Source organism: Cavia porcellus, unplaced genomic scaffold, assembly GCF_034190915.1.
Source record: "Cavia porcellus strain 051 isolate PalLab524CR breed Dunkin Hartley unplaced genomic scaffold, mCavPor4.1 scaffold_18, whole genome shotgun sequence".
Classification (NCBI taxonomy): Eukaryota; Metazoa; Chordata; class Mammalia; order Rodentia; family Caviidae; genus Cavia; species Cavia porcellus.
The window spans coordinates 63,216,428-63,332,154 of NW_026947501.1; the positions used below are offsets into that span (position 1 = coordinate 63,216,428).

Genomic DNA, 115,727 nt, shown 5'->3' on the forward strand with positions numbered 1-115,727 from the left:
TAAAAGGAAGTCTTTCAAGCAGGTGGAAATACACTAGCAGCAGACACACTACAGTTTCCAGCCTGCTATTTCACTGCCCACACTTTTCAGAAGTTCAGGGAAAAAAACAAAATAAAAAGTCTGCAGACATTCTCAAGTATGGGGGGGGGGGTGTTAAACTGCCTCCCGTTGAGAGCCATTGACTATGTACATGCCCTAGTTAAAGGCTAGAAATACTCAGATTGGATAAGAAACTGATTATATACTGCCTGTGAGATACATTTTAAAGACCTAAGTAGGCTGAAAGAATGTTAAAAAAAAATATGATGGTAATAATAAAAATGAGACGGGAATGCCAGTGTCTGGATTATTACAGTATGAGCTATGACTAAAATATATAGTAAATGGTAAAATTTATTGCAGTAAAAGACATTGTTATTAATTCCTCTCCAAAGATTCCCCTAGCTTTGAACACACCTATCTTGTCATTCTTGCAGCTTTGTGAATCAATTCAGGACAACCAAGCAGTCGTGACAGTACAATTACAGTGACTTACAGCTAGAGGCACAAATTAGGACTTGCTGGAAGTGGCAAAAATGTTAAGGGATGGAAGTGCTCGAAGTGAAGATGTTTTGAGGGGCATGAATGGCAACGTGTCCCTCACTGTACTAAATTTTAAAAATTTAAACTTTCATCATAAATTATGACCACGCCTTATAGATTTTGTAGCAAAGAATATTATTGTATCATAGTTACCAAAGATAAGCAAAGCAACTAAAGGAAGGGATAGGAATGGGGAAAAAAGAAAAGCCAGAATATGTCATGCCCAAGTACAAATTCCCTATGATGAATGTGGTCGTTATGCATATCTAAAATTACCAATAAAATCCTAAAAACACTAAAAAATTAAATAAAATGAAGTAAACACTTTGGAAAATACTTAAGAGGTTTATTGAAAGAGACCATTTATGATCTTTCTATCATTCTACTCCTATGTACTCAAAAGAAAGGAAATATTTGTCTATACAAAGACTTTCATATGCAGGCCATGGTGGCACATACTTATAATCCCAGTACTTAGAGACTGAGGCAGGAGGATTGCTGCAAGTTTGAGGCCAGCCTGGCCTACATTGGGAGTTCAAGCACAGCTTGAACTACACAGTGAGAGCCTGTCTTAAAAACAACACAAACTGTTCTTTTGGATGAACTAACAGAGGTTGATATTATAGTTGCTGTCATTGTTTATTTTTGTGCCTAGATCTTGTAATCTGAATAACTACTTCTAAAATAACAATATGCAGTATACTAGTGTTAATTTCCTACTTTTTAAAAAAATTCTGTATCATTTCTATCTTTTTTGTTTTGCTTTTTAAAACAAAAAAGGAAAATATTATTTCAATAAAATACATGAGACTGTCAGATCAAAAAAAATTGAATCTGGAGAATGAGATACAGCAATATCTATTTTATATATTTTGAAACTATGAGAAACATTTAGTAGCTTGGGTGACCACTGCCTTAATAGAAATGTCTTTTTGAACCTTGGGAAAGTTTCAATATTAAAATAAATACCTTTAGTAACAATAATAAAGAAATAATAGTTACATATAGATGTTATTATTTAGATATTATCTTTGGAAAAAGTTTCCAAATAATTGCTTTTCAACTAGAAGAAAGCAGTTAATCAAGTAGTATTGAGTATTTAATAAAAATAACTTCAGAGTGTGACATCACCAGAATATATTTGGATGCCACAGTTTTGTTACATTGTGTCAGTGGGTTCTTGTTAAAGCCAAGCATTGGATATATGAGAGGTATCCATTATCATTTTCTCTACCTTTCTGTTTCCTGGAAATTTTCCATCTTAAAAGTTCTGTGATTTCATTAGCTAAAGGTACATGTGTTATTGGTGTTAATATGTCTAATTCACTTTGCATGAAATTGTATTTAAACAACATAACATTCTTTCCTAACTGATCTTGCTACATATATCAGTTACACAGCCTGTTCTCAACAAGGTGGATTTTGAAATCTGTCCAAACTCTTAATAAATATTGCTTTTTGCAATGGAAAAGTAAACAGCTTTGGGCTGGAGGAAGGGAGTGGCACTAGCTCAGTGGTGGAGGCTTCCCTAGCAGGTACAAGACTCAGGGTTCCAAGCGAACAAAAAATCAAGATCGACTGTGCTCCACTCTGCCAAATTCTTAATTAATTAGTTGAGATTTAATGTTATACATCCCTGGTCAAACCAAGTAGAAAGACAATACTGTGAATTGTTCTCCGGTTCCACAGTTTTCTTTAATAATGAGAAGACTTTTCACTATCAGTGGAGGAATAAGAAAGCCATTGGACTGAGAACTTAAATGTGCAATACAAACTTGGTTTGCAAGGATAATTCATCCCAGAAATGTGCTTGTAACCCAAAGCACGTGAGTATCAAAGTGAATTTCCCTATAAGAGAAGAAATGACGGAAACTGCCGGTGGAACTGCCGGTGTGGTGGCCCAACCTGTAATCCAGCACTTGGGAAGCCGAGGCAGGAGGATCACCATGAGTTCAAGGCCAGCCTGGGCTACAAAGCAAGACAAAGTTTCAAAACAAAAATGGAAATTCTGCTGATTCATTCCACAACTCAAAAACATTCACCCAAAATGCTAGTAATACTGTGATGTAATAGAAAATAAGACATACAAATAAAAGCAAATTATCTGCACTTGCCTTTGAAAGCTTCCTCGCTAAACCAGGCGTGGTGGCTCACGCCTGTAATCCCAGCACTCGGGAGGCTGAGGCAGGAGGGTCCTTGAAGTTCGAGACCAGCCTAGGCTACAAAGTGAGTTCAAGGCCAGCCTGAACTGCACAGAAACCCTGTCTCAAAAAGACAAAAAAAAAGCTTCCTGGCTGGTGTGCGGGGGGACAGGAGAGGAGGGTTATCCTGTAGGACGACTTTCACCATCACAGAACCGCTGCCATTTTGGCTCAGGGGAATCTTTCGCGTTTTGCGCAGCTTTCAGAAGGAATCTCTCCAGGGACACTTGCTCTTGCTTCCTTCTCAGGACTTTGCTGAACGAAATGTGACCCTGCGTTGTTCTTAAACAGGTTCATTGCTCCCACCACTACAGCCTTTTTTGGAGATGCTCGCTATGAAATTCGGTAGTTTCCCCTCATTTTAACCTCTCCCTAGTCTCATTTGGAATAGGGGCTCCTCCACTTTTCCCTCCTCCCCTGCAGAGATTTCCTCCAGAACCTCTGGCTGTTGGCAGAGGATTACCCACAATCCTGCAGGGGGGCAGAGAGCAATCATTGGCTCCTTGTGATCACGTGACATGCATTCAGCAACACACATGACTTGCCTTAGACGGCATCTTTCATTTGCCAAATTAATTTTTATTTAAATGATTGCTTCCCTTGTGTTACACTTGCAAAACAGGTTACTCACAATCCAAGGTTTTAGGGAAATTTCCCCCCTCAATCGATAAGCTAAGCATGTTATTTCTAAGTAGTTTTTTTTCTTTTAATTTTACTTTTTTTTTTTTTTTTTTTTTTTTTTTTGTCCTTTTGAGACAGAGTCTGCTATGCTGTTCAGGCTGACCCTGAGCTCACTTTGTAGCTCAGCTGGCATGAAACTTGAAAGGTTCCTCCCACCTCAACTTCCCAAGTGCTGGGATTACAAAAGTGCACCACCACGCCCAGCCTACATAGCTTTTTAAATTTTGAACATTTTAAACTTCTGTTTGAAGAATGTCATTGTCACAATTGGTAAACTTAGTTATGAAGTTATTTTTACCAACTTTCTTTCTTTCTTTCAGACAGGGTCTTGCTATGTAGTTCAGGCTGGCCTGGACTCATTGTGTAATCCATCTTGGCCTAGAACTCACAGTGACCCTCCTGCCTCAGCCTTTCTAGTGCTGGAATTGCAGGCACGGGTCACCATGCTCTGTTCTTATACCATTTTTTAGAATATAGTTTGAATGAAGGCAAAATTGCCCATTTAAAGTCAACCTTTTTCTTCATATACCCACTTATTTTACATCCCAGTTCCAGCAGTTTGACCTAATCATTGTTTATTATTTTCATTTTTTAAAATATGACTTAGAGAGCTGAAAATACAGCTCAGTGGCACAGCACCTGCCTGGAAAGCATGAGGTTATGGGTTCAATTCCTAGTACCAAAAATAGAACATAATAGAATAAAATAAAATAAAATATGACCTAGCTACAATCTTAATTGCTTTGATTAAAATGTTACAAATTACACATTCAAAAATATCATGCCAGGCATGGTATTGCACACCTGTAATCCCAGGACTCGGGAGCTGAGGCAGGAGGATTGCCGTGAGTTTGAGACCAAACAAACAAAATACGTGTGTGTGTATGTGTGTGTGTATCAAAATAAATCGTGTGTTTTGATGCTAATTTGACATAGCACTAATAACGGCTGTCTTCCTTTTGTCTTGATACTTTTGTCAGTAACACATGAAATTTCTTCACACAGTAAGTCACAAGTAATTGAATTATACCAACCAAAACTTTAATTGTACAGTTAATGGCTTTTCCATAAAGGTGAGAGTTAAATTGGCATCTAATATCAGGAAATCAAATGAGCAGACAACACTCACACTATCCAAACCACTTCGCATCTCATTCATCAGTCTCTCTTCTCCATTAACTATATTTCTTTTAAAAACCCTACAGCTATATATAATCATGGACGCAGGCACATTCCTTGCTCAGACTTTGAGTGAAGTGCTGTGATGTTTTTCCCTAAAAGCAGTTACAGGGCTGGGGACATAGCTCAGTGACACAGTACCTGCCTGGTAAGAGTGAGGTCCTGAGTTCAGTTCCCCATACCAAAAAAAGAAAGAAAGAAAAAACAATTGCAGACTTTGATCAATAATTACGTTTTCTCGTGAATTGCCGGGAATGCTGAGCCTGTGTGAGCACGGACTTGTTTAGCGAAGAAAAGAGTGTCAGCACTGTGACAGGTGTTGATGTGCTGATTGCACGATCCAGCTTCAAACCATTAATAGTGGGAGGAGATTTTTTAAATTATTTAAAGCTAACTAGGGTGCTGCACACCTGTAATCCTTGCACTTCGGAGGCCGAAGCAAGACGATCACATGAGTATGCCAGCCTGGGCCACCTCCTGTGTTCAAAGACCAACCATTCCACAGTAAATACATAGCAACACCCTGCCTCAAAAACTGAAACAAAAACTTTCAACCTTTGCATTTCTAATAGTACCAATATGCTTTTTATGCTGACATTAGAGAGTATTCAATGGCCATTGTTTTCTTTTCATTAGTATTTTGTTGTTTGGTTTTTCTACTTGGCCATTGTTACTCTTTTGACTGACACTTCATAACTGTAGTATTTATGGAATAAAATATGATGTTTTGATACACAGAAACAGACAATATGTGGAAAAATTAAATCCATTATATGTATTTCTCACTTCACTTACCTAATCGTCTTTTATGCTGAGAAGTTTGAGATTTACCCTTTGTTATCTTGGAATATACATTACTACTGGCAGTAGTCACCATGCTGTATAATAGATTTCAAAATCCATTCTAGTGGAAACATACATTCTTTAATAAACATCTCCCAAACCCTAGCTCTGTATGCCTTCTTCCTCTAGTAGTCATCATTCCACAGTCTACTGCTAAGCTTATCATTTTTATTTTTATTTTTATTTTTATTTTTAATGTAGCCCAGGCTGGCCTCAAACTTATATTGACCTCCCTGCCTCAGCCTCCCAAATTCATAGTGAACCCCCTGCCCACCTCCAAACCTAGTAAATTCATCATTTTTAGATTCCAAAAATAAGTGATTATTATTTTTGCATTATTTATCTTCTGTGCCTCCTTATAGCAATTTATTTTTAAGTGAAACTTAATAACAATGAGTGAACTAGACCTGGTGGCCCACCCCTGTAATCCCAGCACTTGGGAGTGTGTCTCAGTGTCAGGGTGCCTGACTAGAGCGTGTGTGAGGGTCCTGGTTCTGTACCCTGCACCACAGAAAAGTGGGAGGAAACATCACATGGAGAAATCACCAAACGTGGGTCCCTTGATTCTTCATGCCATCAGGTTTGCATCATTTATCAAGCAAAGCACCTTCTGGGCATCCAGCAGTCACCTAGTGGAGAAAGGGACTCTGTGATCAGACACAGACCATGCCAACCACCAAGCAATGAAGACTGGATGGTCTGTGGAGACTCTGGTGACACCACAAGCTTGATAACCTAAAGAAACAGTGTCCCTTCAGTTTTGTAGGTCTGGATCTGGCAAGGGTCTTCCTGAGCTAAAGACATGGTATGGCCAGGCTGCCTTCCTTTCTGCAGGTCCAGTGGAAAATCCACTTCCTCCTGCCTCCAGTTTCTGGAGGGACTTGTGGATTCTGTCCACTTTCCTCAACTTCAGAGCTGGCAGTAACAGTCAAGGTCCTCTCCCATCCCACCACGGTGACTCTGAGCTCTTAGCCTCCCTTTGCTTCTTTTTCATTTTTATCGGTACTGGGGATCGAACTCACGACTGCCTGCTTGCAAGGCAGGTGCTTATGCCGCTGAGCTAAATCCCCAGGCCCCTCCCTTTGCCTCTTGAAGACCCCTTTGGATTATGCTGGGTCGACTCAGAAATTTCTAATCTCTGTTGGACAAGTTTGTTTTCAGCAGGGTGTGGCAGCATACATCTATAATTCTAGCTGAGGCAGGAGGATTGCTGCAAGGTGAAGGTCAGCCTGGGCTAGCTACATAGAAGTTCAAGGCCAGCCTGAGCTATGAAAAAGACCCTGTCTCAAAAAGCAAACAGACAACAAGATATATTTTCGTTATGGTAAAACACACACAAAACTTCCCATCTGAACCATGTTCAGGTGCACAGGTCGGGGGCATTAGGTATGCTCACACTACTGACCAGCTGTCCCCACGTCCACCTCCAGAATGTCCTCATCTTCCCACACTGAAGCTCTGCCCCCTTAACCACTGATTCCTCAGCGCCCTCTTCCTGCTTCCATCTGCAACCGAATTCTCCCGTGCCAGACAGGACATTCTCACAAATCCCGGGGATGACAAGGTGGGCTTCTGTGGGAAGTCACTGTTCTGCCTGGAAAAGCGCCCTGGGCCTACTGAGTCTCACAGTGCACCTGAGAGGTGGGATTTCCTTATTTACTAGGAGGAAGTTTCATTAACAGAGAAATTAACCACATTAAATCTAGATGGCTTGTTTATGGGAAATCTTACAGAGCAGAAATGACAACTGAGCTGTCTGGCTCATGGAATTTTTAAATGTTCATTGAATAAGCACTATTGTAACAATGATAATGTTGGGGGAAAAACAACCTCACCACGCAGCCTGTGTTTACTGTACTTGAATGACTATATTCCTTACATGGCATCACCTTCACAATCATAATCAAAAGCAAGGGGTCTGTTTCCGTGGCAGAAAATGTCAGAAGAAAGAAGAAAAAACAGAATTCACAACACCGGATGGAAGCAAGGACCTGAAGGCATCTTGGTGTCTCCAGAAAAGCCAGTTACTCAATGTATCACTGTATCACATTGCAATACATGCTCAAATCATTCCATGCAGTTGTTGCTTTGAGCTGGGTCTTGTTATGTTGCCTAGACTGGCCTGGATTGTCTGGGCTCAGGCAAGCCTCAAAGTGCTGAGACCAAAGGCATGTGACACTGTGCCTGGCCCATCCAGCTGGGAAGGTGTGTCCTGGCACTTGAGCATGTGAAATGCTTCTAGCAAGCACCTGACTAGAGAGAGAGAGCTGTCTTGTCTTTTGGTTTTTGGAAGACGAGGACTCATTATCTAGTTCAGGCTGGCCTCAAACTTTCAGCAATTCTCCTGTCTCAGCTTCAAGAGTGTGCCACTTCAGCTAGTTGAGGTGGCTGTTTTTAATCCTCCTCAGATAAAGAAGCTGAATATCTGCAAGCCAGTGTAGGAGGCAAAGCACCTGCCCACTCTACCAGCGTCTGCAGGGTGCAAGAGCACAGGGCACAGCTCTGGGGCACCTGTGTTCTCTTCTTGGTTACACAATCTGTAGCTGGAGGTAATAATGAAGGTGGAACCAGCTGTTCCCCACCAGAGCCCTCCCTCACCAGTCATTCCACATGCAGGGACAGCACCCGGGACATGCTCCGTTAACTTCCCATGCAGTCCCTTTCTGGACATCTTTGGTTGAACAAGGACCAGCAAAAGTATCTTCCACACACAAGACAAGAAGTTTCACCTGCTCTCAGTTTTCCTTCTCTGTGTGCACTTCAGAGCTGCCCAAAGTGGCCATCAGAAACTGCAGTGCTTCCCAGAGACCCTTGCTGCCTCCATACCATGAAATCACTCCTCATGGCTGGGCCTCAACAGAGAAAAGCCTGCTAACCTCTGACCTCCAGCTTCCAGTGGCTGAGAGCACAAAGGGGCCCAGAAACCCAGTCCCGAGTTGTTCCTCAGACTAAAGGGGTCCTTGAGATCAAACTTAAGAATTACAGATGTATGACTCAGCAAAATGGAAAGGGACCTGTCCACTTTGTGTCCGGGGTCTGCAAGGCCCCTGCCACATCTATGGTCACAGAGCAAATGGGTAAACAGTGGGCAATGGAAACACTGTTACCATATATCCCGTATCATGTCACACCTGAGTTCAAGATCTGCCCACCCTCTCCAACAGGTAGCAGCAGCTTCACTGGTAGACAGTTCCCTTCTCCCACCCCCAAACTATAGTCATACATGAGAGTTTCCACACTGGGGACCCCTTGATGCACCAAATTTTTTGTGGGAGGAGAGATGGACTCTCAGGATTGTATCACACAAGCAACACTGGCAAAGTTCTGCTATCAAGGTGGAGGCAAGGCAGGGCACTGGGGATGCTGCTGCCAGCTCAGAGGCTGGAGGGGCTTTTCAGCTGGGCTTCCACAGGAGGGCCCAGCAGGCAGGGTATGAGTGGAACCAGGTTTTCAAGCCCTGCTCCTGGCTCCTGCTGGCAGGAAGAGTCAAGGGACCTCACCAGACAGCAAGGACAGTGCCCAAAGCTCAGGGTTCTGGGCCTGTCCCTACACCAGGACTATGGCTGCAGTAAGCTACTCTCAGCTCCTGCAAACGACACGAACATAAAAGCGTTGCACAGCTATGATTTGCATTGTGCTTCCCTTGCTTCCAGGTATAACAGAGTGCCTTTTCCCAAAGGTTCAAAGCCCTCTTGTGCTGGCACTGGGTCTGGGAGCTGCCCAGGAAGGAAGGTCTGCCTGTCCACCTTGGAGGGAGCACCAGCTCCCTTGCCACTGCCCTGGGGGTTTCCAAAGAGGTGGCTAGTCCCTCATCCATGATTGTTCCTTTTAAAGCAGACTGGCCAGAGCCCAGGGCAGGTCCAGGAGCCAGGCCCTTGCTGCAGACACCAGCTCCTCTGCCCAGGCTCAGCACTTCCTTCAGGCCCTGAGGTGTGTGAGCTGAAGGAAACTAATGCCTCTGACTACACGGCAACCACTGAAGGATTCATTTTGAGAGCTGCAGCTCAGAAGTGATTGCTAAATATGGCATTTTCTGTTCTGATTGGAGACTTCCTTCAAATAAAGATTTGAGGGTGCATTTCAGGTGATAAAACGTGCCCTTGAGAAGGGGACTTTGCTTCACCTGAGAAGCAGCAGGATGGCACATTGGCTGGAGGGTGGTCCAGGCCAGGTCTCTCACGGAATGCAGGACACTGACACCCACAAAGGCACTTTCAACTCCAGAACAAAGTGACCAAGTATCAAAGCAAATCACACAGCAAATCAGTTAAAAAAAAGAAAAAAAAAGGTTTATTCGGAATATTTGATTTTTAAAAAATCATACGTATGAGGTATACTACAGAAATCCAGATACAGTAAGTTGTATGTAAAACCCAACCTAATAGTGGGAAAAGCAAGACTGCAGAAATCACTTCCAGAGAGAAAACATGCACATCAGGACCGCCAAGTGTCCCCAACAGTCATAACATTTCCGTGGATCTGTCCCCCAATCATGTGCACCAACAAGACTGGCCCTGGTGTCTCAGGAAGGACAGGTATTTCCCCTGCAAGTAGCAGGCAGTATGGACAGAGTGGCTTAAAGAGACCACCGTGGCACAACGGGAAGGAACACTTGCTTGTTCCCAGTCGTATTTTAGCCAACTCAATCACATTTTAATAACTAAACACGAGATTTTGGCAAAATGCACAACCCCCTGATGAGGGCGTCCTTCTGGCAGTCCACAGCAAGGTACCTGCCTCCCCCAACTGGGGGCCATCCAGACACACATGTCACCCCCCCTGCATGAGCAGACAGCCATGGGAGCAGCCCTGGGTGGCACCCAGGCCCAACACTAGCTTTAAGCTCACCTCTAAGACCAGGGCCCTTCACTGTGGGCCAGTGTGTAAGACAAGCAGTGAGGGAACAGTGGAAGGACGTGGTGACACCTAGCAGGGCAGGAGTCAGGGGTCAGGAGAGCCATGGAGATAGGGATAAGACAGGGGCACAGGAGAAAGCCTCGCACAACCTTGGGTCACATGGGATGAGATGTGGGGGTGTCCCACCTGACAGGGGAGCCAGCACCCCTCCAGGGGTTCCCACCAGTCTTACTCTTGACCCGGGTCTTCCCTCCACTTCCGAACACTGCTGCCCCACAGAGCTTATGTAGTCAGCCACTCCCAGAGCTGCAGACATGGACATCAGTCCTGGGAGACCCAACAGTCATGACAAACATACAGACAACATGCACTGCTGACCTCAGGAGAGCCACAGGTACCTGAAGAGGCTACACATGACAAGGCAATTTGGCAAAAAAAAAAAAGAAAGAAAAAAAAAAAAGTTCAAAAACAATCACCAAAGTCCTCCTAGGGAACATGATTACAATTTATTAGCACATTCTGTGGCATCAACATTTTCAAAAGCATCAGTAGAAGTATTAAATATAAAATCAATATGTATATTTCCCTCCTCACCCTCAGAAAACAGAACAAAAAATACAAACCCAAAACCCCAAACCAGCAAAGGCATGATCTGAAGTGTGATTCTGTACAGGCCCGCAGGGCAGGCGGGCCGCCTACTGCCACATCTCCACGTAGTTGGCCGGGAAGAGCCCGTACAGGCGCTTGCACACGCTGCGCTGCCAGCCTTCCTCATGCATCATTTCTATGTTGCTGATGATGTCATCAGGGTCAAAGGAGATTTCGTCACCACGCGCTGGGAAAAAAGCAAAGAGAGAGACACAAATGGAAAACATTTCCAGGGGGGCTGGGAGGAGCATGCAGCAAGAAGAAGGAGGCAGCCACAGCCCGTGTAAGGCTGGGATGCACAAATGTGAGCGGCGTCTTCCAAAAACATCCACCCTGGCCAGACACTGTTTTTGAGAAATGGCCAGGATGGGTGGGAACTCGCCTTCCTTCCCACCTTCACTGGGGGAGTGAGGGAAGGGTGCCACCACTGACAGGGCACAGGGGGACGAGGACATGTAGGAGGGGTGGTCAGGGTGGGTGGTTCTGAACACAGGAAGGGGTCTAGAAAGAAGCCCAGGTGACGGGCTGGAACACAGGTCACGGGATGAACTCAAACATATGTACAGATGCCAAAATATCAGAGAACCCATTGAAGAATAAATAGAAACATGTGTGCTGCTGGGCATGGTGGTGCACATTTGTAATCCTAGCAGTCGGGAGGCTTACACAGGAGGATCACATGGCACAAGTTCAAGGGCTACATAGTGAGTTTAAAGCCAGCATCAACTCTATTTCAGGTGATAAAAAGGTTTTATCACTTGAATAGAGACCCTGCCTCAAAAGAAAAAAAAAGCAAGAGAAATGTATAGATAGGGGAATAAATAATAGCAGGTGCAGAAAGGCCACGCTCTGCCTTTGACCGCCCCCACTCAGCGGGGAGGAGGAACTGGGAAGCTACTGTCAGGAAAGGCCAAGTGAGGCTGAGAGAAGACAGGACCTGGGGGGCTCACCATAGCGCCTCGCAGTCATCAACTGCTACTGGAGTGGTGTGGATTGGCAGGTGATAGTGACCAATGCCACAGAAATAACATACAGGGTAGGGCAGGGATTTATCTCAGTGGTGTAAGCACCTGCTTGGCAAGTACAAGGTCAGGAGTTCGATCCTGGGTACCACAAAAAAGACAACTCAGCACAGGGAGGCACCGAATTGTATCTGTGGCCTTCCTACCATGCGAGCACCAACTCTGCTGGGCCCTGGCCAACTGTGGAAGGACACGGCCCAGGAACAGGGCCAAACAGGACCAACGCCGAGGGGTGTGTCATGTGCACAAGTGACCTCCCAGAGGGTGGAGAGTGCTGGAAGTACTCATATGAGACCCTGGATGTCCTAGACATGCACAGTGCAGTTTTCGAGTTTTGTTTTCTGTATTTTTGTAATACTAGGGAGGGAATGGGGGCCACCTGCAGGCGTTTCACAGAGCTACATCCCCAACACATCTATTTCTTTGGAGACAGGGTTTTGCTAATTCACCCAGACAGGGTTCAAATTTGCATTCCCCTGTTTTGGTCTCCCAAATAGCCAGGATTGCAGGTACGTGCCATCACATCAAATGGGGTTTTTAGGGGCAATGGGGACCTTGCAGGTCCCCGATGGATCTGAGAATAAATGTAATTGAAGTGGTTAAGTGCATGAGTTTGTACATGCACACATGCAGAAAATTAGGACCTGGTTGAGACATGAGAGTCCTTGTCACTGTACTGGGAGTTTTTCTGTAACTGAAACTATTTCAAAATAGAAACTGCAGCATCACTGGAAAAGTCAGATTCTTAGGGGCTGAGCTGGCAGGAACAAAGGGCAGGAAGTTGCTCAGGCGCCTCACCAGCCTGGTAGTCCTAAAGTGCGATGGCTGTGATGCCCAGGTCGTTCTCATACTCGTCATAGGTGTTCTCTTCTGAAAGGAAATGGGGACAGTTGAGCAGCAGCTGGTACCCACCTGTACCTCCCCACTGTAACTGCTTTTCACACAATGATTCCCAAGATTTGGGGCAGAGCACTTGCTAGCAAAAAATCTCAGTGAGTGAGCTCCACTCTGAGGGCAGCAGGAGAGAGGAAAGGAGGCACCTCCTGGAAACTCAAGAGAAGACTCCAGCTTTCAAGAGCAAGTCCATGGACTCCCAGCTCTGCCATCACCCAGGGAACATGGCTCTCATGACCATTTTGAGAGTATAACTTTTAAAATGCAAAATATCTAGCATCATCAGGGAAGTGAATAAGAGAAGGGACAGGGCAATCAATGCCTGTGACGCTGTCAAGGTAAGAGGCCTCCCCCCCCCCCGTCACGTGTGTTCTCAGCCCAAGTGGCTCCTGCCCTCCATACCGACCACATTACCACATTGCTCCATGTGGGATAAGGGGTCTGTGCTGGACCTGGTGTACTACAGGAAACCTCAGTATTAAAGGACAATAAGCAAAACTGCAGTGTTCACCTAGATCAGGGGCAGAAAACCTTTTGGAGACCAACTAACTACTCAAACTGTAACACAAAACCCACTTATGTATCACAAAGTGATAATGCTGTAATTAAACCTGAATACCGAGGTTTTAGTTTACAAAAATAACCTAATTCAACGCTGGGTTTCTGGCGGGACTTGGATTGTGAGCCAACAGAGAGGGCTCTGCGCATACCCACTGCAGCAGGCATGCTATAGGTTCACCACACTGACCTAAGTGAAACACCTGCACCATCTTCAAGCTGCAGAAAGTGTCACCTTTAAGGTTGTCCTGCAGCAGACAGGTGCTTGATGTCCAGAGGAAATGCCACAGTAACAGAAGCCCGTTTCCTGACTCCAGACCTATCCCCAGGTTCCCTGTATCCCAGAATACCAGGGACCTTCCCAGGACCACTGCTGCCACTGGAGACCACTGTGCCTAGGGCCATTCTAACAGGGAAACAAAGAGTTCGGGGGTGGGGGGTGTGAGCAGACAGGAACCCTGAACACATTCTTCATGGGGAATAATGCTGGGTGGGATCTCTCAGAGAGCCCCATTGCCAGGAAGGGCATGGGAGCGTGGGCACAGTACCTGCTTGATAGTGGCCAGAGGGTTTGGTGGTGTCCTAGATGGCTTCCGGATCATAGCCCAGGCTCTGCTAACTGCTGGCCTGTGGGAAGGTAGTTTGTGGCCTCTACACTGTACACATGCTAGGGCTCACTTTCACTTGCAGGACCTCTGCGTTCAAGGAGGCTGCATCCTGAAAAGGAACAAATGGACATATCCTGTGGCCTGGCTGGCACCTACAAAGTTTACAGCTACACTGTCAATGCCACCTAAGACATGGGGACTTATTTCCTAGCTTCGGCTGGGATTGAGGAAAAGGACACTAGTCAGGAAGGCATCAGTTCAAAGTCCTGACTGACCTCTCATCCAGGGAGCCCCAGTCCTTATTACCCCCAACACTCCCAAATCCTGAAGGGACTGAAGTCCACTCTCCTCACCAGGAACCATACACTCCCCAAACTGCATCCCCAGGGCTCGAGTCATTCCATCCTGAGTTCAAATTAGCCTGTTTGTATTTTAGGTCTCAGGTTTCTGTCCTGTCCAGTGCTGCCTATCAGCACCAGCCAGCAGCTTCTTGTCTTCTAACCAAATCCTCCGCACAGAGTGAGGCAAGGGAACCACCAAAAGAACCATGTTCAAAGACAAAGGTACTCAGAGAAAATACACACCTTATAATTTAAAACTGCGTGACTAAAAAATTTTTTAAATAAAAAAAAACCATATGACTTCTGAGTTCTAACAGGCATCCTGAAGCACACATTAACATTGGCTCCAATGTTTCTGACCAGGTGCCCTCTGTGGGTCACAAAAAACAAGGCAGGTGGTCAGGAATGGCACTTGCAGGATGCTGCTGGGAGGCCTGGCTTTCTCTGGATTTGGGAGTAAGACCAGGAATACCCAGGCCCGGCCCTGTGCATCTCCATAGCTTTCACGGGTCTGTAACCTCCCTGTGTCTTGAGTCCTCAGCAGTTGCAATTCACTGACACAAAGTGCTATTTAGATAAAAGAGTAAATGTGCAGCCCAGAGTGGCTATGGGGGAAACAGGAAACAGGACAAGGGCCACAGTGGAGGGGGAGCCAGGAGCTGTCAGGCAGGTTAGCATCTGAGGGACAAAGCAAGATCGCAGGTCTGTGAGAGGCACCAATGTGGCACAGAAGGGAGGTGTCTGGGAACACACCATCAGAGCCACAGGAGTGACACTGGTGGTGGCGCCTCAGTGCCAAAGGAGGCTGGTTCCCATAAAGAAGTGCAGCCAGCTCAACACACACAGGCTTGTGAAAGAAGACCAACAAAACCAATGTGACTGAGCATTTGGCATCCAGCGACTTACCCAGGGCTGTAGGGAGACAGTGACCCACTCCTCAGCTGGCAGTCTGACTGCAGGGAGGTGCAGAAAGGTAAAGAAGGGCAACGGGGAGGATGCCTCACTCCAAGGATGCCATCCCTGAACCCTGCCACACCACAAGCCCAGTGTGGGCACAGAGCACAGCACACGTCAAACATCCACACGGGCACTGCGAAAGGTTCAAGACTCCTTCACGAACCAAACAAAAACACCCACCTCATAGATGGGGCTGGAAGGCTGCCTCTCCTCAGCTGAATGAGGAGTGGGGGACTCAGGGGGTGTTTCCTTTTTGGCTCTGGCTTGCTCCTGCAATAGAAAAATAGCAACCAGAAGGTCATGACCGTCTCGATGACACCAGCAACTCAGAAAAGGAAGGCACCTTAGCCTGAAGAATGGGCCTGATGCAACAGCAGACAGTGTCACACATCCTAGAGAAGGAGCTGCTGCAGCAAAGGAAAGTCATGCAGTCAGCAGACCACCTTGAGAGGAAAGACCTCGGCGGCCTGCAGTACTTCGAGGTGCCACGCCTGGAAGATGCACTTCACTGGGCACTAGGCACAATTGCAGTGCTGGCGCTGGCCTATAGTTCGCTGTGGAGTCCTCACTCACTGAGGGGATATAGATGATGAGTTGATGCTGTAGTGGACTAAGGTTCTCAGGGACCATGACGTGAGGGGACTATATTATGAGTGGGAGGAAAGTGTGACTCTTTGGCCGTCATGGATACAATGCAGTAGACAAATAATGCCCCCTGCTCTGATTCCATGGTCGGCCCAATGTCATCACGAGGTCCTCATAAGACAAGGAGGAGTGTGACAGGCAGTCAAGACATGTGAGGATGGAAGCAGAGTCTGGAGTCACACGAGCCAAGAAACGCAAGGGCCTCTAAAAGCTAGAAAAAGGACAGACACACAGAGCCTGCAAAGGAATGCAGCCCCTCTGACACCTCTGGGGATTCCTGAGTGCCACAAGTGAAGAATGTGTTGTTTCAAGCTCAGTGAGGGTGACCTGAAATGGCAGCCACAGGAAACACACTGATGGCCTGCATGCTCCAGGGAGGACTGTGGAGGACACACAGCCAGGGAACCGTAGAGGCATAATCTGAACCCCAGGTGCCCATGGCACACCTCCCCCATGGGACAACGAAACTGTCTCATTTTGTTGGAAAGCAAAGCAGGCCTGGTCCTCGACAGGTCTCTGCATCGCTGTGGACTAGCCTGACCTGCAAGCATTTGTCACCTGGAATCCTACACAGGTTCAAAACCCAAGGCCTGAGTCCCGGGCAGCCGTGAAGGGCAGGACTGGGCCCACCAGCCTCAGCACCCAGGCCCCTGGCTGCAGGGTAACTGGATCACTTCACAAACACAGCTGCAGGCCGAAGGGCCTACCTCCAGCCCTTCCCAAACCCAGCTGGGTGAGAAGCCTCCTCAACAGCAGCCACCAGACAGTGTGGATTGACACATAGGCTTCTCCTGCCAGGACGCACTGTGCCAACCTGTCTGGGGTGCTCCTAAGTAACGGAGGGGGTCCACCTGAGACTCAGCACACTCCTGGGGAGGAGGGGGGCCTGTAAACAGAAAAGGACTCAGCAAGCAACCTGCAAAGAAAGGGGCTAAACAATAACTACCCTACTCGAATCTCTCCTCTCAAGCAAGCAGGTCAAACTGTTGTGTCCCAGATGACAGAGATTAAAATCCAGTCATGAAATAAGGAAGGCCCCAATTACGTGAAAAAAAGACGAGACAGCAAGTAAAGAGTGCCTGTGTGTATTCGGGTGTTCTGTGACAAAGAACAACAAACAAACACCTTACTTTATAGAAACTATGAAGGAGAGGTCATTAGGTGTTTCTAGTCACTAAGAACAGGAAAACAGTGTTGTCACGAACCTCTGCTTCCCATCACGTGCCTGCCTGTACTAAGGCAAATCGGGTCTTGTTCATTAATGCCTCCGTTCCCAGCACCCCTGCCTCTGCACACCGACCTCCTCCCGCTGGGGATTCTTGGAACCCAAGCACTGCTGTAAGGAGAAAACATCCAGAACCTCACTTGGCCCAGCAGCTTCGTGTACATTATTTCAGCCTCGACTGCTCAACTACCCAAGAGAACCAGCCAGGCTGTCAGCCGTGGGTCCTGATGAGCAGGTGGCAGAGCAGAGCCAAAGCCCGCCAAAAAATCCTGGAAAGAGAGTCCTTGCACTCTGTCCAACCTCCACGGCCTCTGTAACCTCTTCTTCTAGTCAAAGTGTGCAGACCACAGGGAAAAGTGGCAGACCAGCCCCAGAGGTCAGGGCAGGCCACCTTGGCAGATGGGTTTGGCCGACCCCTGCCAGCCTGTGTGGCTGACTCTTTGAGTGGAAAACACTTTCTACTGAGAACTTCTGGGAATGCGGAGCAAAGTGGCAGCCACCGCAAGCACGAGCACCCCCTTGGCCACGCATGCTCACGCGCTGGGCCAGCTTCTCTGTCTCCACCTCCAGCTTCCTTCGAGCCTCCTCCTGCTCCTGCCTTTCCTTGGCCATCCACTGTGCTCTCTCCGCTTCCACCTGTCCTCCTGCCTTCTCTCTTTAGTGAGATTTTCAAACTTTGCCCTCATGTTGCTGGCTTTGCTGGCTCGCTGTAGAGGAAGGAAAGAGGGCGTCTGCCTCACAGCACCTCGGAACACTTCCCTGGGCTGAAAGCCCAAGCAGGGTGACCTTCTGCAGCAACAGTTGGCCCCACCAAGAGCTCACACTTCTCCCACCCCACTGTGCTCAGCCTGCCAACTGGGCCAGCTCTCTACACTGTATGTAGCAGCACTTGTGTCTGAACCTTAGCTTCCCACGTATTCTTTTCTGAGATGATGGGAAGTGAACTCCAGAGCTCTGAGCTACATCCTCAGTCATTTTTATTTGCTTTGTTGAGACGGTCTCATTAAGTAGCCTAAACTGGCCTCAAACTTTTGATCCTCCTGCTTCAGGCTTCCCGGTAGCTAGGACTACTGGTGTGAACCAGCACAGCCCTGCTGGAATACTTTTACATAACCCATCATCACATTACTTGCCACCACATGCTGAAAAAACAAAGAAGCAGGCATCCTTAAGAAAAGATGCAAGTCTATTGTTGTTAAAGAAGTTTAAAAAAAAGATACTGATTTTCAGCAGATTTTGACCTTTACATATGCATTTTGGGTGTTTCGTGTGGCAGAAATGGGATAGTCATAAAGCACTCCTGTGCATCTCAGAGAACAGCCTCTCTGCACTAGCTAAACGGTTTTCTTATGGAACATGATTTTCCCTAAGATAACAAGTGGCAGACAAACTCTGGTTATGCAGATTTGGGGATCTGGCAGACACTTCCTCCAAAGTAAATGAATCAAATCATTCTGTCAAATGTCAAAACTTATAGCAGTATTTGTTACCCACAGGAAAATTAATGCTTTCAAGCAGAATTAAAGAGTTCTAGGAAATTAGTAGGTGCCAGAGTGAGCATTGTCACTTAAAGACTGCACCAAGGAGATGGAGAACAAATGTGATTTTCTTCAATAGTATAATGAAAGGGATCAATCGCAGGACAACAAGGATAATCTGTAGGTCTACTGTTTTTTTAATGGCTGCAGCATGATGTTGTCACTCTGGGGAAGCTTCCCAGGATGCAGAACTAGCCTTTAAGGAAAGATGGCCCACACGCACCAGGCAAAATACAGAACACCATAGTGACCCCAAGGTCACCAAGGGCCCTCCCTTCCCACCTGCTGGTCCACCTGTGTCCAGTTTGCCTTAACTGTAGAAGCAATCTGGCCACTGCCACAGACAAAATGTGGGAGCAGATATGAGACCCCAATCCACCATCCTCTAGTAATGGGATTTAGAAAAACATAAAATGATGTCATTCCCCTAAATTTTCTTATTCTGGAACTCACAGTAGTTTTTTTAAAAGCAAACTTAATAAGCAGACTTACCATAGTTTTATTTTTACATGAATTGAAAACTTTCCTCCATTTTAATTTAGAATACATACCAATAAACACATCCAGGTCCATGGAGGCTCTCTGTGGTCCTCAATGACTTTCAAAGTGCCAAGGTGGTCTGGGACCACAGAATCGGGAAGTGATCCAAGGCACCTGCAGCGGAGCTACAGTAACTCTGAGCTCCACTCCCCTCCTTCTTCTCCTCTCCCCGCCCCCTCACCCCACTGAGACTTGAGCCCAGGGCTCTTTCATTGTGTAATGTTTCTTGTGACAGTTCTCACTGAGTTGCCAAGACAGCACTTGAACTTGCAATTCTCCTGCCTCAGGCTCTCAGAGTGCTGGGGTTCTGGGCACAGGCCACCTACTGGCAGGTATTTCCTCTGAAGTGAGCAAAAGTGGGCCTCTGCTTCCCAATTTTAAGTGGACCCCCATTCACAGGGACTCTGGTGTAGGCTCTGTTGTGAGAGTTACTTTCCGAAGCAAAGAGGGGTTAACTGTGTCTCCAGGGTCCCTGCAATGTAGGGGGCAGGGTTATGGGGGCAGTCACACATGTCCCTCTGCTCCTGGCTGTTTCTCCAACCTTGCTTTTCCTCCTGGGATTTTCCCTAGACTTTCCTCCAGAGAAGACCAAATAGCGCTTTGGCTGTGTGGGTGACACTCACCAGCTTGAACAGGGACAGTCTTCTAGTAGGCAGACGATACCTGTGCCACACCTTCAAAGGTCGACGCACTCTGCAGAGAAGGAAAAAGAAATCAGAAGTGTGCTCCTCTGCCCCTCCCTAGCTGCGGAAATGCTACAGCCTCCCCAGATCCCTCAACAGACCAGGCAGCCTAAGTTCTGCCCCTGTGTTCTGCAGATTCGCGGAGGTACAGCCACACACACTGCTGACCATTAGTCAGTGTCACAGCCATCTGCTCAGGGACAAGCCACCTCTGTGCTGCTCAAGCCTGATCAAGCCTGCCCCCGCCCTGCCTACAAGCCTCTGCTGTGTGGGGACAGGTCCTCAGGACACACAGGCCTGCCTGGCCAGATGTTCCACGTGGCTCTGTAATTGGGATGCCACCACTTTATTTCAACTGGGCTCTCAGCTACACCCCAGGGAAACCGCTGTGACATCAGGCCCTAAACCGCAGGACCTAGCACAGGCTGATGGGGTTCTTAGAAACTAATGACCTTCCCCAGTTCCTTTGAGAGCTGCACCACTGCTGATGGGAGCACCGTGCTCCAGCTCAGGATGCTCACTGCTTCCCCACATGGCACACTAGAGTGCAGCCCAAAGAGGCAGCCCCTCGAGGTAGCAAAACCACACTTCCCTGCGGCACAGGCACAGATGGCTCCAGCTGCCCAAAGGAGACCAGAAAGGAATCTGGCTCACATCCACCCTCCCCTGTGCCTATCCTTTCACAGGGGAGCCAAAAAGCCCACCCCAAAGGACTCCCGCCTTGGCCAGAGCAGTCACCTGTCCTCCTAGCCGCCATGCCCAACAGATCTAGCTGTATAGCTCTTAAGGGCCTTTGGCCTAGACTTATCTCTGCTGAGTCTAAGCTTTGGCTGCTCAGCTTTCCTGACTAAACCTTTCCCTCTTCCCAAACCTACTGACCTTGGACAGTCTGCCACCTTTTCTAGAACAATCCCTGCCCAGCTGTCCAGGTGACTCCTGCCTGCCCTGTAGCCTCAGGGTAGCAGTGAGATCACTGCCCTGGTTCCTGCCCTCTGCTTTGGGAGGGTGGCTCCAGTCCTCTCATCCCAGTTCCTGCAGTGGAGGCCTCTGGCTTGCTGCTCAGGCAGGGGCATCTCTCTGTCCACATCCACTCCCCATCCATATCACCTCCCACACCATCCCTGTGCTCAGCCTTCCTCACAGTGACTCCGTCACCAAGACCCACCTCTGCTCTGCATGCTGGAAAGGGAAGCCAGTCTATACGTGGGATGCAGGCATCCTCCCACTGAGCTACACTCCAGCCTGTGACTGCCTACAGACCACAGCCTCTCGCACTTGCCACCTTCCTACCCATATAAACCTTGCTCCATCCTCCTTGTCCTGTCTGGCCTGGCTCCAAGATTCACAAGAGCAACTACTCTTGCCCTTGATCCCCTCATGCCTATTACAGCCATCCTTGTCCAAGGACAGGCTGGGCATTTCCAAAACAGAAGGTCACTGGCCTCACATTGATCTCCATCACCACAGAGACAACTGCAGACTCGAGTCCTCAGCGACCCATCATATTTTTAGGACGGCCTCATAGCAAAGCCTGGGCCCTGGCCAGTGGCCTCACTTAGAAAGCACCAGGCTCCATGACAGCACAACAGTTCCAAGGGGGAATCATGATGCCTCACGCATAGGGTTACAAGAGGCAATGCCAGCCTCGCATGCTTACTTCCACGGCGTTTACAAGCCCAGCAGTCATTGGTTACCACTGGCATCAACCACAGACAAGAGACAGAAACTTCCTCAACTCCCAACCGCCAAGCCACAACTTCTGACTCTCTCACTCATTAGCTCCTTCCGTCCTCCTAAACCAGGGGCCCCAGCCACCAGATACTTCCTGGAGTTCCCTGCTGCCACCTCGAGGAGCCTCCTTGCCCAGCATCCTCTGACCTGACACTTCCATCAGACAGGCGCAGCCCTAAACTGGACGAACTTCAGGCATCACAAGCACTTACCACACATGCTCATCCAAATTCTCCAGCTCCACAGTCACCCCACTGGCCACTTGGCTCCTCCCTCCTCCTGGGCCCTTGAAGACAAACCCCAGCCCAGCCACTTGCCACCTTTACATCTATAACATCAGATGCATCTCCCATTGCAATTCCAGCCTAAGACAATACCTTGTTCAGGCCTCTGGGGCCACCTCTTCACAGCAACCTTAGACCATCTCCCACGATGCAGACAGGGGCTACTCAGGGCAGATGCCACTCTTGTCCTCTGCCTGCTAAGCCCATCCAGGGCTCCAGAGTCCCTTGAACAACTTGAGGACCTCACATGGTTTGTGCGGCTCCCTTCTCCAGCCCTGCAGTGATCCCTCAATCCCCCACACCGAAATATATGCTGTGCCCTCTGCTCTGCACTCTCTTAGCCCTGACTTTCCTAACAAACTCTTCCCAGCTCTTCAGAACTGGGCTGTGACTAGTCCTTTCTCCAGACCCCTCGGCCTGTGCGGTGTGCCCCAGGGTTCTCCCATGGACCCTGGTGACATGGGGAAGTGCCCGAGGAGAGGCTGTGAGGTCAGCCACAAGCTGTATAGGAACAGAGCTCTAAGGCTCCACCATGCCACCCACCACTACAGCCAAGGGCAGGATGACCCTACAAATGGTCTCACATTAACTCAATTCCCAGTCTGATTTACCATTCATAATCAAAGTTCAAACAGCAGTATGATCCAGTGACAGCTCCCTCACTGCCATGCTATGGCCAAGCACTCAAGACTGGCTAGTTCAGACCTCGACTGGGAGCCAGTCCACTGCTGCCGTAGTGACATATGCCAGCTGAGTGGGTAGATGGCCAGAACCACGAGCACAGTGCCTACCTGATGGTAGCTACAAACAGCAACTGACACAGAGTGGGGGCTGCAGGAATCCCTGGGCCTGCGGGCAGAAAGTTCCACATCTGGAGCTGGACAGCCTTACTTTATCCATCTGATCTTTCTGCACCCTCTCCTTGACACTGAATCCTTTGGAATAGTCTGGAGGTGACAAAATACAAGATTTACTCTGAGGCAGAGGACAGGCCCGGTCCGAGATGATCGCAGGTGCATGCAGATAGGGCTCAAACAGCCCAAGAAAATGCACCCTGGCAGAAAGAACCAAGAACCGCCACAACACAGGCTTTCCGGAACAGGCAAGTTGCGTCTGACCACAATGTCTAGTGCACAGGCAGGGAGCAGGATAGGCGTGGGCATGCTTCTGGCATTCTCCTGGGGAAAGGGCGGAGACGGGCAGCAGGCTGGCAAGAAATAAGCCAAGAAAGGGGCACAGGAGGCCTTTGTGATGGGACACTTCACTAGCACAGTTTTCCACACCAACCACAGGGCTTACGCTCATCTGTTTCCTATGCAACCACTCTACCCAGCACTAAATACAGGCTCAGTCGCAGTTTGTTTTCTTGCTTTTTAAAAGAAAGAAAATACTCCATGTGGACATTCTACCAGCCAAATATGTCTGCTGCAGCAACACACATCCACATGGAAGTCACACTGTCATGCAGTCTCAATGCCGCTGAGACTCGAAGGCTCTCTCCATGCAGTCTGCAGGGTCAGGCCCAGTGCGTTCACCACCCTACACCCAAGCACTGCGCAGGTCCTAATACTGCGCTCAAAGCCCACACTCTGCCCTTCACTGCTGGACATCATCGTTCAGCCGGTGATGGGTCCAGGTTCTAGTAACCAAGGCCTCAGTTGGAGAACTTTGATGGAAAGTGTGACTGCTCTAAGGAATATGCGTCAACTATCTGGAATTCCAGTGTGTGGCCCCAGAAAGGTTACTTTCCAGCTGTGTGTACACACTGTGTGGCTACATGTGAAGATCCTACACGTGGGTGGTGTTACAAGCAAAAAAATCAGAACAAACAAAACTACCCACCCCTGTCTGAAAAGCACCACTGCTACAATGAAACACAGAAATCACACAGAACACGCATTTCTCAGCCCTCACTGCTACGAACCCTCTGATGGAAGGGTCAGAGGTGCTGGAACTAAAACCTCTCTTTCCTAACCTCAGAGGCAACAAGGCCTGGCACGATGACCCAAGAAGTCGTGGTCAAAAGCAAGCAAACACGCAGAAGGTTGTTAGAAGACCACCCCAGAAACCTGCGAACTATAATTTCTACCCCAACTTTCCTCTGAAAGGTCAAAAGGGGGAAAAAAGAGAATGGGATAAACGGGAACTTAGTTTCAGTGGGTTGAGGATGCCCAATGGTCTGACAGCTGGTGAGCAGGAGAGCCTGCTAGAGCACCGAGGTGAACCCTGAAGCCTGTGCTGGAAGTGGCTGTACCGCAAGGGAGTGTGGGAAGAGGCAGGAGGTGGGGACTGTGCCTTGGTGGGATTCGTGCATGGCCAGTCTTTCCTTATATTCAGGAGTCCCACAGTGGAGGAGTCCTGCCGCTCGGACTGAACACCAAATTTGCTTCCGAAACCAGTCTGATAATCTGGAAATCCACATGTGATAAAAAGGGCTTCCTTTACCTATGCTCACCCAGTAAAGGACCACTCCTCTTGTGCCCAGAGTGTTTCTATATTACGATAAACAATTCCTTTGTATCTGGTCCAGGCTAGTCTACCTGTCACAATACAACTCAGGGCATGTAGCCAAGTATGTAACATTTTGTTACTTGCTTTGTATTGCCCACTTTTAAATTGTATACTATGCTCTCTGTAAACTCAGGAGTTGCTTTTGTGGAATTATCCTGCACCAGTCCCCTGGTATCAAGATCCAACAGTCTGCCAGCGTGAAGATGAAATGCTGCCTTCTTAAACAATCAATGAATGAATGCATGAATAAATGGGAAGGGAGTACAGCTCTGTAGTTGAGTGCTTGCTTAGAGTGTGCAAGGCTGTGGGTTCAATCTGGAGTACTGCTGGTTAAAACACACACACACACACACACAAAAAAAAAAAAAAAAAAACAAACAAACAAACAAAAAAAAACCACTTTCACAGTCTGGCAGGCACCACAGTCAAGCACATCCAGGGCAACGTGGCTTCCTCCCCAGAAGGCTGCTGCACATCAGGCTCAGCTAATGTATTGTAGCCATATACTGCCCATCTCGAACAATTCTCTATGCCACACAGGAACGCATTCTTCAAATAAGCTATCCTAAGAACAAAATGAATACTAATAACAACAGCAGCAGCAGGAGCCAGGCACCATGGTGGGCATATGGGCACACTATCTGCTCTGCTTCCCACCCAGCCCCATGAGTGAGGGATTACCATGACTCCCATTTCACTTGGAATAGAAATTCCAAGACAGCTAGGATGTCAAAAAGTCGGAACACAGACTGAGGCCTGTCCACATCCAGGCCTCTGCCTGCCATGAAACAAAATGAAGAAAGGGGCTAATGGCCCTGATCCAAAGGGAATCAGAATAGGCTCAAGCTTGAGCCTGCCAGAACATCTGGACCCAGCCTGCAGCCCTGAAAAGGAGGGCTCCACAGGAAGAACTCTGAGCAGCACTTGCCACAGTGATATATAGGAAGGGAAATGGGTGGGAGTGGTCCCCATTGGCACATTCTTAGGCAATAAATTTAAGGGTGTCCTATGCCCAGGGCACTTAAAGAAGGACCCCAGTCCATCTGGTAAGTAGACAGCAACACAGGGATCTCTAAGCCCATGTGAGAAAGGCCTTTCTTTACATGCTACTACCCCCCTTTCTCACCCAGCTGGCTCAGCCTCTCAGAGCACCCCAGGGGAAGAGGCCTCGGCTCTTCTCTAGACATCCCTCCCAGCACACTGCTACGAGTGACCCAAAGGACACACATAGCACCAGCACCATCTGGGGTGGAAGGCACTGTGCTCAGCAGAACTCGGGGTCACTTCTTGTGCCCATCACTCACCTGGTCAACTCTGTCCATCTGGACACCAAACTTGCCTCCAAAACCCCGGACCGAGTCGACTTGAGAGCAGTGCTTAGCAAGTTTCAACTGATATTCATGGCCAACAGCTGACTGGAAGAGAGTCCAAAAATAAAATATCACAGACTCACGCCTAGCACAACATTAACAACCCAGGTGCAGGCATTTCCTCCATGCACCCATGGCCAGAATCCCGGGAGAAACTGCAGCCTGAGCCATTGAGTCTCTGGTGCAGGGTTCCTCCAATGCAGCTGCAGGGCTCTCACACCACAACGCCTGACCTAGAGTGGAGCTTTGGATGCAACAGGGCATGGAAAAAAGAGATAATGGCAGCTGACCACACAATTCCTAAGAGCCATTTACATGGACATTGCTGGCAATACATTTACTCTCTTGAAAAAAGGCTTTTTCATACTGTAAGAACTACAAATCAGGACAAAAAATATTTATTTTGTCAATACACTAAAGCATAGAAAGGTCTATTTTAGTAATAACACAGACTCAGAATCAACACCGATGTATGCATACAGTGTAGACAGGGTACCAGCTGCTGTCACCCAAACTGGCTCATTCCAGAGTCGCAATCACCAACACTGTCAGCCCCCATCATACAGGGAGCACAGGTTCAGGAATCTTCTGTATGTTACATGTCTACCAGGTAGTAAAGTAAGGAAGCAGAGTCTGGGGTTTTGGCATGCTTCACCTTGAGGTCTGCAAACCCCAGCCTCAAGAGCAGCCCTCTCCAGCAATGACATTCTTTGGAACCCAGCTGTGTCTCTTCACCAGCACAGTGTCTCTGGTTGTGTCTATGATTCTTCTACCCAGTACAGCCACCTTGATAGATCGTGTGACCACAATGCTGCCTTGGGCCCAACGGTTCCCGATCTTGAGCACAGTTAAGACCCAGGCTTCCAGAGCTAATCCCACAGTACATAGTCCCCCAGGACCGCTCCATGGGTGCTAAGGACAGGCAACACAGTGACAGGTGTGGGAAGGACACACACACATCCAAACACATATGCCCACGCCCCATTGGTACACATCCTGACCTTAACCACCTATGCCAGTTTACCTGGTAGATGCTGGGTCTGGCCACTTGGGCAGTGTTCAGCACATCAGTGAGGCTCGGCAGGTGGCCATTCTTGTTATTTTTCTTGTTGCTGAGATAAAATACCTGACACCCAAAGTTAAAGGAAGAAAGCTCACACATTGTAGAGGTTTCAGTCCATAGCTGGTTCCGAGACAGGGTTGTACATGGCACAGGGGCAAAAGTTCAGAGCAGCAGAAGATAGCAAAAGCAAGCAAGCAGGCTTAATAGCATCTTTCTGACCATTTTACACTCTAGGCTGCTAGGATTAGGGTGCTGTCAAACCAACCAGTATCACACAGCCTTAAACCCAGCATCACCCACTCTAGATACAGTCACTTCCAAAACAAACCCTGTGATTGCATGAGGCTCTGGGGGGACATCTCGACATAAACCGTAACATACCCCATGCATGACCTCTAGGATCTCAACCAGAAAATGTCAGTGAGGGAGTGGCGAGAGGCCACTGTGACAAAGGGATTCTTCAGCATAACTTCATGTAACTCAGAAAGTTACATGAAAATGACTCTAAAAAGACAGTCACGATCACCATGTTTGGCAACAGCTACAGCTTTCTGACTGAAACAGACATGCTCCTAAAGCATCTTTAATCTTCTACTGGCACAATCACACTTGCTATTACACAGTTGTGCAAGTGGAGCTCCACCCTGAAGGCTGAGGTATAAGAAGCAGCAGAGACCACAGAAACAGGAAGCCAGAAGAAGTTGGCCATGTGCTCAGACAATGGCACAACTAGAGCCCCGACAGCTCCTGTGCTTCCTCAAAATATGATTCTGGCAGTGCCTGTCACTAGTTCCTCAATTCTTTGCACAAGGAAGGACCTCACTACTATTTATGCAGGTTCTAGACAGGGCAAGTTACAAAGAGTTTAAGCACTTATTCCCAGGTTAACTGTCAGTTCTTTCTGAAAATAGGCTGGTCTCATGGTGCTCACATGAGATGAAAGCTGAATATTCTTAGACATGTAGGCCCAGAGAACAGTAGCACTAAGAAGCAGCAGAGGCAACAACCATCTCCAGGTCCACCGTTGCGGGATTATTATCAGCCCCTCTGAGAAGTGAGTGATTCTTTGAGCCAGTAAGGACCTGCATGTATGTGTGTCAGCCACAAAGCATGATTCTGCACACTCACCACATGTCCCTGAGCACCCTGCACAACACCAAGCCACCCACAGATGAGAATGATGAGTGTTGGCCCTGAAAAGCCAGGCCAGAGAAGAGTCTCACTGCAAACCACAGCACAACGTGGCAGCAACAACTGAAGGGGAAGCCAAGGCCAGCGTGAAGGAGAAGCGGGGTCTCAGGGTGGGAAAGTTAGGCGGAAGGAAGAGATGGGCTCTTTAGGAAAGTTTCTCGGCTAGAAAAAGCCCAAGTTGGAGGCTCAAGGATAAGCAGGATCCAGGCCAACAAAAGACACAGCCCAAGAAACAGCAGAGAAATCATTTTAAATCAGACTTGTGCTGTATAAACCGGGATCATTTTCCTTAACCCTAACTTGGGCCCGATATAGTCAGCCTCTTTTTGCACAAACACCCCATGACCTCCACTGAGCACAAGCCTAGCCACCTACTTGATGGAAGGTTCTGTCTGCCACTTTGCTCTGCTGCTCTGAAAGGCTACCAGACTCGTATCCAGAGCCCCAGGGAGATTCTTTTGCACACACTATCTATTTCACCATTAGGATATCTCTGTGGGACAAGCACAAGTGACACAGCAAATGTCCATGTCTCTTTCCTGCAGATGGCACCTAGTCAGCCTCCAGCTTCAGATGTTTAATTCGATTCATGCAACAGGAGGAGAGGTATGGAATTACCCACCAGAATCTAATGCCAGCTGATCCTTTTACCTCTGTCCACAGTGCGGGCAACACATCAGTCCGGTCTGAACAACACCAAGTTGCTCAGACCTGAAAATTCACTGCTGCAAGGGTGTCTGCAGAAGTCTGCCCTGCTTTACGACAGACGTGCTGCTATCTGCACTGTTTATTCTCCAGGGAGAAACCAGCCAGCTGTCTCGAGCCAACACTCGCTTGCTCTTAGGTGGAACAATGTGCAGTGCCATAAAGGTGGCTGTGCTCATCAGCAGCTGCCATGAGCATCTGCTCGGTGTTGGCAGCCTGGTCCCATCACTGACTGCTCACAGAAGCCACCTGGTTGGTGCTGATGCTACATGCAGAGGTCAGTAAAGCCACATGGGACGTCAGCTACATGCTAGCACAATTTCCAGGAATGATGTGATGAGGGGCCCACAGGTATGGTTACTCTACGGAATGGTACAACTTGGGCCATAAGCTGGAAACACAGGTAGTGCTGACTAGGACATCTGCAGCTCAGTTGTTTCTGGACTTTGTCCCATTTACAAAGTCCAGCTAATCTCCCCTTAGGGTCTCTCTACCATTCGCCAGCACCTCTGGGAACTTCCAAAAGCCAGAGAGTTTAGTGGGTGGGGTCAGTTGACAGAGACCCACTGTGAACAGATCTCACCCCTGACAAACCAACTTGACACATTTAAGCTAAGGAAAAACGTAAGGACTACATGGCCCACCACAAGCAGCCCACACAACCAGGGACCCAGCACAGACAGCTGTCGCCCACTTACTTTGTCCATGCTGTACTGTTCTACGCAGAATTTCCCTCCATAGCCATGGGAGGCTTTTGGTCCCGTTTGAAGTTCCTTCTCCTTGAGAGTGTGATGTTCTTGAAAGACGTTTTCTCTTATCTTGTATATGCTTGAGAAGAAAGGTAAGAGCAGAAAGAAAAAAACTCTGAAATGGATGTGCATCCTTGTTTTGCAATGGGATAAATAAAGACAGGCAACATCACCTCTGCAAACTTGAAAGCTTTCTTTTTTTGGTGCTGATCAACTGCCTACCTTCTATGTATGTTCCTGACTATCCTGAAGCTGGGGCACCCACTTCAGCGGTTCTTGCGCAGAAATGGATGGAAGGAGGAACGCTGTACCAAATGCACACCATGGTCTCATCCAACTCCGCCCCAAAGGTACCCAGCTAAAACTTGAACTCCATTTCATTTGGAGAAAGGCCGCTAACTTCAGTAGACAAATGGGTTAGGAACACAAGTCCTACAAACACCATCAGGAGGCAGAAGGGGGGATAAAGTCAAGGTCCCTTCCTCCAGATCTCCAAGGCCACCAAGGATACCTATGACAGTCTGTCTTTATTTGAGGTACTCAAGCATTGTATACCTGTCCAGACAGACATTCAGAATTTATCACCTAAGAGCCACTTTTTATTTTAAATACAGAAAGGCAGGAGGCACATCACAAGATTTAGTCAAAATCTGGCAAGCCAGGAAAGAGCTGTCACCATGAGAACCCAGAGCAGCACAACAGCTACCTGGGCATGGAGCCCTTCTGCCCAGAAGACACAAGGCCCACACCATCAACACAAAGACAATCATCACAAGAATGTGGCTAAAATACATACCAGGCCTAGAAACTACCTGACCCTCCATGAGCAAGAGAAGAAGAGCCCCTGCAGAACTCTGGGAAGAGCCGCAGGGTGCCAAAAATGATCCCATCCCCACATTTTCCTCATGGAACCTTAACTCATCCAGATGCTGCCATCCCAGACAGTCCATATTCCCTGCCCAACAGGCTGAGGCCACCAAGAACAGAAGAGGTCCAGATGACCTAACCAACTTGGGGCAGGTGTTCCTACCAGGACCATTTCATCCCCTCTCCTAGCTTTCTGACTTCTCAACTCAGTTCTGTGGGAAACGTGGGCTGGGCAAGCCCAGGAGGGACCAACACTTAAGACTAAATTTGAGTCCAGCCTAAGCAACATGGTAAGAATTTGTTTCATTAAAAAAATACAAAAAATAAAAGGTGATATTCTAAAATGTCACCATGTAGACTCTGTTGTTCCAGGTGATTTACTGTATCCTCCTCGACCAGATACTGTGGCCAAGTAAGACAGGAACTTTCCCCATGTTTCAAAGCAGGTCACCAGGTCAGCAGTGCTGCCTTTACAATACAGGACAGGGACAACCAATCCTGACCAGTGTGGCCTAAAACCAACCTCTGCGCATGATTTTAAAGGCCCTTTTATCATCGCTTCTTGAGAGAAAACAAGCTGCCCAGAGCTGGCATTTCAGATAGTGCCAGATCAGAAATGATGATACAGCTCGCTGTATCCTAGTCTAGGCTTTTCTCAAAGCCTGGAATTCAGTTCAAACACCCCAGTGACTAAATCCTGCAAAGCACCATAATTTTCAGACAATAATAAAAGGGAGGAAAAAATAGTAATAATAATAATCAAAGGAAGGAGGGTGTTTAAGATCTAAAGTATCCAATGACATCTCACAGTTGAGAAGCCTCCTATTTAGAGAAAGAACTTAGGCAACCGTGGGCCCTGATGAAAATCACCAGATGCAGAAGCAGGAGTCCCAGAACTGTAAGTGAGGAAACTTGTCTATTGTGGACATTTTAACTTGGTGGCCAATTACACGTGTAAGCACATATACATAAAAGCATGCATTAAATCTAGGTGCCACGACTTATATTCATTCATCTGCTGTATGAACACCAGGTCAATACCATAAGCAAAAGCAACTCTGATGCCTGATTGGCCCCTTCAGCTGTCAGCAGTAGATGTCCCTGCTGGGGCCTGTTCCCATCCTGCGGAAGACCCACTAGTTGAGTGTGCGGAGGGGCCCCCATTCGCGACAGCATTGCAGAGGCTCTTACTTGATGTGTTCCTGGTGCCTGGACCCTTGCAGGGTTTTGGAGCCCCATCTCTGTTCCTTTTTGCTCACATCATTCTGGAAAGAAAAACAACTAGTAAACCCCACACCCACGACTGTGAACACAAACACACAAATGAACAAAACACAGGAAAATCGCTTTCAAAGAAACGCAAATCACAGGCAGGCTGGTGACTCCTACCACAAAGTCAGGGTCGGTCCCCCAGTTGTCAACTCCTCTGTCGTCCTGGGTGATGGACACAGCATAGGCTGTTGATGCTTTCCACATCTGAAAGAGCAGCACCAAGGTTACAGAGTAAGCACAGCCACCTTCAGGCCCAGGTTACCACGATGCCAGCGCAACACATGGAGGGCAGGAGCCACATGACCAAACGCCCTTCCATCATCACTAAACCTAAATGACAGCTGTAGGGATAAAAACAACTGAGAACTAAGAGCTCAGCTTGTTGTAAATCTTTTAAAAACACATCCTGACCTTAGCCACCTATGCCAGTTTACCTGGCAGATGCTTAGTCTGGCCACTTGGGCAGTGTTCAGCACATCAGTGAGGCTCAGCACGTGGCCAATCTTAAGTTATTTTTCTTGTTGCTGAGATAAAATACCTGACACCCAAAGTTAAAGGAAGAAAGCTCACACATTGTAGAGGTTTCAGTCCATAGCTGGTTCCGAGACAGGGTTGTACATGGCACAGGGGCAAAAGTTCAGAGCAGCAGAAGATAGCAAAAGCAAGCAAGCAGCCTTAATAGCATCTTTCTGACCATTTTATACTCTAGGCTGCTAGGATTAGGGTGCTGTCAAACCAACCAGTATCACACAGCCTTAAACCCAGCATCACCCACTCTAGATACAGTCACTTCCAAAACAAACCCTGTGATTGCATGAGGCTCTGGGTTACCACGATGCCAGCGCAACACATGGCAGGAGCCACATGACCAAATGCCCTTCCATCATCACTAAACCTAAATGACAGCTGTAGGGATAAAAACAACTGAGAATTAAGAGCTCAGCTTGTTGTAAATCTTTATAAACATCACCCTTTGATTTCAAGTACTTTAATGATTTAATAAATGTTTCAAATCATTTAGTAGAGGGCTACCTTGTCATGTTTTGGGGCAAATGCACAGCATAGAAGATGCAACTCCTCCTATGTTAGGAGGCTTAGAAAACAGTCACCTTTATCCATAGCACTTTAAGTTGGTTCTGTAAGGTTTGTTGTTATAGAGAACAACGACACATCTGCAGATACCAGTAAGATGCTGTTTGTAACTTCAAACCTTCAAAGGCTTTTAAACAATTATTAAGAATGGATGCATTTTCCAGAGAGAATGAAAATAATCATAAAATTTCACTGAGGTTACAAAGTAACTAAGAGATGTACCAATTAAAATAATTTTTAATTAGACTAACCAAAGCTGTGCCCCAGTCTGAACTAAGAATTCCAACCCTCCCTCCTCCAGCACTACAACAGCTCTTGCAGCTTGTGTTTCCTGGACAAAAGCCCTTCCCAGCCTGAGAACCTCCTTCCAAGCTTCCATTCTAGGTCTCCTAGGTCTAACGGCCACATCCCAGAGAGCAGTGAGAGGGATGATGGTGCACTGCTCTCAAGCTCTACATGGGACTCCTGCCTCCTCCTCTAGGTGAAGACCCATCTGCCACCAGGTGGGCAGGACCTATACAATGCCCCTCAAATGAGAATCACCTTGAACCTCCTCTAGATGCCCAAGCATGACAAGAACTTCCCAGATGTTAAAATCAAAATGGATCAAAGACCTCAATATTAAAACAGAAACACTAAATCTGCTGGAAGAAAGAACAGGTAGAACTCTTGAACACACAAGTGTAGGAAAACACTCTATCAACAAAACCTATTACTCTGCGTGGAGGCACATGCCTGTAATCCTAGCACTGGGGAGGCTGAGGAAGGAGGATCACCACGAGTTAGGGGCCCACCTGGTCTACACAATATGTTTAAGGCCAGTGTGAACTACACAGTAAGGCCCTAACTCAAAGAAAATAAATAAATAAATAAAACAAAACAATCAAAAAAACATAATCACATGGAAAATATTATAAAGATTCAACAACTGGGATCTCATCTTACTAAAAAGCTTTTGCACACCAAAAGAAATGATCAACAGAATAATGAGACAACTCACAGAGTGAGGAAAAAAATAGCCAATTGTTTCTTATCAAAGGACTAATAGCTAAGGAGGGGTATAGGGACTGAAGGGAAGCGAGGAGAACATGGAAAAAAATGAATCAAGGTACGCTATGTTCAGGTACAAAGTCCCTATGATGAATGTGATCATCATGTGTATCTAAACTATACCAATAAACTTAATAAAAATAAATAAACATACAGAAGCCACTGTATTGAGCCCCACCAGCCCCCTAAAAAGAATTTCCCGGCTGTGATTTGCCTTTGGCAGATTTTAAAGAGCGGATAAACAAGCCTTAGCACTGAGAGGCATGACCAGACAGTCTGGTCCCAATCATCCATTCACAGATGAAAAGTTACACTGTGTGCATGGCCGCTTCCTGCCCTGAGCAACACACTGTCCTCCATAGGGCAGTTGCCTAGAGGCAGAAATCCAGGAACCACAGGTTTAGTCACTGGAAAGGACAAGAGGCGCTGTGGGGCCAGCAAAACTTCCATTCACCCCAAGTCGAAGATGCAATAGTCAGCTGCCTGCCTCTTTCAGTTTCATCAGGGAAAAGAGTTACGCCTATCGGATCATCTTTCTGCATACCAGCATCACAAGCTAGGAGGGGAGACCTTCCACCTGGCTTTATACCATCAGGCCTAGTGGTTCCTGCCACATGCAGAACACAAGGGAAAGAGGTGAAGGACTCCCCTGAGAAAGGCCTCCTACCCCTAGTTCCCGAGCTTTCTGCAATTTCCTTTTCTAAGACAGATGCAACACTAAAACTTTGACTTCAGTTTGTTTGTTTGTTTGGTTGGTTTTTTTGAGACAGGGTCTTGCTATGTAGTCCAGGCTGGCCTTGAACTCACAGTGACCCCCAGCCTCTGTAATGCTGGGATTACAGACATGTGCCACCACAACCAGCTTGGCTTCAGTTTTTAATTGAACTTTTTTTAGTGCTCAGCCTAAAACCCAGGGCCTTGTACTTGCTAAGAAAACACTCGACCACTGAGTTACATTCCTAGCCCCTGACTTTTGTTTTTCAACAATGAAAATTTTTTCAGAAAACTGTTGGTGCTTCTCCCTCCAACTTCCCACTCCTTTTCAGTAAAGTGGTTTTACCCTTAGGACCCTGGGGAAAGAACATTAAAAAGTTCACAATACACAACACTTTCTTCCCAAGTGATGAATGCCTGCTTGCAAAACTCTACTTAAAACACAATAAGCCAATACCGAGTGTCCAGACATTTGGAATGCTTCTGTCTATAAAAAGATTAAGGGTGAAAACAGACATCTGCTGCCAGGCCCTCTGGGCAAATGTATCTTTCCAGAGCTTTGTAGAGTACCTCAGGACTCCTCCCCAGCATAAAAAGGTTTTAGGAAGATCTTCATCTTACTAATTAAAAAGCTCAACACAGGAACTTAATAAAGATTGGGGGGGGGGTGCATAAAAAGAATTTAGATGTTACCCACATGCACCAACTGCCCATGAAGAATGTCATCACTGTGTATTGCAAATGTATACTAATAAAAATTTTTAAAAAATTAAAAGTGACATGTTTCAAAAGACAACTACACAGCATTTCTTAATGGAAACAGAAATGACTGCCTTAGTTGCATTTCCTGTCTGCTATAATCCTGGTACCTTTCCATTCTTTATTCTAATTCACAATGCTGCTAAGAACAATACAGTTCTATTATTGTTAGTTTTTATAAGTGATTTAAGGGAAACATTCTCTGAAGGGATCCGTGATGAGCCTGGGAGGAAAGGCCAGTGTTGTAGGTACTGTCTGTCACATGAGCCACATGAGAGACGTGTGCAGAGATGGAGACCACAGGAAGCAGACTGCACTCCCAGGGACCACGCAGTTCCTGAACAGGGAACAGGACTTCAGCCCACATGCTGGCCAGTCCACCAACACACAACCTAGTCCCCAAGACCACACATCAGCCTCAATGGGCACCACACTGCTCCATGGCACACACTGTGGGGAAAACAAAACGCCCTAGCAGAGTAACCTGAACCAGCGCTTAGATCTCCACCCAGGAAAGAGAGTGTGGTCCTGACTGGCCTTCACTTTCCTACCTAGGTCCTGACCCAGCTATTGCTCTTTCTCTTTCTGCAGTCCCTGTGGATTGCTTAGTACACTCTGGCTACTACATTGTAAGTATAGTCACGGTGCAGCTTCAAAAATCTACCCAAAGAGCAAGTTAAAAAAAGAATTAAGATATGTTATGCACGCGTACTAAGTCCCTGTGTTGAATGTCATCAATGCAAATGTGTACTAACAAAAGGGCAGCTAGTGATGGGCTGAAACCTACACTCATTTATTATCCTATCAGCATGTTAAGTTTCAAAGCTCAAAAAAACAACTGACTGGAAAATGAACTTCTAATCCAAAGTGAAAGACTCTGGACCCCCACCTCATACCATGCACAAAAGTTAATCTAGGCCTGGGGATGTAGTTCAGTGGTGCAGCCTTTACCCAGCATGTGCAAAGCGCTGGGTACAATCCCCAGCACAAATAAATAAGTAAGTAAATAAATGCATGTCTTAAATCGGTTTAATTTTTTGAGACCATAAATTTGACAACAGTTTCTTAGATGTAACACCAAAATTATAAAGAAAAACAAAACAGACTGGACAAAAGTTAAAACTCTGCTTAAGACATAAGTGAAAAGATGACTGACTCACTGAGAGAAATCTATTTTCAAAGTATATATCTAGAATATATAAAGAATTCTTTTAATTCCATAATAAGAAAAGATACACACCCCCATTTAATAACAGATAAAGGAGCTGGGCACAGTAGCCCACTAGGTCCAGCATTCCAAATGCTCAGGCAGGAGGCTCATGTGAGTTTGGAGTTCAATACTGGCCTGGACAAGACAAAGAGATTCCTATCTTATTAAAAAAAAAAAAAAAAAAGTGGGGCAGGGCCCCAGGGGGAGGTTGGGGATGTAGTTCAGTGGTACAGAATACGCTTAGCTATGTGAGGCCCTGATGGGATGGGTTTAATCCCCAACACTGCATCCAAAAAAAAAAAAATAGTAATAAGAGAATTAGAACCCTTCTTCAGTCCTGGTGGAAATGGAAAACAGGCAGTTCTTGGAAAGGTTAAACAGCTACCATATGACATAGAGATTCTACTTCTAAGTATACACTCAAAAGAAATCAATGCACAAGTTCATATAAAGACTTGTACATGAATATTCACAACATCATTATTCATAATAGCCAAGAAGTGGAAACAATCCAAAATCCATCAACAGACAAACAGATGTATAAAATGTGATATAGTTACCAAGTGGAATAGCATTCCTCCACAAAAAGGAATGAAGTTATAATACATGCTACAATGTGAATGAAGCCAGACACAAAAGACCACATACAGTAATATGATTCCATTTATATGAAACATCTAGAGTTGGCAAACCTGCAGAGACAAAAAGTACAATAATGGTTGCCCCAGGCTAGAGGAAGGGGAGACTGGGAAATGATGGCTGGGGTACAGGGTTTCTTTTGAAAAACATAAAGAGAGTTTCTGGCTATGTTGCACAGGTTGGCCTCCAACTGCTGGGCTCAAGCAATCCTGCATCCTCCTGAGTAGCTGGGACAACAGGAGCAGCCAGTCTAGGATTGCTGAATTAATGACACAGTTCCAAAGTGCATAGCGATGAGGGCCACACAACTCTCAGAATAGAATGAAAACCACTGACTTATACACTCTGAATGGGTGAGGGTATGGCATGCAAATTATATTTCATTAAAACTGTTACAAAAAATTACTGCTCAAAGATAAGACTGTCACCAAACACCATTAATACAAACTTCTCTCGCAAAAAAAAAAAAAGAAAAAAAAAAAGCCCCCCCCCCCAGAGTGTGGAGAGACAAAATAATCCTGCCTTGAACAAACAGGGTGAAAAACTCTGCTAGGAAAGAATGCTGTAAGACATGGGGTAAAAGCACCCATTCAGAATCGGCTTTCCCTGAACTTCACTGCAGACAGCTCAGAAAAAAGCCAAAAAGGAGCAAAAAAGCATCTGTTGAAGCCACAGTAGATGTCACAAGGCCCACTCTTACTCAGAGGAAGCCTCTTATAACAGAGCACATACTTTTGGGTTCATGCCTAAGCAGAGAGCAGTGGCTTTGCTTGGCACAGACACCAGTGAAAGACAAGCTGATGGGCATTCGGTCTGCTGCTATCAGTTGCCCAGGTCAAGGAACAGTGCGACTCAGGGCACTAAAGGCACTGGTAAGGAAGCACACATTCAACCACATGCCAGAGCACCTACTGCATGGGGTAGGTCAAATGTCTGAATCACCAAGTCTGTTTACTCTAAATGTAAAATGCTTTAAAAACAGGTCCCATTAAAAGTCAGCTTTCAACAGTCACAGTGGCACATGCCTGTAGTCCTGCTACTCAGGGGGGAGGCTGAAGCAGAATTTCAAATTCAAGGCCAGCCTGCACAAATTAGAAGACCCTGTCTCAAAAAAATGTTTTTAAGGCTGGGGAGGTAGTAGAGCACTTGCCTAGCATGCTCAAGGCCCCAGGTTAAAAAACTCCAGCACTAAAGGAAAAAAAAAAGGATGTAATCATTAGACAGGATAAACTTACAATTACTGGAGACCTGATATGAGCAACAGCTCTGTATCCCCCAGCTCTTTACTCCTGCATACCTCAAAGTCCCTAAAACCTAAGGCTGCTTCCTTGTTTCTTCAATTTCTTCTGACATACTTTCCCTACTCAGAGAGAGGAGGAGCACTGACTCAAGGCCCTGGAGTGGGTGACTGACTGTAGTTCAGAAATGGACTAGTCAGCCCTCCCTCTCCACAGCCTAGCCTAGCCTGGCAAGGCCAGCTGGACAGAACTGCTATCTGCATCAGCTGTTAGGGTCTCCTGGGTCACACTCCTGACAGAACGCCCAGCCAAGTCAAAACTGAGCATATCCTGCAGGCACCTCAGGTGCATGGCCAAAAACAGAAATTCCGCCTCCAGTGGCCCCAACAGGGCCCCTCCCACCCAAACCCTCCAGCTGGGCGGCTAAGGTTGCTCTGGTGCCAGACCTATCCCATCCACGGAAACACAGAAGCGAAACACACCCAAGCACCTTTCTGGTGCCTTGGCACACACCCAGGAGGGAGGGCCTGTTCAAGATTCCCAGCTCCCCTGCGCCGCAGCATTTCAACTGACCCCATTTACAAACCTCTCTCAGGTGCTCATGGCCGATCCCGAACTCCCGCGCAAGCCCGACCTCCACACACAGCGCCCTCCGACCTTCACCCCTTCCCAGGCTCCCACCTCTTCCCCAGCACTTCTGACCTCCGCCTCTCCACTCCGGCCCCATCCACCTATGCCACCCTCTGGGATCCCGAACACCTCTGGTGCAGGGTCTCTCTCCGGGGTTCAGGACCCCCTGACCCGCGAGCCCCTCCCCCTCAGACCTACACCTCCCTAGTTCCCGGGGGCCCCAGCACCTCGGTCTCCAGGCCCCTCCGCCCCAGAGTCCTGACCCACTCCCCGCGAGCTCCTCCTCCGCCCAGGTGCCCATTCCAGACCCGCTCCACCAGTGCCTGGGATCCCGACCACCTCACTTCCTGGCCCCCTACCGAGAAACCCGAGCCCGCCTACCCGCTGGACGCCTCGGACGCGGATGCATGACAGGATAGCCTCGCCTGCTCTGCCCCGACCAGCTCAAAACCGCAAGCGGAAGCGCGGTGAGACGGCCGCTTCCTTCCTGTTCCGGGCGCTGCTTCCACCGCCCGCTGGGGCTGCCCGTCCCAGCCGCAAGAGCCTCGCCCGCTCAATGCCACGGGATCCCCGTAGGTCCGCCACAGTCCCGACTCACCCGTGCTCTCACAGAGCCCGCTCACTTCCGGTTCGCCAGGGGCGGGGCCGCATCCGGGTCTGCGCATGGTCACGCCCTGGCCCCGCCCCCTGTCCGCACCAGGGCTGGGGCTGTTGGGAAGCCACAGGCGCGGGCCAGCCTGTGGAGGCTGGAGGAAGTTCTTTCGTAGAACGGGTATGTTAAGAGAGCTGCAAAGTAGACAATCAAGCCTGGGGTTTCTGAACTCATAGTCCCGCCCTGGCGAGAAGGGAAAAATGAGCCACACAAGGGGGAGGTAGTGCCCCATCCCTCGAGCACTGAGGACTCGCACTCAGGGACTGTGACCATTCTGCAGGAGGGAACATGCCTCTACACCCTCCAGCCCTCGTTCATCCCTCCACTCATTCTTCCAGCCATCACCCACACACCCATCACTCATTTACTCACTCGTCCATTGTCCAACCACACCCATTTCTCCATTCTTTAGCCATCTCTGCACACACTCATCTGTCAGTTATTCCTGTGTCTACCCAGAGAAGGCAGATGTGTGCCAGGGATAGTAAGATCAACAAGCCACGCGGGACTGGCCCCCAGGAGCCTTCCAAAGGAGGAGGAGGGTCCGACACATTAATGTACATATATATATATATATGGAAATGAGACGAATGTTATAAAGAAATTAATAAGAGTTCTACTGGTGAGCAGATAGGACCTGAACATATCTAGGTAGTCAGGTATTCAGATATGTCGGAGAAATTCACATATGAGGCAAAATCTGCAGTTCTGGAGTGAACAAGATGAGAAGGGAAGAGTTTTCCAGGCAGAGGAAACAGCATGTCCAAAGGTCCTGAGACACAAAAGGTCTTGCCAGGGAAGAAGTCAAAGAAGCTGGGCATGACCAGGATGCAGGGATGCACCAGGTCAATGACAGAGATGGAACAAGGTCATCAAGGAGCTGACGCGGGACAGCAAGGACTTTGGTGTGTATTGTCAAAGAAATAGGAACTTCTTTGGAGAAAGTCAAGCAGAGGAGAGACTTCATAGAGCTTGCACTGTACCAAGATCCCTGTGGCTGTTGTGCATGGAATGTATGACAAGAACATCAGCCAGGGAGGAGCCTAATCAGCCAGTTCCGGCAAACACTGTGGACAGGTGAGACGAGTGAGGCTCTCATGTGACACAGGATGGTTTTCACTGGGGTCCTTGAGGCGTGAGAACAGTTCACATGTGGATTCCTAGAGGAAGATAGGATGCCTCAATTGAACAAACCCCCAAACAGTGTGAGCAGATTTCAGACCCTCCATCTGGGAGCAGCCCAGGCGGGGCTGAGTGGAGGTGACCCAAGGCACCCCTGAGAGCCACCCCTGCAAGCTGTAGAGGTGAGGACTCTCCAGGACTTCCCAGAGGAACTGCTTGCTTCCTTCTGCTACCTCCGCCCACTGTGTGTTCCTGCTCTGTCAGGTGTCACGGGTCTGAAAAACTGTCCTCAAGTAGCACCACAGGTCCTTTGTACTCATGGGTTCTACATCCAAGGAGTGAACCAACTGCAGACTGAGAATATTTCTTTAAAAATCTGCATCTGAATTGGTTTGTTGATGTGTGCTTATACTTCCAGCACTGTGAGGCTGAGGTTTAAGTCCAGCCTAAGCAATTTAGCAACTTACTGAGACCGCCTCAAAATACAAAGGGCCGGGGACAGAGCTTAGTGTGAAGGCCCTGGATTCCACCTCCAGCACCTTGGTGAGGGACGTTGTATCTGTACTGAATACATGCAGATATTTTTTCTTGTATCTCCTAAAGAGCAAACTACTATTCCCATAGCATTGCCACTGTATTAAGTGTAAGTTATCCAGAGAGGACACAAAGCATCTATGCAGGGACACATGCAGGTTCTACAAATATGATGTATATTCTACCAGGGCCCGAGCAGCCATGGCTCTTGGGATCCTTGGGGTAAATTCCCTCATGAAATACGACAGATGACTGGAAGGCAAAATCACTGACTAATCATTGTCACTAGGGAATTAAGGCCAGGAAATGAGACATAAATGCATGTGGGATATTTGAAATGCATTAAGTGATATGTGGGTGTCCAGAATAGCAGCAGCAATAGCACTAGGATATGGACCATCTACTCACCACCCAGGGACACACCAAGGAACGCTGGAGAGTCTGGCCTCTTCTCTCTGCTCTGCAAACCCCATTCAAAAACACACAGTTTGCAGGGAAAAAGGCTGAGAACCAAGAGCTCAAACCCATGATTACTCTGAGATGCGCCATGTGAAACTTGAAAACAGGAGGGTAACACTGTATGAACAAAGGGTCTGACACAGCAGGCAAAGCTGAGCTTGTCAGTGTCCCACCCCCAACTGTGCTGGGGGCACCTCCCCGCCCTGGTCTAACCAGGCCCAATCTTCAGCAGGACCCCATCTTCTCTTGCCTCATGCCCAGCTACACTTATGTCATCCAGCTTTCTGTCCGGTGATTTCCATAGCGACACTACCTTCAGAGAACCTGCCTGGAGCAGGAAGCAAAACAGCTGTGCCTGAGACAGGGATTTAGCTCAGTGTCATGAGTGCCTGCCTGGCAAGCATGAGGTTATGAGTTCGATGTCTGGTAACACACACACACACACACACACACACTCCAGCCGCACTTAACTTTTAACAAAATCTTGGCCTATTCAAAGAACTCTTCATTGGCAGTGAAAAATGATTCAGAACTTTATTGAAAGAAAGCAATAAATAATACTGTGATTAAAATAGTTCAAAAGTATATATATGTATATGACTGTATACTTTGTTACATACTCAGAAAATTCCACAAAAATTAATAGAAAAAGGGCAGTAATATGGATTGTACAAGTGAATTGTATGCATAAACCAAATTATTTTTTTTCTTTTTTTCTTTTTTCTTTTTTTTTTTTTTTTTTTTGTCTTTTTCGTTTTTATCAGTACCAGGGATCGAACTCACGACGGCCTGCTTGAAAGGCAGGCGCTTATGCCGCTGAGCTAAATCCCCAGCCCCTGCATAAACTAAATTAAAAAGGCATGCTGCCTCTACCCATGTATCAGTTGCACAATAAATAACATGCACCCTGATCTGACTCCTTCCTTGCTGGCTTTTTAATATGCCAGTGAAAAGCAAGTTGCTTTTGCTACTTGTTCAATCCAAAATGGCTATGTCATCAAAATCTAAAAATGTATGACTAGTTGAAACATGTTTATAAACCAATGTAAAAAGGTGACTGACATATGAAAAATAAGGCCTTGATTAGTTAGAGTTGTACAACTTTATTTTCAGGGTTTCCTGCTCTCATCTGCTCATGCACCAATGTCTGTGAGATGTGAGCACAGTGCTCAGTGATTGGTCCTCTAAGAATAGCTGGAGGCACCTTCCACATGCTCACAGGAAAGAGGCAGGGAAGGTGCCAGGCTGGGGTCCACCCCTGGCCACTCCAGCCCTGCTGAGAGCAGCTCCAAGCTCATGGCTTCTGGTCAAGTCTCTGAAAACAAGCTCCCCAAGTCCAGAGACAGGATGGGGAAAAGGGAACCAGTGCTAAGAATGTTCTATAGTGCTCTGGTGCAACGGTTCAGTCCCGACTTTATTAGACTCTGATTTCTTGCTAAAAAAAGAACAGTTAAGGTCAGTCAACCTCAAAATATGACAACTGCTTGGAATGAAGTCTCCTGATTTTAAAATGACTGATGTAGAGCAAGGTGAAAGATAATGCACATTGCTTATGTCACAACAATTTTATAAATGTAGTAAACTGGGCTGGGGATTTAGCTCAGTGGCATAAGCACCTGCCTTGCAAGCAGGCAGTCCTGAGTTTGATCCCTAGTACCGATAAAAACAAAAAAGACAAAAAAAAGTGTAGTAAACTAATTTTTTCAGGGATGGCTTATCATTAAAAAGTTAAATAGTAATAATTACAATATGTGCACAATTTACAAAAGCCGTGTATTTGTTCATAGGGTTTATACATACAAGCATTACAGTACATCCATTTGAAAGACTAAAATTAGATATAAGAACATGAATTGCTTCCAGAGATATTTATAGCCTAAACATAGATGAAAAAGTAAGTAACTATATAAATGAAAAGTCCTAAGTTTACAAAAATAGAAGAAACATTAAATTCTAAAATATTTTCTCTATGTTATTGATGAATTTTTCACTAATTAAAAACTCTGTTATAAAATATCTTAGGAGTCCATATAACAAGTATTAACAGATAGCGATTCGACTGAATTAAAAAACGTAGTCTCTGTTGGATTCAAAATGCTGCATATCATCTGTAGAAGTAGTGCAGGAAAACTGGAAGATAAAAACAAACAGAAAGCCTCTCTTAACACAAACCACCTGGAAAAGGACCATGACTTCAGACACACACGCTGGGGCCCACTTCCCCAGGCCTCCTGCCTCCTCCCTGCTGGAGCGTCAGCAGACAGAACACTGAGGACCCTGCTCATGGACTAGAGAGGTTTTACATTTTGTGACAGTTTTAAAAGTTAAAGTTAAAAGACTATGGAGCCCATCCCAGATTCCAGCTGAGGCACTGAACACAAGCACAGTAGGCAGAGCTCCAGCTGGGGTTCTGATCACGGGTCAATGACACCTCTGCCATCAGTCAGTCAGAGCTCTAGACCATGAGGACACAAGTGGCTCACTGGCGCCCAGGCATGGCAATGCAGCTTTGTGTTTAAAATGTCTGCCATGTATGGTGGCACGTCTGCAATCCCGTATGTCAGAAGGCTGAGGCAGAAAGATTGCAAGTTTGAACAAGGACTAGATGATCTAGGAAGACCCTGTCCCCACTAAAAAGGGGATGGGGTGCTAGGGATATAGCACAGTGGGAACACTCTGGGTTCAATTCCCCATATATGTGTGCGTACATGTGTGTTTGTAACAAAGCCAGTATAGGAGCTGTGTACCACTGTGTATAAACACAGTGGAAGAGATGCTTCCCAATCTCAGGCTCTGGCCTCCTGGTGTGGTCAGCTTTTGGGGTGCTTTTTTCCTCAGTTGCTGCTTTCCTGCCCACCCCCCAACAATGGCATCAGCAGATCATCACTTCAAGTGAGTAGGCATTTTTAGCTTTTAGGAAAAAATGGGAACGAACGTGTTTTTCTTTAAAACTGGAGACACAAGGGAGACAGGAGAGGGGAGGTAAAAAGATTTAAGATGTCCTAGTACAGGTACCAACTCTCCATGATGAATTTAAGTACAACTAACTTACTAATAAAAATAAAAGTTAACAGAACAAAAATGACACACAGCCCTCTTTATGGTCAGCTAAAAACCAAAATCGCCTTGATGGGTACAGAGCTACTATTTCTGTCATTTTGAAGTTCCCCATGTAAATTGGCATGGTCTAAACCCACACTGTTAGCCCTGTTACAGCTTCACCCTGCTGTACAGGGATGATCTCCAGGGATTACGCTGCTCTCTACTCACCAACAGGAGGCTTAACAGGAGGAAGTCCTGGTTGTCGCAGAATCCAACTTCTGTGTTTCTGATACACTGCCTGTTCCAACAACCATGAGAGGAAGTGTGCAAAAACAAAGTGCTGTTAGTTTTAACACTTCACACGGGGCACAGGTAAGACACACATCTCCACACCTACAATGGTGTCTACTGAGGAATCCTAAGACTGCCTGGGAGAGTGAGGCAAGAGCATCAGAGGGCTGCCCAGAGTGGTTCTGTCACCACCCAAGGGGACACTGGCACCTAAAATAGCAATAGGGCCCCTTGGAAGTGCAAACCACCTCAGTGTGCACATACAGAGAGGACAACCACCTAACATAGCTACTCTGCAGCTCCTTAAGCCACACTTTGATATAGCAACTGGACTTTTCCTTGTGCCCTACAGCTAGACCTCCAGGAATGAATGGGGTGAATCAGCAGCACGAAGGGGAGGAGGGAACCCCAGCTGCTCTGCAGGCACTGCTCTCAGGGTGGGTTGCAGGCAAAGAGGCACAGCCCAGAGGCCATGGCCAGTGCTTCTCAGAAGACTAAAGCTTGTCTCAGTTTCTACAAAAAAGGATGGAGAACACGGAGGCAGGGGTCCTTGTTTGACAAACACTGGGTGGCTAAACAGGCAGTACAGCCCTGTCACAAACTGGGTAAAGAGCTTGCAACATCTTCTGCAGATATTTACACTCCCAGTTGTACAGTGTTTTGTTTTCCTGCAAGTATACCAGGAATACTTCTTAGCAACATCTTGCCATAGCTCTAGAAAAGACAGATAGCTGGCCGCGTTGGTAAGACTGGGCAGTCATTGTAAACCTTCATTCTAAAGTCTAGGAGACATGCTGTAATTTATCTTATACTCTCCACCTCGCAAGTCATTTGTAACAGTCCACCTTCTTACCAATGTGGCATAGACATCTTCTATGTAATTTACCCTGACAACTTTTTCTATTCAATCCATTTAAATTTAGTGTTACACAGTTTGCCTGCACATGCCTGTAATCCTAGCACTCTGGGAGGTTGAGGCAGGAAAACTCCAAGTTCAAACCAGGCCTGGACAATTTAACAAGACCCTTTCTGGATAATAAAAGAAGGGGTGGTGTGTAGTACAGGTAGAAGGCTCCCTCCCCAGTACCACCCCAAACCCCAAAACAACAACCACAACCACAAAAATGCCACCAAAAAAACAAATCAACAACAAACAAACTCATTAATACTACCCTTTATTTTTGTTTTGTTTTGTTGAAACAAGGTCTCCCTGTGTAGTTCACACTGGCCCTACAATCCCTGTGAATTCAAGGCTGGTACTGAGCTCTCAGCAACCTTCCTGCCTTAGCTTCCCCAGTGCCGGGATTACAGGTGATCTCCACACCCAGCTATGTTAATATTGCTTGCAATGTTCAGAGAGAAAATGTGATTCTTATAGTGAAACAGAAATTGAAGGTACAGGGAAAACAACAGAGTACTCATTTAGACTATTTAGTAAGCCAATGGAAATTAAGCTCAAGGCCCGTCACAGCTTACTTACTTATCTATTTTATTTATGATACAAGGTCTTCCTATGAAGCTCAGTATAGCCTTAACCTGGATTTATGGTTCACATACATCTCAGATTCATGATTTTCCTGCCTGAGCCTCCCAAGTACTGGAATTACAGGCATGCACTTCCATGCCTTGCCAACATTTGTAAGACACCTTGAGGGAGAAAGTGTTAATTCTTAAGAACTTACTAGTTAAAAGACACACTGGAAAGTGTTCAGCTTTAAAAAGTTTATATAAATGTATTTTTCTCTGATTTTCATACAGGCAAGAAAGAGAAAAAAGGAAAACTACCTACACAGGGGGCTAACAACAGGAAACTTGTAAAAACCCCACTGGTACAGTTTATACAGCACAACCATGTACATCAGGGATGAGAAGGAATGAAGTCTCCACCTAACACTGAGATTGTCAGCAATGCACGAGGCTCAGGACTCCATCAGCTTCACCCACATGACACATTGAAGCATCAAAATCACATTACTATGATGCCCAAGTTACAGATATGGAAACTGAGGCACAGCACAGCTGCATGACTTGCTCAAGGTCATGTCCCTGCTACCACAAGAGCTGGATGTGGATGTGGGCTCTCTCAGGACCCTATCAGTGCCTTTTACTAGGTGGGCAGGACTGTCAGGGACTCAAGGTCTCCTCTCAGCCAACTGCACTCTTCAGTCAGCAGTTACATAAGGGCCATCCCGACTGCACTGGAAAGGTCAATGCCTTGCCATCTCTCACTGAGAAGGCAGCAGGGCTGCCCTAGCGGTCTCCACAAGGCTTCTGCCTTCTTCCCTGTCCCTCTTCAGGTGGCACAAGGTAAGTATATGGAAAGAGAACACTGGAGGGAAGGGAAAAGGAAAGACAGAGTTGGCAGAACCTGGAAGTTGTGAGCTAAAGTTTACTCTGCCATTTCTTCTAGTGTGGAGAGAAGTCCCAAGTGTCACACTGCAATTTTCCTGGCAAGCCAGTGCTGCCTGCCACACACTGCACCCCACAGGTGCATCAGCCTCAGCCCTGAGAGCACAGATGGGTGCTCCACTTTATTAGTTGGGCAAGGATGCTAAGGTTCAACCAGACAGATTTTTTAAAAATTCTATTATTGTTGTTAACCATTTTCCAACAAATGTTAGGGCTAATCCTGAACCATTGACACCTGGGCATGCAACCAAACTCAGATGCTTTGTAACACATACAATGGCCACTCTAGGTAATTATTAGCGCACACATGCTCCCAGCCAGTGTTGCATTACATGGCCCACCACATACCATCCATCTGGATCTCATTGGGCTGCATAGAGCAGAAAGACTTGGAAGAAGAGACTCGGAAGTTTGCAGGGAGTGTCTCTGATGACCCAGTTGCCACGCCATGAATGGCCTTTTCTCTAACCTTCTCTCTCCATGAAGGTGCTCTCCTAAAGTGTTTGTCATCCTCCTGGCAAATGAAAACACAGAACAGGCACACTCTAATAAAGATAACTGTCCTTCAGAAGGACTCCTAAGCCCCTGACTGTTTTGCTTTACTTAGCCTTTCCTGGTGACTTTCCAATGTGCTGTGTCGGGGTTGCTCCCGGCCAGCAGGAAAGACACACGACAAAGTCTGGCGGTGTGCAACCTTGCCTTTATTTGTCTCCGCGTGGGCCCCGCGAGGCCTCCGCTCTGTCACCAGCCCTTTCTCGCCGGTGGACTTTCTCTATCTCTCTCTGTGCTTCCTCTGTGCTTCTCTCTTGTGGCGGGAGAGGCATTTACTTTTATAGGGTAACAGTGGCCAATCAGTTCAAAGCGCGCGATGCGGGCTGATTGGCTAACATCAGTTGTTGCTAGGCAGACTATCTTACAGAGCGGGTTGTTTAAGTCGCCAGCGCAATCAGGGGGCAGGAAGCAGGCGCCAACTTGGCTCACTCGATGGGAGGGGCAATCTAGCTCAGGCTCCGCTCCCACCCACAGGCCCTATGTCCGCCAAGTAAGGCGACCGGTGTCGGCCGCGGCTCCCAACATCTCCCCCTATTTTATTTACTTTGAATGAATGTATGCATCGCAGCCCGCCGTGGATCGAGTGCAGAGGCTTATGCCCTGTGTTGAGGCCCACCGTAGGCCCTTGGCTTGGACCCTGGTCGGCCGCCCCCGGGTCCGCCAAGGCCTTGAGACCCTCGTCCTTTTTCCAGGGCCAGGAGTGAACCTGGATGCACATAGGCATGCACTCATGCCCCTCCGTGTGATCCCCTCGGAGAGGCATCTAGATCTGGGCAGATTCTAGTAATCCAGCGGCTTTCGTGCAGTATGGGGTAGGGCCTGGCTTAGGTCGAGTTGTGCTGGGGAGGCACGCTCTTACCCGTCATTGACTCACCTACCCTGCTGTGTGGTGTCATTAGGGAAGGAATGCGGAAGACCCGCCACACCTAGACCCGGTCGTAGGCCAGTCGAGCGAGCCATGCGTAAGCCTGGGGATCATTGTGCCCATCACGGGCTGCTGCCAGGGCCGCATGGGCAACCAGGCGTACTTGACGCCGGGCCGCCGCAAGGCGCCCATTAATAAATGATGTAACCCATCGGAGCAAGCATGGTCCTATAAGCAGGAGCAAGAACAAGGAGCATAGAGGGCCTAACAAGGGTAGCACATAGGGGAGCAAGCCGTTCCAGGCCCCCAAAAAGGGATTGTCCTGCAGTTCTTTTAGGGCTCATCTTGTTGTTGGGTCTGCGGTTGGCCTCTGGTGGAACAGGCCTGATCTTCAGTCGAGGGACTTGTCGCGTCAACCTCTCTGGGACCCACAGTGGTTTTCGTCCCGGTTCCTGCGGAAAAACACAAACCGCGCCTCGGTTCCAGCTAACCACCGGATCCGGGCCCATCCATTGTCATGCCATAGATAACCGTGCCTTTGGAGGCAGGCCTTGGCTTACTCCCCCTTTTTGTTTTTTATTTTTTATTTTTTATTTTTTTTATTTTTGGTCTTTTTCGTTTTTTTTTTTTTTTTTTTTTTTTTTTTTTTTTTTTTTTTTTTATCGGTACCAGGGATCGAACTCGCGATTGCCTGCTTACAAGGCAGGCGCTTATGCCGCTGAGCTAAATCCCCAGCCCCCGTTTCCTCGACCGGCGTTTTTCTCAGCCTGCTCGGCAGAGTAGCCGCCCATGAAAATACCGTCCGCCCCGCGGCGCAACGTCATAGGACGGCGGTCCTGACAGAGTGGAACGGGGCGTCACTTCCTGTGCCGGCTGAGAGAAGGGAGGGTTCCCTGTAGCGGCCTCTCGGCGGGGAGCCGCTTCTGGAGAAGAGCTCCAGGGCGGAGCGGATGGCTCTCTATCTCCTCCCCGCCAGAGGGCGCTCGGGGGTCCTTTTTCCTCTCTCTGCTTTTTTCGAGTGGCGCACGCACACAATTCGCGGCACAACTCGGCATAGGAGTCAAGGCACGCATGTATCATTTCCCACAGGGGGCGAATAGCCGGCGAAATATCGCCTCCCAATTCCGCCGAGGCGAGGTCCCCGCCTAACTTCTCCCATGACGGCAGGTTTGAATGCCCTGTGGGTAAAAACCAGGGAGCCACCCTATCTACCTCTGCTATGAATAGTTCTAGTGTTTTTTGACCTACCCTGAGGTCTCTAGCTTTTAAAAGCTTTCTAAGGGCCTTTACCAAGGGCCGCGCCTCCGCGCTCGGTAAATTACCCATCTTTAACCTCTAAAGGCTGTAACTCACCGCGTGTGACTTAAAGAACCCGTCACCTACGCGTGAGCCTGAGGGGAGTCTAAAAGCCCTGTAGGTGCGCGCCACCCAGAGCCCAGGCTTATCCCCAACTCACCTGTCCGGCAGCACCACGCTGGAGCGTTGCACACCACCGCCGTGTCTCGGGGTTGATCAGTCCCCGTACGGGCCACCAAATGTCGGGGTCGCTCCCGGCCAGCAGGAAAGACACACGACAAAGTCTGGCGGTGTGCAACCTTGCCTTTATTTGTCTCCGCGTGGGCCCCGCGAGGCCTCCGCTCTGTCACCAGCCCTTTCTCGCCGGTGGACTTTCTCTATCTCTCTCTGTGCTTCCTCTGTGCTTCTCTCTTGTGGCGGGAGAGGCATTTACTTTTATAGGGTAACAGTGGCCAATCAGTTCAAAGCGCGCGATGCGGGCTGATTGGCTAACATCAGTTGTTGCTAGGCAGACTATCTTACAGAGCGGGTTGTTTAAGTCGCCAGCGCAATCAGGGGGCAGGAAGCAGGCGCCAACTTGGCTCACTCGATGGGAGGGGCAATCTAGCTCAGGCTCCGCTCCCACCCACAGGCCCTATGTCCGCCAAGTAAGGCGACCGGTGTCGGCCGCGGCTCCCAACAGTGCTGCACACACTGGAACTTCAGTGTGAGAGGAAACATGATTACATTCCTGCTGGGCCCCAACTGGAGAAACGAGGGCAGTCCTGGGCACCAGGGATGTGATTTTCTCACCCATCAGAATATTTTATTTCTTACTGTGGACAAGCTCTTGCCTGCTATATAATGTACTTTTATTTATTTTCAAAATATTCTGGCTACAAATAATCCAACAAATGCTTTGCTTCCAGATTCAGCTTCCATCTTCTTTGTGAAAATCAAGTACTCTTGGAGCTCACTGAAGACAATCATAATGTATGGCAACAGGTTAGTTATGATTTAGCATGAGGGGAAATTTAATATACTTTTGAAAGAAACCTTCCAAACAGAAGAACTGGGGCAGGACAGTCAGCTGTCACCAAAACACAACTTAAGACTTTGATCGCAGGCTGCAATCTGTTTGACAATATAGAAATAATTTTTGAAGGTTGCCAAAAATTAAGTAGTGGACCAAGAGCAAGGATCAGTAGTAGAGCACTCAACTGGCATATGTGAAGCCCTGAGGTTGATTCCTAGCAGTGAGAGGAGAAAAAAGCTGAAAACTTACGACATCAAAACGTCTGACAGTCCCAAGGACCAAAAGGTCGGCAAATTCTTTGTCCAAGACATTTCGAGCCTGAAGTAACAAAACAACAACTAAATATATCTGAAGGATGTTACACATTACAATTTTTTAAAACAAAGACTTCAAAGACTCACATGCTTGCAACACAAGCTGGAAAGAAAAGATAGTGAAAAATCAAGCATTTGCTTATTTTGAACTACCATATTATAGATTAGTTATGGAAAGTGATTACTAGTTGTCTAGAGTTAAATTTTCTCTCCATTCAAATGAAAAATAAGTATTCTAGAACCACAGAAAAACCGAACACTGTGGCTAAGCAGACAGAGGCACAGACTCCGTTGTCACCTTTCTGTTCTCTGTCGGGATCTGTAACAACAGGGCCAATGTGTTGTAATCGAAGGCTTCATCTAAGGCCAGCTGTGCGCCATGAACCCCACTCTCTATGAGGTTGTTTGCATATTCTTTAAGGCCAATGGATATGACCCAGCGAATCACTCGATCATTGCTCCAAACAAGCACATCTGTGAAAGAACAAAACAACTGTAAATGTGGCTTCAGAAAACCTCTTCATCATACATGTCCTGCAATGCAGGGGAAAGATTCCTAGCATGGATCTTGATCCCTCAGCTCCTGAAAATGGACTCCACACTCACAAATACTGACAGACACACACCTAGACACAGCTGTTTTGGTTCTGCCTCATTCTAATAAAAACTTTCCCTTTAGAAGCCTCCCCTAGTGCACTCAGGTGTCACAGTAAGATTGTGGATAGGATATATTCAGGGAACAATACAACATGATTGGCTGAGGATGTAGCTTGGTGGCAGATCACTTGCCTAGTATGTACAAGGCCTGGGGTTCAATCCTAAGACTGCAAAAACATCAGGCTGAGGGTCAGAGTCAGACCTAGCACGTATAAGCATGTTTCCTACACAGACCCCAGAGTCTCCTGAAATGCTTCTCCATCATGAAAGGGGCAGATACCATGACAGTTCAGATACCTTGCTGAGTTCAACACAAACTCTTTGCTTCTGACCTTCTGACCTTCGTTTTCTTTTACTTTTTCTTGTTGTTGTACTGGGAATCAAACTCAGAGCCTTGTGCTTACCAGGTAGGTGCTAAGCCACTGAGCCATACCCCAGCCCCTGTGCTTCTGAAGCTTTGGTCATATCAACATCTTAATATATTACAAAGAAAGAATTTTAAAGACATTCCAGCATACTAGATTTTGGCAATCGTATATCATACAAAGATAATTATTAAATGTATTCTATTACAGACCAAAAAATTGCCACTCTGTAAAAATATATCTGACCACCAATCTTTTCAAAGACTGCTTTTGCCAACTGACAAAATATGGAGAGGGGATATAGAAAACAAATTAAATGGATTAATACATTTCATGTCTGATTTTTTTTCTCAACTTTGTTTTGGTACCAGGGATCAAACTCATGACCTTGCACTTGCCAGGCAGCCGCTCTGTTGTTGAGCTATATCCCCGGCCATGACTTTCTTTTCTAAATAGACCTCAACGTATTCTTTGTTTTAAAAGAATTAAAACCCAGGCCTTGCACAGACTAGGCAAGTGTCCTACCACAGGGCTACATCCCTGGCCAATAGATAATCCTTTATTTTATTTAGAAAAAGACATCAGAATGAGGATGAAAATAACAGAACCACGATGCAGCCTGAATGAATCAACTATGGAAGACTTGACACAGTGCTTGATCATTATTCAGTAAGTCTCATTTCTTCTCATCACTGCAGTGCTATTAGTAACTACCGAGAATTCTGAGAGACTCTCGTGAGCATGACATTCAGTGTTGTCTTCAGAGAAAATGCCTGTCCCTGTCATACTGAGGGGGCTGCCATGCCCTCTCCTACCTCCTGGCCTGTTTCTGACATGTCTTTCCTTTGCCCACAGGACACTCTGTGGTTTCTGTAAGGACTGCAATCCCAGTTAGTATGGGTGCTGTGACAGGAGGGTCACAGGTGTAATCCCAGACCAGGGTACTTAGTGAAATTCTGTCTCAAAATAAATAAATAAATTACAAAATTATGGGTGCTAGGCTATTGGTTGCCTTGACCTCTCCCTCCCTCTGGGAGCAGAACTGTGTGCCCTGCATGCTGCCACAGGCCTTAGAAAAAGCTCCCAAAGCTGTAGTTTTAACCTCTATCCAGTAAGCAAAAGGCAGTGGCTTGTTTGCCTTGCTCTGATCTAATAGCATAAGGCAGCATCTCTGAGAGAGCGTATACAGTGTACAACAACAAAAGGAAAACTACATGAAAGAATGCCAGCACCAAGAGGGTAGCCTACAGACTGAGATAAGCACACACTGTCTCAGGGCACCCCTTTTCATCCCTCCTCTTGTTATCATGCCAAGCCAGTTGTTTCCACTTAAAAGTCTTCCCTGATTTATTTTTTTGTGGTACTAGAGACAGAAGCCAGAGCCCTGAGCATGCTAGGCAAGTCTTTTTTCACTGAACTACATTCTTAGCACCCCTAATTTTCAAATCTAGCTTTAGTGTTCTGAGACAGGGTCTCACTAAATTGCCAGGTCGGCCCTGAATTTGTGATCTTCCTGCCTTAGTATTCTTAGTAGCTGGAACTGTAATTTGTGTAATTCCCAGATAAATGTATGATTATTTTGTGCTTTTTTTTTTTTCAGTCCTAGGGATCAAACCCAGGGCAATGCAAGTGGTAAGCAAGTGCCTTATCACTAAGCCCTTGATTTCTTTTTGAGGTACTCAGGAATAAACACAGGGATTTGCACTGAGCTGCATCTCTAGCCCTGTTATACTTTTCATTTTGAGAGAAGGTTTCACGGAGTCCAAGCTGCCTGGGCTAGGCTTGTGACTCTGCTGCTATATCCTCCCAGAGTGCTAGGATTGCAGGTATGTGCCAGCTCAGCTGGCTGCTATACTTTTTCAAACAGGCAATCACCCAGGCTGCCTGGGAGGCAGCAGGCATGTGCTGCATCCATCCGGCATAATGTACTTGCCTTTAACTACATCCTGACTTTCTTCTCTTCTTCTTTCCAGTTCTTTCCGATCATAATTTAACCTTTTTAGGCACATAAGTCCACACTGGAAGCTGTTCCTATTTACAAAATAAGGGGTTATTTAACGGTGGCAATGTGAAGTCTCTTTTTTTTTTTTTTTTTTTTTGTCTTTTTTCTTTTTATCGGTACTGGGGATCGAACTCACAACTGCCTGCTTGCAAGGCAGGTGCTTATGCCACTGAGCTAAATCCCCAGCCCCTATGTGAAGTCTCTTGATCCGTTAGGAAGAACCACTTGCACTGCCTCACCTGTGAAAACTGTCAACCATTTTCAGCCGCCCCCGCAGGTCTTTCTTGGTCAGGTGGTCCAGCATCCGAGCATCCACAAGGCACTCCATGAAATAGCTTCGGTACTGAGGTAGGCCCAGGCTGGGCAGCCACTCATTGCCAATCCACTCGTGGTCCATGTCCCCATATGCAAGTGTCTGATTTCAACAAATGAGTGACATCAGTTCAGATTTTTAATCTAGACAACATTCTTAAAGGCTAAATGAATGACAACATTGCTTTTCATAATTTCTAAATATTTGGTCTCCCATTCCTACCTTTTCAAATTCCTAAAGTTTTATCCAACAGAAATCATATTGGCAAAATTTTATGACTCATTTAGGACAATTTACCAAGCTATAGAAAAATCATACCTGTCTATAAATTCCTTTTCTGAATTAGTTTTCAATATAATAATATAGGAATAAAGAATGATCATGACTCATGAACAAGTTTGAAGAATCAATTCAAATCATTCAAATGAGCTCTAGCTGGTTTTGATTTTATTTTTAATACTTTGTCTTCCTAAATGACAAGTGTATTTGAAAATCAGGAAAAGTAAATTTAAAATGATAAACGAACAACTAATGAGACTAAGAACAAAAACAGAAAAATACAATTAAATTTAGAAGACTTCAACACTCCTCTCTTAACAACTGGTTCAATGTGCCAATCAAAAAACCAAAAAGGACTAAGAAAAGGAAAACAATCAGGAAGGCTACGGACAAAAACAATACTGTCAATCAATCTGACCCAGATATAACTTACACTTTTTCCTTTCTTTTTTTTGGGTGGGGGGGTACTGGGAATTGAACTCAGGACCTCATGCTTGCAAGGCAGGTGCTGCACCACTGAGCTAAATCCCCAGCCCCTCCCCACAACCTTTAAAGACAGAGATTCCCATTATATTACCAGGATTGAGTGCAGTGGCTATGCACAAGCACTCCCTATGCAAAGAGATATTGATGCCACTCTTAGTATGATGTCCATCTTAGTTTAATGCCCAATTGTCATAGGACATTATAACAGCCAACTTCTGGGCTCAGTCTCTTGAGTTTTGGCAACTACAGGGGTGCATCATCACATCTGGCTTCAGGACGTACTTTTTTGTGGTGTGGTATGGTGGTGCATGCCTGTAAACCCAGCACTCAGGAGGCTGAGACAAAAGTATTTCGAGTTTGGGACTAGTCTGCACTACACCAAAAATAAGGAATCATGGTAAGTAGGTTTACTGACTCAGGAATAGGTTGGTTCACCAACTGAGGAGGAAAAAAAAAATCAATGAAATTTGCCCAATTACGAGATCAGCAAAGAAAGCCATGTCTCATAATACCTTATGTGGCACAAGATCCATCATTCAGTTATGAAACTCAGCATTCTAGGACGAAAGACCCACCGCCTCAATCTATTAAGGGTCATCTACCAAAAGCCTGCAGCTAAAAACCTCACAATGAGGGACCAAATGTCTCCCTGAACGGAAAGAAGCACAAGGGGTGTCCACTGTCACCGTTTATGTTTGGCTGTGCTGGAGACCTGGCCACTGTAATGGCAGGAAAAACATAAAAATGGCATGAGTTGAGAAAGACATAAACCTCTCTTTATTAGTAAATGACACGATTATCATTGTTGAAAAAGTCTATGAAATAGCTATTAGGATTTATACATGAATTTAGCAAAGCTGCTGAATATACAATGAATACACAAAAATTAACATTTCTAAATATACAAAATGAACTGGAAATTGAGATTTTAGAAGTATCTTATATAATGGCACTAAACTGCATAAAATCCTTAGCAACCAATTCAACAGAATATGTCCAAGGTCTGTACAATGAAAAATAGACATGATATACAACCACTTCACAGAGAATGGTTCGTTATGCTCTCCAGCTAAGGAAGATTAAATTACATTCACAGGAATCCTAAGGTACATTGAGGAATCCTTTAAAATAAAAACTATCCATTCCTATCCATCCTCTCCTGGCTTGAACTCAGGGTTTCATACCTGCTAGGCAAGCACTCTAACCTGAGCTACATCCCCAACCCCTTACAACAGGGTCTCACTAGGCCCAGGCTGGTCTCTAAGTTGATATCTTCCAGCCTCAGCCTCCTGAGTTATGGGATTACAGTCATAAACCACCATGCATGGCCTCCATGTTTGGTTTAGAACAATGGATTCCACTCTAGTATTTTATTTGTTCCAGTCAAGATACAAGGGATGGCTCAGCTAAGAGGAATGTTCCAATTCTAACAGAAAAGATTTCATAACTTTCTTTAAATGATGAGTGACAAATATACCACTATGGTAACCATTAAGATACCTAACAATGTTACCATGATGCAGTCCTTTGAGTCATACTTTCATGGGCCTAGGATTCACAGCCTGAATATTTGATGTTTTCTGGCCTGCTGACTATGCTCTCTTCTAATGAGTAGAAGAAATCTTCCAAATAAAAAGCTGTGCGGAAGCAAACCCTCCATATCTCTGTTTACTACTTTTGCAGTTGCTGATAATGCAGATTCTGACAGCTCAGACTCAGTTTGAGGGAGAGCCTCCTCCTCTCCCTGGCTGCCACCACAGCCTTCTGAAGAAGTGTGCAAAGGGACCTCATGCTCCAAGCATGGACAAGTCACGCTCAGTCTCAAGGTCAGTAAAATGCGAGCTCCATGAGAGTGGGACTGCAGCTGTCCTGCTCATTAATGGCTCCTGGCAGCTGGCACAGCCTTCTTACACAGCCAGTCATATCTTACATCTGATATGCGAACAGTTCTGACCACACTTGAGTGTTCCTTCCAAAGCTCAGTCAGGAGTGAGGCCACCCAGTGCCAGCACGGGCAAAGCACAATGCTTTGTGCTAGCATAGCTCTGTCCTAGCAGCTCTGTCTGGGAAAGGATGGTGGCAAAGTGCACCAAGCTTCTGCAGAACATTGCATGTGGGGTAAATCTGGAATCTTCTGCATGGGCCCCTTTTATATGGTCACTGCAAAAAGCAAATGTTAAGCTTATTCAACTACACTTTATGTCTCTGATGCTATTTCATATTGAAGTGGTGACCATATTCTACTTTGTCTTTTGGAATATATTGAAACTTACGTAATTATGAAATGCACTGCTTAATTCACTGATGGTCATTGTTGGTCCTGTAGAGAGACCTCTAACTAGGTGAATTTAAGTGATTCTAGAGGCAGGGAGTATCTAAACCCAGGGAGGGAAACCCAGTTAGTAGCTATTCTCTTTCTTCTTAGTTTTTGTTTCTAAACTTTTTGTAATTTTGAGACAGGATTTTACTATGTAGTTTAGGCTGACCTTGAACTCACTATGTAGCCTATGCTGGTCTCAAATTTGCAACAAACATGCTTGATCAACCTCCCAAGTCCTGGGATGACCCATATGTGTCACCAAGTTCCACCTCTCTTTTTTTCAAATGAACAAACAAAACAAACAACCAAGTGCTATAACTGAATAACCTTTAGAAATGCAAACAGAAGCAACTGTTTCAAGCATCATCTTGGAATCAGCAAATTCTAATCTTAACTCATTTATACTTGCTTTCAGACATATGCTAACTCTTCTGAGCCCCCGAATACCGTGCCCCTGGGAAAAGCTGAAGAACTACAAGTCCCCTGGTACTGCACTGTGCCCACCAAAGACCCAAGAGGGCAGAGGGATGCTGGGAATTTAACCAAGTCATCTGACTCAGACACTGTAAAACATGGGGCAGAGCTTTCTGTGTAGTGAAGAGTTAGGCAGCTGAAATTCAATCTCTGTGAAGTGATAAGCCTTAATTTCTGAGAACTCCATTACTAAGATCTTTAACTCAACACAGTAGGGCAGTACTTAGTCAAATAACAATATAAAGACATAGAGGGAAAGGCCCCGTGCCAACTTTCAGGTTTAGAAGTGTATTTCATGATTTTTTTCAGCAGTACATTTTAGAACAAAACTAACCCAGCAACGAACTACATGTACATAAACTCAGGAGTTGCCTAAACCAGGGGACTTTGTATAAAAGATTCTATTCATAAATAAAACAACCTTCATTCAAAGTAATTTCCATGATCCCATATGGGAAATGTTCAAAATTATCCATGAGATGTAATCTTTAATCCTGTGATTTATTTGATTACATTCTTCAAGTCATTAATGATACTATGAATAAATTAAGGTGTGAAAAACACCTACTAAAGCAGGTCACACAAGTTTACATCCTCAATTGCTTTTTGTTGCTACAGAGTGAAGAAATATTATAGAAAGACTCCAACCTTATCCAGCTTCCCTCTTCATCTTCCTGATGTTAGGTTGTTAGGAATGTAAAAGAACATAACTATTAGTATTAGTGAACTTTAGTAGTGTAAGCAAATTAATTCTGCAGGGAACATGCACCTTGACTGAGTGAAAAACATTCAAAATATCAATGCCTCATGCAAAAACTCATGAAAATCCAAGAATTTCAATTTTCCATGCAAGGAGCAGACTTTTTCCATGCCAACTAACCTCATACAGTAGACTGTTGGCGTTAGACAACCACAACGCAGTGCTCAATGGAGGTCTCTCCAAAAGGAGAAGCAAATTACATCTTCTCTAAATGGGGCAAATCTATAAACTAAATTCTTGTAAAAATCTAAAAAATGCAAATACGACTATACGCTATGAGCTAATAACCTAAAAAGAACACATTATATTTGAAACAAATGCAAATTAACTTTTGTTTTCAACAAAAGACAAAGGGCCCTTTGGTCTGGAGTAGGAAACCCACTTTGGAACATGAGCTGCAGGGCTGACTGACCATCTGAGATGTGGCTGCGAGTGTTTCCATCTCTTCATGTGTTAACCAGACATTTCCTGTGGTCTAAGGTGACCCCAGTGCACCAGCCACATCCAGGGCAAGGGAAGCATGACAGAAAGGAGAAGGACGCACATATGAGCCACAGGCACAGTAAGGAGCCACGAGGCAAAGGTCACTCTTTGCACATTTTCATTTCAGGCACCCACAGAGAAAGCCAGAGATCATTAACACAGGCTCATCCTCTTTTAAACAATAACAGTGTGGTCGGAATATAAGGAGAACAGCACACAATTTCCAGATCACATGCTTAAAAGTATGGATGAGAACATACTTTATATTTCTGAAAAGTTACTTTCCCCAGTAACTGATGATTCAATAGACAGTATTTTCAATAGTCTCACCATGTTGGAGGTATAGCTCATGATAGGGTTTTTGCCTGGCTCTCCCAAAGCACTAGGTTTAAGCCTCAGTACAGCAAAACAAAAGAATAAAACAAAACACACAGAAAGCAGTCTCACCCCAACACAGGCTAACAACAGGATGCTCTGGCCTTGGCTTCCTGTGGCTGCTTTCAGCAGATGATCCAAAGCCAGAGGAAGCCCAGGAGGCCAGGGCACAAGATAGTGAGCACAGGAGAGCCAAACAATGCAAACACCAAAAACAAAGCACTTGTCACCATCTGAGTCAAACCTGAGACTGATGGCCACTCTGCTAGCCCACTGTAAGCTCCCCAAGAACAGCAATTTCTGTGTTTGTAACTGGTGATATGGAGAGTCTTTCTGATGTGAGGTCTAGTCCTTGCCAATAGTTCAACTGAATCACAGAAGCTCCCTTTTGAAAGAGGGTTCTTAAAAGCTTTGCAAAAGCCATGCAGCATCTTCATTTCTACAAAGCCCACATTAATGTGGAAATAGCTGCAGAACAGACTGATACTGGTTACAAAACATTCCACCAAGGGAAAGTGTTCTTTGGCCATACGTTAAAAAAAAAAAAGGCTTATTGTTCATTTTCATAATTCTCTAACAACAAAATCTTCACACTTTTTTGTGTATAAAGTTACTGTAGGCAGACCTTGCTCTGCTGCTCAGAAGGATGTCTACACAGCAATAAGAGTTTGTTGAACATCTAAATGAAAAAAACCCTGAACTTTGCAACTTAAGAGCTGGCCTGCTCTTCCCTTCTAATAACCACCAATGTTTCATCAGAAGAGTCACCAGGAAGCTCTTTGAGGGCTCTTCACTACTCCCCAAGTGGACAGCATCTTTGTGAGCACAGGCATGGTTGGACAGACACATGCAGCTCCCAAGACCCAGAGCACCTGCTGGTGCCGTGACACACAACCACAGTGCATCTAGGAAACTCAGCATTTTTCCTCCTTTGGTTCTTGTAGGGAAAAAAAGACATCCACAAAGAAGAGAAGCTTAGAACTGTCCAGGAACCAGTGGATTTCTGGGAGGTGACCACCCCTTGTTAGCATGTCAACTGTATGTCAGTGGCACCTCTGGACTGCCACAAATTACAGTTACTCTGTAAGTCCCGCCTATATGTGCAGTGATGCAGATGCACTCACACGCACAAGACTGAAGGAAAGAAGCCACACACAACAAAGTAAGGGCAGCCCAACCTAGTTTATAGCCAAGGGGCCGTAGCCAGGAGCTTATTTATGCCCGGGGATTGTATGCAAGGGTTTATACATTCCTGGGCTTATCTGTATATTTTGCTACCTGTATACTTGAAGAAAAACAATATCTTCCGCATATAATTTGCTTAGCAAGTACCTTTATATACCGTACAAGTACTAATTATTGTTTGAACTATGAAATAGAAATCAAAGTTCAAGGATGAAATGCTACTTAAAATGTTAACTTTTCCTTCCTCAAGAGGTCCTTACACTTACTCAGTTTTGATAAATTCATACGTACATTTGTGACAATCAATTTTCTACCTTTCAAAAAGCCTTCTTTCTTAAAGAAGGCCTTTCTAACCAAGTTTTATTCATTTATTTAATTATTTATTTTTTGGTCTTTTCTGAAACGGGATCTCATTACTCAGTTCAAGCTGCTCACACTGTAACCCACTGGCCTAGAACTCACAGTGATCCTCCCACCTCAGCCTTCTGAGTGCTGGAACTACAGGCATGTGCCACCACGCCTGGCTTTAACCACACTTTTACACAAGCAGTTCACACATTTTCTTTGGATCACTCAACCCCTCCAAGTTAGGGGTTGTACTATGCTTTCCTGAAATTTTAAGTTGAAACCACCCTGTATGATTAGGAAGCAGCACGGAAACATTAGCAGGCTACTGCTTTTGTGGGCTCTGCCTTCCTCCTCCACAGAGGGCACACAGAGCCTCTGTGAACATACCTTTTTCAATGTGGGTGGAGCCGAAGGGCTGGTGAGCCACAGGGTTTCCTGGATGGCCAGCCGCAGCTTCAGTCTGTGCAGAGGGTGGCTGATGCCAATCTCTTGCTGGATCTGTCTGTCTGACAGAGCTGACATGATGGCCCCACTTTTCACATTTGCTCTGCAGGCAGCCACATAGCAAGCAGGCATCCCAACCCAGAGCTAGAAAGAAGAATGAAAAGACCAGAACATCAGGTAGAGACAGGAGATGCACGACAAGCTTGTGTCATGTAGCATAGGTCTCTGTAGTAAAGGGATGTACCTCCAGCCATTCAACCACGGTTGGCCCGTCCCACTGTGAAAATGGTAAGCCTTGCCTCTGGGCTTCCTCCAGCAACTCAGGCCTGTGAAAAAGAAGACATTCAAATTAAAGAAGCACTGTTACACATCCAACAAGTTAATGGAACAGTCTCTGAGCATTTTCAAAAGTATAACACATATTCTCAGTTCCTTTTATCTTCTACAGTTTTAATGTTATTAACATCATCCTTGTAATGACAGTCACACACATACTATGGAGAATGCCTGAGTAAATAAAAAATGCTACAGAGTTCTCTTGATTCCCAGTCAAATCACCATTACTTCAGAGAATTGAAGAATTACTACCAACTTATAAAACTCAAGCAGAATTTTCATATCCAAGGTAGTAAGACAATTAGGGGAAAACATGAAACCCTACTTCAACAATGAAGAAACAGTATCTAGGAAGAGGAAACCACACCTCAGTTGAGACATCAGTGCCTAATTTTGTGAGAGACTTTAAAAAACAGTGTTTTGGGGGGGTGGTTGTGGTTTGGGGAATGTTGAGACAAAGTCTTGCTATGTATGTAGTCCAGGTTGGCCTCAAACTCTGTGTAACCAGTCTCCCCCAGTGCTTGGATTATAGATGTGTTTCATACTCCCAGCTGTAATGCAGACTTTTAACCACAAAAAGATTATCGTCTAATACAGCAAACAAGTAACAGAGGACAGTTTCTATTGTACACTGCTCTTTAAGTAAACGGGTACTTGCTAAGTCACTGGGTCATTCTGTGGTTTTAACCCATTGATCTCTTCTTTAGCCAGCCATTCAACACCTCCTTCAATGCCGAATGTATCACCAGCACAGAAACTCATGCAATACCAAGGCAGTACTGCAGGGAAGTGGGTAGGTGAGTCTTGCATGCACTCCGTAATGTGATTTGAGGTTTCATATATGCTTTATTTCTAAAGACTCAAGTCACACTTTTACTATACTAACATCTCTAAAAGTGATTTGTGTAACACAGTTATGTGAAACAGTAACATTGTAAGCATGGTAAGTCTGACATTAGAACACAAAGGACAAGTATGTTTCAGATACACAAAAACCCTAGTCAGTCTCAGTCAATCAGTCTCTCTTCCCCTTTTCTTTCTTTTGGAAACTTATGTTCCTAAGTAAAATGTTTCATATACAATTTCAACTAAGAGTTCCTTAAGTTACCGCTAAGCTTACAGGAACAATCACCAGGGAGTAACTGTACCAGAGAAGGCAGCAAATGTGTTATCTCAGATGAAACAAGAAAAAAACAAGAAGAAGAAGAAGAACAACAACAACAACAACAATTTTCTAGTTGAAACAAGCAAAGCTATTCACAGAGAAACAGATCAGCAGAAGTGTGCTCCTAAGTACAAGAAGTAGTAGGCTACTGTCATGGTTTATGTCTGTGGCCCCCAGGCCTCATGCATTTTCATTGTGCATTTGTGATGGTTCATTGTCTAGTGCTTGGATTCATGGTGTCAGTGTTACACCCACATAAGAGTGGAGCCAGGATATGATGTAATGGTAGGAAGAAAGTGTATCTTGCTCTTTGCCTGTTCCTACTTGCTGTTTGCAGCCACCCTGAACTGTGACCCAGCCATGCCCACCTGCCTTGGAGCCAACTGAGTGTGGACTGAAACCTCCAAAAACTGTAAGAAATAACCTTTTCCTTTCCAAACTTGGGCTTCAGGTATTTTGTCTCAGCAATGAGTAAAAAGTAACTAAGACAGAATTTGGTACCGAAGAATGGGGTTGTTTGCTGTGACTATACCTTACCATGTTTTTCAAGAAATGGCTTTGGAAATGGCTTGTGGGCAGAGTTTGGAAAGGTTTGGATGTGTTGCCTGGATGCATAGAGCTAGAGCAGCTTAGGCAGTTCTGTAGAGGAGATAGTGGTCACAGCTCAGGAGACCAGAAGGCTGATAGGAAGCCTGATGGTAAAGACCAGGCCTGGGAGATTTCTGCTGGGAAGAAGGACTGCAGTGGTTGTTGGACTCCCCATGATGTGAGTTATGGGTTGGCAGAAAGTTGTCTACATTTTGCTCATGTGCAGAGACTTTGCCTGAGACTGAAACAAAGGGCAATGGACTGATTAATCTTGAAAAAGAAATTAAAAAGCAATCAAATGTTGAGTCTGTGGCATGGCTACTGTAGAGGGCTTTTAGCCAGCTTTATGTTGCAAATCAAGAGGAAAGAGCCCAGCGGGATAATTTGCAATACTGTGAGTTTGGCCAGAAAGAATATTTCAGGAAGGCTGTGGATTGTAAAGACAGTGGAGATTCTGATGGCTGAGGGAAAACAGAGAAATAAAAAAGATGGGCCGGGGGCATCCCAGGAAGCAGGTCCCCACCCTGTGCAGCCTCACTGCAAAGGTAAAAGAATTTTTTCAGAGGAGAAAGCTGCAGAGCACCAGGTTCCAGAATGGCGACAGAGACCACATGAGTTTCCAGAATGGTGACAGGCCACATGAGGCTCCAGAATGGTGGCAACATAGAGAAGCTTTTCCTCACAATCAGTTAAACAGAGCCCTGTGATCCAGGCAACTGACCCCTACAGCCAAGAGAGAGAAAAGCCTGAGTACTGCTCTAGCTAGCAGCAAACCTTGGCAACATCCACATGGTGCTGATCTTAGGTGCTAGGAAAATGCACAAATTCTGAGGATAAGATGGCTTCTACCTCTATTGCAAAGGGCCTGGGAGGCCAAGCTGTGTGACCCTGAGAGGGCAATTTGTGAAGACATAAAGGTGAAGCCAAAGGTGCAGTGGAGACCCCAAAAGTTTGGAAAAGCCAGAAACATGGACGATCCAAGGAAAGCTCCAAAAAGCAAGCAGAGAGGATTTAAGAGAAAAGCTGCAGGAGGTGAAATCCCTGGAAGTGCCTTGGGGGTGGAATCACACAAGCCTTTTGGAGCTTGTAACCATATTGCTTCAGATGCAGAGCAAGGAACTCCAGGACTTAATGTTCATCCTGCTGGATGTTGGATTTGCTTTGTTTCCAATGCTTTATATTCCCCTGTTTGTAACTTTTGGAATAGTAATGTTTATTTTGTGCCTTTGCATTTGAGAAATGTTTAAACTTGTTTCATTTGTACAGGGGTTACAGTTAAGAGTTTGCCATAGATCATGGAGGAGACATGGGACTTGGACTGTTCAGCAATGCTGAAACTTAAGACTTTGGAAACTCTTGGTGGTGGACTAAATGTCTTTTGTATAAAGGATGTACAAGAGTCCTGGGGGCCAGGGGAGGAATGTCATGGTTTATGTCTGTGGGCCCCCAGGCTTCATGTATTTGTATTGTGCATTTGTGATGGTTCATTGTTAGTGCTTGGATTGATGGTGTCAGTGCTATACCCACAGAGGGGTGGAGCCAGGATGTAATGTAATGGCAGGGAGAAGGTGTGTCTTGCTCTTTGCCTGTTCCTGCTTGCTGTTTGCAGCCACCATGAACTGTGGCCCAGCCATGCCCTGGAGCCAACTGAGTGTGTGAAACCTCCAAAAACTGTAAGAAATAAACCTTTCCTTTCCCAACTTGGCCTTTAGGTATTTTGTCTCAGCAATGAGTAAAAAGTAACTAAGACAGCTACCAAACCTGGCTACAGAGCTGCTATGACTCATTTAAGGAAACAAGAAACACACACACACACACACACACACACACACACACACACACACAGAGAGAGAGAAAGAGAGAGTGTGTGACAAACATACAGAGAGACAGACAGACAGACAGACAGACAGACAGACAGACAGACAGACAGACTGACCCCAAGAAGCAGTGTAAATCCATTTCTGGGTAAAGATCTGAAATTCTGTAATATTAAGTGAGGGTCTGTCCTAGATGCTCTGGCCAGGCCAGGGAAGAGGAAGACTACTGCTGTAGGTCAGAAGCACTTCTAGATTATGTGCCTATTCAAATAGACTAAGTAAGAACTATGTCCTCAGTAGTCTAAAAATGACCCTCCTGCCTGGACCTCCCAGGTAGCTCGGATGATTAAAGGTACATACCACTGCACAGCTGTAATTTGTGAAAGTACATACCAGACATGTACTGCAAACAAGAACAAGGCCCACTACCTGAAGCTTGGTATAAACTGCTGTTGCCTTTACATCCTTCCTCCTCCTTATACCTGCATCCAGATGCAGCAGTGGGAGTGGTGTGAAGGTAGCAGAAGTAGGATGATGCATTCAAAAGTCATGGGATGTTAGGAAATAACACAGAAGACCCTGGCTGGGGAGTTGGCCCAAGTTCCACCTACAGGTAGCTACACCTCCCCTACCAGGTAGTTTGAGGACTACGAGATTGGGCACCTAACCTTGGTTAACACGATAGGTGGGCACATTAGAGTCCAGTTTTCTTGAGAGTTGTTCCCAAAAGTGTACAGAAGGATCCTGTGTTAAGATGCAGAATCTGGAGCCTGCAGACACTTCTGCGCACCTCTACTCTGGCTCTTTGCAATGTTTGGTGATATGCACAACTACCTTCCTTTTACACTGGGTATTGAAACTGGATCTCTTTTGCTTGCTACTGCACATACTTAGTACAGACACCCATTTGTCCAAATCTGTGACCTCCAAGAACTAAATGGCTTCACAGTGTTTACTCACCTACCTGACTATCCACTTAGGTAAGGTTATCCGTCTACCCATATGATTAGTTTGGAATAGGAGAACCACCTATTTCCTCCCCCTCTACTAAAGCTGCAAACATTTAAGCTTTAGCAACATTCATTCTTTTCTTGCTCAACTTCCCAAATAATAACTCTTCCAGCTCTGAGCCCCAAAGCTTCAAGCAAGGTAATCAAGCTGGGTATGGTGGCATCATCTATAATCCAGCATGTGGGAGATGAAGGCAAGAGGATTACCATGAATTCAAGGCTAGTCTGGACTACATAAGGAGCCCCCAGGGGAAAAAAAGGAAAAATTTAAAAAGAGCAAATAAAAACATAGTAACCAGTGGGGGGGGGGGGCATACTCTGCAGAATGTCCATCATCTGTCCACACTGAATAGCCACCAAGGGCATCTGAATAATATGTCAGTAATCCTAGATGTTGATGTGTCATATCCATCAACTCCAGAAGAAAACCCCTTTGGTTTCTTCTGATATTTGCTTGCTCCTGGGCTGTGAGATATCATATCCCAATAGATGTGACAGGCAGGCCAAGCTGGGGCCCTTTGCAGAAGGTGGCTGGGCACTAGATTGCTCTGTTCCTGACATTGTCAGAGCTTCTTTTCTTCAGCTTATAGCTTCTCCCATAGAACCAAACACTAGACACCAGGGTTGATTTTTATACTATCTGCTCTAATGCCAGGATGATGGTACACACCTGTAATCCCAGCACTTTGGAAGCTGAGGCAGGAGAATTGCTATGAGCTGAAAGTCAGCCTGGGTTACATAATGATTTCAAGTCCAACCTGAACAACACAGTGAGACCCTTTTTTAAAAAAAGAAAAGGAGGCCAGGAATTTAGCTCAGCAGCATAGCACCTGCCTGGCAAGTGCAAGGGCATGAGTTTGATCCCCAGTACCAAAAAAGGAAAAGAAACGAAACACACACACACACACACACACAAACACAGAGTATCTTCTCTAATGCAAACTGATATGGGAACCTTCCTGCCTTTAAATTAGAGACTGGGGGCTGAGTGTAGCTCATTAGTAAAGCACTTGCCCAGCCTTCACAAGGTGCTATGTTTGATCTGTAGCACCAACATGTATATACATGCATACATACATACATACATACATACATACTGTTGGAGGAGGCAGCTATTTTAGATTCTGTCATACTAATGATGGAGCTCAGGGCTTTAGCATACTAGGAAAGTGTTCTACAGCTATGCTGTATTCTCTTGGACCAAAATACACTAAATTCTCTGGGGAACAAATGCGTAAAATAAAAGTTACGTGAAGGCCAGGGATTTAGCTCAGCAGCTTAAGGGCCTGCCTGGCAAGTGTGAGGTTGTGAGTTTGATCCCTGGTACAAAAAATGTCATGTAATCTATGAATTATGATATATTTTATAATGTAGGCAAAAGCACAATGGTAAAGCTGCCCTTCATTTCAAGAAGCTTGTGCGAGTTTCTGCAGAATAAACATTATCTAAGTGACATATAGCAAGAACTTTAACTCTCCATAGTAAATACATGACTGTATTTCCAAGAGATGAGACACTTTTCAAATTCAGGGGTCTTGCACAAGGGCTAAGGAGACTCTTTCTCATGGCTGCAGCTCAGGCTCACATTTCACATGCTAGTCACACTGTGAGGAAGAGTACTGGGGACCAGTGTGTTGTTTTGACAAGTGAGGAATGGAAGCAACTTTTCTCACCAAACAGAAATATACTCTTGGGAAGTTTAGCAGAGAACCCAAAGCTGGTAACACCAGCACTCCACACTATATGATTCAGAGTACCACTGAGTATGGCTCCATGTGTAACCAACTTCCCACAGCAAATGCACCACAATGCCACGCAACCGGAAGGAGAGCACTACAAAGACCAAGGTGAGTTGGAGATCCATGTTTTGAAACTTCACACAGCATTCTATGAGCTGATGAACGGACTCCAGTCTGAGTCATGCTGATAGTTGCATTGACTACTGAGCACCTCAAGTGTCAGCAGAGCATCAAATTCTTCCAGTAATTCTCAGAGAGCATGAGTTCAGCTGGTCAACGTGTGCACTGAGTCCTGGGAACCCTCCTTCAGTCAATGTGATAGGCTAGTGGTTCAGCGGCAAGGAGCATGGCCTACAGCCAAGTTAGGGCTCATCACAAGAAGTACTGTATTTCTGAGAAAGTACCAAAGTGTTGAACTGTACTCTGTATTCACAGAACAGTTTTTTATTACATCAAGAATGCTCAAAGTAGCTGGATGTGGTTGTGCATGCCTGTAATTCCAGCACTTGAGAGGCTGAGGCAGGAGGATCATTGTGAGTTTGAGGTCAGCCTGAGCTACAAAGTGAGCTCAAAGCCAGCCTGAACTGCATAGTGAGACCTGTCTCAGAAAAACAAAAACAAAAACAAAAAAAAAACAAAAAAACAAAACAAAACAAAACAATAATGCTCAAAGTATTAAACTGTACCCTGTATTCACAAAATACTTTTTTTCTTCAAATCAATTACAATTCAGGTTATCTGACAGATATCACAAAACTGCCCACCATAGTCAGATGACTACTTTAGAATTTTCCCTATGAACTTTCTACTATGGTTGAGAAATCACATATGCATCCCACATAGAACTATAAAGTACAGAGCAAAGACCCATTCTTAGACACCTTGAAACAGCCACAACAGATGTTTGGAGTAAGCAGCATAAACTTGAATCTCCTTGCTACCGAGAAATCTCCCTCCCTACCACCACACACACACACACACACACACACACACACGTGCGCGCGCGCGCACACACACAAACCTGTAAACATGCATGCCTGGTGTGCAATTTAATCATGTGTTTGGGCAAATAATTCAAAGCCTGTCCTGAGGGTGAACACACACTTCTTGAGAGTTAGAAAGTCAATTTTTACAACAGGGAAACATTTTGGTTTTCTGTTTTTTGCTTTTATTGTGGTACTGGGGATTGAACCTAAGGCCTTAATGCATGCTAAGAGTACTACACTACCGAGCCACATCCCCAGCAAAATAGCCAAACATATTAGGAAAATTATTTCTTCTCTTCCATGAAACATAAACTTCAGAAGGCAATGGGGTGAATGATCAAGCTGTGCTGCTGTTGTTTTTATTACATTGAAATGAGCACGTGAAATAAAAGACACTGGCAAAATCTAGGCAACACTATTTCTTTAGCATGGTTTCGAGAGGGAAAATGACTAGCTTTAATATTAAGCTCCACAAAGCCAACTGCTCATTGCTTAAATTATTATAAAAGACTTTTACACAGTTCAGATTTTGTGGTTAAATGGGACTATAAAATTCTATTTACAGAGCACCAAAGATTGAGTATTTGTATAGAATGTTTCCATAACAGAATTTCACCTGCAATGGCATGTCATCACTGTTGAGCTGCTTAAAACAGTTACTATGGCCAAGTGCGGTAGCACATGCCTGTAATCCCACCACTTGGGCAACTAAATCAGGAGGACTGCTGTGAGTTCAGTCCAGCCTGAATTACAAAGTGTGATTCTTGTCTCAAAAAATAAATGAATAAAATAAAAAACAAAAGACTCATTATAATATGAAAAACTTCATATATAAGTTAGCTATGAAATAAAAGACAGACAATAGAAGAAAAAAGTTATTGTAACTCAGCATGGAAAATATATCTAAAGGAATACTTCGACTTAGTACAACTGTGTTCCATCTTTTATATGTGTTTTGGCTTATAGTCTGGTATGTTTGATATATATATATAATATATATTGATATTGATATATATATCTTATATATATATATATATATTTCTTTTTAATAGTCTTATTTTTAATCTGTATACATGACAAGGGTTTATAAGAGAAATGCATGAATGGGATTCTGGCAAAATACAAGGATGGTGGAAAATAAAGAATAGAAATGTGTCATGGACATGTATCAACTCCCAAGAACCAACATGATTATTATGTACTGCAAACACATACCAATAGAAGTTTAAAAAAAAAGGCAGTCATGAATTCAGAGAAGACAACTAAAATGAGTGAGATTTCATAAATTTCCAGCAGAAAGGGTTCCTAGGGATTCGAGTGCAACGCTAGTGTCAGGGCCTTTGCACTCTGAGTTCCACACAGTACTAGCTTCACTGAGAAGTGGACACCTGATGTTTCCCATATACAAATTTATCCAAGAACCCACCAACTTTCACCTTTTCTCAAGACCAGTGTGCCCATCTTACCTTAGGCTTTCAAACTTTCCCTACTGTCAAGTTCAAATTGTACCTCTTAGACATTACATACTGTCTGATTTTGTTGCAGAAAGCTTTTTGATTGATATTTTATTAATCATCTCACTAGGAAAATGTCTCAACCTATCTAGTTCACTTATAACTCTAGTTTTGGGTGTGATCAGCTTACACAACCAATCCTGCATCAGAGAAGTGTACATACTTCCCTGATATGTTGGTGCCTGTGCTCCCCTATGCAAAATCATTCGGAACAGTATATATTATTTTCAGAATCTATCTTTATGTGGACCTAGGGATGGTATGTCAAGCCAGTACGCTCTCACTTATACTCCACTCCTCAGCCCCTTAAGATTTAGTAGAGGATTATAGTTCAATAATACACTGTAAAGTAGAGATCCAATCTCAGATAAAATGTAAAATTATATCACGGTAAATGCTTCTGGAGGACCACTTGTGTAAACAATAGAAGTCACCACAGTGACCTTAATTATAGCTTATTTAGGACTTGTGTCCATGTTTTAAAACATATACATGCACATATATAATTCTATCAAACTGAGAAAAAGCCACACGGTGCATGAACAACTGTAACAGTCATTTGACAGTTGAGAAAACTGAAGCCTAAGCTAAATAACTTTGTCAGACAGCTAACTAGAGAATTAACCAGGATTCAGCGGCCAAAGCTCAAATGGCCAAGCCTAACTATTACCCATTCTATCATCTAGAGAGACAACTCTGCAAAGGAAGACTGAGAATACACATGTGAGTTCAGTCAAAGTTTCTGAATGTCCTCTGTTCTCCAGACATGATGGCTTAAAACAGGCTTTAGGTCAATGGAGGCAAACCTATGGCATGCATGTTGCAGCAAGCTCTTTGTACCACTGAAAGCTCTATCACTGCTTTAGGTTCATCTTTCAAAAGACAATGTATTTACAATAGCTAGAAATTACACTTAAAATCAGGTAACAATGATGGTTAACTCAGAAAACTGTTTCATGAGATGGAGAAATAACAAAAAGCTTACTTTTTTTGAAGTTGATGATTTTTTTCATCCTTTCCTTCCAATTTGCTAAGTTGGAAGGCATCCTGACATGAGTTTTCCGTTTCAGAAACAACAGCTACAAAAAAGAAGAAAAGCCCCCAAATTTAGAGTAAATTAACATGGCAAAGTTATATGTTTCACAAATAGGAAGAAGATTCTGCAGGTAGAGAGCTGAATAATTTCTGAAGGGTAAGCTTCCGAGCAAACACATATAAATGTTCAAGAGTATAAATTAGCATATAAGAGGGTTATTCATTCACGCCAAATGAATTTCCACTGCTCTGCTTTGTTTCACACGTGGGCAGACTGGGCTGTCAGGAGAACGCTCAGCCATGACTCCTCGTGGGCACTGGACACCGGCAGCAGGCACATAGGAAAAATCTCAGGCTCTCCCAATCCCAGCAGTTAGGACAGCTGCCTAAAACCGGCCCACCTTGTCTTGGTGATTCTTTGCCAGTTTGTCCAGGCAGAACCTTTTTCTTTTTGCCAAACAAACGACCAGTGGAGGACTTGATGCTCTTCTTCTTTGGGGCTTTGTGGAGCGCGTCCTGCCTGCTGTCACTGGTACTGGGATTGTTCACAGGACCTTCCTGGGAGCCTGTTGAGCTTCAAAGAAATAAAATGGATTTTTACCACCCTCTTCCCAGCTCCACAGTCCATTCACACGTACAAGAACAGTCTGCATTTTTAATATTCCTACCTTCAACTTCCTAAAAAACGTTTCGAGTCTCTTACACACAGTACAATATGCATTGTAATGCAGGGTCCCAGTAATGCTTCCACAGACCTGTGTCTGGAAAGCCAAGATTCTGATGTGCTCCCTGCTCAGACAAGGCCTATACTCTAGCCTGCCTTGTTTGGACACATAAGGGAACACCCTCTGCAGGGGCCTTGCTCAGGCACTGAGGGATGCACTCAGTCAACAGGAAAGAAAACAAGGTCTCAGAAGCCTGACTGTAATTGTAACTTATTTAGGAATTGTGTCCATGTTATAAAACATATACATGCACATATATAATTCTATTGAACTGAAAAACAGCCACATGATGTATGAACAACTGTAACTGCCATTTGACAGTTGAGAAAACTGAAGCACAGGATAAGTAACTTTGTCAGAGACACACAGCTAACTAGAGAATTAACCAGGATTCAGCGGCCAAAGCTCAAATGGCCAAGCCTAACTATTACCCATTCTATTATCCTGGGAGAACACTCTGAAAAGGTAGACTAAGAATACATGTGTGAATTCAGTCAAGACTTCCTAATGTCCTCTGTTCTCCAGACATGATGGCTTAAAACAGGCTTTAGGTCAGTGGAGGCAAACCTATGGCGTGCATGCTGCAGCAAGCTCTTTGTATCACTGAAAGCTCTATCACTGCTTTAGGTTCATCTTTCAAAAGACAATGTATTTACATAGCTAGAAATTACACTTACAATCAGCTAAGAATGACTGTTAACTCAGAAAACTGTTTCATGAGATGGAGAAATAACAAAAAGCTTACTGTTTTTGAAGTTGATGATTTTTTTCATCCTTTCCTCCCAATTTGCTAAGTTGGAAGGCATCCTGAGGTGAGTTTTCTGTTTCAGAAACAACAGCTACAAAAAAGAAGAAAATTCACCAAATTTAGAGTAAATTAACATGGCAAAGTTATATGTTTCACAAATAGGAAGAAGATTCTGCAGGTAGAGAGCTGAATCATTTCTGAAGGGTAAGCTTCCGAGCAAACACATATAAATGTTCAAGCGTATAAATTAGCATATAAGAGGGTTATTCATTCACGCCAAATGAATGTCCACTGCTCTGCTCTGGTTCACATGTGGGCAGACTGGGCTGTCTGGAGAATGCTCAGCCATGATTCCTTGTGGGCACTGGACACCTGTGGCAGGTACATAGGAAAAAGCGCATGCTCTCCCAATCCCAGCAGTTAGGACAGCTGCCTAAAACCGGCCCACCTTGTCTTGGTGATTCTTTGCCAGTTTGTCCAGGCGGACCCTTTTCCTTTTTGCCAAACAAACGACCAGTGGAGGACTTGATGCTCTTCTTCTTTGGGGCTTTGTGGAGCGCGTCCTGCCTGCTGTCACTGGTACTGGGATTGTTCACAGGACCTTCCTGGGAGCCTGTTGAGCTTCAAAGAAATAAAATGGATTTTTACCACCCTCTTCCCAGATCCACAGTCCATTCACACGTACAAGAACAGTCTGCATTTTTAATATTCCTACCTTCAACTTCCTAAAAAACATTTCAAGTCTCTTACACACAGTACAATATGCATTGTGATGCAGGGTCCCAGTAATGCTTCCACAGACCTGTGTCTGGAAAGCCAAGATTCTGATGTGCTCCCTGCTCAGAGCAGGCCTGTACTCTAGCCTGCCTTGTTTGGACACATAAGGGAACACCCTCTGCAGGGGCCTTGCTCAGGCACTGAGGGATGCACTCAGTCAACAGGAAAGAAAACAAGGTCTCAGAAGCCTGACTGTAATTGTAACTTATTTAGGAATTGTGTCCATGTTATAAAACATATACATGCACATATATAATTCTATTGAACTGAAAAACAGCCACATGATGTATGAACAACTGTAACTGCCATTTGACAGTTGAGAAAACTGAAGCACAGGATAAGTAACTTTGTCAGAGACACACAGCTAACTAGAGAATTAACCAGGATTCAGCGGCCAGAGCTCAAATGGCCAAGCCTAACTATTACCCATTCTATCATCCTGGGAGAACACTCTGAAAAGGTAGACTGAGAATACATGTGTGAATTCAGTCAAGATTTCCAAATGTCCTCTGTTCACCAGACATGATGGCTTAAAACAGGCTTTAGGTCAATGGAGGCAAACCTATGGTGTGCATGCTGCAGCAAGCTCTTTGTATCACTGGAAGCTCTATCACTGCTTTAGGTTCATCTTTCAAAAGACAATGTATTTACATAGCTAGAAATTACACTTACAATCAGCTAAGAATGACTGTTAACTCAGAAAACTGTTTCATGAGATGGAGAAATAACAAAAAGCTTACTGTTTTTGAAGTTGACGATTTTTTTCATCCTTTCCTCCCAATTTGCTAAGTTGGAAGGCATCCTGAGATGAGTTTTCGGCTTCAGAAACAACAGCTACAAAAAAGAAGAAAATTCCCCAAATTTAGAGTAAATTAACATGGCAAAGTTATACGTTTCACAAATAGGAAGAAGATTCTGCAGGTAGAGAGCTGAATAATTTCTGAAGGGTAAGCTTCTGAGCAAACACATATAAATGTTCAAGCGTATAAATTAGCATATAAGAGGGTTATTCATTCACGCCAAATGAATGTCCACTGCTCTGCTCTGGTTCACATGTGGGCAGACTGGGCTGTCTGGAGAATGCTCAGCCATGATTCCTTGTGGGCACTGGACACCTGTGGCAGGTACATAGGAAAAAGGGCATGTTCTCCCAATCCCAGCAGTTAGGACAGCTGCCTAAAACCGGCCCACCTTGTCTTGGTGATTCTTTGCCAGTTTGTCCAGGCGAACCCTTTTCCTTTTTGCCAAACAAACGACCAGTGGAGGACTTGATGCTCTTCTTCTTTAGAGCTTTGTGGAGTGGGTCCTCCCTGCTGTCACTGCTGCTGGGAACGCTCACAGGACCATCCTGGGAGCCTGTTGAGCTTGAAGGAAAGAAAATGGACTTTTACCACCCTCTTCACAGCTCCACAGTCCATTCACATGTACAAGAAAAGTGTGCATTTTTAATATTCCTACCTTCAACTTCCTAAAGAATTTTTCAACTCTCTTACACACAATACAATATTCATTGTGATTCAGGGTCCCAGTAATGCTTCCACAGACCAGTGTCTGGAAAGCCAAGATTCTGATGTGCTCCCTGCTCAGAGCAGGCCTGTACTCTAGCCTGCTTGGTTTGGACACATAAGGGAACACCCTCTGCAGGGGCCTTGCTCAGGCACTGAGGGATGCACTCAGTCAACAGGAAAGAGAACAAGGTCTCAGAAGCCTGACTATAATTGTAACATATTTAGGACCTGTGTCCATGTTTTAAAACATATACGTGCACATATATAATTCTATTGAACTGAAAAACAGCCACATGATGTATGAACAACTGTAACTGCCATTTGACAGTTGAGAAAACTGAAGCACAGGATAAGTAACTTTGTCAGAGACACACAGCTACCTAGAGAATTAACCAGGATTCAGCGGCCAGAGTTCAAATGTCTAAGCCTAACTTTTAACCACTCTGTCCACTAGGGAGATGTGGGGGATGAGGTGTCACTTTGTAGGCCCAACCCCCTCTAACCTGCAATTTATAATAGCCGCCCTGGTATGCGAGAAGGAGGTAGAATAGGAATGCCTGTTTTCAGTGAGCCCTCACCCTCTGGAATCTATACTGTGAGCTGGCTTTGTTTTGTAGAAGTCTTGAGAAAGTGGCTGGCCACCCTTTGTGACACTAACAGCAGACAAATTAACAACATTCTTGAGCTAATAAATTTCTTCCTGGGCTAGAGAGGTTATGAGAACTGGTTGTGATTATTTACCTCACTTAGATAGCTTTAGAATAAACATTGTAGTCTGTCACGTTGTAGCTTGCCACAAAGAATGCGTTTTCACTACTTAATTATCTGGGCTCTGTGAACTGATCGGGTTTACTATATATGAATCCTAAAATAAAGATTGTGCGTGCAGTGCAGTGCAGTGTAACGCGGTGCAGACAGCAAAGGTGTCTCTCCTGTCTTTCTTTTCCAAGCGCTGTACCCCCCGTGTCCCGACAAGGCGTGCGTGTGTGTTTACCTTGCCCGGAGTTCAGAGTGCCCTAGACACTCACGACAAGTGGCGCCCGAATTCAGGGACTCCGAAGGTCGCTTAGGAAGGTAAGTATAATTTTATTACGGGGAAATGGGACAATCTGCTTCTTCTCCTTTCTTAAAAATTCTTAAACATTTATTATCTATATATGGCATATCGCTCAGGTCAGCTGACTTGGATATGTGTATTGATACAATTAAAGAATATAATCCTTGGTTTCCAGATGAAGGAACTTTGGATGTAGAAGTATGGAGGAAGGCAAGTGTTAGTATAGAAAGGGCTATGCAACAGGAGGAAAAGATTCCTTTACGTTTTTGGGCTATTTGGTCGGTTGTGTACTCTTTATTAAAAGCTATGGAAGATGAACATATTGTAGAAAATCTTCAACTAGAAATTAAGCCAGTTATTCAGGAATTGCCCCTCACAGAGGAGGAGCAGAATGTAGTTCAAAATGACGCTATCGCTTTAAGTAGTGAAAAGGCGTCCAAACTAAAAGTAAAATCCACTACAGCTGACTCAGCTTTAGCTGCCGCAGCAAGATCAAATTATGACAATCGCCCAATTTTACAGGCTATACAACATTTAACACAAGAGGTGAAACAACTCTCCGTTAAGCAAAACCCGCCTATAGTTCCCTCTGCACCTCCTCCATCTAACCCTAATTGGAGTAAAGCCAAGCTAGCTTTGGCTGATCTACCAAAATTAGGGGATTCTGATGAGGAAAAGCCTGCCTTTGCTTTCCCTGTAATCAGGCCACAGCCAATAGATGGAGAGGCAGTTCCCCCTAGATGGGAAGCATTTAATATGGATGATTTAGCAAAATTAAAAAAGGCTGTAACCCTTTATGGCCCTCAGGCTCATTACACTAGAGAATTAATAACATCGGTAACAGATCAGTATGGTAATCTTGCTCCTTATGATTGGAAAGCCTTGGCCAAAATTCTTTTAAAGGAGCCAGAATATTTACAGTGGCACATGTGGTTTATGGAAGGTTGTGCGAAAAAGGCAAGACAAAAATGCTGATATAGTGATAGAAATGTTTTAAAAGATATTTTAAAAACTTTACCTCAATATTTTTCTCCGTTTAGACTTGTAATAGCACAGGATAAAATTCAAAAGGAAGAAGTTAGTCATTATTTGGGATATATTCTTACTAGACAAAAGGTGATTCCACAAAAAATGTCTATTAGGAGAGATAAGTTATCCACTTTAAATGATTTTCAAAAATTATTAGGGGATATTAATTGGCTTCGTCCCACACTAGGTATCCCTACCCATGCATTACAACATTTGTTTGCTACTCTACAGGGCTCTTCAGATCCATCCAGCCCTCGTTCTTTAACAGCAAAAGCAGAGCAAAAATTACAGTTTGTAGAACAACGAATTAAGGATGCATTTTTAATTAGGATTGATCCTAAATTGCCTCTAACTTTATATATTATTAATACTTTTCAATATCCCTCTGCAGTTTTAGGTCAAAATGCTATGCCAGTAGAATGGGTATTCACTAAAACTAAACAATCTAAAAATGTTATGCCTTATATTGACATGGTTACAGCTTTAATTATAAATGGTAGAGCTCGTTCTATAACTTTGATAGGAGAAGATATAAACAATATAGTTATCCCTTTAACTAAGGAACAATGGGAATATTTGTTGTCAATTACTGAAACCTTACAAATTGCTTTAGCAGATTTCATGAGAACTTTTTCATATCATTTTCCTAAAAGTAAATTATGGGATTTTTTTAGACGTCAACAATTTGTGGTTAATACCTTATTAGCTGTACAGCCAATTCCACAAGCTTTGACTATATTTACAGATGAATCTAAAAATAAAGCTGCATATTGGACTCAAAAATCTTACTGGGTACGTCAGACAAATTTTAACTCTGTACAACAAAATGAACTTTTTGCTATATTGCAAGTGTTTTTAGATTTTCATAACCAACCTATTAATATTATAGCCGATTCGGCCTATTCGGTTGGAGTAGTGACAAATATCTATTCAGCTGTGTTATATTCTAATAAGCCTGCTTTATTGTCTTTATTTCAAAATTTACAAATACATGTTCAAAAAAGAAATCATTCTTATTTTATTACTCATTTACGTTCTCATTCTCAGTTACCCGGACCATTAGTATCAGGTAACAATGCAGTGGATTCCTTAGTTATGTTCACCACACCCGTTAAAGAACATCAATTTAATCATGCAAATGCAGGACATTTGCATCTTAAATATAAGATACCTTTTACAAAAGCTAAACAGATTGTAAAAGCTTGCCCTATTTGTAGACCATTACATTTAAGAATTATTCCCGCAGGTGTCAACCCTCGAGGAATTCAACCTAATGAGTTATGGCAAATGGATATTACACATGTACCTTCTTTTGGTCGGCTTTCTTATGTACATGTAGTTATTGATACCTATTCTTCATTTCTATGGGCTACTGCTCAACAGGGAGAATCCACTAAAAATGTTATTGTACATTTATTGGAGACTTTTACAGTTATGGAAATTCCTTCTAAAATCAAAACAGATAATAGACCTGCTTATACTAGCAAAACATTTAAACAATTTTGCGATCTCCATAATATTATTCATATTACAGGGATTGAATATAACCCCCAGGGTCAAGCTATTGTTAAAAGAGCACATGGCACTCTTAAGTTACAAATTAAAAAATTAAAAAGGAGGAGTCAGGAGGATATTCAGATACCAATACTGTTTAAATTGCAAAACAGTCCAAAAACATTACTGCATCAAGCATTGTTTATTTTAAATTTTCTCAATTTACCACAAGGTGAAATATTAACTAGAGCTGAAAAACATTTTGAACAGCAACAACAGCCCTTTGTGATTAATGAACCTATTTGGACTAAAACAGCTCCAGAGGCTGAATGGGAGAGGGGCACATTGCTCTATAAGGGGAAAGGTTTTGGTTATATCTCCACAGAAAATGGAATTCAGCAGTGGGTCCCTGGACGATGGATCAGGATCCGCGCCTCCAGACCCTGTTCGCCAGCCCCGGAGACAACTCCCCAAGGAACCGGAACCGTGCCTTCAGAAGCGAGCGCGAAACCAGCTAGAGGCTGAGGATGCTGAGCTTGTTCCTATCGCAGCCATGGCCAGATTAAAGCTAAGAAAATCCCGCCGCTCACAGCGACCAAATTTAAATCCCCTCCCTACATGGGGACAATTAAAGAAATTGACCATAGAAGGGCAACGGCTTGTCCTTCAAGCAGGAAAGCCTTTAAACCCTGAAAACTTGTTTTTAGCTTTATGTGCCTTGCTCACTGTTGCGTCGGGGACTGAGGTACCTCCACATTCGTACTGGGCATATATTCCAAATCCCCCTTTATTAGAACCTGTAAAATGGGGAACTAGTGATATTTTACTTTATACCACACCTAGAGAAATTTTGTCAGCACCGTGGGCTGATTTAACCCCCCACAATCAAGATGATGGGACATTATTCAATTTTACTTATTATGGTAATCAAAGGCCTATTTGCATTGGGGAACCGCCTTGCATCCCTCTGGGATGGCAGTATTGGATTCAACATGGAATAAAAGCAGGCAACAAAAGAACAAGGCTTCAAGCCTTGGCTGCTCAAACCTTTAATGTTACCTGGAGAAATTTAACAGCACCTGATACAAATACATTTCCTGTATGCCCTGAATTCACTTATAAAAATATTTCTTATAATCCCATAATTTGGCAACTATGTATGGGAAAATTTGCTAAAAATATTGATGGGTATATTATTTGGGGACCATTTGAAAAATTCGTTAATGGATGTGCTGAATGAAATGAGACAAGATGTAATCTCTCTGTTGTGTATAGTCTTCCAGATCCAAAGAAAATAACTGACAGAGCTCCTATATTTCATCAAAAGACGGCTCTCTTGTGGTGGGGAGATGGTGGAATCGCTAACCCTGCTGTTGCAGCCGAAGAATACCCTCATCACCTTCAAAATCATATTTGGAAGATCCCAGCGGCTATGCAACCTGTAACCTTGTACAATGTTTCATATTCAGGGACTAGTCGATCTGTATCTACTAATTATAATTTTACTAGGTTTAAAATATATAATATTACTGTTTGTGCACCTCTGCCTTATGTCTTTTTAGTGGGAACTTTTAATTTTACACATTTTTCTTGTACTTGTTTAAATTGTCAATTGTTTACATGCTTAAATAGCACACTAAATTTCACTAAGCCTTATACAGTTATGCTGTTACAACAAAAAACTCATATTTGGTTGCCTATAAATTTAACTCGACCATGGTCTCAAGACCCGGTAATTTCTGTTACTACTGAATTTTTTAAACATCTGTTAAAACGTACAAAAAGATTTATTGGAATAGTGGTTGCTGTACTGTTAAGTCTGATAACTGTAGCCTCCCTAGCAGCAGTCTCAGAAATAGCTTTACAAACCTCTTTGCAAAAAAAACATGTTGTAGAATTATGGCATGAAAATTCTCATGAACTTTGGTTAACTCAGTGGCAGATAAACGCCAGACTACAACAACAAATAGACCTCCTTAAACAAACAGTTGAATGGATGGGTAGAAAAATATTGGCTCTTCAGCATCAAGTGTTTTTAAAATGTGATTGGAATTCAACTACTTTCTGTATAACCCAATGACCTTATAATCAAACAGAACATAAATGGGAAATGATTAGAATGTATCTAAATAAAAACACCTCTGCCCAGGAGGAAATAAAATCTTTGCATAATCAAATTGACAAGGATTTTGCAAAGCAAAATGATGATAAATCCCTAGCACAATTCGCGCAATTGCTTGCTCAATCTTTGAAAGGATTAGATTCCAAAGGAATCTGGCAGAGCATAACCGACACTTTTAGTGGCATGGGACTTAGTTTAATTATAGTTCTCATTGCCATAGTTCTTGTGTATTTTTACTGCATAAGACGAAATACTATTAATAACCTGATCTTATGGAAATTGTTGTTAAAAAATAAAAAGGAAGGAAGTGTGGGGGATGAGGTGTCACTTTGTAGGCCCAACCCCCTCTAACCTGCAATTTACAATAGCCGCCCTGGTATGCGAGAAGGAGGTAGAATAGGAATGCCTGTTCTCAGTGAGCCCTCACCCTCTGGAATCCATACTGTGAGCTGGCTTTGTTTTGCAGAAGTCTTGAGAAAGTGGCTGGCCACCCTTTGTGACACTAACAGCAGACAAATTAACAACATTCTTGAGCTAATAAATTTCTTCCTGGGCTAGAGAGGTTATGAGAACTGGTTGTGATTATTTACCTCACTTAGATAGCTTTAGAATAAACATTGTAGTCTGTCACGTTGTAGCTTGCCACAAAGAATGCCTTTTCACTACTTAATTATCTGGGCTCTGTGAACTGATCGGGTTTACTATATATGAATCCTAAAATAAAGATTGTGCGTGCAGTGCAGTGCAGTGTAACGCGGTGCAGACAGCAAAGGTGTCTCTCCTGTCTTTCTTTTCCAAGCGCTGTACCCCCCGTGTCCCGACAAGGCGTGCGTGTGTGTTTACCTTGCCCGGAGTTCAGAGTGCCCTAGACACTCACGACAGGGAGACAAGTCTGAAAAGGGAGACTGAGAATAAATGTGTGAGTTAAGTCAAAATTTCCAAATGTCCTTGGTTCTCCAGACATGATGGCTTAAAACAGCCTTTAGGTCAATGGAGGCAAACCTATGGCGTGCATGCTGCAGCAAGCTCTTTGTATCACTGAAAGCTCTATCACTGCTTTAGATTCATCTTTCAAAAGACAATGTATTTACATAGCTAGAAATTACACTTAAAATCAGCTAAGAATGACTGTTAACTCAGAAAACTGTTTCATGAGATGGAGGAATAACAAAAAGCTTACTGTTTTTGAAGTTGATGATTTTTTTCATCTTTTCCTCCCAGTTTGCTAAGTTGGAAGGCATCCTGAGATGAGTTTGGTGTTTCAGAAACAACAGCTACAAAAAAGAAGAAAAGCCCCCAAATTTAGAGTAAATTAACATGGCAAAGTTATATGTTTCACAAATAGGAAGAAGATTCTGCAGGTAGAGAGCTGAATAATTTCTGAAGGGTAAGCTTCCGAGCAAACACATATAAATGTTCAAGAGTATAAATTAGCATATAAGAGGGTTATTCATTCAAGCCAAATGAATTTCCACTGCTCTGCTTTGTTTCACATGTGGGCAAACTGGGCTGTCAGGAGAATGCTCAGCCATGACTCCTCGTGGGCACTGGACACCGGCAGCAGGCACATAGGAAAAATCTCAGGCTCTCCCAATCCCAGCAGTTAGGACAGCTGCCTAAAACCGGCCCACCTTGTCTTGGTGATTCTTTGCCAGTTTGTCCAGGCAGAACCTTTTTCTTTTTGCCAAACAAACGACCAGTGGAGGACTTGATGCTCTTCTTCTTTGGGGCTTTGTGGAGCGCGTCCTGCCTGCTGTCACTGGTACTGGGATTGTTCACAGGACCTTCCTGGGAGCCTGTTGAGCTTCAAAGAAATAAAATGGATTTTTACCGCCCTCTTCCCAACTCCACAGTCCATTCACACGTACAAGAACAGTCTGCATTTTTAATATTCCTACCTTCAACTTCCTAAAAAACGTTTCGAGTCTCTTACACACAGTACAATATGCATTGTGATGCAGGGTCCCAGTAATGCTTCCACAGACCTGTGTCTGGAAAGCCAAGATTCTGATGTGCTCCCTGCTCAGACAAGGCCTATACTCTAGCCTGCCTTGTTTGGACACATAAGGGAACACCCTCTGCAGGGGCCTTGCTCAGGCACTGAGGAATGCACTCAGTCAACAGGAAAGAAAACAAGGTCTCAGAAGCCTGACTGTAATTGTAACTTATTTAGGAATTGTGTCCATGTTATAAAACATATACATGCACATATATAATTCTATTGAACTGAAAAACAGCCACATGATGTATGAACAACTGTAACTGCCATTTGACAGTTGAGAAAACTGAAGCACAGGATAAGTAACTTTGTCAGAGACACACAGCTAACTAGAGAATTAACCAGGATTCAGCAGCCAGAGCTCAAATGGCCAAGCCTAACTATTACCCATTCTATTATCCTGGGAGAACACTCTGAAAAGGTAGACTAAGAATACATGTGTGAATTCAGTCAAGACTTCCTAATGTCCTCTGTTCTCCAGACATGATGGCTTAAAACAGGCTTTAGGTCAGTGGAGGCAAACCTATGGCGTGCATGCTGCAGCAAGCTCTTTGTATCACTGAAAGCTCTATCACTGCTTTAGGTTCATCTTTCAAAAGACAATGTATTTACATAGCTAGAAATTACACTTACAATCAGCTAAGAATGACTGTTAACTCAGAAAACTGTTTCATGAGATGGAGAAATAACAAAAAGCTTACTGTTTTTGAAGTTGATGATTTTTTTCATCCTTTCCTCCCAATTTGCTAAGTTGGAAGGCATCCTGAGATGAGTTTTCTGTTTCAGAAACAACAGCTACAAAAAAGAAGAAAATTCACCAAATTTAGAGTAAATTAACATGGCAAAGTTATATGTTTCACAAATAGGAAGAAGATTCTGCAGGTAGAGAGCTGAATCATTTCTGAAGGGTAAGCTTCCGAGCAAACACATATAAATGTTCAAGCGTATAAATTAGCATATAAGAGGGTTATTCATTCACGCCAAATGAATGTCCACTGCTCTGCTCTGGTTCACATGTGGGCAGACTGGGCTGTCTGGAGAATGCTCAGCCATGATTCCTTGTGGGCACTGGACACCTGTGGCAGGTACATAGGAAAAAGCGCATGCTCTCCCAATCCCAGCAGTTAGGACAGCTGCCTAAAACCGGCCCACCTTGTCTTGGTGATTCTTTGCCAGTTTGTCCAGGCGGACCCTTTTCCTTTTTGCCAAACAAACGACCAGTGGAGGACTTGATGCTCTTCTTCTTTGGGGCTTTGTGGAGCGCGTCCTGCCTGCTGTCACTGGTACTGGGATTGTTCACAGGACCTTCCTGGGAGCCTGTTGAGCTTCAAAGAAATAAAATGGATTTTTACCACCCTCTTCCCAGCTCCACAGTCCATTCACACGTACAAGAACAGTCTGCATTTTTAATATTCCTACCTTCAACTTCCTAAAAAACGTTTCAAGTCTCTTACACACAGTACAATATGCATTGTGATGCAGGGTCCCAGTAATGCTTCCACAGACCTGTGTCTGGAAAGCCAAGATTCTGATGTGCTCCCTGCTCAGAGCAGGCCTGTACTCTAGCCTGCCTTGTTTGGACACATAAGGGAACACCCTCTGCAGGGGCCTTGCTCAGGCACTGAGGGATGCACTCAGTCAACAGGAAAGAAAACAAGGTCTCAGAAGCCTGACTGTAACTGTAACTTATTTAGGAATTGTGTCCATGTTATAAAACATATACATGCACATATATAATTCTATTGAACTGAAAAACAGCCACATGATGTATGAACAACTGTAACTGCCATTTGACAGTTGAGAAAACTGAAGCACAGGATAAGTAACTTTGTCAGAGACACACAGCTAACTAGAGAATTAACCAGGATTCAGCAGCCAGAGCTCAAATGGCCAAGCCTAACTATTACCCATTCTATCATCCTGGGAGAACACTCTGAAAAGGTAGACTGAGAATACATGTGTGAATTCAGTCAAGATTTCCAAATGTCCTCTGTTCACCAGACATGATGGCTTAAAACAGGCTTTAGGTCAATGGAGGCAAACCTATGGTGTGCATGCTGCAACAAGCTCTTTGTATCACTGGAAGCTCTATCACTGCTTTAGGTTCATCTTTCAAAAGACAATGTATTTACATAGCTAGAAATTACACTTACAATCAGCTAAGAATGACTGTTAACTCAGAAAACTGTTTCATGAGATGGAGAAATAACAAAAAGCTTACTGTTTTTGAAGTTGACGATTTTTTTCATCCTTTCCTCCCAATTTGCTAAGTTGGAAGGCATCCTGAGATGAGTTTTCTGTTTCAGAAACAACAGCTACAAAAAAGAAGAAAATTCCCCAAATTTAGAGTAAATTAACATGGCAAAGTTATACGTTTCACAAATAGGAAGAAGATTCTGCAGGTAGAGAGCTGAATAATTTCTGAAGGGTAAGCTTCTGAGCAAACACATATAAATGTTCAAGCGTATAAATTAGCATATAAGAGGGTTATTCATTCACGCCAAATGAATGTCCACTGCTCTGCTCTGGTTCACATGTGGGCAGACTGGGCTGTCTTGAGAATGCTCAGCCATGATTCCTTGTGGGCACTGGACACCTGTGGCAGGTACATAGGAAAAAGGGCATGTTCTCCCAATCCCAGCAGTTAGGACAGCTGCCTAAAACCGGCCCACCTTGTCTTGGTGATTCTTTGCCAGTTTGTCCAGGCGAACCCTTTTCCTTTTTGCCAAACAAATGACCAGTGGAGGACTTGATGCTCTTCTTCTTTAGAGCTTTGTGGAGTGGGTCCTCCCTGCTGTCACTGCTGCTGGGAACGCTCACAGGACCATCCTGGGAGCCTGTTGAGCTTGAAGGAAAGAAAATGGACTTTTACCACCCTCTTCACAGCTCCACAGTCCATTCACATGTACAAGAAAAGTGTGCATTTTTAATATTCCTACCTTCAACTTCCTAAAGAATTTTTCAACTCTCTTACACACAATACAATATTCATTGTGATTCAGGGTCCCAGTAATGCTTCCACAGACCAGTGTCTGGAAAGCCAAGATTCTGATGTGCTCCCTGCTCAGAGCAGGCCTGTACTCTAGCCTGCTTGGTTTGGACACATAAGGGAACACCCTCTGCAGGGGCCTTGCTCAGGCACTGAGGGATGCACTCAGTCAACAGGAAAGAGAACAAGGTCTCAGAAGCCTGACTATAATTGTAACATATTTAGGACCTGTGTCCATGTTTTAAAACATATACGTGCACATATATAATTCTATTGAACTGAAAAACAGCCACATGATGTATGAACAACTGTAACTGCCATTTGACAGTTGAGAAAACTGAAGCACAGGATAAGTAACTTTGTCAGAGACACACAGCTACCTAGAGAATTAACCAGGATTCAGCGGCCAGAGTTCAAATGTCTAAGCCTAACTCTTAACCACTCTGTCCACTAGGGAGACAAGTCTGAAAAGGGAGACTGAGAATAAATGTGTGAGTTAAGTCAAAATTTCCAAATGTCCTTGGTTCTCCAGACATGATGGCTTAAAACAGCCTTTAGGTCAATGGAGGCAAACCTATGGCGTGCATGCTGCAGCAAGCTCTTTGTATCACTGAAAGCTCTATCACTGCTTTAGATTCATCTTTCAAAAGACAATGTATTTACATAGCTAGAAATTACACTTAAAATCAGCTAAGAATGACTGTTAACTCAGAAAACTGTTTCATGAGATGGAGAAATAACGAAAAGCTTACTGTTTTTGAAGTTGATGATTTTTTTCATCTTTTCCTCCCAGTTTGCTAAGTTGGAAGGCATCCTGAGATGAGTTTGGTGTTTCAGAAACAACAGCTACAAAAAAGAAGAAAAGCCCCCAAATTTAGAGTAAATTAACATGGCAAAGTTATATGTTTCACAAATAGGAAGAAGATTCTGCAGGTAGAGAGCTGAATAATTTCTGAAGGGTAAGCTTCCGAGCAAACACATATAAATGTTCAAGAGTATAAATTAGCATATAAGAGGGTTATTCATTCAAGCCAAATGAATTTCCACTGCTCTGCTTTGTTTCACATGTGGGCAAACTGGGCTGTCAGGAGAACGCTCAGCCATGACTCCTCGTGGGCACTGGACACCGGCAGCAGGCACATAGGAAAAATCTCAGGCTCTCCCAATCCCAGCAGTTAGGACAGCTGCCTAAAACCGGCCCACCTTGTCTTGGTGATTCTTTGCCAGTTTTTCCAGGCAGAACCTTTTTCTTTTTGCCAAACAAACGACCAGTGGAGGACTTGATGCTCTTCTTCTTTGGGGCTTTGTGGAGCGCATCCTGCCTGCTGTCACTGGTACTGGGATTGTTCACAGGACCTTCCTGGGAGCCTGTTGAGCTTCAAAGAAATAAAATGGATTTTTACCACCCTCTTCCCAGCTCCACAGTCCATTCACACGTACAAGAACAGTCTGCATTTTTAATATTCCTACCTTCAACTTCCTAAAAAACATTTCGAGTCTCTTACACACAGTACAATATGCATTGTGATGCAGGGTCCCAGTAATGCTTCCACAGACCTGTGTCTGGAAAGCCAAGATTCTGATGTGCTCCCTGCTCAGAGAAGGCCTATACTCTAGCCTGCCTTGTTTGGACACATAAGGGAACACCCTCTGCAGGGGCCTTGCTCAGGCACTGAGGGATGCACTCAGTCAACAGGAAAGAAAACAAGGTCTCAGAAGCCTGACTGTAATTGTAACTTATTTAGGAATTGTGTCCATGTTATAAAACATATACATGCACATATATAATTCTATTGAACTGAAAAACAGCCACATGATGTATGAACAACTGTAACTGCCATTTGACAGTTGAGAAAACTGAAGCACAGGATAAGTAACTTTGTCAGAGACACACAGCTAACTAGAGAATTAACCAGGATTCAGCGGCCAGAGCTCAAATGGCCAAGCCTAACCATTACCCATTCTATTATCCTGGGAGAACACTCTGAAAAGGTAGACTAAGAATACATGTGTGAATTCAGTCAAGACTTCCTAATGTCCTCTGTTCTCCAGACATGATGGCTTAAAACAGGCTTTAGGTCAGTGGAGGCAAACCTATGGCGTGCATGCTGCAGCAAGCTCTTTGTATCACTGAAAGCTCTATCACTGCTTTAGGTTCATCTTTCAAAAGACAATGTATTTACATAGCTAGAAATTACACTTACAATCAGCTAAGAATGACTGTTAACTCAGAAAACTGTTTCATGAGATGGAGAAATAACAAAAAGCTTACTGTTTTTGAAGTTGATGATTTTTTTCATCCTTTCCTCCCAATTTGCTAAGTTGGAAGGCATCCTGAGATGAGTTTTCTGTTTCAGAAACAACAGCTACAAAAAAGAAGAAAATTCACCAAATTTAGAGTAAATTAACATGGCAAAGTTATATGTTTCACAAATAGGAAGAAGATTCTGCAGGTAGAGAGCTGAATCATTTCTGAAGGGTAAGCTTCCGAGCAAACACATATAAATGTTCAAGCGTATAAATTAGCATATAAGAGGGTTATTCATTCACGCCAAATGAATGTCCACTGCTCTGCTCTGGTTCACATGTGGGCAGACTGGGCTGTCTGGAGAATGCTCAGCCATGATTCCTTGTGGGCACTGGACACCTGTGGCAGGTACATAGGAAAAAGCGCATGCTCTCCCAATCCCAGCAGTTAGGACAGCTGCCTAAAACCGGCCCACCTTGTCTTGGTGATTCTTTGCCAGTTTGTCCAGGCGGACCCTTTTCCTTTTTGCCAAACAAACGACCAGTGGAGGACTTGATGCTCTTCTTCTTTGGGGCTTTGTGGAGCGCGTCCTGCCTGCTGTCACTGGTACTGGGATTGTTCACAGGACCTTCCTGGGAGCCTGTTGAGCTTCAAAGAAATAAAATGGATTTTTACCACCCTCTTCCCAGCTCCACAGTCCATCCACACGTACAAGAACAGTCTGCATTTTTAATATTCCTACCTTCAACTTCCTAAAAAACATTTCGAGTCTCTTACACACAGTACAATATGCATTGTGATGCAGGGTCCCAGTAATGCTTCCACAGACCTGTGTCTGGAAAGCCAAGATTCTGATGTGCTCCCTGCTCAGAGCAGGCCTGTACTCTAGCCTGCCTTGTTGGGACACATAAGGGAACACCCTCTGCAGGGGCCTTGCTCAGGCACTGAGGGATGCACTCAGTCAACAGGAAAGAAAACAAGGTCTCAGAAGCCTGACTGTAATTGTAACTTATTTAGGAATTGTGTCCATGTTATAAAACATATACATGCACATATATAATTCTATTGAACTGAAAAACAGCCACATGATGTATGAACAACTGTAACTGCCATTTGGCAGTTGAGAAAACTGAAGCACAGGATAAGTAACTTTGTCAGAGACACACAGCTAACTAGAGAATTAACCAGGATTCAGCGGCCAGAGCTCAAATGGCCAAGCCTAACTATTACCCATTCTATCATCCTGGGAGACAACTCTGAAAAGGTAGACTGAGAATACATGTGTGAGTTCAGTCCAAATTTCCAAATGTCCTCTGTTCTCCAGACATGATGGCTTAAAACAGGCTTTAAGTCAATGGAGGCAAACCTATGGCGTGCATGCTGCAGCAAGCTCTTTGTATCACTGAAAGCTCTATCACTGCTTTAGGTTCATCTTTCAAAAGACAATGTATTTACATAGCTAGAAATTACACTTAAAATCAGCTAACAATTACTGTTAACTCAGAAACCTGTTTCATGAGATGGAGAAATAACAAAAAGCTTACTTTTTTTGAAATTTTTGATTTTTTTCAGCCTTTCCTCCCAATTTGCTAAGTCGGAACGCATCCTGAGATGAGGTTTCTGTTTCAGAAAGAACAGCTATTAAAAAATCAGAAAAGCCCCCAAATTTACAGTAAATTAACATGGCAAAGTTATATGTTTCACAAATAGGTTGAAGGTTCTGCAGGTAGAGAGCTAAATAATTTCTGAAGTGTAAGCTTCCAAGCAAACACATACAAATGTTCAAGAGTGTAAAGTAGCACTTATGAGGGTTATTCATTCATGCCAAATGAATGTCCACTGCTCTGCTTTGGTTCACACATGGGCAGACTGAGAAAGCAGACTGGGCTTTTCTGGAGAACCCTCAGCCATGACTCCACGTGGGCACTGCGCACCTGCGGCAGGCACACAGGACAAAGTTCACGTTCTCCCATTCCCAGCAGTTAGGACAGCTGCCAAAACCCCACCCACCTTGTCCTGGTGATTCTTTGCCAGTTTGTCCAGGCCGACCCTTTTCCTTTTTGCCAAACATACGACCAATGGAGGACTTGATGCCCTTCTTCTTTGGGGCTTTGTGGGGCGAGTCCTGCCTGCTGTCACTGCTACTGGGATTGCTCACAGGACCATCCTGGGCACTTTTTGATCTTGAAGGAAAGAAAATGGACTTTTATCACATGCCCTCTTTAGAACTCCACAGTCCACTCACATGTACCAAAACAGTCTGCATTTTTAATATTCCTACTTCAACTCCCTGAAGATCCTTTCCAGTCTCTTACCCACAGCACACTATGCATAGCAATGCAGGGTCCCAGTAATGCTTCCACAGACCTATGTCTGGAAAGCCAAGATTCTGATGTTGCTCCCTGCTCAGAGGAGGCCTGTACTCTAGCCTGCCTGGTTTGGACATCTAAGGGAACACCCTCTGCAGGGGCCTTGCTCAGCCAGTGAGGTTTACACTCAGCCCTCAGGAAAGAGAACAAGGTCTCAGAAGCCAGAAGAACTGGAATTCCACCTTCCCTCTCAGCAGCTCCTGCAGGCTGGTTCCTTGGATCCTGCTCTCCTGCAAAGTGAGAGCTGTACTATCTCTCAGGACACTGTGGAGACAAATGTGCCTGCTTGATCATACTGCCTGGTATGGAACAAAAGCTTCTAAGAGGAAGTGTGGAAAACAACAGTCTATAAGTAACCAAGCCTTCATGGCCTCCTGATGGAACATGCTTCCTAAAGGGATAGGGACAATGTGGGACTCTCAAGAGCTTAGAAGACCCAGAGTGTGGGAGGGTACCTGAGAGGCACCGATTGTCCACAGAATAGCATGATCCAGAACCTGCCACATCCGTGTGGCAAATTCTTCACCAGGAATAGAAAGAAAGTTCTTAAAAGAAGTGAGTGTGTGGGATCTGAAGAAATGGAGCTTTTCTCTCAAGTGCTAATTTCAAATAATTCCTATTCTTTCTAAACTTTGCCCAAACAGATGGCCTTTTCCACTGGATGTCACTACAGCCGCAGAACAGGAGAACACATTGTAGGTCTAACGTTTAAATAATCACAACCAAATGAGCTTGCTGAGAATTCTTTAAAAACTTGGTTTTTCTCACAGGAAAAGATTAATAGATGTTCTTAAAAACTAAGACAAGCAGGTTTCTCAGGGGTCTGGTGGCCTACGAGACCTGCTCCTTACTTTTGCATGTCCCTGATGTCCTCGTGGCTGACTATTTGCAACGCCCCTGTGTGCAGCCTGTCTAGCTGAAGGGACTTCGGAGAGGAGAGAGGGGAAGTTTCACATTTTATCGTTGTCTTGTCATCTCGTTCTTCTTCTCTGCAAGCTAGCAACTGAGGAGGGAAAAAACAACATCAGCTAACAGTACATTATAAGAAAACACATCACATAGGCTTTAAATAACATAAACTGACTCAAAACCTATTAGCTAAACTTTCTACCTGTCCTGAGAAGTCTCATTTTAATTGAATGCCAACCTGAAGGCCTGTTTGTCTGGGGGAAATGGACCACATAGCAGAGAGAGAGCAGGGCAGGTTGACCTATAGCCTTCCTTCATGGAAGCCCCGGGAAGCCCAGGGACAGCATCACCCCCCCTTCAAGATTCTGTTCTCTGTACAACCTCAGGTACCTCTGAGGATAGTTACTGAGGGACAGTGAAGTCCTAAACGAAGCCTGTTCACTGCACTTTATCACTTCAGGTTAACAAAGTTACTCTCATTACTGAAGAGCCTGTGACACATATCTTCAGTTACTGATGTCACTCAAAGGAACACTAGTGGGGGCCGAAGCTTCAGGGAAACTGTCAATACTTTTACCTCTAGCAAGAAACAAGACAAGGACAGCATGAGCGAAGACCCAAATATGCATGTGTGTGGCTTCTGTTTCTCACTGTGTGGACCAAATGTTATGAGCAGAAGCATTTGCATGCAGCCTAAAACCCTCCTTCCATGTGGCTTCATAAAATAATCCTGGGTTTTGGGTTTGCATATTATCTTTTTTTGAAGTCCTGCAATGTCTCCAATGTTTTGCTTTTATTGGTTTTGTTCTTTAATGTTTTCAGTTTTATTATAACTGATGATATAGGCAATTCTTTTTAAGATAGCAAGAGGCATTATGGTAACCAATGATCATCATCACTTTGTCTTCCGTTTTTATATTATGTACTATATCCATTCTTTTGATTTGACTGACTCTGTTTTGTTATGTCACATTGGATTTTATTCTCTTCAAATAGAAAGTAATAAGAACTGTGGGAGTAATAAAACCCAAAATGTATAATTGTCATAGTAAAAAAGAGAGGAAAAGAAAGTGCTCTAAAGGATATAATTGCATGTATATTTAAGTGTATAAGATAGATAACCATATTGCTAAGTTTTTGTGGGATCATTGAACAGAATTGTTTGTAGTCTCACAGTTTGAATGTCTACTTTATATGCTTTAATTTTGTAATCTGAACAACCATTTCTAAGATGACAGTATGTAATCTATTAACTAGTGACTTCCTACTGTTTATTTTTTTTTTGAAATTCTGTATCACTTGTATCCTTTTTCTGTTTTTTTTTTCTTTTTCTCCTTAAATAAAAAAATAATAATAATCCTGGGTATATTATTAAAAGAGGGTCACGCAGACCCTGGGATTTCTTTTAGGGGATGGCCCATGAGTATGCCTATGTGTTGAGGAAGGCAGGACTGTGGAAATAGTGCATATGTGAACTCTTTCAGGGTCTGGTTAGGCCCTGTTTAGAAGGTTGTTATTTTCAGGTTTTGAAGCAGGACTAGATTTCATGAAACATTCATGGTGAACAACAAGTGGTGAATAGTTAATTTATTTATCTGTACAATGGTATAAAGGATACAGATTCCATTATAGTCCTGTAGCAGCTCACTGAAGACCACCTAGACTAGTGTGAGCTGAGAGCATTTAGGATATAATTTTTTTTTTGTCTTTTTCCTTTTTATTGGTGCTGGGGATCGAACTCACGACTGCCTGCTTACAAGGCAGGCGTTTATGCTGCTGAGCTAAACTTCCAGCCCGCTAGGATATAATCTTAACAGATAAACAGATAAATTCTGTATCTTTCTCTCTTTTTTTTGAGATAAGGTTTCATTATACAGTTCTGGCTGGCCATGAACTCACATGATAGCCCAGGCTGGCTTCAAACTCCAGCAGTCCTCCCTTATCAGCCTCCTGAGTGCTGGGATTACAGGCATATATCACCTTGTCTGGCTCTCATTTCTAATTGTAGTAACAAAACAAAAGACTGTCGGGGGCTGGGGTAACCAGAGCTCACTTACTTAGCTTGTTTGAGGCCCTGTGTTTAACCGCCAGCAATCTCATCTCTAAAAAAGTCCATCAAGCTTGAAATCAACAACATGAATCATAAAAGTTCAAAAAAACTTTTTGGGAGGGAAAAAGAAGTCAAACTTAGGACATTGTTTGCCAGGCATCATTTAAATTTCACGTTAAAATAATCATTTGTTAAAGTAGAAAAGAAAAAAGAAGAGGTAAGGCACTATACGTATGCTCCACCCACAAAAAGAGATTTTTTTTTATTTATTTAAGGAGAAAAGAAAAGAAAGAAAAAAAAACAGTGAAGGGGTACAAGTTATACAGATTTACAGAATAAAAAAATGCGCAGTAGGAAATCACTAGTTAATGGATTACATATTGCCATCTTAGAAATAATTGTTTAAGTCACAAAATTAAAGCTTGTAGAGTGGACATTCCAACAATGATACTGCAAACAGTTCTGTTCAATGATCCAATAAAACTTTGTGCTATCATTTTCTATCTTATACATTTAAATATACATGCAGTTATATAGTTTAGAGCACTTTCTTTTCCTCTCTTTTGTACAGTGACTATTACACATTTTGGGTTTCATTGCTCCCACGGTTCTTGTTGCTTTTTTTGGAAGAGAGTAAAACCAAATGTGACATAAGAGATTCTTGCACCAAGACTCCCCTACACTAGCCCCTGCTCTGCCCAGAGCCTTCCAGGCTCACTGAACCAGGTCTTCATTCTGCCTCTGTTCTCTTGTGGGAGGAAAGCACAAGGCTAGGGCCCACTGCCTTGTCTCAGACATGTCTACAAGTGCCAAGAAGTCACCTTAGTCTGCCCAGTAAAACTGAAATGAAGAAGTAACCATCCCATATCGCTCTTTGTCTGGCCCATATTTGCTGTCCTTAGACTCACTGCTAGGCTAATCTTCACAGCCAGCCCAGAGCAAGTCTTCTCAAAGTCACCAGGCTGCATGCTGAGGAGAGATGACTAGTGAACAAGAGGAGGCCACAGTGTCTGAGTCTAAGTCAACAGACTGCTTCCTTTGCTGAGAAATTCTTACTGCCAAAACCAAAATATCCAAACCACACTGAAGTCAACTGAACAGAGGTAAGCTCTGAGGCCGGCTGCTGGTGAAAGCGCGGCATCTCACTTTGGGCGGGCACAGATCAGGGCCATTCCAAGCAGCACTACTGTGTGGATCACTACCTCACTTACAAGAGAGCAAGCCATGGTTCCACTGGGCCAAGGAACAGCTCCCAGGCCAGGAACTAATCAGCAACAGAGTGAGGATCTGTACCCGTGTCCTTAGTAAATTTCCCTTCTGCTCAGCCACATAGAGAAGCTCACACACAGCTGCTGAGGACAATCACCACTTGGCACCTGCAGCAGCACTGCCCCACAAGTGTACCACCAGGAAGGCAGGAAGCATGAAGCGGGCATGGCACAGGGCCAGAGGCAGCAGGCATTAGGGGGAGCTTCTAGATGGACAGAAAGAAAACCCCACAATCCCCACTGCTCCCAGGGTACTGCTTTTACTTTCAAGTTTTACTCTGAGAGGGAGACTCCCAGCAGATCAGAGCATCTTGACAAATCTAGGCCCAAGGGAGAAATGGTCCTGGTTTTGAAATCAAAACACACTTAACTCCTACCTGCTCTGCACATCATGTGATCTAAATTTCAGTTTCCACATCTGTAGTTGGGGGCAAGCACAGCAACTGGTTTCTCACAGGGATGTGTTTGTGGACTAAATATAGCAAAAAAATGGCCAAGTACTGAGTTTGGCACCTGGCAGAGAGCAGTGCTTACTAAGTTCTAGGCTTCCATATCAGAAAAAACTAGTTTTCCTCAATCTAAAGCCTATGGCTCTGCTTCAATCATTCCGTCCTTTCAAATCCTAAATTCTATGTCTATTATACACATGCATGCAATGGTTAGAGGCAAAAGCACTGAGTGAAGCAAACACTGACATCTGTCCCCATGTTCCATGGATGGCTGATTGCCAAGAGAACAGTAACTTGTGATGTGGCAGGTCAGTTTAAACATTTCCAATGAAACATCACTTATTCATTGCAATATATTGACAACATTACACTTATGTGTGACATACTATACTCTTCCATGCATTAGGGAGATACAAAGCTATGCTCACTTACTGGAAAATTTACCTTTTTATGATGTTTCCTTAAGTTGCTAGGCTAACAAGACACATGCAAAGAAATAGACACCAGATTTATGACACGATTTAAAGCTAAAAATTCAAGGATCTACTCAGGCAAATATATTACAATATGAAGGACAAGACAGAAATAAGAGAGACAGGATTTAGAGAAAATATAACTGGAAATCAAATAATCTTTTATCACAAATTTAAATCTAAGTTATCCAAGATTTATTAGAAAACACTATAAATTACTACTCAAAGAGCACATTCTATTTGAACACATGCGATTTAAAGCAAGACACTGTATAGAACAAAGGGCCCTGATAACCACCTACTCTCTAATATTCCCATGATGACAAGGATGTTACAGCAACATCTATTATAAAACTGAAGAGCCAGGCATGGTGGTGCAGACTTGTAATCCCCGCATTTGTGAAGCTAAGCCTGGAGAACTGCCAACCTGCACTACATGAGTTCAAAGCCAGCCTGAACTGCATGGTGTCATCCTGTCTCAGAAAAACACAAAACACTGAACAAACTTATTTTTAGTTAATCATTTTTTGTGCAATGCAGTAAAATCTTCACCTAGAATATGATTTACAACTTCCTAAAATATATCATTTATCCCTCGTGCAGTGGCATACACATGAAATCACAGCACTCTGGTAGGCTGAGGCAGGAAGGCTGCCAATTTTGAGCTCATCTTGGTGATTTAGCACGATCCTGTCTCACAATAAAAAATAATACTGAAAAAAAAAAGGGTCATGTGTGTATCTCAGTGCACAGGCCTAGATTCCATCCGAGATACTGTGGAATACAAAGGAGTGGAATGGAATGGAAAAAAAAAAAAAAGAAAGAAAGAAAGCTAGGCATCCTAAAATACGTAACAATAAAAGCTAGCACAGTACTAGATAGGAGGCATTTTAATTAAAAAGTAGTCCATTAAAGACTATAGCATATGCCCTATAAGTTGATGAGATTTAGAATTCTGATTATAATCAATAAAATCTGATTCGTATTGTCTGTATAAAGTTCCCATAAATTTTACACTCAGCAGTGGCCCCTCCCCTTGCTCCTGCAGTATGCAGGGTTGAATCCAGCTGGGCCACTCAACAAACTACACTGCCAGCCACGTTTATATTTTTATTTTGACATAGCACATTGCTAAACTTCTCATGCTGGCCTCAGACTTAAAATCCTCCTTCTTAGCTTCCCCAGTAGCTGGCATTACAGGCATGTGCCACTGCAGTGAGCCCAGATTATTTTTTAACCTAGGAAATACTTCACTCATGAATCATGCAGATCCTGTACAATCTAAGGAAAAACATTCAACCAATTATATCTTGCTTGTAACCACATTGACAAATTATATATTAAATATAATTGATCACTACTGAGCAAAATACATTTTTAATGACAAAAACCCCAAGCCCCACTAATCAGTCATAATCCAGCTCAGACTCACACGTGCTTGCCTGGTTAGCTGTGCAGAGCCATCACAGAATGGGGAGGGGCTGAGAGGGGAGCTTCATGGACAAACTACAAATTGATAGGGACCTGAGGCCTGGATTGGAATTGAATCTGGAGATGGTTAAAATAAAACAAACACAAGGGTGGCATAAGAAATCAAAACCAACAATGGAAGCACACAGACCGTCAGCCAGCATGCTGAATTAGAGAACCAGGAAGAAAGAGTTTTCCTCCGTGGTTGTGTGTGGTACTGGGAATAGAAGGCAGGGGTACTCTAACACTGAGCTATGGTCCCATATTTTTTTCCTTTTAATTTCAAAACAAGGTCTTGCTAAATTGGGCAGCCTACCCTTGAACTTATGATTGTCTGCCTCAGTCTCCTGGGTAGCTAGAAAGATAGGGTTCACCCACTATGCTTGGGATACTCAGCTCTTTTTGAGTCAGTGTCTTCCTAAATTGCCCAGGCTGACCTTAAACTGGCAAACCTCCCACTTCAGTCCACAAGTAGCTGGGATTACAGATGTGTTGCTGCACTTCTTTTACAAATACTGGAAAGAAGGACACAACTGATAAATGAGATTGTCAAAAAGATGAAAATACAATGCCAGGCTTGGTGCCACATGTCTGTAATCCCAGCATGTGAGAGGCTGAGGCAGGAGAACTGCCATGAGTTCAAGGCCAGCTTGAATTACACCACAAGATCCTTTTTTCAAAAAACTAAACACTAATAAATAAAATAAGTTTGAAAAGAAGAAAAAGGGTCAGGGATATAGCTCCATGGCATAGCACTTGCCTGTCAAGCAGAACATCATGAGTTCAATTCATAGTACCAAAAGAAAAGAAAAAAGAAAAGAAAATGGTTTGGTGAGTGGTTTGGTGCTTGCCTAGTATGTGAGAAACCCTAGGTTCAAACCCAATATGTCCAAAAAAAAAAAAAAAAAAAAAAAAAAACAGGAAAAGAAAAGAAAAATATTGCTCAGTTAGTTAACAGTATAAATTATAAATACATCCAAATGTCACAAAACAGACTGCTGACACTGAACATTCCACTAAAATGACTTGCTTAATTTGATTAATATTCTGGCTAAGAATGCCACTAAAAAGTAAAATGTATAGCAAGAGAAATAAAACCAAAGATACAAGTACAGGTGCAAAGCAGAATGTTGTAAATACAATTTCACATGAAATGAGATCTCATAGGCAAGATAAGCACAAAGCCTAAACTACCCAAAAACTATTCACACATTAGAGCTGATGTAACATCCAAAATTCAATACCATACCTCTGTGCCTGAGGAAAAATATGAAAAAATTAGAAGACACCTGATAATGCTCCCTTTGCCACAGTCCCAGAGAATACTCACATCTCTTTAGCGAACTCAAAGCACAACTAGTACTGAAAATCCTTGTTTAAGGAGTGCATGTACTTGAGAAGCTGAACATAAAGAAGAACACATGATGACAGCCAAGAAGCTGCAAAGATGAAGAATCCACATGAGGGTGGAGGACAAACTCCCATAAACTAAGTGGGAAAAGCTGGGCAAGTTCTCCTCTACCTTTTTAAAAGACCACAGAAAAGGAGAAATTTCTCAACCAGGGGGAGGCGGTATGTCACGATCTGACAGCAATACTGTGTTGTATTATTCATATTTATACTCATTCAACAGTGCAAATGCTGAAAATAACCGACCAAGGAAAGGAAAAAAAAAAAAAAAGGGAATCATTATCCTTAACACTCCAAGCACTCAACATTATGACAACCCTGTAATTTTTATCACTTATTTCATGAACATCTCGTTCCAATTTCTTGTTCATCTCTTCAGACTTGATGAGATCCTTTCTTGCTGTGTCAAGATTTTCTTGCAGCTCTGACACATGGCTGGAAAGTGCAGCCAGGAGCTCCTTCATCTGACTCTGCTCTTTTGAATGTTTATGTATGACTTCTTGGAGCACAATTATTTTGGCAAGGTCTTCCTCATGGCTTAAGGAGCCAGCAGAAGATCTCTGATGGGTAAAATGGACACTCTTAAATAACCTTAGTGTACTACCAAATAAAATACTTTTGAACATAGGGACTATCAAAATGGATTTATGCCATCTGTTGGATGATAGGACTCTCAACAATCACTTTAGCTGGAAGCAGGCCATTCCAGCAACAGCATCCAAACAGCATCACACACGAACCACAAAATATAAGAAATCAGCAACAGAACAAAGAGAGATCTCAAGGACTTACCTTTCCACTAGTGCTTGGTGTTTCTTCTTCTTCATGGTCAAGCACTCCATCTCTTGGTGATTTTTTCTCATTATTCTGTTTTTTAAGAGTCATTAGCTACAATCGAAAACTGAGTATGAGACTACAATAACTTATGGAAGAGTAATGAGTAAAGACAGCAAAATTCCATTTGGAAAAACATAATTCTACAGTGCTGAACATAGTATAAAAAAGACAGTACATGCCAAAGCTGACCATCCATAGCAGAACCAGATTACTAGAAACAGAATGTACTGACTGCTTGACAACAAATTTAGAGATTCTTGCAATCTGAAATAAAAATCTAATCCAATAGTATTACAGGCTTCACACTGTTTTTTAAGAGATTAAAATAAAATAATTTTCCCTTTTCAGGGCTAGGATGATGTCCCACAATTACCTCCTTCTGCGTGGCGCCCAGTTCCTCTTCCAGCAAGCTGCACCTTTGCAGTGCTACACGTAATTGCTCTCGTACCTGAAAAGAGTTGAGTTTTTATATGCATACGCACACTTTCCATATAGTTATCCTGATATTGATGAAAGGCATATAATAAAGTACTTTCAATGTCTTTCATTGCTAGTACTGTCAAGAAAATGTCCTTGTTAATGGCTTTAAATATTAAGGCCAGGAAACTCTTGTTCCTAAATAAATGAACACTATCCAGTTCTTAATGGGCAGTCAATATTCAGAAATAATCAATTGAAGACTCACATTCCAGTTAGTGTTTGTTGATTATGCAGAACATTGCCTTTTAATACAGAAAGTCTGTTTACAAGAACTCAAAAACTTAGCAAACCTTAAAGGTAAACAAACACATGCAAAGTCTGCCATGAACCCAGCAAGTGTAAGAACCCAGAACCACTAGTGTAGCTCATGTACCTTTTCGTCCAGGGTCTTGTGGTGGTCAAATAAGGATGTCAGTGCTTTTAGCACTTCCATCTCTGTGGACACACCTGCAGGACACCGCTTCATCACAGTCGTTTCGAGAGAGCGTTCATGCCTGGAGACAAGGAACTCCAGATGTTCCAGGAGCAGCTGAAACCAGGCCAAAGGGGGCGTGTAAAGAGCACCTTCAATTTCACATTCAAATCCTTCATAATCTCATGGTCAAACAAGTTCAAATTCCTACAATTCAGTAGAGTTAGGTAAATTTCCCTCAATTGTATTCGAATGTCATGAATTTCCATCACTAATTTCTTTTATTAACAAGAAGGTCTCATTTTGTAGTCTAGGCTGGCTTGAGGACTTACTAGCTAGCCCAGGCTGACCTCTAACTCAAGACATTCCTGGCTCAGAATGTTGGGATTGAAGGCATATGCCACCATGCTTTGCCTTCTATCACAAATTTTAAGCAACATTTAATACTGAACACACTCTACAGAAGGAAAAAGCACAAAACACTTAAACCAGAGCTCCACTGACCCTCATGTTGTTCCTTTCTGCTTTCAGTTCAGCAATTTCTTTTTCCTTCTCAAGCAGCTGTTCCCTGCAAATGTTGAGCTCTTTTGCAAGCGTTGAAGACTCCTGCAAAGCAGCAAAGTAAAGGAATAAATCAACACATACATGAATAAATTTAAAAAAAAAAAAAAAACCTCTTAAGCAAGACTTCCATTGGCCTCATAGTCCACACACACAGGCAGCCCAATCTCAAGATACATGGCAAAGGATTCCCATTCTCCTCCAGAGAAATGGAGATCAACCATTTGCCGTAAGGTGACATAGGTATTCCCAATGGAATGAGAGTCTAACCCAGGCCATCTGACTTCCCTCCACCCTGGCACTGCTGAAAGCACAGCAGGGGATAATGAGTGTCCAGGTCCACCTCTTTAGACTTCAGGAAATAAAAGCATTTTCCTCAATTGGCATCCCAAAATGAAGCATCTGAAGACATTTGTAAGTCAGTCACAGATCTGAGACCTAGAGCCCTTAGAGAAATCAAGGAAAAAAGGCCTAGAAGGTCACTATCCAATTCTAGTCCCCTCTCTATTCTGATTTTCCCTTAGTCCCTATAGTCTCCCTGAATCATTGGAGAAAGTCAACTATGAAGAATGGGCTTACTGCTAGGACTAGGAAGCCTTTTGTATTCTCTGTAAAGGCATTCTCAAAACACTATGCATGCAGCAGTGTAGGAGATCTTGCAAAAGGCAGAGAGAAGCTGCAGGAGTCCTGCAGCACTGTTCTGTGCTAAACCTTGTGTTATGACACCGGTTCACAGATACCACAAATGAACTGAATTGAGCAATGTGAATTTGGAGCAAAGCAACTCTGAAATAAGTAAAATCATCTGCCAGTGTTTCTGGCTTTAGGTGCTTTTCCTTTAAAAGACAAGAATAAAGATCTACCGGATAAATAATCAGTCCTTCAAAAGAACATGTGCTTGAGCTAGATAATTCTAGAAAGCTAGTTTAAAACAGGCGATGCTCTTACAGGGCACTGGTAGCAATTGTTTGCAGCTCACAGTCAATCTCATCACAGAAAGCACAGGCCCATGAAGTCTGCTTTAACCAGACCACGACTCATGTGCCTATGTGAGCCACAGTGAGATTGGGCAAGTAAAGTGAGAGAGAAATAGAGATGACACTGTCACAGAAAGCACTGGAAAAGAGCAAAATTTCTTTTAAACTAGTTTTTCTTCTCCAAAAAATCACGACTGTGGGTGAGCCGAACTTAGCCTGGCAGGAACTTTGCAGCCTGCTCCCCAGGGAGACCTGAAATGATGAAAACCACTCTTCAAAGCTTCTGGAAATGGCTCAAAGGATAACAGCAAATGAGGAAATTATCTATTCAAGAAATATCAGGAATAAGGCCAGGAGTCCATGGTATTTGAATTAGGACTTCTATTTGCCTCCCCCACCCAGCTCAGCATAGCGGACTCCTCCAGCCAAAAACACAGGGCCCTTCACCAGGCCAAAACCATGGTGGCTCCCCAGATAACAACATAGAGATTCTTCTCCCCAGGCCAGCAGAGCCTTCTCTTTCCCAGCTAGCAACACATGATTCTCATATCCAGACCAACTGAAGGCCCCTTCTTCCCCCAGGCCAACAAGGTAAGGTCCTTTCCCCAGGCCAACAACACAGGCTCTGCTCCCTGGACCTGCCATGCAGGATTGTCTCCTCACACTCAAATGCCCCCTCACCAAGGCCACTAACATAGGGTCTGCTTGCTCCTGCCTGCCAACCAGGTAAAAATCATCCAAATGTGTCTTAAAACCTGACAGAGTTCCAGCCAGTGTTGAGACATCTTCATAGGCCCAAAGCCAACCTTCAGGAATGGGACTTGTGGATGCGAAGCAGTAGGGGAAAGGGTATTGGCCAGCCGGCCATCTAGACTTCTGTCATGTTCTCTACTAAGTGTGAGCTCTTCCCTGTGGTACAGATTTCTCCTGTAGATGCCAACACGGCCCTGATCGAGGTACTAACTGGCATCGGCCATGGTGATAAGCAAGAGCTCACTGTCAGGTCACCTAATAAGTACCATTCCTGACAGAGTGTGCCCTCTCTCTAATGGAATCTTTTATCAGAAAGACTCTGGGGCAGGTAGAAGAAAAGTAGACTCTAATTACTCTAAGTCAAAAATCAAATCAATTCTATTCACACACCTATCACATCAATAGGTGGACCTGCCTCTAGGCCTGCCTGAATTGAGGGCCTTGAATTTTTCTCATTTTGTCTCTCTTGCTGCAATCTGGCTCACCTTTGGTGACTTACTGCCAATGCTCCGTCTTTGACCGTGTCCACAACAGACTGTATCATTCTAGCTAAGGTCTGTTTCATTTACTAGATTCCAAGTTGTTTTTTTGTCATACCTGCTTCATTTTACCGCCAGTCCCTGTTACTATGGATGTTAATCTGTCTCTAAGTATCATGCTCACTTATTTTGGCAGTTTTGGCAGATTCTCCACCCATTTGTGATCGAGTGAAATAGGCACCTGTTTGTGAGTAGTCATCTCTGTAAGCATGTCTTAGTATTATCTATTTTTAAGCACTGTGGAATCTAGTTTCATGCTCATCTAGATGAGGAGGCTTTATGTTGTTAGCAGTCTCCCTCTCCCAGTCACTTCCAGCTACTATAAAAAAAAAAAAAAAACTACCATAGTCATAGGCTGGGTATTAATAAACAACAGATAATTATTTCTGACAGTTCTAGAGGCTGCAAGTCTAAAATCACATAGGATACAATGTTAACTTAGGATACAATCTTAAATTAGGATATATAACATGATATAATCTTAACAGATAAACAGACAAATTCTGTATCTTTCTCTCTCTTTTTTGAGATAAGGTTTCATTATACAGTTCTGGCTGGCCATGAACTCACATGATAGCCCAGGCTGGCTTCAAACTCCAGCAGTCCTCCCTTATCAGCCTCCTGAGTGCTGGGATTACAGGCATATACCACCTTGTCTGACTCTCATTTCTAATTGTAGTAACAAAACAAGACTGCTGTGGGCTGGGGTAATCAGAGCATGCTTACTTATTATGTTCAAGGCCCCGTGTTTAACGTCCAGCAATCTCATCTCTAAAGAAGGCCATCATGCTTGAAATTACTAACAAGAATCATAAAAGTTCAAAAATATTTTTGGGAGGGACCCAAAAATCAAACTTAAGACCATGTTGTTTACCAGGCATCATTTAAAATTTCAGGTTAAAACAATCATTTGTTAAAATAGAAAAGAAAAAAGAAGAGGTAAGGCACTATACTTATGCTCCACCCACAAAAAGTGATTCTTGCACCAAGACTCCCCTACATTGGCCCCGCTCTGCCCAGAGCATTCTAGGCTCATTGAACCAGGCCTTCATTCTGCCTCTGTTCTCTTGTGAGAGGAAACCCAAGGCTAGGACCCACTGCCTTGTCTCAGACCTTTCTACAAGTGCCAAGAAGTCACCTCGCTCTGCCAGGTAAAACTAAAGTGTAAAAGTAACCATCCCATACCAGTCTTTGTCTGGTCCATATTTGCTGTCCTTAGACTCATTGCTAGGCTAATTTTCATAGCCAGCCCAGAGCAAGTCTCCTCTAAGTCACCAGGCTGCATGCTGAGGAGAGATGACTAGTGAACAAGACGAGGCTAGAGTGTCTGAGTCTAAGTCAACAGACTGCTTCCTTTGCTGAGAAATTCTTACTGCCAAAACCAAAATATCCAAACCACACTGAAGTCCACTGAACAGAGGTAAGCTCTGAGGCCGGCTGCTGGTGAAAGCGCGGCATCTCACTTTGGGCGGGCACAGATCAGGGCCATTCCAAACAGCACTACTGTGTGGATCACTACCTCACTTACAAGAGAGCAAGCCATGGTTCCACTGGGCCAAGGAACAGCTCCCAGGCCAGGAACTAATCAGCAACAGAGTGAGGATCTGTACCTGTGTCCTTACTAAATTACACTTCTGCTCAGCCACATAGAGAAGCTCACACACAGCTGCTGAGGACAATCACCACTTGGCACCTGCAGCAGCACTGCCCCACAAGTGTACCACCAGGAAGGCAGGAAGCATGAAGCGGGCATAGCACAGGGCCAGAGGCAGCAGGCATTAGGGGGAGCTTCTAGACTAACAGAAAGAAAACTCCGCAATCCCCACTGCTTCCAGGGCACCGCTTTTACTTCCAAGGTTTCCTCTGAGAGGGAGACTGTCAGCAGATCAGAACATCTTGAAAAATCCAGGCCCAAGGGAGAAATGGTCCTGGTTTTGGAATCAAAACAGACTTAACTTATACCTGCTCTGCACATCATGTGATCTAAATTTCAGTTTCCACATCTGTAATTGGGGGCAAGCACAGCAACTGGTTTCTCATGGGGATGTGCTTGTGGACTAAATATAGCAAAAAAATGGCCAAGTACTGAGTTTGGCACCTGGCAGAGAGCAGTGCTTACTAAGTTCTAGCCTTCCATATCAGAGAAAACTGTTTTTCCTCCATCTAAAGCCTATGGCTCTGCTTCAATCATTCCCTCCTTTCAAATCCTAAATTTTCCATCTATTATACACACGCATGCAATGGTTAGGGGCAAAAGCTCTGAGTATAGCAAGCACTGACATCTGTCCCCATGTTCCATGGATGGCTGACTGCCAAGAGAACAGTAACTTGTGATGTGGCAGGTCAGTTTAAACATTTCCAATGAAACATCAGTTATTCATTACAATATATTGACAACATTACACTTATGTGTGACATACTATACTCTTCCATGCATTAGGAAGATACAAAGGTATGCTCAGTTACTGGAAAATTTGCCTTTCTATGATAGTTCCTTAAGTTGCTAGGCTGACAAGACGCATGCATAGAAATAGACACCAGATTTATGACACGATTTAAAGCTAAAAATTCAAGGATCTACTCAGGCAAATATATTACAATACAAAGGACAAGACAGAAATAAGGGAGACAGGATTTAGAGGAAATATAACTGGAAATCAAATAATCTTTTATCACAAATTTAAATCTAAGTTATCCAAGATTTACTAGAAAACACTATAAATTACTACTCAAAGAGCACATTCTGTTTGAACACATGCGATTTAAAGCATGACACTATAGAACAAAGGGCCCTGATAACCACCTACTCTCTAATATTCCCATGATGACAAGGATGTTACAGCAATATCTATTATAAAACTGAACAGCCAGGCATGGTGGTGCAGCGTGTAATCCCAGCATTTGGGAATCTGAGCCTGGAGAACTGCCAACATGTACTACACGAGTTCAAAGCCAGCCTGAACTGCATGGTGAGATCCTGTAATAAGCAGATGAACAAAGCTCTATAAAAATAAAAACAGAAATAATTTCTTAGATAACTACAGAGATGGTGAGTGACTCTAGAACTATATGGATAAAAAGATAAATAAAGAGCTTAGGGAAATAATGGAGACCATGAATGCCTAGCACAGGAAAGAAATATTGTGCTCTGAGTGAATGATTTGGGGATGATAATGAATAATGTATGTGCCATTGTTGCCCTGATTGCTGTTTTGAAATTTTTGTTTTAGTTTTTTTTTTTCTCAAAATAAAATGGGTTTGGGGGGAGAGGAACCAAGAAGAAATAGATTCAAACAGATATCCAGGAGATTATAGAAGATGAATTACAGTTAGCAATCATGGAAAGAAAGATTTCTTAAAAGAAGCAAAGGACCAAAAAAAAAAAAAAAAAAAAAACTCAATCCAGTGGCCACTAAATGATGCAAAGAGGAATAATGTAAGATTGACTGGAGTCAATGAAAAAGCAGGAGATACCACAAATTGCTTAAACTTGTTCACAAAAGTAATGGGAGAAAAATTCCCAAGCAGGGTAAAAAATTCAACACAGAGATAAGTGAAGAAATTAGCCATTATAAAAACTCCAATTCACCACTACAAAAACAATCTATACCAAGGCATATAATACTCAAAATTCCACAAATTCACCACAAGAACAGATTATTAAAAGTTGTTAGAGAAAAGAAACAAATCACTTATAAAGAAAAGCCCATCAGAATCAGCAGACTTCTCAACATAAATGCTCAAGTTAAGGAGAGCTTGGAGTGAAGCCTTTCAAGCCCTAGAAAACAACCTCCAAACTAGATTGATTTACACTGGAAAACTAACTTTCAAAATTAATGAATAAAACTTTCCATGATAAAGAACACCTGAGGAAACCCACGAACACCAAACCAGCACACCAAAATGTTCTGATGGACATTCCTGAAAGAGATATTAAGGACTACAACTCCATGAAGAACAACAGAATCAATCAACCAGGCAAGGCAAGCAATTCACAGAGGAGGGAAAAAGAGAACCAATGATAAGAGAATAACCATGAAAAGATAAGTCAATACATATCAGTTATAATCAATGTTAATGGCCTCAGTTCCCCAATGAAAGAAACAGACTGGCAGAATGGATCAAAAAGCAGGATCGAACAATATGCTGCATACAAGAAACACATTTTATTCAAAAAGAAATTCACAGACTGAAAGGTCAAAGGATGGAAAACAATACTCATGTAACAGGAACCTGGAAAAAAGCAGGGGTAGTTATTCTATCTGCAGACAAAGGGATTTCAAGCCAAGACTGATTAAGAGACAAAGGTCACTGTATCCTTGTAAAGGGAACAATCCAAGAGGAAATGATAACAGTCATAAATATATATGCACCAAATGCCAACCATGGAAAACCCAACTATACAAACAAATATTAATAGACATGATAAGCAAAATATGCGCTAATACATTTATAACAGGGAATTCACTATCCCACTGTCACAAATGGGTGGATCAACTAAACAAGAAAATCAACAATGTAATGTCAGAACTGAACCAAATTGTTAAACAAACGGATTTAGCAGATTTCTACAGTGTATTCCACACCAGAACATCAGAGGACACATTCTTTTTGCTGCATATGCAACCTTCTCCACAATAGGACACATGGTAGCTCACAGAACATGCTTAAAGAAATGGAAAGAAGTTGAAATTATTCCAGACATATTATCAGCCCACAGTGCAGTGAAACTGGAAATCAATGGCCAACTACAAGATTCATAAACATATAGATATTCAATAATACTTTCCTGGATAACCAATGGGTTATAGATGAAATTAAATAGTATCTATAATTAAATGATAATGCCAATACATTGTAACAGAACATAAGGAACACAATGAAAGCAGTCCTAGGAGGGAAATTTACAGCACTGAATACCCATAGCTGAAAAACAGAGCAAGCTCAAATAACCTACTGTTGAACCTCAAGCTTTTAGATCAAGGGCAGGTCATGCCTAAAGCTTGTAAAAAGGAGGATGTTATAGAGAACAGAGCAAAAGTTAAAGCAATGGAGACTAACAAAATAATACAAAGAATCAATGAAACAAAGAGTTCTGTGTTACATTAAATGAACTTGACAAACTCTCAGCCAACCTTATTAAAAACAAAAAAGACCCAAACACATACAATTGGGAATCAAAAGGTGGAAATCACAAGAAGCCCTACAGATATTCAGAAGATCCTCAAAACCAAACCTACTTTCAGAATGTGTATTGTAAGATAGAAAACAAAGAAGAAATAGACAGATTCCTAGTTACATATGAATTACCACAGCTGAATCAAGAAGGTATAAAAATTCTAAATAAATCAGTATCTGTCAGTGAAAGTGAAGATGTAATTAAAAACCCATCAATAAAGAAAACCCTAGGCCCTGACAGATTCACTGCTGAACACCACAAGAAATTTAGAGAAAACCTAATACTACTACTTCAGTCTCTTTTAAGAAATTGAAAGAGAAGCCATACTCCCAAATTCATTCCTGGAAGCATGTATTATCCTGATACCAAAACCAGAAAGGAATCCAATCAATCCTTGACTGCAAATTATACTACAAAGTTATTGTGATAAAAACTGGCAAAACAAAACAAAACAAAACAACCAGACTCAAGGATCAATGGAACAGATTTTAAGATGTAGAAACAACTCCAGCATACTCAATCATCTTATCTTTGACAAAGGAGCCAAACATACTCACTGGAAGAAAGATAGCTTCTTTAAGAAATGGTGCTGGAAAAAACTGGCTTTCCACATGCCAAAGATTACAACTAGACCCATATCCCTTCCCAGGCATTAAGCTAAAATCCAAATAGCTCAAAGACTTCAATATGAAAATAGAAACAACTCCAATCTGCTGGAAGACAGGCAGAACTGAAGACTTTAGTATAGGCAAAGATCTCATGGAAAAAAACCCCAATTGCAAAGCTTCTATCAGAAATAATCAACAACTTGGACTGCATCTTATTCAAAATCTTTTGAAAAGCAAGAGAAACTACCAAGAGAGTGAAGAGACAACCCACGCGATGGTAAAACATTTTTGCCAGCTGTTCCTCAGACAAAGGATTAATGCCTAAAATATATAAGGAGCTCAAAAATACAGAACCACCCCCAAATTCAAAAAATGGGCATCAAAAATGAACAGACCCTTCTCAGATGAAGAAGTAGAAATGCTAAAGAAATACATGAAATACATGATAAAGGGCTGGGCATTTAGCTCAGTGGCAAAAGCACCTGCCTTGCAAGCAGGTAGTCGTGAGTTCGATCTCTGGTACCTCTCTCACTAAGTCACCTCTCCCATTAAATAGGCACCAGAAAAGCTAACATAAAAGAATAAACAATGGGGGCTGGGGATTTAGCTCAGCAGCATAAGTGCCTGCCTTGAAGCAGGTGGTCATGAGTTCGAGCCCTGGTACCAGTTTAAAAAAAAAAAAGAAGAATGAACAGTGTCAGGGGTAAAGATGATATGCGCACTGACTTCTCACATGCTGTTGGTGTCAGTACAATGCCACTTTTAGCAATATCTCTTAAGGCTGAACAAATGCATGGGATATCTATCACTCCACAGTTCTCTGCTTTTTTTTTTTTTTTTTTAAAGGATCTGAGGGCCAGGGATATAGCTTAGTGGCACAACTCCTGTTTGGCAACACAACGTCCTGAGTTCAAGTCCCATTACCTCCCCCCCAAAAAAGACAGGTTCTCAGTATAAAGCCCAAGAGGGGCGCAAACTCGCAGTCTTCTTGCCTCAACATTCTGCCCTGCTGAGTTTATAGGCATATGCCGCCATGCTCAGCCATAGCTTCACTCTCATACACAAAAGAAATAATACACAAGAATACTCAGGATAGAATTGATAAAAACTGGAATCAACCTGAATGTTCATGAATAGAAAAGAACAAATTTTGATATATTGGTATGCTGGATTACCAGACAACAGATGAGAATAGGCAAAAAATATAGGACACAGGTAAATCTCATGAACAATGAAACAACCAAGAAACACAATATAGGTACTATTTTACTTCATTTAGTCAAGAAGAAGCAAAAATAATCAATGGTGAGAGATCAAGACCATTGTTAGAATTGGAGGAAAGGTACAAGGATTCCTCATTTAACCACCAAGTCCTATTCCTGTCAGTACAGTGTTAAAAGAATTAGTTGCTAAATGAGGAGCTGTATATAGTACATACATTACAACACTCAGCACAAAGAAATGGTCAAAGGAAACTCCAACTTGATGACTTTGCCTTTATTTGCACAACTTCTATGCAGTATATAATGTACAACAGAACATGAAACTACAGTACCATAGAGTACCATCAGAAAAAGTATAGTACTGTATAAACATTACAAACTAAAAAAAAAAACAAACAAAAAAAACCATTGAGAGTCTCTGAACCAGATGTGCAGAACTTTACAAAAAAGAGGAGGCATAAGTCTGAGCAGCAGGGAAGTCCAAACAGTTGTTAAGCAGGTAATTAAATGAGAAACACCTGTACTGGAAACTAGGCAGGGGCTTCCAGTGTTTCATTTTGATGTAGGAACTGTTTCTCAAGTGTGTTGGCTCTATGGAAAATTCGCTGAGAAGATTTCTGATATTTGCTATAGTTGGGGGCCTTCATTCTGAGGAGCATTCTCTGCTCTCTTTTTATTTTTTATTTAAGACAACTGCTAAGTTTCTCAGGCTGGGCTCAAATTTCTGATCCTCCTGCCTTGGCCTCCCTAAGGGTTGAAGATTCCAGGAATGCACTACCATGCCCAGCCTTTTACTTCAATTTTTAGAAGTAGGGCACATTCTGACCTGCCTACCTAATGTGCCAAAAGTACACCGGGCACTTACTTGACAGGCCTCTCTAGTCAAACAACTACCAAAGATGAGCCTGATTCCAGGAAAGGAAAAGGACCAAAACAAGTTTGTTTCATGGTTTCTGTGTTTCTGAAATGCTGCATCAGGTGCTCAGATGGTGACGGGACCTGGTGGCATCATCACATTATGCACTAAACTAAGCATTTCCAGGCTGCTACACTGAGAACCCCCCAGAAACAAATCACCAGGCAACCACCTCATCAGCAGGTGTGACAACACCCACTGCCTGAAACCAACTCTACAAAACTCCTGTCACTTCCCTCTCAGGTCCTGCCTGCCTGTTTTTTCCAAAAACTGAATAGATTAACTATGTATTAGATAAACTGTAGATCTATCTCAAATTATAGTCAATATATTACAAAAACAAAACTAAACCATCACAAATTTACAAATACCTGTATATACTATAAAATCCTTCACATAAACTGCTCCCCATTACCTCCCTACACAAATACAAGTTGGCCAGTTCTTATAATCTTCTATAGTAAAATCTGACCTAAATAAACTCTGACATTTATAAGATTCCAATGAGAAAAATCTTAATGTGACTAGGAGGGATGGAGCTCAGTGACAGAGCACTTAGGCAAACACAAATGAAGCCCTCCTTCAACCCTATGCTCCACAAAAGCAAACAATTTACTGATTCTCTAACCAACAAAAGAAACATATAGCACTAACATCAAATTATTGTTTCTAAAAAGGAAATTCAAATGCTTGGCTTATTAATCTTTCAGGAGAATTGACTATAGCCAACAAATACATTAGGGCTAGTGTTCATTTGCCGATTTATCACTGCAGACTCATCATGACAGCATAGATGTATGCTTATTCAGGTCTACCTGAATGGACCAGAAAGGCAACTATTATGAACAAGTAAAATGGTACTCGATGGCTTATAAACACCTAAATAATAAGCTACTTATCTCCCACTATGCTGTGTACCATTTACCTTACATTTTCCTAGTTTTACTATGTTCTCCCTTCGCATGCCATTCAGTCTCCATTTAATTCCACAAGAGGCAGTTTTGAGATACTGGGCTGAATGTAATATAATTAAAGAAAGAACTACAGTTGTTTCCAACTTTGAGGTGGTTTTTACTTTTATATATTTGTTTTTGGTACTGGGGATCAAACTCATGACTTTATGCTTGCCAGGCAGAAGCTTATGCTGCTGAACTAAATCCCCAGCCCAGTTGTTTTAAACTTAGAAGTCTAGTCTAAAAGGAGAAAGTTCCTAAAGAATAAATTTCCAGTTTTCTATCCCTTATTACAAATGTGATTTACAAACACCGGTATTCTGTAAAGATAGTCTGTAAAAATTTTTCTCTGTGAAATCAATCCTTGTCTACCAAATTTCAAGGGCTAGAGATAATATCTCAGCAGCAACAAGCATCTGCTTGGCAAGAGCAAGGTCCTCAGTTCGATTCCTGATACCAAAAACAAAAAAAAATTATTATCTACCAAATTTCATTAGAAAACTGCAAATCCTTGAGATACAATCCTAAACACACATACAATTCCTGAGATACAAGCCATGGGAAGCCTACATTAAGCAAGAGATCTCACAAAACAGAATCAAAGAAACCAAGGACCATGCCGCTTGGTTGTTGTTTCAAGTCTTTTTAAAAAACCTTCAAAGTGCATTCCCAAATCTTTAGCAGTTCCTCAGCGAAGAGTGAAAGTAGTAAGATATTTTCACATGACTTTACAGAACACTAGTTTGTTTGCCCTAAGTAGCTGAATCCCCAGGAACTCTGCATGCGCTTACAAACACTAGGAACTATCATTTGACAAGTGGTTGGTTACACAAAATATACAGGTACAAAAACAAAAGATGGTACCACAGAAAGACACGTAACAGAAAAAACCTGTAGTTTCAGGTGAAAACCACACATACCTGTGGAAGCGCAGTATTGAGTTGTCTCTGCAACGAATCTCTCTCATGACCAACCTCGAGTAATTTCCCCTGGGTCAACGCCAATGTTTCTTGAGTCTCTATCAGTGTGCTCTGAGCAATGTATGTTTCTTCTAGCATGGACATCATGTGCTGTTCAAAATGGGAATCTGCATCTGGTTGTGAAGGGCAGCCAGATCCATGGTTTTCACTTCCTCCTGAAGGGCCTTCTTCACTGATGGTGGGCATCACCTCACACATCATTTTGGAACAAAAACACAGGACTAGTCATTATACGGAAAATACAGGTTCCCACAAATCTACAACTTTATGAGTATCTGTAGCTAATAAAGGAAAGCTGACAATCTCTTTATTCACAGATCTGTTATTCTTTGGATGCAAATACTCTGTGAAGATACACCCAGGCACCCATTAAATGCAGAAAGCCACCACATGAAGACACTAAAGAAGACAACAACGCTGGGAAGATGTAAGGCCCAAAGAGAGCTACTTATTTCTCCTATAAAGAATAGAGCAAACCATGTGAGGTTTTGTTTGCAAAAGCAAACTTTTTAGTTTTGAAAACAAGTGCGCTTCTGTTACCTAATTTTTTCTATTTCCTGGTAGGGGCCCATTCCACTCAATCCTTTTTCAGGAAAAGCACAGAAGCAGTATACAGCCAGGAAAACTGACAAGTACAAAATCCAACAGGCATCTTACATCTTACATCTTATTGACTGTGTGCAGTCAGCTCCTGGGAAGGCCTGCCTGAATTCTTGGGCTTAATTTAGTGAACACAGAAAGGAATTGGATTTGCTATGGCTCAAGAGAGATGTTTTTCAAGGACTGCAGTGGCTGTTCAGTCAACCTAACTTAAGTTTACAGCTCAAAAAAAAAAAAAAAAAAAAAGAAGAAGGCTTCACAATGGAAATACAGCAGGTCAGTACAGTGGAGAATGGTTAGGAAGGAAAGGTGAGAGGTACGATCATGAGAGGCTATTGTGTCACATAGACAGACGGGCCTAATGAGGGCGACAGGGATCGCTGAAGACTTCCAGGTAGTACCCCAGGCAGGTGCGACCCTCCAGCAAGAGATCCCCGCGACCGCACACCTGACCACGATGATTTCTAGCACCTCACCGGGTGCTGTACAAGTTCTGGCCCCACTTACCCTAGAGCTTTCCAGGACGCGGCCATACAGGCGAGTCCACAGTGCCATCACTGGGGTCTCCTGGGCAATGTGCAGTGGTTTAGAATCCGTCCCTCGAGACCTAGGGGGTCCTGCTAGCCGCGAGCAGGACCAACCGCCAGCGCAGGACCAACCGCCAGCCAAGCGCTGAAGCTTTGCCCCCGGCCACGCGCACCCCCGCGTGACATTTGGCGGGTGGCCCCTGGCCAGCTCCAACCTTCCTGCCTCAGTCTGGAGGTGACCAGAGGCACCTAATGTGGCTGCATGGTAGCTCCTCATAGTTTTACCGAAGTAGCTGAGGAAACTCTTGTGTGGCAGAACACGCTAGAGAAAAAATGACATGGGTCAAAAATGAAGCTACAGTTAGAGTGAGGAGGGATTCTGGTTATGGTGATCTGACTGCACCTCAAATTCACCTACTCAGTTGATGCCCAATCATAGCTAATGCCCAAGGTTCTGCTATCAACAGCAACTTCATTAAGCGCATGGGCTGAATGACATCTCCACTGTGAATTCTTTAACAGTTCCTCACCATGGGGAAGCTGTTCTTTCCTACTTTAGCACTTAGGCCACTGGGGACTGCTGAGAATCTAGGGCCCAGGGGGACAAGGGGAGAGACGGAGTCCACGTTCCATCTGGGGACTGGACTGGACTTGGGGTGCATTCACAACAAAGCTCCAGAGAGTCACCCCCAAGGACCTGGATGACTTTGTCGCCCGTGTGGGGAGGATTTTGCAACAGCTGGAGGCTGTAAGCTTGAAGGTGGTGTCATGGATGGTTA

At 43.9% G+C, this 115,727-nt stretch overlaps 1 protein-coding gene, 1 long non-coding RNA gene and 1 pseudogene across 2 annotated transcripts; all 3 read right to left on the reverse strand.

Moving 5' to 3' along the window:
• Nucleotides 1–10,827: 10,827 nt before the first annotated feature.
• LOC100718776 (src substrate cortactin-like) lies at nt 10,828–39,312 on the reverse strand (annotated as a pseudogene).
• Nucleotides 39,313–42,364: 3,052 nt separating this feature from the next.
• LOC106028053 (liprin-alpha-1-like) lies at nt 42,365–114,668 on the reverse strand. Its single transcript, XM_063230352.1, has 18 exons — nt 113,762–114,668; nt 101,637–101,738; nt 101,094–101,249; nt 100,614–100,688; nt 100,196–100,291; nt 92,226–92,377; nt 91,016–91,188; nt 90,558–90,625; nt 75,300–75,403; nt 62,364–62,445; nt 62,063–62,263; nt 54,892–55,067; nt 54,584–54,681; nt 51,927–52,102; nt 51,564–51,632; nt 47,935–48,100; nt 45,115–45,184; nt 42,365–43,974 (listed from the first exon to the last, which is right to left on the reverse strand). Exons 1-17 carry the CDS (start codon nt 114,020–114,022, stop codon nt 45,126–45,128), a joined length of 2,214 nt encoding a protein of 737 aa, XP_063086422.1. The 5' UTR covers nt 114,023–114,668; the 3' UTR covers nt 42,365–43,974; nt 45,115–45,125.
• On the reverse strand, nt 83,340–87,868 carry LOC134471393 (uncharacterized). The gene is made up of 4 exons (XR_010040852.1): nt 87,510–87,868; nt 85,990–86,613; nt 84,470–85,093; nt 83,340–83,573 (listed from the first exon to the last, which is right to left on the reverse strand). It is a non-coding gene; the product is annotated as an uncharacterized LOC134471393 (long non-coding RNA).
• Nucleotides 114,669–115,727: the final 1,059 nt, after the last annotated feature.

Bases quoted from the DNA above. Each gene is read 5' to 3' on its own strand.
- LOC106028053 (XM_063230352.1), bottom strand. From the start codon at position 114,022: ATGATGTGTGAGGTGATGCCCACCATCAGTGAAGAAGGCCCTTCAGGA. The intron at 90,626-91,015 runs GTGGGTGGGGTT...TTTCTGAAACAG, and splicing joins CAAAGAATCACCAGGACAAG to AAACCTCATCTCAGGATGCG. The intron at 48,101-51,563 runs GTAAGTTTTCAG...TTCATTTGCCAG, and splicing joins CTGTCAGACGTTTTGATGTC to GAGGATGACAAACACTTTAG.